Source organism: Salmo salar, chromosome 14, assembly GCF_965601325.2.
Source record: "Salmo salar chromosome 14, fSalSal1, whole genome shotgun sequence".
NCBI classification, from domain to species: Eukaryota; Metazoa; Chordata; class Actinopteri; order Salmoniformes; family Salmonidae; genus Salmo; species Salmo salar.
The window spans coordinates 17,934,731-18,078,909 of NC_138304.1; the positions used below are offsets into that span (position 1 = coordinate 17,934,731).

At 44.4% G+C, this 144,179-nt stretch overlaps 3 protein-coding genes across 6 annotated transcripts in view; 1 reads left to right on the forward strand and 2 right to left on the reverse strand.

The window, feature by feature from the left end:
- Positions 1 to 10,911: 10,911 nt before the first annotated feature.
- Positions 10,912 to 91,883, reverse strand: chd7 (chromodomain helicase DNA binding protein 7). 3 transcript variants are annotated; one of them, XM_082960812.1, is made up of 38 exons: positions 91,611 to 91,883; positions 71,930 to 73,936; positions 59,016 to 59,494; positions 52,681 to 52,825; positions 51,647 to 51,775; positions 51,408 to 51,473; positions 50,225 to 50,280; positions 49,805 to 49,919; positions 49,499 to 49,582; positions 49,145 to 49,282; positions 48,861 to 48,982; positions 44,965 to 45,208; positions 43,867 to 44,043; positions 43,308 to 43,550; positions 42,946 to 43,132; positions 42,542 to 42,752; positions 42,092 to 42,287; positions 41,572 to 41,739; positions 41,163 to 41,342; positions 40,728 to 40,838; positions 38,658 to 38,866; positions 36,929 to 37,128; positions 36,147 to 36,309; positions 33,431 to 33,520; positions 32,648 to 32,751; positions 30,635 to 30,764; positions 30,202 to 30,320; positions 29,562 to 29,910; positions 29,006 to 29,214; positions 27,929 to 28,861; positions 27,396 to 27,544; positions 20,289 to 20,522; positions 18,599 to 18,766; positions 17,281 to 17,514; positions 14,616 to 14,825; positions 14,175 to 14,318; positions 13,925 to 14,029; positions 10,912 to 13,479 (listed from the first exon to the last, which is right to left on the reverse strand). In XM_082960812.1, the coding sequence occupies exons 2-38, from the start codon at positions 73,757 to 73,759 to the stop codon at positions 12,454 to 12,456; spliced, it is 9,657 nt and encodes a 3,218-aa protein (XP_082816938.1). In that variant the 5' UTR covers positions 73,760 to 73,936; positions 91,611 to 91,883; the 3' UTR covers positions 10,912 to 12,453. The 3 variants fall into 3 exon arrangements, with proteins under 3 accessions (XP_082816938.1, XP_045549954.2, XP_082816939.1); XM_045693998.2 differs by having other exon boundaries at positions 52,681 to 52,828; XM_082960813.1 differs by lacking the exon at positions 10,912 to 13,479 and adding an exon at positions 13,517 to 13,740 and having other exon boundaries at positions 52,681 to 52,828.
- A 2,181-nt stretch (positions 91,884 to 94,064) lies between these two features.
- On the reverse strand, positions 94,065 to 114,219 carry rab2a (RAB2A, member RAS oncogene family). The gene is given in 8 exon segments (NM_001140033.1): positions 94,065 to 95,717; positions 96,921 to 96,989; positions 99,650 to 99,761; positions 100,213 to 100,305; positions 100,764 to 100,846; positions 105,800 to 105,867; positions 106,429 to 106,500; positions 114,042 to 114,219. Coding segments are annotated over 8 exon segments (639 nt in total). The 5' UTR covers positions 114,088 to 114,219; the 3' UTR covers positions 94,065 to 95,621.
- An 18,094-nt stretch (positions 114,220 to 132,313) lies between these two features.
- The window catches only part of LOC106568872 (carbonic anhydrase-related protein), a 19,647-nt gene continuing 7,781 nt past the window's right edge, over positions 132,314 to 144,179 (forward strand). For both annotated transcript variants that reach the window (XM_045694001.2, XM_082960814.1), the window contains exons 1-7: positions 132,314 to 132,770; positions 136,100 to 136,291; positions 136,592 to 136,716; positions 139,689 to 139,784; positions 141,319 to 141,381; positions 141,870 to 141,918; positions 142,017 to 142,129. In XM_045694001.2, the coding sequence (XP_045549957.1) occupies positions 132,698 to 132,770; positions 136,100 to 136,291; positions 136,592 to 136,716; positions 139,689 to 139,784; positions 141,319 to 141,381; positions 141,870 to 141,918; positions 142,017 to 142,129 (711 nt within the window). In that variant the 5' untranslated portion in view covers positions 132,314 to 132,697. The remainder of the gene's footprint in view (positions 132,771 to 136,099; positions 136,292 to 136,591; positions 136,717 to 139,688; positions 139,785 to 141,318; positions 141,382 to 141,869; positions 141,919 to 142,016; positions 142,130 to 144,179) is intronic.

Below are 144,179 nucleotides of genomic sequence, written 5' to 3' on the forward strand. Positions count from 1 at the left end.
CATGTATTGTATAACATAATGTCCTAGGTGTGTCATCTGATGAAGATCATCAAAGGTTAGTGCTGCATTTAGCTGTCTTCTGGGTTTTTGTGACATTATATGCTAGCTTGAAAAATGGGTGTCTGATTATTTCTGGCTTGGTACTCTGCTGACATAATCTAATGTTTTGCTTTCGCTGTAAAGCCTTTTTGAAATCGGACAGTGTGGTTAGATAAAGGAGAGTCTTATCTTTAAAATGCTGTGAAATAGTCATATGTTTGAAAAATTGAAGTTTTTGTATTTTTGAGGAATTTGTAATTCGCGCCACGCCTATCATTGGATATTGGAGCAGGTGTTCCGCTAGCGGAACGTCTAGATGTAAGTTAACAAGACATTTGTGGAGTGGTTGAAAAACAAGTTGTAATGACTCCAACCTAAGTGTATGTAAACTTCCGACTTCAACTATATATACACCTGTTCTGAAAGGCCCCAGAGTCTGCAACACCACTAAGCAAGGGGCACCACCAAGCAAGCAGCACCATGAAGACCAAGGAGATCTCCAAACAGGTCAGGTACAAAGTTGTGTAAAGTACAGATCAGGGTTGGGTTATAAGAAAATATCAAAAAATTTGAACATCCCATGGAGCACCATTAAAGCCATTATTAAAAAAGGGAAAGAGTATGGTACCACAACAAACCTGCCAAGAGAGGGCCCCCACCAAAACTCACGGACAAGGCAATGAGGGCATTAATCAGAGGCAACAAAGAGACCAAAGATAACCCTGAAGGAGCTGCAAAGCTCCACAGCGGAGATTGGAGTATCTGTCCATAGGACCACTTTAAGCCATACACTCCACAGAGCTGGGCTTTACGGAAGAGTGGCCAAAAAAAAAACATTGCTTAAAGAAAACAATAGGCAAACACGTTTGGTGCTCACCAAAAGGCATATGGGAGACTCCCCAAACATATTTAAGAATGTACTCTGGTAGCTTTTTGGCCATCTAGGAAAACGGTATGTCTGGCGCAAACCCAACACCTCTCATCACCCAGAGAACACCATCCAAACAGTGAAGCATGGTGGTGGCAGCATCATGCTGTGGGGATGTTTTTCATCGGCAGGGACTGGGGAACTGGTCAGAATTGAAGGAATGATGGATGGCACTAAATACAGAGAAATTCTTGAGGGAAACCTGTTTGTCTTCTAGAGATATGAGACTGGGATGGAGGTTCACCTTCCAGCGTGACAATGACCCTAAGCATACTGCTAAAGCAAAACTCGAGTGGTTTAAGGGGAAACATTTAAATGTCTTGGAATGCCCTAGTCAAAGCCCAGACCTCAATCCAATTGAGAATCTGTGGTATGACTTAAAGATTACTGTACACAAGTGGAACCTATCCAACTTGAAGGAGTTGGAGCAGTTTTGCCTTGAAGAATGGGCAAAAATCCCAGTGGCTAGATGTGCCAAGCTTATAGAGACATTCCCCAAGAGAGTTCCAGCTGTAATTGCTGCAAAAGGTGGCTCTACAAAGTATTGACTTTGGGGGGGTGAATAGTTATGCAGGCTCAAGTTTTCCGTTTTTTTGTCTTATTTCTTGTTTGTTTCACAATAAAAAATATTTTGCATCTTCAAAGTGGTAGGCATGTTGTGTAAATCAAACGATACAAACCCCCCAAAAATCTATTTTAATTCCAGGTTGTAAGGCAACAAAATAGGAAAAATGCCAAGTGGGGTGAATACTTTCGCAAGCCACTGTACAGTGTTGTAACAATGTGCAAATAGTTAAAGTACAACAGGGAAAATAAATAAACATAAATATGGATTGTATTTACGATGGTGTTTGTTCTTCACTGGTTGCCCTTTTCTTGTAGCAACAGGTCACAAATCTTGCTGCTGTGATGTCACACTGGTATTTCACCCAATACATATGGAAGTCTCTCTCTTTCTGTCTTTCTCTCTCTCTGTCTCTCTCTCTCTCTCTAGGACAGATGAGCAAACACCCATCAACGTGACCAGGATGAGTCACCACCTCAGGCCAGATTCTGATGACAGTGTTGTGTCGTGGAATATCTTAAACCATAGCTTCAATTAGACAGCAGTAGTAAATTGTGTTGTTGTCGGGGATTGTATCAAATCCCGAAGTGGGTTTGTACCCCTTGTGTATGATACTTTACCTAAACCTTCCCATAATGCTAGCTACATGAATGACACAGGAGAAGTCAAAGAGTGGTTTTCTATTGTGGTGTGAATACTGTATAGGAAAATATATACAGTGCATTCGGAAAGTATTCAGAACCCTTCACTTTTTCCACATTTTGTTACGTTACAGCCTTATTCATAATGACAAAGCGTTATTTACATAAGTATTCAGACCCTTTTCTATGAGACTCTAAATTGAGCTCAGGTGCATCCTGTTTCCATTGATCATCCTTGAGATGTTTCTACAACTTGATTGGAGTCCACCTGTGGTAAATTCAATTGATTGGACATGATTTGTGAAGGCACACACCTGTCTATATAAGGTCCCACAGTTCACAGTGCATGTCAGAGCAAAAACCAAGCCATGAGGTCGAAGAAATTGTCCGTAGAGCTCTGAGACAGGATTGTTTCGAGGCTCTGGGGAAGGGTACCAAAAAAATGTCTGCAGGATTGAAGGTCCCCAAGAACACAGTGGCCTCCATTATTCTTAAATGGAAGAAGTTTGGAACCACCAAGACACTTCCTAGAGCTGGCCGCCCGGCCAAACTGAGCAATCGGGGGAGAAGGGCCTTGGTCAGGGAGGTGACCAAGAACTCGATGGTCACTCTAACAGAGTTCCTCTGTGGAGATGTGAGAAACTTCAGAAGGACAACCATCTCTGTAGCACTCCACCAATCAGGCCTTTATGGTAGAGTGGTCAGACAGAAGCCACTCCTCAGTAAAAGGCACATGACAGCATGCGTGGAGTTTGCCAAAAGGCACTGAAAGGACTCAGACCATGAGAAACAAGATTCTCTGGTCTGATGAAACCAAGATTTATCTCATTGGCCTGAATGCCAAGCGTCACGTCTGGGGGAAACCTGGCACTATCCCTACAGTGAAACATGGTGGTGGCAGCATCATGCTGTGGGAATGTTTTTCAGCAGCAAGGACTGGGAGACTAGTCAAGGAGGAAAATCGAGGGAAACATGAATGGCGCAAAGTACGGAGAGATCCTTGATGAAAACCTGCTCCAGAGCGCTCAGGACCTCAGACTGGGGCGAAGGTTCACCTTCCAACAGGACAACGACCCTAAGCACACAACCAAGACAACGCAGGAACGGCTTCGGGATAAGTCTCTGAATGTCCTTGAGTGGCCCAGCCAGAGCCCGGACTTGAACCCGTTCTAACAACAAGCAACACTCCCCATCCAACCTGAGTTTGGTTTTCCAAGCTTGAAGCGTTATACCCAAGAAGACTCAAGGTTGTAATCGCTGCCAAAGGTGCTTCAACAAAGTACTGAGTAAAGGGTCTGAATACTTATGTAAATGTGATATTTCAATTGTTTATTTTTTATAAATGTTCTACATTTTCTAAAAACCTTGTTTTTGCTTTGTCATTAAGGGTTTTGTTTGTAGATTGATGAGGGGGAAAAAACAATGTAATCCATTTTAGAATAAGGCTGTGACATAACAAAATGTGGAAAAAGTCAAGGGGTCTGAATACTTTCCGAATGCACTGTAATGGTGGCTGTTGTGCTGTTGCTCTCTCAGCAGGAGCCATATAGAGCAGCCAGGGCCAGATGGTTGGTTCTCTATGACTGATAGAGTGTGTGCATTATTGTTAATGTGTAAGTGTAGGGGGGAGTGTGTTTAACTGCACACAAGTGGTGTGTGTGTTTGCACATCAGTGGGTTTATGTATGTGTGTGGTGTGAGTTTAAATTAGTCTATGTGTGTGTATCACTGCTTTTGAGTGTTAGTCCTTGTGTGTGTGTGTGTGTGTGTGTGTGTGTGTGTGTGTGTGTGTGTGTGTGTGTGTGTGTGTGTGCAGTGACAGGAGCAGGGCTCTCTCTCTGTGACACTCATCATGCAGCCCGCGATTGATGCTCTGCCTCTCGCCCTCAATGTCACGCGCCACACATCCGTCTCCCGGGGAACCGGGTGGTGTGAGAGCATGTGACACTTTTAAATCCCCTCAGGTGGAGAGAAGGACATCTGCCCCCCCTCCATTCCCCTCCTCTTTTCTCTCCTTCCCCCTTTCCCTCTCCCCTACCAACCGGTGTCTCCAGCACAGGTTACCGCGATCAATCACGCCGCCGTGACGGTCAGGCTCTGGGTCGTCACGGCGACCGCAGATGGCTCTTTATCTGCAAAGAGCAGAGCCCCTGCCGCCATGGAGACCAAAGCAGGAAGTGACACGTCCAGTGGGCTAAATGAGGGTTCATCCGGCTGGTCTGCACTGTCAACAAACAGCCGTCTGGACTGACTGGGACTGCAGCCTGCAGCATTTTCTGGTGAGAGGTGGGCCTCTGGGCAGCTCTAGGCCTCGAATAGCTATTTAGCCTGTCAAAAGACTGGACTGAACAGATCAGTGTTGGGTAGTAGTGAACTACATGTATTTTAACTAGTACTTTAACTACATTTTGAAGTAGCTTGGTGGTAGTTGAACTCAATTCAAATCTTGGTAGCGTTTTCAGTAGTTAATTACTTGTTTGCCAAGTAGCGATGTAGCTAACTACTGGAATTATTGGAACGACACACTACCTTTTTTGCTAAAATTAAGTATGGGTGAAGTAGGCAATAATTTATTTTATTTTTCACCATCCGACCTGCCTAATTTTCACTGCCTTTTTCTCACCCATTCTGACTCCAGAGTGATCTGTACTTGCAATTTTCCACAAAGTAGTTTTGATGTAATGAACTACTTTTTCAAAGTAACTTTAGTTTAGTAAACTATATTTTTCTTAAGAGTAGCTTTAGAGTAGCTTAACATCTTCCAGTGTGAAGTAATCGGTAGCTTGGTAAACTATATATTCAGAGTAGCTTCCCCAACAGTGGCAGATCTAGTCCTGGGGTATCTATTTTATTTTGTCTAGATGGGCTGGCTGGATCTAGTCCTGGAATGTCTACAGGTCTATCAGGCAGAAAGGTATATACAGTGTCTTCATGAAGTACATTTTGTTGTGTTACAGGTTGAATTTCAAATGGATTAAAATGACATTGTGTGCCACTGATCTACACACAATTCCCCATGATGTAAAAGTGGAATAATTGTTTTAGAAATGTTTACAAATGAATACCAACCAAAAAGCTGAAATTTCTCGAGTCGATAAGTATTCCAACATTTTGTTATGGCAAGCCTAAATACGTTCAAGAGTAAAAATATGCTTAGCAAGTCACATAATAAGTTGTATGGACTCACTCTGTGTGCAATAATAGTGTTTAAAAGGATTTTTAAATGACTACCTCATCTCTGTACCCCACACATACAATTAACTGTAAGGTCCCTCAGTCGAGCAGGGAATTTCAAGCACAGAATCAACCACAAAGACCAGGGAGGTTTTCTAATGGTTCGGAAAGGGAGGAAGCTGGGTAAAAAAAAAAGCAGACATTGAATATCCCTTTGAGCATGGTGCAGTTATTAATAACATTTTGGATGGTGTATCAATTCACCTAGTCACTAGAAAAAATACAGGTGCCCTTCCTAACTCAGTTGTGGGAGAGGAAGGAAACCACTCAGGGATTTCACAATGAGGTCAATGGTGATTTTAAAGCAGTTACAGAGTTTCATGGCTGTGATAGGAGATACACTGTGTACAAAACATTAAGCACACCTTCCTAATATTGAGTTGCACCCCCTTTTGCCCTTAGAACAGCCTCAATTCATCGGGGCATGGACTCTACAAGGTGTCAAAAGCGTTCCACAGGGATGCTGGCCCGTGTTGACTCCAATGCTTCCCACAGTTGTGTCAAGCTGGCTGGAGGTCCTTTGGGTGGTGGACCATTCTTGATACACATGGGAAATTGTTGAGTATGAAGAAAAAACAGCAGTGTTGCAGTTCTTGACACAAACCGGTGTGCCTGGCACCTACTACCATACCCTGTTCAAAGGCATTTACATTTTTTCTCTTACCCATTCACCCTCTGACTGGCGCACACACACAATCCATGTCTCAATTGTTTCAATGCTTGAAAATCCTACTTTATTTTTACCTTGTTTTCTCCACATTTCGTGATATCCAATTGGTAGTTACAGTCTTGTCCCATCACTGCAATGATGGGACAACTCCAAAACACAACCCTGCCAAGCCGCACTTCTTCTTGACACACTGCTCGCTTAACCTGGAAGCCAGCCGCACAATTGTGTTGGAGGAAACACCATAGAGCTTGCAACCAAAGTCAGCTTGCAGGCACCCGGCCCGCCACAAGGAGTTGCTAGAGCGTGATGGGACAAGGAAATCCCGGCCGACCAAACCCTCCCCTAACCTGGACGACGCTGGGCCAATTGTGCGCCCCCTCATGGGTCTCCCGGTCCGGCTGTGACACAGCCTGGGATCGAACCCGGGGCTGTAGTGACACCTCAAACACTGCGATGCAGTGCCTTAGACCACTGCACCACTCGGGAGGATAAAAAGCTTACTTTAACCTGTCTCCTCCCCTTCATCTACACTGATTGAAGTGAATTTAAGAAGAGACATCAATAAGGGATCATAGCTCCCTGGGTCACCTGGTCAGTCTGTCATGGAAAGAGCAAGTATTCTTTGTACACTCAGTATAGTTAGTCCACAATACTAACATAAAGGACAGAGTGAAAAGAAGGAAGCCTGTACAGAATAAAAAATATTCCAAAACATGCATCCTGTTTGCAAAAAGGCATTAAAGTAATACTGCATAAAATGTGTCAAAGAAATTAACTTTTTGTCCTGCATACAAAGCGTTATGTTTGGGGCAAATCCAACACAACACATCACTGAGTACCACTCTTCATATTTTCAAGCATGGTGGTGGCTGCATCATGTTATGGGTATGATTGTCATCGGAAACAATTAGGGAGTTTATTTCTAAGCAAAAATACTTGGGATTGAGATAAGCACAAATTCACCTCTTAGCAGGGCAATTACCTAAAACACAAGGCCAAATATACGCTGGAGTTGTTTACCAAGATGACATTGAATGTTCCTGAGTTGCTTAGTTACAGTTTAACTTAAATCGTCTTGAAAATCAATGGTATGTTTTAAAAATGGCTGTCTAGCAATAATCAACCAACTTGACAAAGCTGGACATTTTTTGTTGTTGAATAATGGGCACATCATTCAGATGTGCAAAGAGAAAGACACTACCAAATGTGATTCTAACGTGTTGATTCAGGAGGTTGAATACTTATCTAATCAAGATAGTGTTTTGTTTTCCATTAGTATTTTAACAAATTGTTCTTCCACTTTGACATTAGAGTACTTTGTGTAGATTGTTTACAAAAAAGTGACTATTAAAATCAATTTGAATCCCACCTTGCAGCACAACAAAATGTGGAAAAAGTCAAGGGGTGTAAATACTTTGAAGGCACTGTTATACTGGTATCTTACCTAGGCTAGGGACAAGGCTAATGCACTAGTACATTCTCCAGTCACGTGAAATAGTCTGAAACAGGTTTGCATGCAGACCAATGGAAAGGTGCAGATGTAGGCCCTCATGGTATCCAGATGTGTAGCAGTCAGACCTGTTGAGGCGACTGACGATATCTCCTCTTTAAGGATGCAAGCATACCCCAATTAACTCACTAGGACCTCACAATTAGGATTAGTCTCAGTCCAGCCTTCAAACCAAATCAAAATTGATTTGTCGCATACACAGATTAGCAATGTTAAACTGACCCTGTATTTAACTTACTTACTTGTTCTTATTTCTCGTGTTTTTGTTCTACCTTGGTATTTTTAGTACTACATTGATATTGATGACTGCATTGTGTTTAGAGTTTGCAAGAAAGTCACTGCACTTGTACACGTGACATTAAAACTTAAAATACCTGAAATAAAGCCTGTGCAGCGGATTGCTTGAATCTAGCTCCAGCAGTGCAGTAAACGTCTAACAGTATAGACATTTCAGAACGAGCAATATTGGAACGAACAATGTCAGAGTCCGGGATATAAATACGTGGTGTGTATAGATAGTATGAACAATATGTAAGTATGGAAAATGTACACTACCGTTCAGTTTGGGGTCACTTGGAAACGTCCTTGTTTTTGGAAAAAAAAGCACCTTTTTTGTCTATTAAAATACAGTGTAGACATTGTTGTAAATGACAATGTTGTAAATGACTATTGTAGCTGGAAACGGCTGATTTATGGAATATCTACATAGGCGTACAGAGGCCCATTATCAGCAACCACCACTCCTGTGTTCCAATGGCACGTTGTGTTAGCTAATCCAAGTTTATCATTTTAAAAGGCTAATTGATCATTAGAAAACACTTTTGCAACTGTGGTGCTAATTAAAGAAGCAATAAATCTGGCCATCAGCATTTGTGGGTTTGATTTCAGGCGAAAATGGCCAGAAACAAAGAACTTTCTTCTAAAACTCGTCAGTCTATTCTTGTTCTGAGAAATGAAGGCTATTCCATTCGAGAAATTGAAGATCTCGTACAACGCTGTGTACTACACAGAACAGCGCAAACTGGCTCTAACCAGAATAGTGGGAGGCCCCAGTGCACAACTGAGCAAGAGGACAAGTACATTAGTGTCTAGTTTGAGAAACAGACGCCTCATAAGTCCTCAACTGGCAGCTTCATTAAATTGTACCTGCAAACACCAGCCTCAACATCAACAGTGAAGAGATGACTCCGGGATGCTGGCCTTCTAGGCAGAGTTCTTTTGCCCATCTTAATCTTTTATTTTTATTGGCCAGTCTGAGATTTGGATTTTTCGTTGCAACTCTGCCTAGAAGGCCAGCATCCCAGTGTCGCCTCTTCCCTGTTGACGTTGAGACTGAGGTTTGTACCCTGAGCATTCACGAGCTGCATCTCAGTGTTAATTGGTTTCCTCTCCTAGTCTCCTTTCCCCTTATCTGCACTGATGTGAAAGAGCTGGACAGGACAAGAGATATTCTCTATAGTGGTGCACCTAGTGCTTTAACCTATGCTTTGTTTTCAGTGCAGATGAAAATGGAGATAATTAGGAAAGGACGCAATTGAGTTTTGGGATATACCTATATTATTGACAAAACCACAGAATAAAAGAATCAGGAAAGTTAGCTTGCTTCTGTCAACCTTGCCTTGCTTTTAGAAGGTTTCACCTTGTACTGAAGTGCTTCTTTACATTGGAGTTGAGACAGCCCTGTACGGGTTGGGCCGTCATTGGGTTAGGCCGTCATTGTAAATAAGAATTTGTTCTTAACTGACTTGCGTAGTTAAAAAAAAAAAAATGAATGTGAGGGTAAGTACTGAATGTGATACAGTACTGTATATACAGCTGTTATGATTGTTTTTATCTCAATATCAAATAATTTCTGGGTAACAATTAGGTACCCTACTGTAATAGTTAACCATAAAAAAAAGACAAAAGCAAATAGCAAAAAACAATCTCTCTCTGGGAGTGGTCTGAGTGGGTAGGGTAAGGGCACCAAAGCGATGGAGGGGCTAATGGGAAGGATATGCATTCTTAAAACTAACTGTTATTGACAGAGGTTTGGAACTCTTTGTTATTGGTCTATTAACATATCGCTTGGTGATGTCACCAGGCAAGCCAAAACTCCATACATCCAAAACCTGTTGAGAAGGTCCTGTGTAGTTTGTATTTTCAACCAGCAACTATTAGGAAATAACCCTGATCAGATTTTTTCACCCTTTTACAGTGTTAGTTTCATCAACTGTAGCACAATATATTAAACACAGAAAACTTACTTTTGACTGCACTAGGCCTTAAAATGAAATAACAGATTAGATTTTACAACATTACCTGCACTAATTAATCTGTCATTATTGCTCAATATCTTTATATAAAAACATCCAAGTACTGAACAATTACACATTTTTTCCTGGTCAAGTGTTGCTGTCTAACACTGAACGCTTCCCCGACACAATACATGCTGGGAAATCACGGGAGACCTATGGATTTCACGACCCACTTCATCGAGAGCGCACGATTATGAGAGACGTCTGTCAGGGGAAAACCAGTCACCCATCCATCCGCTAGAGTACACACACAGAGTCTCCAACTCCCCACCATACAGTCTCCTCTCCATCCGCTTGAGTACACACACACAGAGTCTCCAACTCCCCACCATACAGTCTGCTCTCCGCCACACACACACAGCTAGTCTTCCACAGCCACACACACACACAGGCTGCCTCGTCTGCCCCTCCTGTCAGTTTGGGTCACATCAGCAGGTCCATTGGGAGAGCTGCCATTTATGACTGCCCGAGTTAGCAGACCGACAGCCCCCAGTCTCTGGAAGCGCAGTAGTGTCTCCCACTAGCCCTACCCCTCCTCTCTCCTGTGCCTCCACCCCACTGGCCCTAGACCCCACCAGCCAACATATGCTTCCAATGGCCCAGTTGGTTGGGGCAGTGTTTTGTGCACAAATCGTAGGATTGATTCCTGCATGAGCCACACATATGGAATAAATAGGTTGAAAGCATCTTCGGAAGGACCATTTTATATAAGACATGAGTTTGAACACTCCAGTTAGAACCCAAGTTGGTTACCCTTAGGACTCAATGACTGGTCAAATTCTCAAATGGCCTAACCACATTCGTTGGCTTCTTCACGACCATAAAGATAAGCCTAATTAGGGTTGTATCAGATTGCTTTCACCTATAAATACCTTTCTGATCAAAGTCAGAGGTGAGCTGGCATGCAGCCAAAGTAGAGATCTCCTGTAAAGTAGAGACCTCCTGTAGGGTAGGTGGATGGTGTGGTTGCTCTAGTGTTCAGCCAAATTATTATGCTTATTGCGCAATGAAATATTTCTAAAATGTGATTAATTGTAGTGGATTTTATTGAATTGTTAGTAGATATCACATTTGGCAAAAATATGTCCATCTGCACTTAAAAAGCCTTTATTTTCCTATTCTGGGGGTAATAACTTCACCACCATGAATCAACCAAGGTCATTTAACACTCAAAATAGACATGTACATTTAACATCCAATTAAAAAAAAAAAAATGGTCAACAAGCACTCCGGGTTTGGTTTCCTAGGCGAATATCATGATTCACTTTTATTAAAAGCATCATAACTACAGTTCATCATACATGATGTAAAAAATAAAAAAAGAACCAAAAAAAAAGACAAAAAGAAAACATTTACAACTTATGTCTGTAAACTTCAAGGCTAGTTAGAATTGAGGTAATGCATTTCAGCTTGGTGGCTAAAAGTAACAAAAAGCCCATTCAATAGTTCTAATAAAGGTACCTGATTATTTTACTCTTACACCAGTGCATCAACAGGGATAGTGTGAGACAAATTGATTGCAGTACTTTTTCATGTCATCGTTTATATGCGATCTAGTTTCTCTTTTTCACCGACACTTGTGGTTGTGTTTTAATGGGAGAGCGATGTTTGAGACATTCAAAAGCTGCCTTAGGTTATTGCTGTCTCCTTCCGCGTTGTGGAAGAGAGGTCTCTCCCCTGCTTGGCTTTGTCAGTGTGTCAGACTAAAAACAGTCAGGAGAGTCAGGGCCATCAGTGTGTGAGACTGGAAAACAGTTTCTATAACGAGTGTGACTTGGAAGAGTCAGACAATATGGGTGTTAGTAGTAGTAGTAGTAGACGGCAGAAAACTGGAAGTGGGAAGAGTTCGACTGCGAAGGGTCACGGGGTCGTTTCATAGACTGGGAGAGGAACAGTTGAAAGGTGAGGGTAAGACCGTCCGATTGAGACGGGGAAGAGTCAGAGATTGGATTGTTAGTGTGTAAGACTACAGGAAGAAACAGTCGGGTGTGTGTAGACTTGTGTGGGAGATCAGTGTGAGAGACTGGGAACAGTCAGATTATTAGGCCATCTGATATGTGAGGACTTCATCCTGCTCTTCAAGGCAGAACAGTACAACAGCAAAAAAAAAAAGATCCTTTTCATCAGCAGCATATAGACGCTTAATGCCGTTAAATTGTACGCCAATGGAGTTACGAGATGCTACTTAATTTCACAATATCAAGAGAGTAAAAAAAATTACAGAAACAGAAAAGCAGCATAGCACTATTGGAACGATTAATTCCTATAATAATATTTCGGAGGAAATGTTCCATCTCATCTAGTATGCACTGTTCAGAGAGCACAAAGACCAAAAATAACACCCTTTTGACATCTGCAAAACTCTAGTTCAGTTTGCTTTTTCCCTGACTACGCTATTAACGCTACAGTGAGAGCCTTTTAGTTACGTATACTCTCCCTGATTTTCATTTTTACCTGTAAAAGAAACGAAGACAAATAAAACAAAAACTCATTTGGATATCAAGTTGGTGTGTAAACGTGTCATGAGAGCACTGGGGGGGGAGGGAGGGGGGTCAAAGGCCAGTTTAGTTTCAGTCACTCTTCTCAGGGGCATCCTCTCCTTCCTCCTCATCCTCGGCCGCTAGGTCTTGCGGCGAGTCGGCTTCCTCAGCCAATGCGGAGGCCTCGTCTTCTGGGGCTGACGACTCGGCCGTCTTCTCCAGGCTCTCTGCTGAGTCACTGTCGTCGGCTGTCTCTGGGTCTGCGGTAGCGGCGGCAGGGCGGTCCGGGGCAGGGCCAGCCTGGCTGGGCTCCTTCTCCTGGCCCTGAGCTCCAGAAGCAGCCCCCATGGCTCCAGCCATGGCGCTCTGCAGGTCAGCCAGGGTGGTGGGGGGGAAGCCAGGCATAGTGAGACCTCCCAGGCCAGGGGGGAGGAACATGTAGGGGGAAAAGAGCCCAGGGGCCATGGTGGACAGCAGGAAGGGGTTGAAGGCCAGGGAGCTGGCCGACATGCCGGAGGCGGCCATTGCCGCAGCGGCTGCGTTCAGAGCAGCGGCGTCCCTGTTCGCCTCGCTCGACTCCGCCTCCATCCCAGTGTCCTTCTCCTTGTCCTCATCCCCCTCTTCTCCACCCTCCCCGTCGTCTCTCTTCGACGTCTCGTCCGAATCGCCCTCGTCATTGGTGCCGTTGGAGGCTGCAGCGGGCGTGGCTGCAGCCGAGGCAGCTGCGGCGGCTAGGTTATTTCCGAACAGGCCTCCCAGGCCAAACATGTTTGGCATGCCGCCCATACCAGCCATACCAGGCAGCATGAGAGGCAGCATGGCCGAGGCGTGTTTAGAGTCAGCCCCCCCCATGCCGGGGAAGCCCATGAGCTGTAGCTGAAGACTCTGGAAGCTCTGTAGGCCCTGCAGGCTGGTGAGGTCCATGCCTCCAAACAGGCCATTCATCAGCAGAGGGTTCAGGCCCCCGGACGATGCAGCCTGGGCCTGAGCTGCCGCGGCAGCCGCTGTCGCCTTGGCAATCTCCGATTTGGGGCGTCTCCCCCGACGACGGACGCCCTCTTCGCGCACCACGGGCCCCGTCAGGAGACGGTGGAACATGGCCTCAGGGAGGAAGCCCTGTGGAATGGGGGAAGAGACCCGTGGTTAGTTAGAAGTAATGAACATGGCCTCAGGGAGGAAGCCCTGTGGAATGGGGGAAGAGACCGTGGTTAGTTAGAAGTAATGAACATGGCCTCAGGGAGGAAGCCCTGTGGAATGGGGGAAGAGACCGTGGTTAGTTAGAAGTAATGAACATGGCCTCAGGGAGGAAGCCCTGTGGAATGGGGGAAGAGACCGTGGTTAGTTAGAAGTAATGAACATGGCCTCAGGGAGGAAGCCCTGTGGAATGGGGGAAGAGACCGTGGTTAGTTAGAAGTAATGAACATGGAAGTCAAACGACAATTTTGCGATTCGGCATCAATTTCTCCTCAAACATCAGTTTCCAACAGATAAGGTTCAAATCTAAAACAAGTGCTGATTGGAATCATTTGAGGGCTAAACGGGTGAATGACAAGAGACTCACCGATTGCTTGACAATGTCGGTCCAGTCAGGAGCGATGGCAAACTCTGGGTTCTCCAGGAGCCATCGGGGCAGTTCCTTCATGGGCGGCGCCATGGCTCCACCCATCTGAAAAAAAAAGAGGAACAAAATGTTTGACAAGATGGCAATATCTTCAGTTATGCTATGAAAGGCCAAATTGAAATTGTTGCCAAATCGTGACCAATGCATGTGTGACAAAGCTAATTTGTACTGTACTGAAAAGAACCCATACCTTTCTGCCGTTTCTCCGGTTGACCACGGGAACCCTCTCTTCTCCGGTGAGAGTGTTGATGTCGATCTTGTTGGGGTTTCGGCAGCGGTGCCGCTTCTGCTTGGGTTTGGGGAACTGGGAGGAGAGGAGCAACTCCTCACTCTTCTACAGAGACAGACGGGAGTGTGGACAGGGATAAGAAATCACGACAGGACCAGACATGAAATTCTTGAAGACTTCATGATATACACTGTAACCGTTATGAATTAGAATAGCTAAATGTCATATTTTGTAACCATATTTTAAATCACTGAAAGGGATGGTGTAAGATCTGATTTAGGAACGGGAACAGGGGGTTGAAGGTAAGGGATATGCTCATATTCCACACTGATGGGATAGGTCTAATGGATAGGGACATCTGGTAAACAACTAGACTGTATTCCATTTTGTTGAAGTACATACTGGTGTGTATGCAGTAGGTATGTCCATTGTGTACGTGGGGTGCTGTCTGAGCCAGTCCCTCAGGTCCTTGTCAGAGGGGGTACCAGCATCCCCGTCCTCCATAGCGCTGACAGAGGGGACGCGGGCGGAGGCGCTGGGAATGTTGTGGCGGTAGGAACGCGGGGGGATCTGCACCCCCTCCACCGACGCTTTGGTCCCCTCAGAATCCTCCTATGGGGGGGGGGGGGGGGGATGAAGACCGGGTAAAGTTAACTCTTCCTTCATTACCATGTAAAGTCTAGCTACTCAAATTGTATCTAAAATGTTTGATTTTGTATGACATTTGATCAAAGTCCTGTCAAACTTGTATTTAAATGTACGTTAGTCTAATTGAGATATCCCAGGCATACCGTGTTCATTTGACATTTTCTAAAACTTAATTCAGACTTTTCCCCGTTGAACCTGTTTTCTATCAGGTTCTTTATAACTATTTATTAAAAGTTCCAGTGCTGTCCAAAACATGACTTCCTGTGTTTTATATATATTTTCACACTAAGGTTGGAATAATACTGAATTTGTTAAATTATGATAATGCCCTTTAAGTGTAAGACAGCGTTTCCCAAACTTGGTCCTAGGGACCACAAGGGGTGCACGTTTAGGTTTTTGCCCTAGCACTACACAGCAGATTCAAAGAATCAAAGCTTGATGATTAGTTGAGTCAGCTGTGTAGTGCTAGAAAAAAAGGGGATCCCGAGAACTGAGTTTGTGAAGCTTGGTAAGAGCTTTCTATCCAAAAAAACACATGGGGGATTGTAAATGATGCAGACAATTACATTGATGGAAGACAATATTAAAGCTGATCTACCCCCTTATGGACAAACTCATTCAAGGGTTTTTCTTTAGACTATTTTCTACATTGTACAATAATAGTGACGACATCAAAACTATGAATTCATGCATTAACCAAAAACATGTTAAACAAATCACATGTTATATTTGAAATTCTTCAAAGCAGCCACCCTTTGACTTGATGACAGCTTTGCACACTCTTGGCATTCTCTCAACCAGCTTCATGAGGTAGTCACCTGGAATGCATTTCAATTAACAGGTGTGCCTTGTTAAAAGTTAATTTGTGGAATTTCTTTACTTCTTAATGCCTTTGAGACAATCAGTTGTGTTGTGACAAGGTAGGGGTGGCATACAGAAGATAGCCCTATTTGGTAAAAGATCAAGTCCATATTATGGCAAGAACAGCTCAAATAAGCAAAGAGAAACAACAGTCCATTACTTTAAGCCATGGTCAGCCAATCAGGAATATTTCAAGAACTTTGAAAGTTTCTTCAAGTGCAGTCGCAAAAACCATCAAGCGCTATGATGAAACTGGCTCGCATGAGTACCGCCACATGAAAGGAAGACCCAGAGTTACCTCTGCTGCAGAGGATAAGTTCATTAGTTCCCAGCCTCAGAAATCAGCAATTAACTGCACCTCAGATAAATGCTTCAGAGTTCAAGAAACAGACATCTCAACATCAACTGGTCAGAGGAGACTGCATGAATCAGGTCTTCATAGTCAAATTGCTGCAAAGAAACCACTACTAAAGGACATCAATAAGAAGAAGAGACTTGCTTGGGCCAAGAAACATGAGCAATGTACATTAGACCAGTGGAAATTTGGTCTGATGAGTCCAAATGTGAGATTATTGGTTCCAAACGCTGTGTCTTTGAGACGCAGAGTAGCTGAATGGATGATCTCCGCATGTGTGGTTCGATGATGCTTTGCGGGTGACACTTACTTATTTAGAATTCAAGGCACACTTAACCAGCATGGCTACCACAGTACGATGCAGCGATACGCCATCTTATCTGGTTTGCGCTTAGTGGGACTATCATTTGTTTTTTAACAGGACAATGAACCAACACACCTCCACGCTGTGTAAGGGCTATTTGACCAAGAAGGAGAATGATGGAGTGCTGCATCAGATGACCTGGCCTCCACAATCACCCAACCTCAACCCAATTGAGATGGTTTGGGATGATTTGGACCACAGAGTGAAGGAAAAGCAGCCAACAAGTTCCCAGCATATGTGGGAACTCCTTTAAGAATGTTAGAAAAGCATTCCTCATGAAGCTGGTTGAGAGAATGCCAAGAGTGTGAAAAGCTATCATGAAGGCAAAGGGTGGCTACTTTGAAGAATCAAAAAAATATTTTGATTTGTTTAACACTTTTTTGGTTACTACATGATTCCATGTGTTGTTTCATAGTTTTGACGTCTTCACTATTATTCAAGAATAAAGAAAAACCCTTGAATGAGTAGGTGTGTCCAAACATTTGACTGGTACTGCATATATACACACACTTTTTTTTTTTAACAGCTGTTTTGTTGGGATGGAGTTTTAGCCGGTAAATTAGTTAGACCACCAATAAGAGTTCAAAACCGCTCTGCCAATAACAGCTAGTTTTCAGTTCTCCCCTCCCAACTCAGAACTCTGACAGTACTAGCAAAAATCCTTAAGAAATTGCTGTTTGTTTCTTTTTGACCATTTTAATTTAACACAATCACAGTACGGTACTCAACTGTTACCCAGAACCCATTTGATATTACAATTTAAGAAAACGCTGCATTCACCCTTTAATAAATGAATAAAATATATCTCTGTAGTGACTGTTAGTGACCATGTTCTGTACCGTGGTTCCTCTCTTGTTGTTAACAAACAGCAGCTCCAGCCCTTCCACATTTTTCCTGCGGCCTCGTCTCCTCCGGGTGGGCAGGTCAGCGTCGGCCAATGAGCCATTGGCCCTATGTCTGGAAGGCGTGGCTGCCTGTAGCAGCTCCATTTGAGCCTTGAGGGTAGCAGAAGGCACCATGCTGCTGCTGGAGTAGCCCGCCAGGGACGACACTGCCTTGTGGTGGTGCATGCCCTGGAGAAAAATAAGTCCCAATGATAAGCAATATGGAAACTTAAGAGTTAAATGTATAGACTAAAATGAAATGCCTGTAACAAAGAGGTTAATTTATACGGCAACTAATATGACCATAGTGCTTTACATACTTGATTACTTTATATAAATAGATGTTATGATAAATATTAAAATGCTTTATTTCAGTGGGATCAATTTTACTCATGCTTATCAGGGAGACCAGTGGGGTATCCCACAAAGCAAACAAGATCTACTCAGGGTTTTCTAAAGCAAACCAGCTTCAGTTCACTTCAGATTCCAGCTCAGGCTTCATCTGTACTACGATGGTGGGTATTGCTTGTACACCTGCCGTTAATTCTAGCAGTCTTGTAACTGTGCCACATTTAGATTTTGTCGAAATCAAAATGAAGGAAAAGTTCTGTTGCAAATTCAGCAGGGTATGGTATGATGAGAAATATGCGTTCAGAAGTGTCATCTTTATTTAATTACGTATCATTAACACCATCTTTGGTGTGCTTATCAATGAGCAATCCCCCCCCACCCACTCCTATCAATGAAATAATTTGACCAAAATAACACTTGTCATATAAAAGTTACTGTCCCTGTAAAATACCAAATGCATTTTGTCATGACTAAATAATGTGATAAATATTTTTACATTTAATATTAACAAAACATTTGATAATTTTTAAAAAATCAGTCTTCTTCCTCAAATGAAGAGGATGATGGCACAATCTTTGTGAGAGGGAGGGAATCCTTATTTAATTGGTCCTCAACTCGCTGCTCAGACACTTCATTCAGGATAAATGAGTTAGTCTGAGTTATCCAGCCCTGGAACAGGTTAGTTCTGTAGGATTCATTGCCATAGAAATTTACCTGACTGAAAGGTGAGCCACATTGGTACGACTGGTTATCCTGAGTTGAACTCAAGAGTTGACCAAGGTTACCTCGCTAACTCTTCAAACCTGATTCGTAGAACACCACTCTGACCCAAAAGCGTAATTTAAAAAAAGACAATGCAGTTGTAAAAAGTGATACATAATTCTAAATTTAGAATTAATTCATACAATTCTAAAGACCCTACCTTGGTGAGGTCCATGGCCTGGCTCTGGGACTCAGGTTGGTGAGACTCTCTGAGCTGAGCCACCATATCCATCAGGTTCCTTCGCTTGGCGGCGCGCTCCGCCTCAATCTCCACCTTCCTCCGCCTGCGACGACGCTGCTTTGGCAACGACATGCTCAGAGCATCCTCCTTTACAGAGAGCAAGAGGGAAATATAGGTTTGAGAATTCAAGGTTTTACTGCTAAGCTACAAAGCATTACATGGGTTTGCTCCTACCCATTTCTCCGATTTGGTCCTGCCGTACATACCTACACGTACGGTCACAAGACGCAGGCCTCCTTATTGTCCTTAGAATTTCTAAGCAAACAGGAGGCAGGGCTTTCTCCTATAGCGCTCCATTTTCATGGAATGGTCTGCCTATACATGTGAGAGACCCAGACTCGGTCTCAACCTTTAAGTCTTTATTGAAGACTCATCTCTTCAGTAGGTCCTATGATTGACTGTAGTCTGGCCCAGGGGTGACAAGGTGAATGACAAGGCACCGGAGCGACGAACCGCCCTTGATGTCTCTACCTGGCCGGCTTCCCCTCCACTGGGATTCTCTGCTTCTGACCCTATTACAGGGCTGAGTCACTGGCTTACTAGTGCTCTTCCATGCCGTCCACAGGAGGGGTGTGACACTTGAGTCAGACGGGATCTTCCTGTCCGGTTTTGCGCCCCCCTCGGGCTCGTGCGGTGGAGGAGATCTTCGTGGGCTATACTCAGCCTTGTCTCAGGGTAGTAAATAGGTGGTGTGTTGATATCCCTCTAACGGTGTGGGGGCTGTGCTTTGGCAAAGTGGGTGGGGTTATATCTTGTCTGGTTGGCCCTGTCTCAGTCACCAGTATATATGCTGCATTAGTCTATGTGCCAGGGGAGGAGGGGGGGGGGGGGGGGGGGGGGCTAGGGTCAGTGTTATATCTGATGTAATTCTCCTGTCTTATCTGGTGTCCTGTGTTCATTTATGTAGGGTCCCTCTAATTCTCTCAACCCCCTCCCGGAGAACCTGAGCCCGAGGATCATGCCTCCAGACTACCTTGTCTGATGACTCCTTGCTGTCCCCAGTCCACTTGGTCATGCTGCTGCTCCAGTTTCAATTGTTCTGCCTGCGGCTAGGAACCCTGACCTGTTCACCGGCTATGAAAAGCCAATTGATATTTACTCCTGCGGTACTGATCTGTTGCACCCTCTACAACCAGTGATTATCATTTGACCCTGCAGGTCATCTATGAACATCTTGAAGAACAATCTGGCCTTAATGGCCATGTACTCTTATAAATATCCACCCGGCACAGACAGAAGGGGACTGGCCACCCCTCGGAGCCTGGTTCCTCCCTAGGGAGTTTTTCCTAGCCACTGTGCTTCTACATCTGCATTGCTTGCTGTTTGTGGTTTTAGGCTGGGTTTCTGTTTAGCACTTTGTGACATCTTCTGATGTAAAAATGGCTTTATAAATACATTAGATTGAAAATCAATGTAGAAAATTGGGACACTGGTTTGGAAGTAAAATTATGTAGTAATAAGGGAATATTCATTTTCAGACCATACCCTATATATCATACACTTTATTTTACAAGACCAATCATCTGAGATGCATGTTATGTTAACCGGTAGGTACAAACAAAATCTGTTGAGTGGGCATTTTTTTTAAATATATTTTTTTACTACTTACGTTAACCTGTGGCGAGAGGGTGAGGTCCTCGCTGCCGCTAAAGCTCGTCTGAGCAGCCGCCACCATCGACAACTCGGCCAGGCCCCGCCTCTGCAGGGGGCATTCTGACGCCATGGGGCCAGGGTATCCAGGCAACAGGCCCGGGATGTCGAAGAACTGACGGCGGTTGGCGGGCCACTTGCCCTTGATGACCGCCTCGCAGATGTTGTCCATGCGATTGATCATCACTCGATCCTGGAAAGTCAAAATGGCGCACAGAGGAATGGGTTAATACAACTAGAGAAGTACTTTGATAGTGGGGACTGACATGAAAACAGGGCTTTTCACTCCATTTTCTTTCTTTACGTAAACTGACGTGTTATTTCTTTAATACTGAACTGTTCAAGTACCTTATGTTTATAGTGTGTGCCTATATAGTGCCTTGCAAAAGTATTCATCCCCCCCTCTGCGTTTTTCCTATTTAGTTGCATTACAACCTGTAATTTAAATAGATTTTTATTTGGATTTCATCTAATGGACACAAAATAGTCCATTTTGGTGAACTGGAAAAAAAAAGAAAAAACCCTTTGCTATGAAGCCCCTAAATAAGATATGGTGCAACCAATTACCTTCAGAAGTCCCATAATTAGTTAGCTTGCACACAGTTTGAGTTAAGTTTCACATGATCTGTCACATGATCTCAGTATATAGTCAGACAGAGTCTGCAACACCACCAAGCAAGTGGAACCATGAAGACCAAGGAGCTCTCCAAACAGGTCAGTGACAAAGTTGTGGAGAAGTACAGATCAGGGTTGGGTCATAAAAAAAAATCTGAAACTTTGAACATCCCAGAGCACCATTAAAAAAATGGAAAGAATATGGCACCACAACAAACCTGCCAAAGGAGGGTCACCCACCAAAATTCACAGACCAGGCAAGGAGGGTACTCATCAGAGAGGCACCAAAGATAACCCTGAAAGAGCTGCAAAGCTCCACAGTGGAGATAGGAGTATCTGTCCATAGGACCACTAAGCCGTACACTCCAGTGCTAGGCTTTACGGAAGAGTGGTCAGAAAAAAGCCGTCTGGCGCAAATCCAACACCTCTCATCACCCCGAGAACACCATCCACACAGTGAAGCATGGTGGTGGCGGCATCATGCGGTTGGGATGATTTTTTATCAGCAGGGACTGGGAAACTGGTCAGAATTGCAGGAATGATGGATAGTGCTAAATACATATTTTAGTCTTCCAGAGATTTGAGACTTGGACAGAGGTTCACCTTCCAGCAGGACAATGACCCTAAGCATACTGCTAAAGCAACACTCGAGTGGTTTAACTTGACAGAGCTGGAGCAGTTTTGCCTTGAAGAATGGGCAAAAATCCCAGTGGCTAGATGTGCCAAGCTTATAGAGACATACCCCAAGAGACTTGCAGCTGTAATTGCTGCATAAGGTGGCTCTACAAAGTATTGACTTTAGGGGGGTGAATAGTTATGCACCCTCAAGTTCTGTGTTTTTGTCTGACTTGTTGATTTCACCAACAAATATATTTTGCACCTTCAAAGTGGTAGGCATGTTGTGTAAATCAAATGAACTGGCTTCCAGTTGAAGCTCGCATCCGCTACAAGACCATGGTGCTGCCTACGGAGCCGTGAGGGGAACGGCACCTCCGTACCTTCAGGCTCTGATCAGTCCCTTCACCCAAACGAGGGCACTGCGCTCATCCACCACTGGCCTGCTGGCCCCCCTACCTCTGAGGAAGCACAGTTCCCGCTCAGCCCAGTCAAAACTGTTCGCTGCTCTGGCACCCCTATGGTGGAACAAGCTCCCTCACGACGCCAGGACAGCGGAGTCAATCACCACCTTCCGGAGACACCTGAAACCCCACCTCTTTAAGGAATACCTGGGATAGGATAAAGTAATCCTTCTAACCCCCCCCCCCCAAAAAAAAGATTTAGATGCACTATTGTAAAGTGGTTGTTCCACTGGATATCATAAGGTGAATGCACCAATTTGTAAGTCGCTCTGGATAAGAGCGTCTGCTAAATGACTCAAATGTAAATGTAATACAAACCACCCCCAAAATCTATTTTAATTCCAGGTTGTAAGGCAACAAAATAGGAAAATGCCAAGGGGGAGAATACTTTCATAAGCCACTGTATAGTGTGTGCTTATTTCGGGGTATTGTGTGTAGATTGCTGAGAAAAAAATATTTATTTAATCCATTTTAGAATAAGGCTGTAACGTAACAAAATGTGGAAAAAGTAAAGGGGTCAGAATGAATACTTTCCAAATGCACAGAACCTTTCATAATATTTCCCTTAAAGTTATTTGCCTCCCTTTTAAAATATTGTTGCTTCATTCTTTCCTCATTTGAATGATATAAGCTTCATTGTCCTCATCTTCATAATTCTAATGACATCCTTGAATAATATAGGACTAGATTCAGATGTAGAAGGCTTTCACTTCTCTTCAAGAAGATTGAATGTTATGGGTCTGAATAAATGCAACAACAAAAAAAGTCAAGCAAGCTATTCTAGATGAACTTTTCCTGGGACTCCAAGAGCTAAGGAGCGTTTTTTAAGTAGAGGCCAGTAGAGGTGTTGCGCAAGAGACAGAAGCTTATTATGCATAACCTATCATGAATTAGCTAAATATAAGGCTAATACTAGAGGTCGACCGATTAATCGTAATGGCCGATTAATTAGGGCCGATTTCAAGTTTTCATAACAAATTCGGTAATCGGCATTTTTGGACACCGATCATGGCCGATTACATTGCACTCCACGAGGAGACTGCATGGCAGGCTGACTACCTGTTATGCGAGTGCAGCAAGGAGCCAAGGTAAAGCGCTAGCTAGCATTAAACGTATCTTATAAAAAACAATCAATCTTAACATAATCACTAGTTAACTACACATGCTTGAGGATATTACTAGTTGATCTAGCTTGTCCTGCGTTGCATTTAAATCGATGCGGTGCCTGTTAATTTATCATTGAATCACAGCCTACTTCGCCAAATGGGTGATTTAACAAGCACATTCGCAAAAAAAGCACTGTCGTTTCACCAATGTGTACATCACCATAAACATCAATGCCTTTCATAAAATCAATACACAAGTATACATTTTTAAACCTGCATTTTTAGTTAATATTGCCTGCTAACACGAATTTCTTTTAACTAGGGAAATTGTGTCACTTCTCTTGCGTTCATTGCACGCAGTGTCAGGGTATATATAGCCGTTTGGGCCCCCTGGCTCATTGCAAACTGTGTGAAGATTATTTCTTCCTAACAAAGACAGCCAACTTTGCCAAACGGGGGATGATTTAACAAAAGCACATTTGCGAGAAAAGCACAATTGTTGCACGACTGTACTTAACCATAAACATCAATGCCTTTCTTAAAATCAATACACAGAAGTATATATTTTTTAAACCTGCATATTTAGTTAAAAGAAATTCATGTTAGCAGGCAATATTAACTAGGGAAATTATGTCACCTCTCTTGCGTTCATTGCACGCAGTGTCAGGGTATATGCAACAGTTTGGGCCGCCTGGCTCGTTGCGAACTAATTTGCCAGAAATGTACATAATTATGACTTAATATTGAAGGTTGTGCAATGTGACAGCAATATTTAGACTTATGGATGCCACCCGTTACATAAAATACGGAACGGTTCCGTATTTCACTGAAATAATAAACATTTGGTTTTCGAATGACAGTTTCTGGATTTGACCATATTAATGACCTATGGCTCGTATTTCTGTGTGTTATTATATTATAATTAAGTCTATGATTTGATAGCGCAGTCTGACTGAGCGGTGGTAGGCAGCTTCAGGCTCGTAAGCATGAATTCAAACAGCACTTTCCTGTGTTTGCCAGCAGCTCTTCGCAATGCTTCAAGCATTGCGCTGTTTATGACTTCAAGCCTATCAACTCCCGAGATTAGGCTGGCAATACTAAAGTACCTATTAGAACATCCAATAGTCAAAGGTATATGAAATACAAATGGTATAGAGAGAAATAGTCCTATAATAACTACAACCTAAAACTTCTTACCTGGGAATATTGAAGACTCATGTTAAAAGGAACCAGCAGCTTTCATATGTTCTCATGTTCTGAGCAAGGAACTTAAAGGTTAGCTTTTTTACATGGCACATATTGTACTTTTACTTTCTTCTCCAACACTTTGTTTTTGCATTATTTAAACCAAATTGAACATGTTTCATTATTTATTTGAGGCTAAATTGAATTTATGTATTATATTAAGTTAAAATAAAAGAGTTCATTCAGTATTGTTGCTTGCTATATTGTATTTACTTTGCCACCATGGACTTTTTTTTTGCCTTTACCTCCCTTATCTCACCTCATTTGCTCACATTGTACATACTTATTTTTCTACTGTATTATTGACTGTATATTTGTTTTACTCCATGTGTAACTCTGTTGTTGTATGTTGTCGAACTGCTTTGCTTTATCTTGGCCAGGTCGCAATTGTAAATGAGAACTTGTTCTCAACTTGCCTACCTGGTTAAATAAAGGTGAAATAAAATAAATAAATTGTTGTAATTATATATACACATCTTTTTTATAAGAAAAAAACAAAGTTGGTCGATTAATCGGTATCGCCTTTTTTTGGTCCGCCGATAATCGGTATCGGCATTGAAACGTCATAATCGGTCAACCTCTTTCAGGTAATAAATTCAAAGCAGTATTAGCTAGAGGTAGGCTAGGACATCTATATTGATATATAGCCTTACATATAGAACATGCTTTTCTATTTTGGATGCAATTTGAATGGAGTTAAAGCAACAATAGTCGAGTGATAAGCTGTTTTAAAACTCTGAAGCTGCAATAAAAAAATTGTCATCTTTACAATTAAAAAAACAAACCAGATGGAGATGGGTAAATTACACACATTCAGTCTTTATATTACTGTAGCATAGGTCACAAGAAAATAAGTTACCCTGAGATGATAGGTCTACATGCATTGTGAACTGCTGCTCCATCCTGAGATGAGTCATCATGCAGACGCTGTAGAGATGCCAGATTTGGACCACATAATTTAACAGTTCCAATTAACGCCATGCGGTTCATATAAATCATTTATTACAATTTACCCGTTACAGTTACTTATCCCAGTGAAAGGGAGTGGTAACCGGGTTCTTGGTAACCCTAATCAGATGTGACCACCATTTGCCTCATGCAGAGGGACATCTCCTTCGCATAGAGTTGACCACTCCTCTTCAATGGCTGTGCGAAGTTGCTGAATATTGGCGGGAAACGGAACAAGCTGTTGTGCACGTCGATCCAGAGCATCCCAAACATGCTCAATGGGAGACATGTCTGGTGAGTATGCAGGCAGGCTGTGACAAAATTGGGACATTTTCAGCTTCCAGGAATTGTGTACAGATCCTTGCGTCATGGGGTCATACATTACCATGCTGAAACATGAGGCGATATGGCGGATGAAAGGCACGACAACTGGCCTCAAGATCTCATTAAGGTATATCTGTGCATTCAAATTGCCATCGATAAAATATGTGTTCGTTGTCCGTAGCTTATGCCTGCCCATACCATAACCCCACCACCATCATCATTTGTTATTTAATCCCAGATTTTTTATTTATTTAACTAGGCAAGTCAGTTAAGAACAAATTCTTATTTACAATGACTGCCTAACCTGGTCAAACCCTAACGACGCTGGGCCGGTTGTGATACAGCCTGTAATTGAACCAGGGTCTGTAGAGACGCCTCTAGCATGGCGATGCAGTGCCTTAGACCGCTGCACCACCCGGGAGACCTGATGTAAGTTGACTGAGAACACATACTCATTTACAGCAACGACCTGGGGAATAGTTACAGGGGAGAGTACAGGGGATGAATGAGACAATTGGAAGCTGGGGATGATTAGGAGGACCAGATTGGGAATTTAGCCAGGACACCGGGGTTAACAAACCTACTCTTACGATAAGTGCCATGGCCACTAGTGACACCAGTTTAACATCCCATCTGAAAGACAGCCCCATACACAGGTCAATGTCCCCAATCACTGCCCTGGGGCATGCCAGATCTTATTGTTTCGACCAGAAGACAAAGTGCCTCCTACTGGCCCTCCAACACCACTTCCAGCAGCATCTGGTCTCCCATCCAGGGACCAACCAGGACCAAACCTGCTTAACTGCAGTGGTAACCCAGCAGTGGGATGCAGGGTGGTATGCTGCTGGCTTCATGGGAGACACTTCACAAAGTTGACATTAGCAAACCGCTTGCCCACCCAACACCATACTCAATGTCTGCCATCTGCCTGGCACAGTTAAAACGAGGATTAATACGTGAAGGACACACTTCTCCAGTGTACTAGTGTCCATCGAAGGTGAGAATTTTCCCACTGAAGTTACGATGCCGAACTCGAGTCAAGACCCTGGTAAGGATGACGAGCACACAGATAAGCTTCCCTGGACAGTTTGACAGTTTGTGCAGAAATTCCTCGGTTGTGCAAACTCAGTTTCATCAGCTGTCCGGGTGGCTTGTCTCAGACGCTCCCGCAGATGAAGAAGCCGGATGTGGAAGTCCTGGGCTGGCATGGTTACACGTGGTCTGGGGTTGTGAGGCCAGTTGTACGTATTGCCAAATTCTCTAAAACGACGTTGGAGGCAGCTTATGGTAGAGAAATGAACATTATATTATCTGGCAACAGCTCTGGTGGACATTCCTGCAGTCAGCAGGCCAACTACACACTCACTTGCGACATCTGTGACAGCGTGTTTTGTTTAAAAACGGCACATTTTATAGTGGCCTTTAATTGTCCCCAGCACAAGGTGCACCTGTGTATTGATCGTGCTGTTTAATCAGCTTTTTGATGCTACAACTGTCAGGTGGATGGATTTTCATAGCAAAGGAGAACATGCTCACCAACAGGGATGTAAACAAATTTGTGTACAAAATTTGAGAGAAATAAGCTTTTTGTGCGTATGGAACATTTCTGGGATATTTATTTCAGCTCATGAAACATGGGACCAACACTTTACATGTTGCGTTCATATATTATTTGTTCAGTATATATTTGACCACTAAATGAATTTGAGCATGTATCTGTGAATTAATGTACATCTTTGTTCTACAAACCTTTGGCCAGAAAGAGAAGAAGGTTCTCTGGATGGCTGAGGGTTCTCCATCCTCGGGGCAGAAACCATCGCGGGTCTCATCTCTGGCCGTGGTGCTCAGTGAGGCATTGCTCTCCTCGTCAAAGTTCTTCTGCTCAGAGGTGGCACCAACTGAAAAATGACGACAACAACGCTTGGTCAATAGCAGCCACAAGAAAATGTACAAAACGACTTCATGTAGTGCCTTCTCAAAATTACCAACAGCAGAATACTAGAAGGGTCATACAGTGAGTCTTCAATTCAACACTAAGCAGCAAGCTTAAATAGACTACACACAGACATAGTAGTTTCTAAATGACAGTTAAAGCAGACCAACTACACACAGCCACTTACTGTGTCGGGGCTGGCTTCAACATAGAGTAGTTATGAGTCATGCACTTGTATGGCCCAATGGTCTATTGTATAGACCTCTACACAGAGACTCACTGTTGATAGTTTGTATGAATTCACACCCTAAAGCTTTATTTTAGCAATGGAGTTGGGAGTAAGACATACCTTCAGCTTGAGACGACTTCTCAGACTTGTCGTCTTCCTCCATCTTCTCCTCATCCTCCTCTTCGGGGCCTTTCTCAGCCACTGGATTGGGAGATTTGGCTGGACTCCCTTCTTTCTCCTTCCTGGTTTCTTGGTCTTCTGATGCTTTGGAAGACTCCGGTTTCTCCTGGAATTCCGGATTCTTGTCCTGGTCCCCGACGTCCTCATTGGGAGTGTCGTCTTTCTCAGGTTCGGCCTCCTTGGAAGTCTCTCTGTCAGCATCACCGTTGACCTCCATTTTCTCCTTCAGTTCTTGGTCTTCCTTGTCTTTTAGGTCCTCTCCCTCCTCCTTCGCTTTCTCGTCCTTTAACTCCTTCTTGGGAGAAGCAGCCTTCTCTTCCTCCATCTCTTTGTCCTTGCCTTCCTCCTCGTCTGGTTTCTCAGCTTTAGTACATGGAAGGTCGTTGTCACCTTCCTCTTTCACCTCCTTGCCACCTTCCTCTTGCACCTCCTTGCCACCTTCCTCTTGCACCTCCTTGCCACCTTCCTCCTCCTCCTGCTCCTCTTTGACATGGGAGGGTTTCTCAGCAGCGGCCTGCTCAGAGGCAGTAGAGGGAGCTCCATCGCGGGGCGGCTGAGGCGCCCCAGCCGATCCCCCCTTGGTGAACTTCCTGTGGGCCTCAAGGAAGCCCAAGGCTGGGTCGTTGAGGATGTGGTAGTCAGTGCGGCTCACGCCGTGCTTGGAGGCGCCCAGGAGGAGGTCGCGGTCGTGCCTGCCACAGTCCCACCACTCCGGCAGGTCAGAGCTGGGTTGGCAGAGGCGCAGGCGCTCGCCCAGCAGGGGGTGGGGCAACACCTGCTCGCGGATGCGGCGCAGCAGCTCGATGCGGTAAAGGGTGCGTGATGCGCGCTCCTCCGTGATGGGGTCAATGATCAGGGTGGGGTCTGGGAGCTCTGCCCGACAGAGAGAGGAGAGAGGAAAATAGTTGTTAATCTAGTCAGTCTTTCAGGGAATGATCCTTTGCTTTAGCTTAAGTAAATGTAGGTATGGCTGAAGATGTGTTCAAATACTTTGTTATTAAATGTGAGGGCATTTACCTGTGTCGGTCTTGACCTGCATGCGACACACCCGTTTGCACATGGCCACGAAGGAGAAGTAGTACTTCTCCAGGCTCTCGTCAGTCTTCTTGTCCAGACGGGCGAAGGCCCTGAACTGTGTCCAGTCAAAGCGCTGACGGGCCGTGTCATAGATCACGCCAAACGTGGACACCACGCGGTAAAAGTCGGCTTCCTCACGCCTGGTCCACCTGACGAGACACGGAAGGGTTAATCCAACAACTAATGGGACGGAAAGCAATGTATGAGTAGTGTATTGATTAGGAGACTGGAGCATTATGGGTACTGCAGTACATGCATGATGTTACAAGTAGTGCTTCTCAAACAAGCACCAAACAATAATACAGGAAGTTGATAGAACTTCAAGAAACTCTTGACTGTACTTCCTTCTATTCAGCCGGCTAACCAATTGAAATGTTTATTATATACATACTGTTTATGTTGTATAACATATCCTAAGTAATCTGTGACGGAAGTGTGCCTCGAAAACATCTAATTAACTCAACCAATCAAATCAAACTATTCAATGTTCGCATACCTTTGACGCCTCTCTTTGAAGAAGGCCCCTCCTTCAGCCAGGAGAGCCGTCGCCTCGGGAATGAACGCTCCGCCCTTGGCCATATAAGGACTGCCCTCTGCCATGAAGGCTCCGCCCTCATGCACGTAGGCCCCTCCACCATCTGTGACCATGGAGATTAGCTGTTCTCGGGGCCGCCGGCGCCGGCGTCCGTCGGGCCGGGCCATGGCCTCCTGGCGGAGCTGCTCTCGTTTGTGCGTGCGCTGGTAGGCAGTGATGAGGCGGCGGAGTCTAGCGGTGAGGGCCGAGGCTGCAGGCCAGTACAGACGACCCGCCCCTCTGCTGCCTGCTCCATTCTCACCTGGTTTAGCTGTGAGGGGGAGGAGAAAAGGGTGGAATATTAGGACTAGGACAAATAAATGTGACTGCATACTGTTGAGATGGTTCTGAAAAGCAACTGTTTTCTTTGGGTGTGTACATTGGTGGTTTGATATAAAAATAAATATATACATATTTTGAACAAAGGATTGATGGGTGGTGAATCCTCTTCAGACAGAATGCTAGTAAATAATACATTGTCAAGCGTTTATTGAATTTATCCCAAAATGGTGGTCAACATAGTGCTACACCATCTGAAAGCAGAGACGGTCGTTCCACTTACATTCACCACTCTCAACGTCCATAGCTTCCTCTTTGTCATCAAGGGGAGAGTTAGTGAAGTCATCCATTTCATCTTTAAAGGGCATGCGGAGAGGCTTGTACTCGGGGTCCTCATCCTCTCTGTACACACAAAGAACCAGGGATGGAGAGAGAGAAATGAGTTTTAAACTTAAACAGAATCAAACAAAGGAGCAAGGGAAAAAGTGGTAGACAGCCAGGAAGAGAATGAGGGAAATTGGAGATGGGAGGTCAGGGAGGGAAAGGAAGATCGAGTGGAGAGAGGGAGACCGAGAGAGGTCGAAAAACAAACAAATAGGAGGGAGAGACAGGAAGGGAAGATGAGAGTTGGAGGGTGACGGGGACAGGAGGTTGATAAGAAAAAGAGGAGGAGGAAGAGGGAAAAAGAGGTGGTGAATTTTGGCTGAGTGTCTTACCCCTCCGGACCATCTGCCATCATGTCCGCCCCCCTCTGCTCTGCAGCGATGGCCTTGGCGTCAGGCATGCCCACCCGCTCCAAGAAACACAGCGCAGGGTCGGCGCGCACCGAGTTATACTTCTCATAGCCTGGGATAGAGAGAGATAGAGATAGAGATAGAGAGAGATAGAGAGAGATAGAGAGAGATAGAGAGAGATAGAGAGAGATAGAGAGAGATAGAGAGAGATAGAGAGAGATAGAGAGAGATAGAGAGAGATAGAGATAGAGATAGAGAGAGAGAGAGAGAGAGAGAGAGAGAGAGAGAGAGAGAGGAGAAAGCGGGTGAGAGCGGTTGAATTACAGAGTTCTACTTTCCACATCCGGTGAAGAGGAGAGAGGGAGTGGGTGAGAGATGATTGCATTATGAAACGACACGCACTAGGCCTAGAACAAAGCAGACGTTGACTGACAATTTACAGTGGAAATACATAGGCTACATATACACCTAGGCATTAATCATGATACACAGGAGCATCCATCCTGAAAGACGCAACAAAAAGCAAGAGAAGCCAAATTGAGTTTAAAACCAAATTCATCATGAAGTTCAGAATCAGAACCACATCCTAAAAACCAACTGCCATCCGTATAAAGAGATGAGAAAAACCAAGGATAGACCCCAGGGTCCAGATGCAGGGTCCAGATGCAGACAGAGGGCAGTGCCTGTTGTAGCGTGTGTGAGCGCGCGTCTGACTGGGTGTGTGCGTGTGTCAATGTGTGTAAGAAACTCTGTGTGTCTAAGTGTGTGTGTGCTATGTCTGTGTGTGTATTTGCCCAAGTGTGTGTAGCAGAGAGAGAAAAGTGCCCGTTGGAGCTTTCCAAGCAGAACAGATTAGAGCCTGCAGATCCCACTGAGCACGGCGGGTGGGAGGAGGGGGAGACAGAGGGGGGAAGAGGCACAGGCTGGAGCCCCCTCAACCGTGCCAGTTTGCAGACCAGACTATCCCCCCCTCCCCCACCTCCACTCCTCACGGCCTGTCCCCCCTCCCCCCCCCCCCTCCACTCCCGAAAACCCCCACCAGAACATCACATTTCAATTAGGATTTATGCGGTGACACATTGTTCCTAACCGCTGCTGCGCCCCGAGCCAAGCGCTAATCATGAGGGGGTTTATAGGCCATCACTCTTCCCTCTCACAGCCCTGGAGAGTGTGTGTGCCTGTACAGTGTGTGTACAGTGTGTGTACGGTGTGTGTACCAGACATGTGTGAGGGTTCGGTGTGTGTGTGCACACGCATGCGGGTGTGTGCGAGAGTGGCAGAGAGTGTACCAGACATGTGTGAGGGTTCGGTGTGTGTGTGCGCATGTGGTGTATGTGCGTGTGACAGAGGCAGAGAGTAGCTTCCTACCCCGGCCCCCCAAGTGAATGAGGATTATGATTAACTATAGGCTAGCTCTATTGTTTCCATGTGTGTTTGAGCGTGTGTGTGTGTGTGTGTTCGCGTGTGTGTGTGTGTGTGTGTGTGTGTGTGTGTTCACGCGCGTCAGGGCTGAGGCACAGCTCGGATCCATAATTGAATCAGAGAGGGTGGCAATTACGGAGAATAATGACAATTATCCCAAATTAATATGAATATTTATCACCATCAATACAATTGACACTTAAAATCATTACAATTCTGGCTTATCTTGTTTTGCACTGTAAGAATAAAAAAAAGTGGTTAAATCTAAACCAGCTAGCCCATAGCTAAAAGAAAACAAACCTCATGATAAAGTGCATCAACCAACTGTGGTTGATAAAACACTGGATAACCAGGGACTAGATGGAAGCTGCAACAAGTCTGTGAGGACACACACACACACACACCTTCACGGCCCATCTTCTCGGGCTGCTGGACATAGCCATCAATCAATCTCCTGACGTCTCACTGAGCCAGCTGTGCTCCGTGGTCGCTATGGGAACACCAATCAAGCCGAAGCAGCCAGAACTCGGGCGGCGTGCGTGTGCGTGCGAGTACCGGAAGGGTGGGGCTTACCGTGTTTGAAGACGCCGATGAGGAGCGATTTGTCTGACTCGCTGTCCCACCAATCAGCAGGGACCTCGGCGTGGAAAGGCTGAGGGATCCAGATATCCATTTCACTGTCGGCCCAGAACAAGGAGAGAGGAAGAGAGAAAGAGGGGAAAACGAATTAACAGGGTCGAAAAATCGGCGCGTGTGCGTATTAGGCCCCATCTCCAGGCATCTGGGAGGAAATATGGTCATTAGCCACGCTGCTGGAACATCTCCACTGTGGCCCAAATGGAACCCCATTTCCTACATCGTGCCCTGACCAGAGCCAAAAGTAGTGCATTATATAGGAAATAGGGTGCCATTTAGAAAGCAGCCCGCATCACTAAGGAGACCTAGGCAGAACAGGCCTAACCTTATCACCACTAGCAGCCTGCCCTGATGCCTGCAACGCTATCACCACTAGCAGCCTGCCTGGCCTAATCCAATACAGACACACACACAGGCAAGCTGGCACTTATACACAGGCACACACACATACGAGTGAACACACACACACTAACTGGCACATATATGCGCGCACACACACAATAACAGCATTGTAGCTATTCAGCGAAGAGCCTCAGACGCCATCGACATGGCGTGCACGTTTTCTGCATTATATATGCATGCACATCTGGGTGATGGGGTGAAACGAAGGGAGAGGGAGGGAAGAGAGGGAGTGTGAAGATAAAGCAGGCAGGGGCTTGGGAGTGTTGGAGTGAGAGATAAAGGGACGGAGGGAGGAGACGGAAGGGAGTGGATGCCAACCTTGAGTCTGTTCCCTCTAGGATCCGGTCGGCTTGGTCACCGATGACTTCCTGTCGCAGATAGTAGAGCATACGGACCCTCAGGAGAACTCTGTGTGGGGGGGAGGAGAGCGAGAGAGACAGAAATAGGAAAGAAAGAAAAGGGAAGAGAGGGGGAGGGTAAAGAAAAAGTGAAACTCGGCTCCCGTGCGCCAGCAGCAGTAGCTGGCGAGAGCGGCTAGCTGCGGTGGCGGATCTTTGGCACTGGCCGTTGCCCATCCATCACGCTGCCAGGGCTGATTAGCCACGCCGCGCGCCAGCCCCTGCGCCTGACAGATGGCACCACATAATCGCCCCTGTGTGTGCCGCCTTTCACCCGCTTCCAACAGGTCTGCCTGGCACCTGGCCTGGCGCGGCGCCAGCCTCAGCCCAAAAAACCTGGCCGCCACAAAATCTCCCCGACAACAACAGAGTAGAAAGAAGAGTTGTGGCCAAGGAAGGAGGAGGGAAAGTAAATAGGACACTGGCTAGAAGTAAACAAAAGGAGTGTGAAAAGTGTGTGTGTGTGTGTGTGTGTGTGTGTGGTGGGGCTAGCTGGAGTGGAGCTATGGAACTCATGTGAAATAGGATTACCGGGGACTAATGTGTGTTCGATTTTTGGGAATTATAAAGAAACCACCAACTATCAACGGTGTGTTGGCCTGCTTATCTATGACAACATGGTGGTGTGTGAGGAGGGGTTGTGTTTCCGCTAGGGGTTAAAGGTCAGAGGTTAGGGTTGACCAGTGTGTTCGAGACCGATTCAAGACCGGAGCGAATCGAGTCCAAGTCAAGACCAAGACCGGAGGGGGGCAAGACCGAGTCAAAACCAGCAAAATATGAGTCCAATTCAAGACCATGACAAAAAAATATATATATCTACATTTCAAGTATTTCTGTGCTCATATTTCAGAAGAACTAGGCAAGTCAGTTAAGAACAAATTCTTATTTACAATGACGGTCTACCCCGGCCAAACCGGACGACGCTGGGCCAATTGTGCGCTGCCCTATGGAACTCCCAACCACAGCCAGATGTGATACAGCCTGGAATCGAACCAGGGACTGTAGTGACGCCTCTTGCACTGAAATACAGTGTCTTAGACTGCTGCGCCACTCAGGAGCCTTCAGAAATTGAGAATGATGAAAAATGCATGCTGAGGGAAAATAGAGCCACTCTACAAGTTGTTACTAACCCAAACAAAGCAGGGAACAATGAGGGCCTTCAGAGAATGTCAAATAATAATGTTCTGATTTAATCTCTCCAGTTTTTGTTGGAAAGGAAAGCATTAACACCGAAGAGGAAAAAAAGATCCAATAAGGATTTTTCTTTGGTGGTTTTTGGGGAGATAAATCTAGCTAGCTAAACTGTATTAGGGAAGCATTTTGGAGTGACAGTGGACATTCAACCAATCACATGTGGATTTTTAATGGGTTGGACCGTTTAACCAAAATTTACGGAAACTACTTCCTTCGAAGGCCAACAGGTCACTGCGCAATAGCGAGCAGTAGTTTTCCCACGATCTAGCTAGCTTTTGTTGTAGGCTAGTTTGCAGCAGCTGCAGGTGCTATCGAAGAGGATGTTATGGCTCATTTGTTGGTGAGTGGAACAGTTTTTTTTTTATTGCAGCTCGCAGCCATTCCGTTGAAATAACTTCAGTGTGAAACGTTGTTGCATTTAAACTTTAGTTCACTGGTTACTTTGTGTGCTGATTGTAAAAAAGACATTTGCAATGGGACGTAATAGTTGTACATTTTGATTGGGAAACGCTTAATGGTTGTGTTTTTGTATTTTTATGATTGGGACCTACTGGCTTATTATGTCTGAGTGAATGTGCTGCTTGTCCTTTAACATCATGCTGTGTGTGACTGCTGTCTATCGGCCCTGTGTGTTTTACATAAACTGCACTCTCCTACATAGTGCGTCCTGGTATTAGGGTCGCCGTCCTTCCGGCATCACGAGCTTGTCTCGCACATCCTTTGAAGTGTCACTGTTCTTGTTTTTAGTGATAAGTGTGATCGTGGCGGCGTAAGGCTACCCTAGGTTGTTTAAGCCGTGTGGTTGTGGGTAGCATTATCCGTGTGGATGCTATCTGTGTGAGTGGTAGGCCAGAAGCTCGGCTCAGTCCTGTTTTATTCAGTTGGGCGCATTAAGTGATGGTATGATTTTTAAGTTCGGTACATGTTGGAAGTTGCCACGTTTCACCACTGAGCAAACACGTCTATAATAGGTATTAAGACTTACAATTCCCCCCCTCCCCATCACTAATAGTGAGCGCACAACGAGCAAATAATTCCCCTAACTCTTCCCCTACTAGTGAAGGAAATTCTGACGAGCGCAACAAAGTTTGAGGATATTTTTCAATGAAAGTAAAGAACAGTAATGTTACGAGTCAAGGAGGCGGCCCAGGTTTCAATAGGTGATAAGATACTGTTTAATGAAAGGTGGGTATATACTGCGAAGCAGTTTGACGCGCTGACTGAATGGAAACTGACAATTACGGTTTGAGTTTCTTACGCCACTGGTCTCGGGAAGAAATGGCGAGTCCTCACTGTCCGACAGAGTTAAAATGTATCCGACAAACATGGGGTCTCGAGACCGGACTCGAGCACAACGACACTGAGCTTGATCAATGGCTAATTTGTTCCTGTGGTGTTTAAAAAAACGACAGTGTTGAGGTTAGGATTTGGGGGTGACTTACTTATTACAGTGGTGTTTGAGGTGTCTCTTGTAGCTGTCCTCCTGCAGGAGCAGGTCAGGGTTACAGCTGGCCAGCCACTCTGCCCTGGGGAGCTGGGGAGGGGCAGGCAGGGCTGGTTTCCCCTTCTTCCCCTTACGACCCCGTGGTACTGGAGTAGACAGACCTGCAGGAGGGGGGGAGAGAATCACAACAACAACAGTCAGAGACATTACAATTTAGAGTAATAGATTCATTATGTCTCATTGAGATCCCTTTATAAGAGACACCTGGTTTGGACAAGTCTAGTACCAGCAAGGATTTGATCAATTATTACAATTATTTATTTGAAATGGCCATCTGCAAACTATAATTGATAATTGAAATAGCAAGGAATTGGGCTAACTCCATGGTTCTTGTAACCAAATCAGATCCCAGTTTGCTTAGGCAGGAAACCAATGAGGATCAAGGTCAAATAAGTCATGTAAAGTCAGACTGAACCAGTTTGAGCCGGTTCTAGTCCAGCGCTAAACCTGACAGAGCATAAGGTTAAAGCAAGGTCATGTCAGGAGTTGTTGTGGCGGGGAGGGGTTGAGTGAGCGAGCGAGCGACGTTAGTGGTGGTACTGTGAAAAGTCCTATTGGAATTCAACGTATGTTTATTCACTCTAGTCCTAATGGGGGATATTGGGCAGGTCTTAAAGAGCAGTTGGTGAGGTTGCTACTGTGAGAAAGGTGGTGGTGTGTTTGTTAGGTTTTTGGTTAAGCTACGGTAATGCTGCAGTAAGGGTGCGTAGGGATACGTACCGGAGTGGTTGGTGAGCGTGCGGCTCTGTCCGTCCTCGGTGGGCGTGATGAGGTCCCAGATGAAGCTCTTGATGTTCTCGTCGCCACGGTAGTGCAGCAGGCAGTAGGCCAGCAGGGCGCGGCAGATGGTCTCCACGTCTTGCTCCCGCAGGGGCCGCTTGAAACGCCCGTGGGACAGGATGTCTCCCCAGCGACCCCACCTAGCACGGAGGGAACGGGGGGGGGGGGGGGGATCGTCACAGAGAGGGGAAGATAAAGGGATGGGAGAGACGGAGGGATAGAAAATGATAACGGAGAGGGGGGGAGAAAACAAGACAAAGGAAATAAGAAAAGAGGAAAAGAAGAACGAAGGAATGAAGCGAGGGGGAGGAGAAAGAGAGATGAGAATTATTTAGTCAGTGTCTCAAGTATTATCATTTATCCCGATGACTCACATTTACAGTCTGAAGCTGGAAGGTTTTATATTTCCATATTCCTCCCCCCACCCACCCAAACTACTACAGTAAGGTTGAGGGGCGGGTATGACTGGGGCGGTGTTGTCTGGCTCTCTGCCTTTCAACCAGGGTCCAATGTCACACCGCGATCTGATTCTGTGACCCCGTTCGCTCATGACCACACACGCAACCGACAGCACATCTCACTACCGCGGGTGACCCAGAGTAGATTTCTACTTGTGACAACCGAGCGAAGACTCTCGTCTCGCCCTAAAACGTTTCTACGCGGCGGTGAGATAACCCCACTGACACCCAGACGATAGGAGTGCGTTTGTGGGTCGAGGGAGGCTGGGGCTGGTCTATGGAGGGAGATACGGCGATGGAGGGAGTCAATGGCAGTAGCGTCAGTTGAAATGAGTCCTCTCAGACGTGATGGCTCTAATTTGCCCTACAGCCCCGGGGTCTAGACAGTACAGTTGACTCGGTCGCATGTGAAAAACAAACCCCACTGCTGGTCAGACGTGGTGAGTGCATGCAGCCAGCCGTGATCTCTCCCTGCGGAGGGCAGCCGGGCACGGAGACTAATGAGTGTGTGTGTGTTTATACGTAAGTGCTGGGACATTGTGTGTGATGTAGGTGCTGGTTGGTTGGTTCACTGTGTGGTTGTGTGTTGGGTCATTATAGGAGTGCACGCAAGATCGATCTGGGCTCGTGTGTGTGTGTAAGTATACAGGCATGTTTAATGGCCCCTTGAGTGTGGGAGCCTCAGATGGCTAAGTGTTAAATTACTCTACATGGGAGTGTGCAAGCATTAGCGCTCCGTGGGCGTCATTTCCCCCCAGACCACCGCAGCATGACCAGACCAGTCGCTTGCGATTGGTGTTTAGGCAAGCACATATCCTCAACCTCCTGAGCCTACAAAGGAGGGAAAGGAAAGATGAGATATCTTCTCTGGCTTCCAGTGCACCTATGACATCTCTCAGGAATCAGGTGGACTTCCTGACCGAGAAGACGTAAATGTGAAAGGATTGGATGAGTGATAATCAAGGGCTGTGGTAATATCCCTCTGGTGTGTTTGATTAATTTCTTACATCCACCTAACGGTCTGTAGTGTCTAGCTGTAGATATTGACCACTACGGTGAAAATCTTTTACCGAATCGCAAAATAAATTTAAATATTACATTCTTTCAGATCTATCAAGGGTATGTAGGGTTGGCCTTCCAAAGGGACTTGGGGCCTGAGAACAGTCAACCCTTCCCTAACAAGTTTCTAAGTCTTTCAGATGTCCACTCACCCATAAACCAGGAGGTTCTTCTCCACCCTGAAGCACTCGCTGCGGGGGTACCCTTGGGCTCGGTCCTGTGGCCGCCTGGGTTTGGTCAAGGGCTTCTCGTTCTCACCGTCGCTCTCCAGCTCAGAGAACTCCGCCAACTCGTCCTCCTTCATTGAGCTGTAGTGGCGTGTCTGCTTCCGTACCCTCGGAGTGTCAATCACCAGGGTGTTCTAAGAAAATTGTTAGTTAAATACCACAAAATTAAATTATGTCAACACCCCCCAACCACATTTCCCTCCCTGTTAAAATGCTCGAAACAGGTAGCATGTTGTTATTATTGACCTTATTACCAGTTTCCCTGCTGATAGAGATCGATATATTAGGTACAGTACAAGCCAAAAGTTTGGACACCTACTCATTCAAGGGTTTTTCTTTATTTTTACTATAACAATAGAAGACATTAAAACTATGAAACACACATGGAATCATGTATTAACCCCCCAAAAATGTTAAATCAAAATATATTTGAGATTCTTCAAAGTAGCCACTCTTTGCTTTGACAGCTTTGCACACTCTTGGCATTCTCTCAACCAGCTTCCCCTGGAATGCTTTTCCAACAGTCTTGAAGGAGTTTCCACATATGCTGAGAACTTGTTAGCTAAACTCCAAGCGGGCTGTCGTGCCTTTTACTGAGGAGTGGCTTCCGTCTGGCCACACTACCATAAAGGCCTGATTGGTGGAGTGCTGCAGAGATGGCTGTCCTTCTGGAAGGTTCTCCCATCTCCACAGCGGAACTCTGTCAGAGTGACCAACGGGTTCTTGGTCACCTCCCTGACCAAGGCCCATCTCCCCCGATTCCCCAGTTTGGTCGGTGGGCCAGCTCCAGAAAGAGTCTTGGTGGTTCCAAACTTCTTCAGAATAATGGAGGCCACTGTGTCTTGGGGATCTTTTTTGTTTCCCTTCCGCAGATCTGTGCCTCGGAGCTCTACAGACAATTCCTTCAACCTCATGGCTTGGTTTTTGCTCTGACATGCCCTGTCAACTGTGGGACCTTATAGACAGGTGTGTGCCTTCACAAATCATGTCAAATTAATTGAATTTACCACAGGTGGACTCCAATCAATCATCTCACGGATGATAAATGGAAATGGGATGCACCTGAGCTCAATTTAGAGTCTCATAGCAACGCATCTGAATACTTATGTAAATAAGGTATGTTTGACATTTTTAAATTTGCAACAATTTCTAAAAACCTGTTTTCGCTTTGTCATTATGGGGTATTGTGTGTAGATTGATGAGGATTTTTATTTACTTAATCCATTCAAGAACCAGGCTGTAATGTAACAACATTTGGAAAAAGTCAAGGGGTCTGAATAGTTTCCGAAAGCATTGTATACACACACACACACACATATATATAAAAACTCATCCAGGGTGACTTGCGGAGATGACACGTCTGTTTATGCGGCTGGATTAAGTGCTATACTCTAGGGCCCTTGAGGAGAGGGAGGAGAAGAGAGCAAGAGCGGTGTGGGGTAGAGGCGGCGAGGAGAGAAAAGGACTTGCTCTCTAGACTGACTAAGTGATGTCTCTGTTCCCCTCCGGCAGCAGCATAAGCTGCTTACTGCCTCTGGGTCCACCGAAGAGGGGAATGCGGGGTAATTAAGGAATAGAAAGAGATTCCCACAGCCACCGTTTTAAATGAGCTTGACTTAGCCCAGTTATGACTGGGGCGCCACGCATGGCTAGCCTGGGGGTAATAAGCCATATTAATTAACGCTTTAGATTAGTGTATGTATGAGGGAGATAATACTATTGAGCTCCGATACTTTAGCATGTGCTGTCTAAAGGGAGGGGAAACACTGGTGTGACCACCCCGGGCTGGGTTTCTCCCATTCCCATAGTAAATACTGCAACTGAGAAGTCAGCCACAGAAGCCAAACTGTCATTGCAAATCGGTAGCCTCACTGTCCTCAAGTAGCCGGTTACTGTACAGTCCTTGAGACTGAGATACTGACCAAGCCAAGTCTCTGCTCCCTAGGTCACCCCTGTCACACTACATTTCCCACAATTCAAAATCCTGAGGCTCACCCGTCCATTGATGGCATCCATGTCGAGCTCCGCCTTCTTGGCCCACTTCTGCCAGAAGTCCGGGTCCTCCAGGGAAATGTCCGTCCTGTTTCCAGCGGCCACGAAGCTCGCCTGGGGAGAAAGGGAAAAGGAGAAACGGTCCCAGCGGCGAATCTCCTGAATGCATTTTCTCCACCTTCTAATCAAATGACACTTTTGATCTCAAAGAAGTGCTGCTGGGTTAGCTCCCACTGACACTGCACAGCTTGGTTCTGAACGAGCCTGGCTCTAGTGTTAATGACCATAGAAATAGAATTACTAGAATGGGGCGTCGGTCCACCCAGGCCCATAGACTTGAAAGGGCAAATGTGTTCTAGTAATTGAATTCCTATGGTAATGACTAGCGAATTGAACGAGGGAGCTAAGAATACATAGGAAACAGAGTATTTAAGCTACCTTGGCGAAGGTAGACCCCTTGCCCTCGGACTCAATGGTGATGGTCTGGGTTCGTCTCTGGAGGATCTGGTCAATGTCTTCCTCACAAAACTTCGAGCCCTCGTCCTCCTCGTCCATCAGAGCTCCGTAAGCTCCTTTGCGGAGGAGGTCCTCCACTTCCTTCTTAGACAGCTGCTGCACCTGAGGTAGTCGAGTACATTTGAGGGTTTAGATCACGGAACTCGGCACATTAACAGAAGTTTACCTTTATTAAGACAATGAAGTACGGTTGAGAAGACCCCCTTTCCAAAAAGACAGGTGATCAACCTTCACTGTTCTATTGCTGCACATAGAACTTAGCGAGACTAACAAGATGTCCTCAAGCCTGGTCTTGCTATTTGACTGTGTGAGAACTATATGTGTGTCGTACCCCATTGGCTGCGTTCTCTCGGCCACTCATGGATTGCAGCACAGCTTTGTCAAGGCCCAGCTTGAGGCTGGCCTTGTCAAACATCTCCCTCTCATAGGAGTTCCTGGTGATCAGTCTGTAGATCTTCACTGCCTTGCTCTGGCCAATCCTGTGGCATCTGGCTTGGGCCTGAGAGAGAGGAAAAGAGAAAGAGGTATGGAGAGAAAAAAAACATGCTTCTTAGATTCCAAAAAGCATAGATCAACTGATAAAATGAAGTCATGGAGCGGTGTACCAGTGTGATAACATCTTGTCTGCCCTGTTTTGGAATGTTCACTCGTCTGTGCCCTGTTTGTTTAATTTACAAACCTGTGTACTGCATTTTGACTAGTGTCTGTCTACTGTATTTTAACAGCACTGTATTGACCTGTGCAGTTATTTGAGTTGTGACCACAGTATTTTCAAAGATTCCAAAAAATTGCATCTTCAACTATCAAACTAAGTAGAGAGACTATTTCCAAGTCCAGCCCAGTCTTCATACCTGTAAGTCATTCTGGGGGTTCCAGTCCGAGTCAAAGATGATGCAGGTGTCTGCAGCAGTCAGGTTGATGCCCAGGCCTCCGGCCCGGGTACACAGCAGGAAGACAAAGCGGTCAGAGTCCGGTCGAGAGAAGCGGTCGATCGCAGCCTGCCGGAGGTTACCCCTCACGCGGCCATCAATACGCTCGTACGGGTACCTAGTCGGATGGAGACGGTCATGGTCAGATTCAACAGTCTTACTAAAACAACCCACGTGTGTATGTACGTATATGTATAGCATGAAATATGATGTTCAAATGCATCAACTATTCAAAGACAAACACAGCCAACAATGAGAAGAATATATATATATATAAAAATAAGCTAGCAGGCTGCATCTGGCACACGGGCCACCAGTTTCAGACACCTGGGTTAAGTGATTGAAGAGAACATCTAAAACGGTCAGTCTCACCGTTTCTGGATGAGGTAGTCCTCCAGGATGTCCAGGCAGCGCACCATCTGGGAGAAGACGAGGACCCTGTGTCCCCCGGCCTTCAGCTTGGGCAGCAGCTTGTCGATCAGCACCAGCTTGCCTGCCGCCTGGATCATGGCCTGCAGGTGGAACTGGGCCATCTCGGCGTGGTGGTTCTCACGGAAGTCCTCCAGGATCTTCTCCTCTGCACCTAGAACATAAGAGGCCACGCATCAGAATCATTCAAAGCAGCATGACTAAATCCAGTCAGTTCACAAACCAACCCAAGCCAAGCAGGTGGGGCTCAGGGACACCAAATCAACATCCAGAGGGTCCAAAATAAACACATTCTAAGCCGAACGATTTTAGAATGAGTGTGATCTGCGTTAGTGTGTGTTCAGTACCGTTGATGAGGTAGGGGTGGTTGCAGCACTTCCTCAGCTCCATCATGGTGTTGAGCAGGTTGGGGACCTGAGCCCCTCCGCCTCCCCATGCACCACCACCTCCTCCCGGTCCTCCTTTAGACAGAAAGGAGAAGTTCTTCTCCAGGATGGCCCGGTAGTACTTCTTCTGGATGTTGGTCAGCTCCACCTGAGAACAGGGGATAGGAACAAAATCAGTCAGCAAGACTCCTCATAATACGGCAGTAGTAATCTAACAGAGAAGGTGAGATGGCTTGCACGTTGCAAGAATTGACGTTAACATAATTCCATTCCAGCACAGGGAAATCTCACTATTTGACCATGAGAAACACAGTCAAACAAACCTCGATGATGGTCTCCTCCTTGGGGGCCAGGTTCTTCTCCACATCCTCCTTGAGACGACGCAGCATCATGGGCTTCAGGATGGCCTGCAGCTTCTGGACCTGCTCCTCAGTCTTGAGGTCTCCAAACTCCTGCATGAAGGTGTTCTCTGAGGGGAAGCGTTCAGGCTCAAGGAAGTTGAGCAGACTGAAGAGCTCCTCCACAGTGTTCTGCAAGGGCGTTCCGGTCAGCAGCACCTTGTGCTCCTTCACAGGGGGAAAGGGGGGGGGGGAGTATTTAGTCATTACTGTACTTATTTAAAGACCTACTGGAAGGAACTATGTTTTTTATTACTCCTGTGATAGGAGAGGAGGAAGGCAGAAACATATTGTCCCATTAATGTCCATGAAATATTAGCATTTCATCAATAAGTTGCTTATTTTCCAACAGGTCCAAAGGCAAGTAGTCCTTCAAAAAAATGACCACACATTGTATTCACATTTGGTTGTATTGTGCATTTTTTTTTGAATTGTCAAATAAATCATACATCTCAACTAGACATTTCTCTCCGTTTCAACTCACCATGTCCATCATCTTGAGTCCCTCGAGCAGTTTGCAGTTCCTGTTTTTGAGGCGGTGAGCCTCGTCAATGACCACACAGCGCCACGGGACGCTGCGCAGCTCCGGGCAGTCCGTCAGGATCATCTCAAACGTGGTGATGACGGCATGAAATTTGTACGCTCCCTTTATCACACGACCCTGAGGACGAGGGAGAAGAGAGCGAGGGAGAGAAAGGAGTGTTATGGTGAAGAGTAGATTTTCCTGACCACGCGACTCAATCAGGGAAAACTCAGGACCCTGGTTATAGGATGACATGGTCTGCCGAGGCATCGGTGGCCTACAGGAACTGGTGGTCCGTGGCGGTACTGCAGATGTTCCGCAAATTTGATTATGAATTGGTCTTTTTTTTTGTTGCCAAAAATAACAGTTGGGAGTATTAATGGTATTATAATTAATGTTACATTTACTTTTCACAATGCTAATTGTTATAATAACAATAATAGGCCTTTAATGTGTTACATCTACCGATAAAATTGACTCAATTTGGCCGGCAAGATACTTTTGTACAAATTCCAGAACACTGCGAATAGTGGTCCTCAAGAACTTTCGACAGTGATTTGGTGTTCACCGGATCAGAAAAGATTGGGAACCGCTGGGTTAACACATTTAAAATGGTTATTGGAGTAGGCTACGGTCACATTTCAGTCACTGTAGTCTTTATTTGGTCTGGTAAGGTCAGTGTGGCTCTCTGGATAATGAGGCTAAGTACCTGACCGTCTATCTAAAAGTGCTTACTGTGGGATTATTCTTAGATTAGGGTGAAGAGCCTACTGTACCGTACTATAGTCTCACTTAGGCCTAAGCGTCTTTTGAGGTCATGTTTGTTATGCAATGTTAAAGTTATGATAGAATAAGGTCATGGTGTGCTTGGGATTATCGTTACATTAAGGTCATGTTACCTGTACGTCTGGCCTTGATGGTCATGTTACGGTCAGGTTAAATTACGGTATGGTCACACTTATGCGCCGCAGGAGTTCATCTCGTAGGCCTGGATGGTCTTATAGTTGTGCTGTGGTTAGGTCATGGTTACAGTACGGCCACGTTACGGTCAAGACGTACCTGCGCGTCACGGTAGTTCATTTCGTAGGCCTGGATGGTCTTGCGGCTGGCCTGGCTGCCATGGTAGACGATCACGTTGAGTTCGGTCCAGGTGCGGAACTCCCTCTCCCAGTTTGGAATGGTGGAGAGGGGGGCGATGACCAGGAAGGGCCCGTGGATCCCCTTCAGGTAGATCTCATAGAGGAATGTGATTGACTGGATGGTCTTTCCCAGGCCCATTTCATCTGCTAGGATGCAGTTCCGTCTGGGAGGGGGAGAAACATAATTTTAACATGATGAAAGCGAGTTCTCAGTCACTATTAGCGGTAGCCAGTTCTCAGTCACTATTAGCGGTAGCCAGTTCTCAGTCACTATTAGCGGTAGCCAGTCTCAGTCACTATTAGCGGTAGCCAGTCTCAGTCACTATTAGCGGTAGCCAGTCTCAGTCACTATTAGCGGTAGCCAGTTCAGTCACTATTAGCGGTAGCCAGTTCAGTCACTATTAGCGGTAGCCAGTTCAGTCACTATTAGCGGTAGCCAGTTCAGTCACTATTAGCGGTAGCCAGTTCAGTCACTATTAGCGGTAGCCAGTTCAGTCGTCACTATTAGCGGTAGCCAGTTCTCAGTCACTATTAGCGGTAGCCAGTTCTCAGTCACTATTAGCGGTAGCCAGTTCTCAGTCACTATTAGCGGTAGCCAGTTCTCAGTCACTATTAGCGGTAGCCAGTTCTCAGTCACTATTAGCGGTAGCCAGTTCAGTCACTATTAGCGGTAGCCAGTTCAGTCACTATTAGCGGTAGCCAGTACAGTCACTATTAGCGGTAGCCAGTACAGTCACTATTAGCGGTAGCCAGTACAGTCACTATTAGCGGTAGCCAGTACAGTCACTATTAGCGGTAGCCAGTACAGTCACTATTAGCGGTAGCCAGTACAGTCACTATTAGCGGTAGCCAGTACAGTCACTATTAGCGGTAGCCAGTACAGTCACTATTAGCGGTAGCCAGTACAGTCACTATTAGCGGTAGCCAGTTCAGTCACTATTAGCGGTAGCGAGTTCAGTCACTATTAGCGGTAGCGAGTACAGTCACTATTAGCGGTAGCGAGTTCAGTCACTATTAGCGGTAGCGAGTTCAGTCACTATTAGCGGTAGCGAGTTCAGTCACTATTAGCGGTAGCGAGTTCAGTCACTATTAGCGGTAGCGAGTTCAGTCACTATTAGCGGTAGCGAGTTCAGTCACTATTAGCGGTAGCGAGTTCAGTCACTATTAGCGGTAGCGAGTTCAGTCACTATTAGCGGTAGCGAGTTCAGTCACTATTAGCGGTAGCGAGTTCAGTCACTATTAGCGGTAGCGAGTTCAGTCACTATTAGCGGTAGCGAGTTCAGTCACTATTAGCGGTAGCGAGTTCAGTCACTATTAGCGGTAGCGAGTTCAGTCACTATTAGCGGTAGCGAGTTCAGTCACTATTAGCGGTAGCGAGTTCAGTCACTATTAGCGGTAGCGAGTTCAGTCACTATTAGCGGTAGCGAGTTCAGTCACTATTAGCGGTAGCGAGTTCAGTCACTATTAGCGGTAGCGAGTTATCTAAATGTGCAGTTAGGAGGAAAGAAAGGAGAGAAAACAATGCAATGAATGAGATGTAACCGGGATAGCATCTCAAATGACACGCTATTGACTATACAGTGCCCTATCTTTGGCCAAGTAGTCCACTATATGGGCAATAGTGTGTCTAACTCAGTTCACTCCATTAGTGAGTGAGTAATCTAATGAACAGTTAAGCTAACCCGGTTAGGGCAGATCAATGACATTCAAATTAAGAAGTGTGTGGAAGCTTTTCTATAGAGTGTTATACTGATATATTGGGGTAGGCAGGCTACACTGGTGTCTGTCTGTCTGTCTGTCTGTCTGTCTGTCTGTCTGTCTGTCTGTCTGTCTGTCTGTCTGTCTGTCTGTCTGTCTGTCTGTCTGTCTGTCTGTCTGTCTGTCTGTCTGTCTGTCTGTCTGTCTGTCTGTCTGTCTGTCTGTCTGTCTGTCTGTCTGTCTGTCTGTCTGTCTGTCTGTCTGTCTGTCTGTCTGTCTGTCTGTCTGTCTGTCTGTCTGTCTGTCTGTCTGTCTGTCTGTCTGTCTGTCTGTCTGTCTGTCTGGCTGGCATTCCCTGTAGCTCAGTTGGTAGAGCATGGTGTTTGCAACGCCAGGGTTGTGGGTTCGATTCCCACGGGGGGCCAGCACAGAAAAAAAAATGTATGAAATGTATGCATTCACTACTGTAAGTCGCTCTGGATAAGAGCGTCTGCTAAATGACTAAAATGTCTAAAATGTGTGTGTGTGTGTGTGTGTGGTGGTGAAGGGGTGTCAGTGTGTGCGTGCAGTAGTGTGTCGTGTGCAGCAGCGGTAGATCACACATTAATGATTAGTGTGAGAAAAGCACAGCTTGGGTACACACATGTCCCTATAACACATGGGTTGGAGGACACCCTATGGGGAATGGATGTGTTGATTGTATTCACGCATGTTCGGTGACATGTTTAAGTATTATCCATGCGAATGTGTTGGATAAACATAGCATCTACACTACATGACCAAAAGTATGTGGACACCTGTTTGACGAAAATCTCATTCCAAAAATGTTGCCCATTGATATGGAGTTGGTCCCCCCTTTGCTGCTATAACAGCCTTCACTCTACTGGGGAGGCTTTCCACTAGATGTTGGAACATTGCTACGGAGACTTGCTTCCATTCAGCCACAAGAGCATTAGTGAGGTCGGGCACTGATGTTGGGCGATAAGGCCCGGCACGCAGTCAGCATTTGAATTCATCCCAAAGGTGTTTGATGGGGTTGAGGTCAGGGCTCTGTGCAGGCCAGTCAAGTTCTTCCACACAGATCTTGACAAATTATTTCTGTATGGACCTTGCTTTTTGCACGGGGGCATTGTCATGCTGAAACAGGAAAGGGCCTTCCCCAAACTGTTGCCACAAAGTTGGAAGCACAGAATTGTCTAGAATGTCATTAAATTCTGTAGTGTAAAAAATGTCCCTTCACCAGAACTTAGGGGCCTAGCCTGAACCATGAAACACAGCCCCAGACCATTATTCCTCCTCCACAAAACTTTACAGCTGGCACTATGCATTGCGGCAGGTAGTGTTCACCTGGCATCCGCCAAACCCAGATTCATCCGTTGGACTGCCAGATGGGGAAGCGTGATTCATCATTCCAGAGAATGCCTATCTGCTGCTCCAGAATCCAATGGCGGCGAGCTTTACACCACTCCACCTGACATTTGGCATGGTGCATGGTGATCTTAGGCTTGTGCGCGGCTGCTGAGCCATGGAAACTCTGTAGCGAGTGTTGCAACCAAGGACAGACAATTTTCACGCTCTACGTCCTTCAGCACTCGGCAGTTCCGCTCTGTGAGCTTGTGTGGCCTACCACTTCGCGGCTGAGCCGATGTTGCTCCAAGATGTTCCCACTTCACAATAACAGCACTTATAGTTGAGTGGGGCAGCTCAAGCAGGGCCGAAATTTGACGAACTGCCTTGTTGAAAAAGTGGCATCCTATGACGATGCCACATTGAAAGTCACTGAGCTCTTCAGTAAGGATATTCTATTGCCATTGTATGTCTATCGAGATTGCATGGCTGTGCCCTCAATTTTATACACCGTGAGCAACTGGTGTGGGTGAAATCGCCAAATCCACTAATTTGAAGGCATGTCCACATACTCAATTACAGACACTATATATATATACACAAAGTACTTTATTGAGTACCTGTGGGTTTTTTCATTTAAATCACATTTTAGCCTCGATATCATGTATATTATACTACTGTTAAATAATAAACATGTTGTGTAATAGTGGTTCCCACAGATACATCATACACCTTAGCACACACAGAGAGCGTTATAGTACTTCTCCTTACGTATTGTACCAGTTGAAGAGCAGCCAGTTCACTCCCTCCAGCTGGTATTCCCTGAGTGCGTTGTCGTTTTTATAATCCCTGGAACTCTCGGATTTCTGCCAGCCGTCAGTGGGAGGTCGCTCCTGTTTCAAATAAAAGCCTGCCGTTAGTGGTTTCCGTGCGACTGCAGGAGCGTGGCCTTGCTGGCTCCGAGTTAAAGGGCCGGGGCCATAAAAAAATGTAAGAAAAAGGTAGCAGGAGAGTCTGTAGAGTGGAAGTGTGTGTGTGGAGGTTTTTATACTCACCACGCGCTTGGTCTCGGGCTGGCGGGCCGCCACGGCCTCGTACTCCTCGATCTTGGCCAGGTCGATGTCGGCCTTCAGCTCCCACGTGCTGTCCTCATAGGGCAGGGAGCACCACTTCACCAGGTACAGGTTGACAGGCTGGGAAAAGAGGGGAGGCAGAGAGAGGGTTAGTGAGTCTTTCTGTGACTCCAAGATGAAAGGAAAGGGCAACCGACGTTTGGTCTGAACTTAAAAGGAACATTCATCCAATGAACTTCAAAACAAGGATAAGTCAAGGACATAACCAAACCTATCCAACTTTGGAGGCCATTTAAAGGCCATAGAGAACAGGTAGAAAAGAAAGAAGGAACAAACCTCGCCGTTCTCATCTGTGCTCTCCGACTCATCCAGGACCCGGTCCACCTCAACATAGTCAGGGTTGAAAGGCTCGTCATCCATCTGCAGGAGGGAGGGAAGGAGAGAAGGAGGTTAGCTTCTGACCATTATAATGGCAGATGAAGATAGCAGGAAGAGTGAAGAGCAGAGAAAGTCTAACATTCACCCAACCAAATAACCCTATGTTATTGAATCCTCTGAAGTTGAAACCGATGGTACGACGCGTGTCAAAACTGACACAAAATGGCAGCCAAACAGCGGGGAAGATAAAGGTGCGGGACTGACCTCTGTCACGAAGGTGGCGATAGCCTGCTTGGCCCTGAACCGCTTGACCTTCTGGTGGATCCTTTTGTCCTTCTCCAGCTCCTCCAGATCTGCCCAGCGACAGTGCAGGTAGGAGCTACACAGAGAGAGAAATACACAGTCACACACACACACACAATAACAAACACCATAGGAGACATGCCATGATATACACACACCATGTACCAGAAACACAACCTACCAAAAATGCGCTAATCTAGAGAATTATAGCATTATATTATAATCTTAATCGAAACGGTAGTCCTGTGGTTTACAGAGCGTGTATTAGATTACGATGCCATTTATCCACCATTTCCCCCCCCCCCAAAAGCTTGAGGTAATCAAATGACACGGTGAACGAAGGCCCCTGCATCGTAGTGCGTCGGTACTTTGGTCACTCACAAACTCTTGAACTTCACATAGAATTCTTCCACTTCCATTTCCTCTCCCGATTCCATCTGTGAAAAAACAACCAAGATGTAAATATCTGTGTCAGCTGTTGTGGATTACAGTTGGGAGATAGGAGTGTGAGTTTTGGGTTAAGATGCAAAGTTTGTCCTTGAGCGTGTTTCGCTGATTAAAAAGAAATCTAAATCCAGGCCACCGTTTTCTCTAACAAAGTAGTCAAGTCTAACAATTGTATCTCGGTACAGAGTTCTCTCTGTACTGTAGTGGAGAAGAGAACTGACAATAGCCCAGCCCCCCCCACCCATTAAAGACCAACCATCTCTACTGTGCGGTGCTGAGGATGACTCATGAATCACTTCTATGCACACACAGCCACACTACACGCACACGCGCACACGGTTCCATTCACAGAGAGCTGACCCGGGGCCTGGCTTCCTGCCAAAACCACAGTGCTACGACAGACGCCAAACTAGCATTTCCTCAGGCAGAGTGTGTGCGTGCAAGGTGGGGGGGGGGTAACCCATTCGCAGCTGCCTTACTTCGAGTCCCAGCCGCCAGCCAGCCTGCGCGAGTGTTCGTATTGTTTTTGGCAGAGGTGAACTAAGCTTTGTTTTGGAGCAGCTTTTGAAATGGAATGAAGAAACACACACCCTGAAGACAGACAGACACACACAACTCCCTCACACACACACCCTGTCTGGAGTGTAATGTACCATATAAAACCAGCCGGTCTTGGGGGAACACAAAGCGCTAGACAGCGCTTCTCGTTTTCTCATCCCTTATACTTCAACTCCCTACACTGCTGCTACTGGAGGAGTACAGCGTTGCCCCTTCACTGCCAACAAGGGATACAGTCACAATGAAGTATCTAGACTTTAATGTAAAAAAGAAACTCAAGGCTCATGTCAACTCCCCGGCTGCGAATGTCTGGTCTAATCAAATTACTAGTCCAACCCAAAAGTCAAGAGACCCAAGTCCACACAACTCTAACCGGCTTCATTCCAGACCACTGCTAGACTGGTCTACGAAGCAGCTGTCTAGGAGGGAGGATGAGTGTGTGCATAATCTGTTTGGAGCTGGTCGAGCAGCGGTTGTTAAGATGACGCCAGGGCAGGGGTGCTGGTACCCTTTCTCTCCAGAGACGCAGCTGTCAGTAATGTGTGCGTGCGCGCCTCACCTCTTTCTTCCCCATGCGCATGGCCATGATCTTCTCCACCACAGGCCCCTCCGTCTCCACCACCTCCTACAGTCACACAGATGGAACAACGTTAGCAGTCCTAAGTAATGAGGGCAGCACAAATCTATCCGCAGACAATACAAAAAGACGATCTGACACACTTTGGCCCTCAGTCTGACAAGCTCTTTCTGACACGCACACGCCAGAGCACCTCGCTCTGCCTTTCTGTTGGTGCTGACCTGCTGTTCAGAGTTGTTGGAGGGGGACTTGGGAGCCGGGGAGTCTCCATCATGGTCCTCATCCGAGATCCTGAATTCCAGTTCCTCGGTGTAGCGCTTTCTCTTAACCTGACGACTGGAGCGACGCTTCTATGGAGCGAGAGAGAGACGGGTGAGGACAGAGAGAAGGACGAGAGAAAGAGAGGAAGGTGATAAGTGAACAGTTGTACTTTACAGCACCGCGCTAGTCCGACAATACAGAATAACCATAACAGAAACGTTAATCCCAGCAGGATTTAGAATAGAAATGAGATTGACAAATGAAACCGGGGTGGAAAAAAAGAGGTTAATTCTATGATACAAATATATATTAAAAAAATTATAATATTGCGGATATGATCAATCAAGTAAAAAAATATATAAAAATCTCCAACTTCCACAATCCGCAGCCCAGTCGAACAGCGCAGGCAGCCCTCTCTGCCACTCTCCTAACGGGCTAAATAGTGCCAGCTGCAATCATGGTATTACACCTGTCAGGCCGTGCCTACTGTTTAAGAGTGGTGGAAATTGGACAATGCCCCAGTGTCAGACGGCTGGGTGACCTGGATGTTTGGGTTGGTGAAGTCATTTGCAGCTAACAGCTACCATATGCCTGGCTCAGAGCAGGGTAGTGTGTTTGAGTGAGCATCTCGCATTAAGATATTTTTTTATTGAATTCACTCCTGAAAAACACCGGGACCAGATTAAGTTAATAATTGAACACCAGGGCCTGTTGCTAAATGCCCGGTAGACCAGGGGCATCTAGGAAATAGGGTCCCATTTGGGATGCATACTTGGACTTAATCTGGCCCCTTTAGTTCAGCCATCATCCATATGACTATTATTAAATCCATATTAAGACCAAAATAAAGTCAATAAATTAGAAGTCACCAAATAACCCCCATGCTAACAGGGTTGACATTGTTGGAAAGTGTCTGTTTGTTCTGTACCACTGATGTTACTCTGTATGAACAACTGACGTTACTGTGTGTGTGTGTGTGTGTGTGTGTGTGTACCTGGACACCGTCGTCGTCCTCCTCATCAGAGGGAGGAGGGGGTGACTTTTCCACATCGGAGTTGACCGACACTGACGGTTCTCTCTTCCTCTTGGTCTCCTTCACACTGCTGCCACTGCCCTCTGCTGCCTCCACCTTCTTAGTGCTGCTGGAGGAGGACGAAAGGAAGAAGGGATGAAGAAAGAGGGGTGAGGAGAAGGATGAAAGAGAGCGACAGGAGAGGAAGGAGGGATAAGGAGAAGAATGAAATAAAGAGATGAGTGAGAGATGGATAATAAAGAGAATGATGAGTGAGTCTGAACCCTATCTCCGATCACCACCACTGTGTACTGCACATAAAAAGATATTGCCGTCAGCTTTCGGTTGTCTGTCTCTCTGATAGTCTAAAGTCAACAATGCCAAAAGTATAATTACCTTCACACCATGAGGGACAACCTCTTATCATAATCTGCTCCCAATATCAAGGCTTTTACCATAGCATAAGAACCTTACGAGACCATTTTCATGACCGTTGGAACAATCAACAAATCACCCTGTACACAACAAGGAGAACTCAGCAGATGAACCTGTGGTTTCAAAGTTGATGTTTGATACACAAGATGGATGTCATCTGGGATTTCTAGTAAGTAACCATTTTGCAGAGGCCATGTTTTGAATTAACAGTCTGAGGTCCTTTCCTTGAGGCTGGAGGACAGAGGGTTAAAACATGAAAGAGAAGAGGGGGAGAGAAGGGAGGGAGGGAGGGGGTGTTGTCTCCTCTCTTTCCACTGTGTGTACCACACACACACACACACACACACACACAGCTCCGCGGCTGCCACAGATTACACAAAGCCCAGGGGGTGGGCAGTCAACCCCCCCTGCCTTTCTCTCTCTCCCTCCCTCTCTCGCCCCTCTAGGGCCCCCCTCTCCTTTCATTTGCACGCCAAGAGCAATCACATCGCCCTGGTAACCGGCGGTCACATGACCCGCACCTGTTCCTTTGGCTGGACGCCACCGGCTGGAGCCATCTGCTCTACTCAGTCAGTCTCCCTCTCTTCTCCTTTTCTTCTTTCCTTCGATCACGCCTCTCCTCTATGGCTCCTCTCTTTCTCCTCTAAAGCTTCTCCTTGCTTTCTCTTCCCTCTTTTTCCCTCCCCTCCCTCCTCCATGGCCTCCCCTCCTCCATGGCCTCCCCTCCTCCATGGCCTCCCCTCCTCCATGGCCTCCCCTCCTCCATGGCCTCCCCTCCTCCATGGCCTCCCCTCCTCCATGGCCTCATCTTGGTTAGATAAGGGCAATTATACCGAGACTCCAATGTTTCTATTTAAAACGTTTGCCAAACAAAAGTATTTGATTTCAAAGTTGAACAAACCATCCAACTCTATGCCGAAAGACAACTTAAGAACTTTCCTAGAAAATGTAGCAAAAAGACATTTACTTGACCGGCACAGATGCAATATTTGGTAACAGAATGTCGTCATTATGTTACCAAACTTTATCCTGTTACCAAATTTTGCATCTGCACTGTTCAAGTAAATGTGTTCCTGTGTAAATTGTTTAAGTAGTCCTTGTGCATAGAGTTGTATGGTTCGTTAAACTACATTTTATCGTGAAAAATCTGAGTGTCATACTTCCGTAACTGTTGAATTGCCCATAAGCTTCCCCACCTCTTTCCCCCTACCAAGCAACCACAGATTTACTCTATTTTTCCCTCTGTCCATTCTCCTCTACTCATTATTCTTGGCCAGCTCCTCCAATGTCCATCATTTACCCTCAGACTCCATCTTCCTCTCTCAATCTACCGGTCCATCTTATTGACCAGTTTCATCATCCCTTCTTTTAATCTCTCTTTTCCCCTTCCCTCTCTCTTTCCTTCTCTTCTCCCTTTGGTCAGCCTTTCAATCTCTTCTCCTGCCTACGTCTTTCTACCCCTCTATCAAGTCTCCATTCCTTCCCTCACCACTCGTCTCCTTCACTCAAATTTCCTCTACCACCCCCCCCCCCGGTCTCCTTCTCATCCTCCAGGCACAAGGTATTGTGGGCAGGGTTCAAGGAAAGACTCTGGGGCTGTGTGTGTATGCACCCAGGGGAGGAGGGAGGTAGTGGAGGCAGCAACAGAGGGTTAACGCCGCTAACCAACGCTGTTATAGGTACAGCACAAGGGCAACAAAACATGACGTTTCATAAGATGGCGTATGTAGTACCAAAATACCAGTCGGCCACCATGGTGTTGTAACTGCATTAACAAGCAGGATTTGTTCAACTGCACCACTGAAATGAATCTGGTCTCTGGGGTGTACTGAATGGCATTTAGGCATGTGGTCCTCCAGCAGTGGTGTGTGTGTGTGTGTGTGTGTGTGTGTGTGTGTGTGTGTGTGTGTGTGTGTGTGTGTGTGACTTTTCTCAGTGTGTGCGCGTGTGATGGTCCATGCTGACAGCGAGGAGACGGGAGGAGGAGAGGGAATAGAGTGAGGAGAAGGTCGGAGGAGGGAGGGAGGGAGAGTTATAGGACACCTGCCGTCCGCTGGTGAGATGAGTCATACACAGCTGGACCCCCTGACACTTCCTCCCCGGGCCCCCCCGCCCCCCACACACACAGCTTTAGCATACTTGCAAAGGCCAATGAATGCACACAGGAGTACCCACACACACCGCTTCAGCAGAGCGCCTGCAATAACTCTATGGAGACATTAATAAGGGAAGGTTCTCAGTCATGTGACTGGCTTGGAAGGGGAGGTGCCTCGATGCAGAGCGAGTAGGCAGCAGATTAAGATAAATGGTCCGGTGTGTGTAGAGTGAGGAAGGCCCTTCTGCCCTTTCAGTATGAAGGAGACGTTGTGGTATCACACGTTTCGAGGGTTAACACAGTCTGTATTAAGGGTGAGCCACAAACACGCTCAATGTGAGGTGCTGCATGTGTGCTTCCCTCTTCCTGACGGCTGTGTGTACAGCAAACAAATCTGCCAGCAGACGCAAACACACACCCCATGTTGCACACACACACACACACACACACACGGGTGTGGCAGCGAGAGGAGCAACGACGCAGGAGAGGGTGTAGCTATTAATAGCTCCGCTTTCTCCCAGGATGACCGAGCACAGAAACACAAGGTCAAAAGACAGCCTTCTGCCTGCCAGCCACTGGCTCGCTCTCTCCTGAAGCCCCTCAGTCCATCCATGTCAGTGATGCTGGCTAGGGAAACAGGGGACAGAAAATGAGCACATGGACTCGAGCCAAACTGAGTGTCTCTCTACACAGTGCAAAAGGAGAGGTCTGCTCCATTTCAGCTATACTCATGACTTATTCAGATATGTCTTCCACCTATCCTATTATGAAAGGTAATTATACCTGTCCAGTGTATCAAAACACATAGGGTTTTTAGGGTGTTTATCTAAAATCCAAAAGTGTAACGAAAGGAGACCGGGCGGAGAAAGCCACTTTAGACCAGAGAAATTCAGACACGGAGGTTCCCTCTGTGTGCTCAGGGAGCAATCCTCTGTGGACAGATGAAATGGCTATTGGCCAAGACCAAGTTAGACAGGGTAGGTGTGGGCAGGCAGATCTAGGATCAGTTCCATTGCGCCCACCTCATGGTTGAGGCCAGGGTTGGGGTGGAGGACGTCTGATCTCCGATCTGGACAGAGTAGAAAACTTCTGCCTGAAGACTGGGAGAATGTTTAGTCCACCATTACAGGGTGGAGGTTGAGTGAATGAGCTGCCACCATTATCATGCTAAATTAACCCATTGGCCTAGCCATCACAAAATGGAGGACTGTTATGGAGAATGGTGCTCTCACAATACCAGACAGACTGATTCAAGGTTTAGCATCAAGACAGTCAATAATAAAATGATACTCAACACCAAAACCATTCCACAGCAAAAACAACTAATGCGTCTTAGCTAAAGTCACTGACTAAACCACTGGGCTTTATTTCTTTTTTAAAAACATTGAACAAAGTTGCTAACTAGTATAACAAAAACAACAAATAGAAATGTTCTATTTTCAATTTACTAAAACAATTAAACACCATATTAAATAAGAAGTATCTTACATTTACCTGATGCAAAACCATACCATGAGAATAACTGTACAATTACATCTAAAGCGTTTTAAAATGTAATTTGATACATCTCAGGATTAATTTGCTCATCTATGACCATAATATTAGGTCAAATGACAAATTACACAAAGATACATTATTCGTTACAGCTAAATCATTTAATGTATTAAATGAACAGTAATTCCAAAACGACAAACACTTAAGTTAATTTCTGAAGCTTCTATATTGCAGTAGTGTAGTGTAGACGTCATACAAATACAATGGACTTTACACGGCACACTACGATTCCCAGAGTGCATTTCAACCCCCAGGGTGCAATGCTCCGCCCAGTGCAGTTGGCTGGCTAATGGTAGAAAGCCCAGACAAACACAAAGTAGGCCTAACGTTAACTATGACAGCAATATATTTAGACTAAGTTATGAGTGCATTTCACATGACTTTAGGAATGTAATAATATTGTAATTTTTGTTGTTTTGCAACTCAACCTCCCTTACACTGCGCTGCTTTTAACACCTTTCACAGTTGTTTCGGTGGGCTTGCCCTCATCGGCTGTGTAAGCAAAGTATACCCATAGTTCACTTCTGGAGGCAGTTTTGTGAACAAGCTGCGGGTGTGGAGGTATGTTCATTAGAAGAAGCCAATGCTGTCGGCATTCGTTCTCTCGCTTGCTTCTCAAAAGTGGCTTGCACTGTGTCGGCTGTATGCGCAAGTAGCCTGGCTAGCTTGCTACTAGCCCCGTGAGAAGATTGACAAATGATTAGACATACAGCTTGACAGGATTGAGTCTATGACGTGAGACATTTGAAAGAAGTACTGATAGTAACAAATTGTAGTACCAACCTGTTTTTCATGTTCTAGTATCGAAAACATCTGCACATTTAGGTATACCGTGCAACACTAGTGGAGAAGGGAGTCGGCCCCAATTGATTGGAGCTCCCAGAGACAAGAGCCTTTTCGCAGGGCTTCCTTCCGGTGCTGGAGTCAGGCTTGGTGGCTAAATGAGGCAGCATGGCCTTGATTACCATTAGCGGCCATTTTACACCACAAGATTACCTCCTCCCCCTCTAGGCACACACACACAAACACACTCACTTCCCTCTACCACACAGCCACACGTGAATCTTTTTTTTTCCTTCCCCCATCGCTCGCTTCCTCACACACACCTCCCCCTCTGCTGACCCCTGCTCCGGTGCTGGGCCGCAGATGCGGGGCTGACTGGCGGCTCTGGCCCCTCCCTCTTCCTCTGGATGAAAGGGGCCAAGCGGCAGGAGGAGTGACAGCACTGCGGAGTAGGGGAAGAGAGGGGGATGAGGGCAGCGGGATAGAGAAAGGCGGGGGCGGGGGGCTCTGCTGACACATTCCTCAGGCAGCTCATGTTACTACCTCCACAATGAAAAGGCCAGATCGCTCACTGGCTCTGCCCACCTGCTTTGCATTTCCACCCAAGGAGGCAGAGAGCGAGGGGGAGAGGAGAGAGAGAGAGAGAGGAGGTAGACCGAGACGCAGGGTCTTTAGCATGCTGAGGGCTCCTGAAGCCGTGTGATAGACAGAGACAGAAGAGAGAGGGAGAGAGAAGCCAACAGCGTCTGTGAAACATGGTGTTGAGATGGACAGACCAGGTAGCATGAAGGAGCTTCTCCATCCATCTCCAGCCCTATATGAATCACTCAGGTTCACGCAACCTCTACCTCCCAGGTTAAGTTGACTGGAGATTTTGTTAGGTCATGACTGAATGCTAAAGGCCAACCAACATGTTCCCACTAAAGCATGAGGATGGAAGGTTCCCATCGCTGTGTAAGCCAACGCTCCAAAGCTCTCAGCTTGGTTTGGCAGCAACTTGGTGTGCCTCTACTGCTGCTAACCTCTGATGGCTGCTTCACAATGTACACTCACAAACCCATGGACACTCCACCACACCAGCGGCATAGCTAGTTCACCGAGTCCAATGATCACATAACCAACATGTGGACATAACCAACAGGTGGACGTCACTCCTCGTCCACCTGGGTGTTCGCGAACTTGGGGCCATGACCGGTGTTTCCCACTGACTGGTCACGTGATTGAAGAGCAAGGTTTATCCAACTAAGTACTAAAAGCATAAATACTGACCTGAACACAGACTGAAATCAGCAAGGCGTTCAATAACAGTAGTTAGAGAGCAGCTTATGTAGAGGTATGTGCCTTGTCTAGATGTAGCCCATCATCTAAATGTAGTGCTGCTATTAATAGTTAAGCCTCTACTAGAGTGATGTAGCCTACATTTAGTTTCTGTAATGCAGATGTAACCTACCTGTGCTTCTTGGGCATCTTGGCCTTAGGGGTGGTGCTCCTGGCCTTCTTCTCCTTGGGCTCTTTGGGGGTCTTGGGCATTTTCGGAGCCTTGGGTGGCTTGGGTTCTTTAGGCTCCTTCTCCTTTGGTTTCTTCTTGGTCTTCTTATCCGCCGCCGGCGATTCCTCCAGGGCGCCTGTCAGAGGGTCAGCCTCAGGCCCGCAGCTGTCCCCGACGTCCGGCTTCCTCTCCTCGTCACCTTCCTCCATCACTCCTTTCTTCTTCTTCTTCTTCTTCTTCTGCTTCTTCTCCTCCTCTCCTCCCTTCTCCTCCTCTCCTCCCTTCTCCTCAATCACGTTGGCTTTCTTCTTCTTCTTCTTTTTTGGCTTCGGCTCTGTGTCCGTGGGCTGCTGGTCACGGTAGGCTGGCTGGAGGTTCGCCCCCGAGGCGGATGTCCTGTCGGAAGCTGTCGTCACGGATGATGGATCTGAAGGGGAATGCTGCCAGGAGAAGAGGAATAAGATATTAGTAAATATTTTCAGCAGCAGGGGAAACAAAAATGCCGATCACATAACGACTCTTTAGGGTTAAACAGTTTTTGCAGAAGATGAACAAAAAGATGTCTTCCACAAGTTGCTCCAACCTTAACACCTGCCGTTCCCCACCGTAGTCGTAACCTCTATCCCAGTACAGCTACCGCTAGCTTTATACTTTTCTTAAAGCTTCTACCCCCAAGACTGCTGAATAGTTACCAACAGCTAGCTACCTCTTTTTATGTTAACTCTAACATATGCTGCTGCTACTATTTATTATCTATCCTCTTGTTTAGTCACTTCATCCTCACTAGTGCTGAGCGATAAGAGCTTTGTGAGGTCGATTCAGTTTCGGTTAGATTATTTGGGTTGAACGGAGTAACAGAATAAAACAATTAATAAAAGTCCCATGATGCTAGTGACTGCTTACCAATTATTAATTCACATTACTTTAATAAAATATTCCAGTTGTGTATATTACATTTGTTTTATTATTATTTCATTCCAAGTCATCTCATCGAGCTGCTGCCTATGCGGCCTGACAAAATTACTACTTTGTAGTTCTTCAAATTAAGGCAAGCATACTTTGACAGCTTAATGCAATCAATCGCGATACCCTCATAATCATGCGTTCTTCTCTCTTCTGTAGCAGGAGGAAAATAAAAGAGACCGGACAAGTAGATGCGCAATGGATTATGGTTTAATTACCACATTCTATGCACTAAACTAGGTAGAATATTGGCTTGTTGGAAACTACAACATGGCACAGTTCAGGCTGGATGTGATGCATCTCTAAAGAAACTGCAATGTGCGCATTGAGATAACAGAAAAAAAGAAAAAAAAAGAAAATATACTGAACAATATAAATGCAACAACTTCAAGGATTTGACTGAGTTAGTTCATTTAAGGAATCAGTCATTTGAAATAAATTCATTAGACCCTAATCAATGGATTTCACATGACTGGGAATACAGATATACATCTGTTGGTCACCGATACTTAAAAAGGTAGCGCGACATCGACAGTTGATAAGGCTGTTGATTGTGGCCTGTTGAACGTTGTCCCACCCCTCTTCAATGGCAGTGCGAAGTTTCTGGATATTGGCAAGAACTGGAACACGCTGTCGTACACGTTGATCCAGAGCATCCCAAACATGCACAATGGGTGACATTTATGGTGAGTATGCAGGCTATGGAAAAAATTGGGACATTTTCAGCTTCCTGGAACTGTACAGATCCATGAAACATGGGCCTGTGCATTATGCTGAAAGATGAGGTGATGGCGACGGATAAACGGCATGACAATGGGCCTCAGGATCTCGTCACGGTATCTCTGTGCATTCAAATTGCCATTGATAAAAACGCAATTGCGTTTGTTGTCCGTAACTTATGCCTGCCCATACCATAACCGCACCGCCACCATGGGGCACTCTGTTCCCAACGTTGACATGAGCAAATCGCTCGTCCACACGACACCATACACGTGGTCCGCGGTTGAGGCCGGTTGGACATACGGCCAAATTCTCTAAAACGACGTTAGAGGCGGCTTATGGTAGAGAATTTAACATTATTCTCTGGCAACAGGTCTGGTGGACATTCCTGCAGTCAGCATGCCAATTGCACACTCCCTGAAAACTTAGCATTGTGGCATTGTGTTGTATGACAAAACTGCACATGTTAGAGTGGCCTTTTATTGTCCACAGCACAAGGTGCACCTGTATAATGATCATGCTGTTTAATCAGCTTCTTGATATGACACCTGTCTGGTGGATGGATTATCTTGGCAAAGGAGAAATGCTCATTAACAGGGATGTGAACAAATTTGTCCACAACATTTGAGAGAAACAAGCTTTTTGTGCTTATGGAACATATCTGGGAACTTTTACTTCAGCAACACTACACGTTTATATTTTTGCTCAGTGTAATTGAACTGACAATCAATTAGTTTAATTTCGGGTTAATCGCTCAGCACTAACCCCTACCTATATGTACACATTACTTCAGTTACCTCGTACCCCAGCACATCGACTCTGTGCTAATACCCTGTGTATATAGCCTAGTTATCATTACTCATTGTGTAATTATTCCTTGTCTTACTATTTTTCAATTTATTCCCCTCTGCATTTTGGGAAGGGCCCGTAATAAAGCGTAGCACTGTTTACATCCGTTGTTTACAAACCATGTGACAAATACAATTGTATTTATTCTTTAGTTCAGCATGGAGACAATTGACTAAATCTAAACCTACAGGTCTATAGAGAAAGAGCTCTACAGCCTTAGAGAGAATATACAATTTATCCAGACTGTGCTGGCTCTAATCTGAATTCTATTGCTAAAGAGTCTGGGACTAGGTCTAATCTAGCCTCTATTCCTAAAGAGAGAGGGACTTGGTAATTCTAGTCTAGCCTCTATTCCTGTAGAGACAGAAAGTAGCTCTCCTCTCCCCTGCTCTCTATCCCCAGTAGAGCTGGGCTGACAGGAAACACGTTGGCAGCTGTTTGGGGCTTCCAGCTGCCCGCAGTCCCAGTAGCAGATGGGGCGAAGGCATTATGACACGAATAAATTATATCCATACTTCAAAAAAAAAAAAATAAAAAAAAAAAAAATATTGGGGGGGAAGTGCATTTATGGACATAAGCAAATTTACTGCAATATGCCACAGCTCTTGCCGAAGGAGTCTTCGAAAACATCCCCCTTGTCTGAGCTGGTTGGAGTGTGCGCAAGTATTTTCACTAAAGAGAGTAGAGAAAGAAAGGAAGGAAATTCAGACGAATGAAAGATGAGGTCCCGTTTGTAGCGTGCTCGTTTTATCTGTGAGGCCTGCAGATCGCTCAGAGACAAAAAAAACTAAAAAAAAAACTATAAGAAACCACAACTGCGGCAGTCAAATGCAAATTTCCTGTAAACAAGCAGAGACAGATTGGGTGCATGGTGCATGCCAAACATCACCAAGGTCACAGAGAATGCGTTTATGCCCATCCCCAAACAGAGGTGTGCAGAAGACAGGCTGGCCATAGAAAGAGAGAGAGAGGCGAGAGAGGAGGGCTTGGAATGCTGCTTTAATGGATAAACGTCTCCTCTTGCCCAGCTTCCCCGATAATCAATCACATGAATGACAATGGGCCCGGTGCACGCACACACTCACTGCATCGCTAATGTGACAGCAGCAGTGCAGAATACGATACGGACGGTATTGGGTTTCATCTCTCGGAGGGGAAGAGTGATGTGCCGGTTATTCTGGCAGCCAAAGTGCTCGCTCTCTGAGCTAAATACTCCCTGAAGGAGCAGAGCAGAGGGCGGCCACTGCTGCTGAGTGGCTGTGGTCCTTCACCACAACACCTCCAGGGCGAACGACGCCATTGCGACGCACCAAATATGGTCCTCCATTTTTCATATTCAGTATTTCTTGAAGGAAGCATAAAATATGGACAACGATGGCATTGAAAACAGTCAACTGTATAGTCTCTGGTGATGGAGAACCATTGGCTTGACCGTCTGGGGTTTGTCAATTCTTTGCAACTGGCAGACCCCTGCTCACAGGCTATGGTTAGAAACCCCTGGGACCCCCTGTCCTTCAGCCCTGTGCAAATCAGGGTTAGGGTCAGTTTCATTTCAAACCAGAATATTTCTTTACAATGTCAGTTCAATTCATTTTGCTGAATTGAAATTGTTCCCAACTCTGATGCCAATTCAACACTCTTAAATCAAAATGGCAGGCCTGTGGCCTAAGGATGTAAAAGACCCTAGATGCCAATCAACCAATGTTTTGTGGTTTTGAGGGAGGGTGGTGGGGGTGCACCTTGAGTCTTTTGGAGTTCGAGCACTTGAGGGAGAGGGCTGAATATCCTAAAATGGGCCTTACCATCACTGGAGGATAAGTTGGTGATCCACCAGCCCCAAAGAATAAGGCCATTGACTAAAACATTAACGTATCATTTTTTTTACCATTTGTTGATGCCAACCAAAAAGAATAAACATCCACTGTGTTAACCAAGAGGTAACCAGGTGGAGAATTCCTACAACAGCTGAATTTGAAAAGGCAGAATGACACCAAGGACACCTTTTCTTATTCAAAAGTACTCTTGAATTGGTCTTTCAGTCTATCCCCTTGAAAACAAAACGGACTAGAGGGAGTTGAAGTGATAAACGTGCCAGTTTCAGCAGTCATGGGAGAAGCCCACATTTGTAAACATTAACTCCGTCAAACGGGTCCAGTTAGCTAGCATCTGCTGATTAAATCTAGGTGCTTGTTAAACTCCTCCATTCTCCGAATGGGATCATAATGGACGAAATGCTACTCAGAAGAATGGAATCCATACTTGCAGCCTTCAAAACGTGCAGGTGCAGATATGGCCCTCGCAAAGCACTTTTAACAAAATAAATATAGCCGGCCCTGCCAAAATGCAAAGCAATATTTTCCAACTCTGTAGGCACAAGGCAGGCAGATACATTCATAATATTCCAGGTAGCTTGGTAATCCAATGTTTCCCACATCATTGCTTTTGCAGATGGGAAAATGATGAATCAGAGTAGTCTCCACAGACTTGCTCTGCTGCCTCCTTGACTGATGAAAAAAAAAAAAAAAAAAAGGCATTGTCGTTCGGTTGGAAAAGTTGATGCCGCCTGCTCTGGATGTCGCTAGGAGCGGGTGACAGAACACCGATCTCGTCAGACCAATCAGCAATAGTTTTTGCTCAGGCCTATAGTGATATTTACATGCGTGACACACACTCTTTCTTTAGAGCATGATTGGTGCTGCTTGCTATATAGAAGAAAGTTCATGGAGCCAGTATCCATCAGCTCAGCATCCGTGACTGACTTTTAAAGAATAGGTCACCCTGTGCAGCGTGCACTAGACAAGGATTGGGCCGATATATGATTAAATCAGATAGTGATATTTGACATTGACAATATATTGTGCATGACTTTATCAATTTGAACTTTACAAATCCAAACTGCAGTTATCAGTTAAACTGAATCAATATGTTGAAAATTACTACTAAATTAATTAACTTAGCCTTATTTTTTCACCATACTAAGATTATTTAATGAGAATGCAACTATTTTAAATAAGGACAGCAATTTTACAGTCTGGAATTACCTAGTCATTAACAGCACAAAATAATTATATCAGATAGAGGTCTTCCCAAATATCTCCCACCCCTACTAGTCACCCACAACAGGGTTCTACACTAACTTTATCCCACTGGTGCTACTAACTGAGTTGGTGGCACCAGCACATGGTCACATTTAACACCATGTACTTTATAGGTTTTCAGATGTGAGAACAGGAAGAAAACAGCACAACAATCCCAACCCACCAAGGCATCATACAAACATATCACAGAAAAGTAAATAAGACAGCAAAAAATAGACAATGGAGAAGAAAAAAAATTACCACAATACGGCCACTAGATCAGACATGACTTTTGTCGGGACCCAAGCACAGTGCACCTAACCTTTTCTAGAGGCAGAGATGACATTACCTCCCTAACCCACTGCATAAAGGAAGTTGGCTTTGCAGACTTCCAGAAAAAGAGGACAAGGCGGAGAGCTAGCAGTGAGGCAAATGCCGTTGCATTCGCCTGATGTGTGGTAACATTCTGATCTAGGAGAAGTACTCCAAAATTAGCTGAACAGGTTGGGGTTAATACTTATTCCACATACAGTAGCAGTCAAAAGTTTGGACACACCTACACAAGGGTTTCTTCATTTTTACAATATTGTAGAATAGTTAAGATATCAAAACCATGAAATAACCCATGGAATCATGTAGTAACCAAAAGAAAGTGTTCAACAAATCAAAATATATTTTATATGCGAGATCCTCGAAGTAGCCACCCTTTGCCTTGATGGAAGCTTTGCACACTCTTGGCATTCTCTCAACCAGCTTCAACTGGAATGCTTTTACAACAGTATTGAAGAAGTTCCCACATATGCTGAACACTGGTTGGCTGCTTTTCCCCACATATGCTGAGCACTGGTTGGCTGCTTTTCCTTCACTCTGCGGTCCAAATCATCCCAAACCATCTCAATTGGTGTGGAGAACAGGTCATCTGATGCAGCACTCACTCTCCTTGGTCAAATAGCCCTTAAACGAAATGACTGTCCCACTAAGCCCAAACCAGATGGGATGGCGTATCACTGCAGAATGCTGTGGTAGCTATGCTGGTTAAGTGTGGCTTGAATTCTAAATCAAATCAGACAGCGTCACCAGCAACGCACCCCCACACCATCTCACCACCTCCTCCGCCATGCTTCACGGTGAGAACCACACATGCGGAGATCATCCGTTCACATACTCTGCATCTCACAAAGACACGATGGTTGGAACCAAAAATCTCAAATTTGGACTCAGACCAAAAGGACAGATTTCTACTGGTCTAATGTCCATTGCTCGTATTTCTTGGACCAAGCAAGTCTTCTTATTGGTGTCCTTTAGTAGTGGTTTCTTTGCAGCAATTTGACCATGAAGGCCTGATTCATGCAGTCTCCTCTGAACAGTTGATGTTGAGATGTGTCTGTTATTTGAACTCTGTGAAGCATTTATTTGGGCTGCAATTTCTGAGGCAGGTAACACTAATGAACTTATCCTCTGCAGCAGAGGTAACTCTGGGTCTTCCATTCCTGTGGCAGTCCTCATGAGAGCCAGTTTCATCATAGGCTTGATGGTTTTTGCGACTGCACTTGAACTTTCAAAGTTCTTGACATTTTCCGTATTGACTGAACTTCATGTCTTAAAGTAATGGACTGTCATTACTCTTTGCTTATTTGAGCTGTTCTTGCCATAATATGGACTTGGTTGATTTGCAAATAGGGCTATCTTCGGTATACCACCCCTACCTTGTCACAACAGATTGCCTCAAACACTTTAAGGGAAGAAATTCCACAAATGAACAAGGCACACCTGTTCATTGAAATGCATTCCAGGTGACTACCTCATGAAGCTGGTTGAGAGAATGCCAAGAGTGTGCAAACCTGTCATCAAGGCAAAGGGCAGCCATTTAAAGAATCTAATATAAAATATATATTTTTAATTGTTTAACACTTTTTTGGTTACTACATGATTCCATGTGTTATTTCATAGTTTTGATGTCTTCACTACTATTCTACAATGTACAAAAAAGTAAAAATAAAGATAAACCCTGGAATGAGTAAGTGTCAAATTTTGACTGGTACTGTAAGTGAGAATGCATATAAAAAAAAAATGGGGTCCGAGACACCAATCAAAGATTGGTATGACCGAAACATGTGTCCCACAGTCATTAGGCTCTGGTGGCATCTCAAACACTTGGATGTATTTTTGCCAATCTGTCATTCGAGTAATGGAGACGGTGCAAAGGCTTGAACTTGCATGCCTTATGCAAAATGATGTGTGGATACGCCACATACTATGTTGCCATATGTCATCGTGTAGCTCGCCACCCATGTCTTGCTCCCATGGAGATTGTATTTGCCCAGGAAGGCAGATTAATGTTCTGTATTATGTCCTATAATCTGGAAATTGTGCCCTTCAGATACATGTTAAGATCTAAGCACCTCACGACTGCATAGTCACTATAACCATACCCATGCATAGTCACTATAACCATACCCACATGTACATACTACCTCAATAAGCCTGACTAACCGGTGTCTGTATATAGCCTTGCTACTCTTATTTTCAAATGTCTTTTTACTGTTTTATTTCTTTACTTACCTACACACACCTTTTTTTCACACTATTGGTTAGAGCCTGTAAGCAAGCATTTTACTGTAAGGTCTACTACACCTGTTGTATTCGGCGCACGTGACAAATACACTTTGATTTGGACAATTAGAGGGCTCGAGTGGAAATGAAGGGAAATGCTTTTTAGCAAAGCAGAGTTTAGAGGTACCTAAAAAAAAAAAAGGTTGTGGGAATGTTATGGTCAACCCTCAGAATATCAAATGAGAAATGTTTTATCAACAAATAGGTCACTAATAAACACCAGACCATTCCTATGCCAGAACTGAAATGCTGTGTAAATCTGCGATGCTGAAAAGACAATTAGAACATTAAAATGGGGAGAAGCAGATTGCATGTTTTAGGCAAAAGTGATTTCGGAATTGGGACCAGATTTTAAGGGAGTTCTTGACTAAAGGATTTAAAATATGGGATGCCGACGTTCATTGGCAGTGGGGAACACAGCAACAAGACAGGAGAAGTTGGAAGGCTTCACTATCTCCATGATGGCCCAAGTTGGACCATCCTTGTTTTCAAATGTAGAAACCCAATAAACACATTTAGACAGTGCATTCAGAAAATATTCAGACCCCTTTACCTTTTCCATATTTTGTAAAGTTACAGCCTCATTCTAAAAATGATTATCTACATACAATTCCACGTAATGACAAAGCAAAAATATGTTTAGAAATATTTGCTATTGTATTAAAAATATAAAACTGAAATCTCACCTTTACATAAGTATTTCAGACCCTTTACTCAATACCTTGTTGAAGCAACTTTGGCAGCAATTACAGCCTTGAGTCTTCTTGGGTATGACGCTACAAGCTTGGCACACCTGTATTTGAAGGGTTTCTCCCATTCTTCTCTGCAAATCCTCTCAAGCTTTGTCAAGATGGATGGAGAGCGTCGCTGCACAGCTATTTTCAGGTCTCTCCAGAGACGTTCGATCGGGTTCAAGTCCGGGCTTTGGCTTGGCCACTCAAGGACATTCAGAGACTTGTCCCGAAGCCACTCCTACGTTGTCTTGGCTATGTGCTCAGTTTGGCCAGGCAGCCAGGTCTAGGAAGAGTCTTGGTGGTTCCAAACTTCTCCCATTTAAGAATGATAGAGGCCACTTTGTTCTTGGGGACCTTCAATGCTGCAGAATTTTTTGTACCCCTTTCCCAGATCTGTGCCTCGACACAATCCTGTCTCGGAGCTCTACGAACTATTCCATTGACCTCACGGCTTGGTTTTTGCTCTGACATGCACTGTCAACTGTGGGACCTTATAGACAGGCGTGTTCCTTTCCAAATCACATCCAATCAATTTAATTTACCACAGGTGGACTTCAATCAAGTCGTAGAAACATCTCAAGGATGATCAATGGAAACAGGATGCACCTGAGCTCAATTTCAAGTCTCACAGGAAAGGGTCTGAATACTTAACCTGTTGGGGCTAGGGGGCAGTATTTGCACGGCCGGTTAAAAAAACGTACCCAATTTAAACTGGTTACTACTCTTGGCCAGAAACGAAAATATGCATATGATTTGGACAGAAAACACTCTGAAGTTTCTAAAACTGTTTGAATGGTGTCTGTGAGTATAACAGAACTCATATGGCAGGCCAAAACCTGAGAAGATTCCATACAGAAGTGCCCTGTCTGACAATTTGTTCTCTTTCTGTGGCATCTCTATCGAAAATACAGCATCTCTGCTGTAACGTGACATTTTCTAAGGCTTCCATTGGCTCTCAGAAGGCGCCAGAAAGTGGAATGGGGTGTCTGCAGTCTCTGGGCGAAGTACAGCAGCTCTGTTTGTGAGTGGTCAGGCTGGGAACAGTGACACTGGAGATGCGCGTTCATGAGAATTCTATTTTTTTCTCTTTCAGCCTTTGAATGAATACAACGTCGCCCGGTTAGAATATTATCGCTATTTTACGAGAAAAATAGCATAAAAATTGATTTTAAACAGCGTTTGACATGCTTCGAAGTACGGTAATGGAATATTTTGATATTTTTTGTCATGAAATGCACTCGCGCGTCACCCTTCGGATACTGACCTGAACGCACGAACAAAACGGAGGTATTTGAATATAACTACGGATTATTTGGAACCAAAACATTTGTTGTTGAAGTAGAAGTCCTGAGAGTGCATTCTGACGAAGAACAGCAAAGGTAATCCAATTTTTCTTATAGTAAATCTGAGTTTGGTGAGGGCCAAACTTGGTGGGTGTCAAATTAGCTAGCCGTGATGGCCGGGCTATGTACTCAGAATATTGCTAAATGTGCTTTCGCCGAAAAGCTATTTTAAAATCTGACACCGCGATTGCATAAAGGAGTTCTGTATCTATAATTCTTAAAATAATGATGTATTTTGTGAACGTTATTCATGAGTAATTTAGTAAATTCACCGGATGTTTGCGGTGGGTATGCTAGTTCTGAACATCACATGCTAATGTAAAAAGCTGGTTTTTGATATAAATATGAACTTGATTGAACAAAACATGCATGTATTGTATAACAATGTCCTAGGAGTGTCATCTGATGAAGATCAAAGGTTAGTGCTGCATTTAGCTGTGGTTTTGGTTTTTGTGACATATATGCTTGCTTTGAAAATGGCTGTGTGATTATTTTTGGCAGGGTACTCTCCTGAAATAATCTAATGTTTTGCTTTCGCTGTAAAGCCTTTTTGAAATCGGACAATGTGGTTAGATTAACGAGAGTCTTGTCTTTAAAATGGTGTAAAATAGTCATATGTTTGAGAAATTGAAGTTCTAGCATTTGAGGTATTTGTATTTCGCGCCACGCGATTCCACTGGCTGTTGACTAGGTGGGACCTTGCCCAGGGAGGTTAAGGTCTTTTTTATTTTAATAAATTTGCCAAAATGACCAAAAAACAGCTAGCATTTTGTCATTATGGGATAGTGTGTAAATTGAGGTTATTTTATTTATACATTTTATAATAAGACTACCGTAAGAAAAATTAGGAAAGGGTCTGAATACTTTGCGAATGAACTGTATACGAATAGGCTAATTAGGCTATATCATTTTGACAATTCAATTACATTTACTTTATGGGAACCTTAGCTTATGACGCGGCGCACTTGTGATTGAGTTTTCAAAACAAAATGGTCACTGGATTGCTTCTTTAGTTTTAAATCGCATTGCAGCCCAAATTGCATTTACATCTACACAAAGACTGTCAGCAATGCTAACGAAAGCCTAACGGCTACACAAAGTAGTAGACCTACAGGACCACATACGCACTGCAGAAAGCTGGTTTGTGTTTGGTCAATTGCACATTACAGTTTGAATAAATAATAATGAAAAAACTATCTAGGTACAAAAATATATTTAAAAACCCTTTATGACAAATTAAAAATGTGCGTCGCACTGCCAAGTCAAACGGCCGCAAACGCGACTGTTTGTTGCGATATCGAACCCCGCATAACCATATTACAGCAGCCAGGGCAGACACGGCTGGGAGCTAAAGGAGCTGCTGACTGTCAGGAACCCTATTACCATATTAGAGAGTAGTGATGCAGAGTTGAGAGCTGAAGAGCCAGACACTGCTACCGCGACCGGGGGGGGGGGAAATCAGATCCACCACAGGAACAATAACGCCATCATGGTCTTGACGTCCTTGGGCGCATTTCCCTCAGCCAGCCTAACATATAACGGGGTTACGTTCTTGTAGCCAGGGACCGAAGCGATGCTATGAGGCTTAACTGTGTGCCTAACATCTAGGTCATTCGCGTTGGGCAAATTAACTCTGACATCTTAAATGTCAACCACAAAAGTCCCTAATAGGAGTCCCCGTACTGGGGGGATGGGGCGAGGGGGCCACTGCTGGTAAAAGGGAAGAGGAGGAGTGGAGAGTGGTGATGGTGTGAATGAGGAAGAGGACTAATAGAGATGCTAAGTGTTAGATGTGTGTGCTGCCACAGGGCGGCCATTGTATGTGAATGGGTTAGCAGGGAAAGAGGCTTTGAGCACAAAACAAGCTAATGGAAGCCAGGACACACACACAGCAAACTATTGAGAGCTGGTAACCTCCACTCCCCACTGGCTCCCCACTGGCTCCCCCTATCCTCCCCTGCCCCCCTTTCCCCTCTCTCCCTCCCGACAGGGCACATCCTGCTGTACACCATTAACTCACGCATGAGTCCTTCGAGACAGACAAGGCAAACACACACAGAGAGCAGAACGAGAGAGAGAGAGCAGAAAGAGAGAGAAAAGAGCGAGACATGGAAAACAACAGGATAGGGTGCACGGATAGAGGGGGAAAGAGTAAAAGATAGAGGGGCAGACAACGAGAGAGAGAGAGAATTAAACAAACAGAGGGAAGTGAGGATGGAATAGAGAGAGCAGAGCGGGCGGAAAGAGAGCAGACGGGGGAGGAGAGAGATGCTTAGAGAGCAGGAAGGGAGTATTCCCCCTCAGAGAGAGGGGGTGGGGATGGGAGGGGGGTTAGGAGATTAGTACTGTGGCGCCTGGGTCTTGGGGAGGGCCAGGATATGCAGTGGAGAGGAAACAAACTGCTGTAAAAATCCATTTCCCACACACACACACCTCAAAACTCGCATTCAACCTCCACCCAGAGCACCACTGAGTTAAATGTCACAGACCCCCCCACACACACAAATACCCCATGCACATGAAAACAAACCCACAAAAACCCCCACACACAAACTTCAACATCAAAGCAAACTCACCTGAATGTGAGGCACTTTCTGGGGGGTTGGAGGCGACTGGTGTGGCGGCGGCGCCCAGGGTGGCTGGTTAGGTGGAGAGTTCTGGTGGTGGGGGCCGGCCAGGTGCGTCTGGGCCTGTGACGGGGGCAAAGCAGCCTGGGCGGGGTGCACCTGCTGCAGCTGCTGGAAAGCCATGGGAGGAGGCTGCAGCTGCTGCCCAGGTCTGGGAGCCTGTTGCTGGAGAGGGAGCAGCCGCTGGTCCTGGGGTCCTGGAGGCTCACCGTGGGCCATGGGACCTGGAGGTCTCACCTGGCCGAGTGGGACTCGTTGGTTAGGGGGCATGCCGGGGTAGAGCTGCTGGCCCGGGGGCATGTGGGGGTGCTGCTGCGGGTGGGAAGGGTGCTGAGTGTGGTGTTGCAGGTGGGGGTGTGGCTGCTGAGTACCCATGGGAGTGGGGTTTCTCTGAGGTGGGGCCATGGGGTTAGGGGTCTGGAGTGGGACTCCTGGGTAGCCCCCTACCTCTGGAGCCAGGCCGGCACTAGGGGGGCGGCCCTGTTGAGGCGGAGGTGTGCCCCCAGGGGTTCCCATGCCCCTCATTGGGGACATGGAGGGGGGAGAGCCGTAGGATCCCTGAGGCGGTGTGGGGAGGTGGGGCTGCTGTTGGGGGGTGGCCTGGGCCTGGGAGGGGTGCATGGGCTGGGAAGGGTGCATAGGCTGTCCGGTGATTTGGTTGGGGTGGACAGGCTGCTGGTGTACCTGGGGGCCCGTGTAGCGCTGTGGGGGTCCACCTACGTTGGGGTAGCGCTGGACCTGGGCAGGCCCCATGGCGTTACTGTTGTTGCTGGTGCTGCTGAGGCTCATGACGGGACTCATCCCTGCACTGCCGGCTAATCCCTGATTAAGGTTGCCGTACTGGGGGTAGGGGGGGTATTGCCCTGAGCTGGTTACAGCACCAGGGGGGGCTGCCTGGCCGTGCATGTTGAACCCCATGTTCTGGTGGGGCCTCCCGGCCAGGACCTGCTGCTGGCGAGAGGGGCTGTGGGGGAAGCGAGGGGTGTGGGAGGCCATAGGTTCCTGGCTGGGCCGGTGGAGGAACTGCTGGGCAGGCGGTTGCGGGTGCTGCTGTGGAGGCTGCTGTTGCTGGGCTGGGTGGCGCATGGGGGGACCTGTCATGCTGGGGTTCTGCTGGAGCCCCACGTGGCCCATGTAGTGGCTGGGCTCCTGGCCCATACCTTGGGGGAAGTGGTTGATCCTAGGGGGCGTCTGGGTCTGGCCAGAGTGGCCCTGCATGGTCGCATAGTCGGCCCGGCCCATGTAGGGGCCCATCTGGTGGCCGTGGCCCTGGGGCCCTGAGGGGCCATGTTGTTGGTGGGAGGGGGCCTGGGTTGCGGCCTGTTGCTGCTGGAATGGAGGCCTTCCTTGCCCGGGGCCAGCCTGGGGGCCCCACACGGCTCCTCCGTCAGGGAATGGCTGGCCGCGCCCGTCACCCTGCGCTCCGGGATAGACGTGGTGCCCCCCTCCAGGTTGTTGGGGATTGTTGTGGTAGCGCGAATGTGGGGACGCCATGCCGTTGACGGCGGGCCCGTTGCCCAACATCCGGCCCTGCTGCTGCTCGTAGCCCGCGAAGGGGTCGTAGGGGTGGCCCATCTTGGGCTGTCCGGGAACGGCCTGCGAGGGGTGGTGGAGGGAGTTGGAGGAGAGCGAACCGTAGCCCTGGTGCTCGTGGGGCATCTGCTGCCCCATGGGGTTGGGCTGGCCCTGGGGGAAGCCACAGTCCCCCAGGCCCTCCAGCCCGTCCGAGAACAGGTTGGCGTCGTCCCCGAACAGGCTCAACATCCCTGGGTCGGCCATGGCTGCTGGGGACCTGGCGGCTGGGGGGAGCGGAGCTCCAGGGAATCTGCGCTCACACAGAGGTGGATGTCCTCAAAGCCGCTAATCCGCTAACTAATCTGCAGCATGTCACTCCATATTTCCCTAATTCTCTCAGAGAATGAGAACGCAGTGTCAGGCAAAGCCAGGTTATGGGACCTGGAGGGAGGGAGAGGAGAGCGGTAGGAAGAGGACAGAGAAGGGGAAGAGAGAGATAGGAACATTAGAATCGGCTATATCAGGTCAATTGTGCAACGCTACCCCTGTTCTTTAACCTAACTGAAATAGATTTCTTAAAAAGTGGCACATGTTTAGCAGTTTAATCAGTTGTAAACGCCCCCCCCCCCCCCCCCCCCCAATAGCCCTTTCATCCCCATCCCCCACCACCCCATCCCACCTCTGTTTCCATTTACTTTCAAACAAAAGATTTTCTTCCAACACACACACACACACCAAGCCTAAACTCATTCATTCTTTAGAATGGGTTGTTGGTTGGAAAAGAACAAAGGCCTGGGCAGAAGCAGGGGTGTTTAAACAGCAGCAGCTGCCAGATCAGCCCAGCAGATGTGAGAATACAAGGAGGGGAGCCACCTGCTCAAGCGTGTGTGTTTTGTTGGGCAGAGGAGTGAGAGAGGCAGAGCTCAAGTGTGAGTGTGTAAGAGTGAGTGCATACATGTATATTTTGTTTGTGTGTGTTTCTGGGTGCATCACGAGTGAGTGGGGCTGCACGAATAAATAAAATGTTTAATAGAAATCGCAATATTGACTGTGCAACATCTATACCGCCAGATGCAGCGACATTTTGAAACGCCACAGCCGTCTAACGCCTTTTTTTTTTTACTTTAGATTTATTGCTCAAGTTGACGGAGTTCTCGCTCAGTCTCTTTTGAGCGCTGCCCAATCCCAATCCCACACACACAAAACCCGCCCCCTGTCACTCAAGCAGGCAGTTCCTGGTGCTCGAGCTGCACTCTGCATGCACTGACTAAACAGTGAGCAGTCAACTGATTTTGAAACAATAACGCAGTTTTCCACTTTGCTTCTTTATATAAATCCAAGTGTTCTATTTTATACTACTTGTTTGTGTACCTTTCTCTCTGCAAAACTCTAGTTAGTCTTAGCAAGCTGCAAATGTACCTAGAAAACATGTGTTAGCCCCTTACGCTAATCGCTAGCTAGCAAAATCCACTTATCTTGCTTCCAAACCGTCGCTCTTATACAGGCTGGTACCAGCGGTGAAATACATCAGCACTGCTTGTGCAGCTCGTTCTTAAATGAGCGGGGGAAAGGCAAAAAAATAAAAAAAATAAAAAATCTGGCTGAATGTACCCATCTATTTAAACCCAATTAAGGTCCCCTGGGAAACACTGACCAACAATTTGGTTCCTACTCCGTCACAACCATCTCCCTTACTTCCATTGTCATACCAAACAAAACTGCCTTCTCACTGTATTCTAACCATAAAACTGGAATGATCATTCTAATTTTAATGGTTCCAAAAGTTTAGCCAAGTGCAAAATAGCAATATTTTGTAAAAAAAACTAAACGCAATTAGATTTTACACCCATATCGTGCATCCCCTAATCATGCATGTCCTCAACCTGCGCGTCCCCTGAGCTCTGTAATCAGATGAGCTGGCGGTATTATGGAGGTGTGAGATAAACCAGGCGGAAAGGAGAGCTAGCACAGGGATTGGGTGTCCAACTCAACACATGACGTGTGTTTATGTGTGGGCATGTGCGTGTTAGGCTTGAGGCGGAGTAGGGCCCTATGAAAGCAGCGTTAGAGTCCAGACATTAAAACGGAATTCAACAATATTACATTTATTGATCTTAGTAGGAAATAAACTGAATCTATTGGACTTATTAGAAAAAGCATTCATTTACCCAAGTGAATCACAAGACAAAATGCGTCAGTGATTCGTATTTTCATGCAACTTCCTGAAACATTAGCGATGATGCTAATGATAACCTTCTTCTGGTAAAGATGGAAAAGGCTTTCCCGAAAACCTTCTCACTTAAATGTTAACGCCAAAGTAGTCTATGCCTACCTGGCAGAATGCCATCATGATTATTTACGTCAATCCAGTGGCCATTTGTTTTGCAAACTCTGCAATCACATGAGCATTACAGCAACACCGCTTAACGAAACAATGGCTCTTCCTGGTGTGCACTTGCACTACATTTCCCAGACCTCCAAAATAGTCTCCTGATGTGGTTTAAACATTGTTGAACTTAGAACAACATTAACCTTGAATGTTCTATTTTTTTTTTGTGAGTTTGAGAGCCCTAAGAAAAAAGTGGAAAATAGACACCTGGAAAAATAAAACCGAACTAAATCAGCCAAAAATTGGATCCTAGTGTAAGCTTGAGTATGTGAAGGGGATCGTGTAGGCTTGTGTGTGTGTCACAGTACTTACTATGTAGCTTGGGTGCACGAGTGGGGAGGAGGAATGTGTCCAAAACTTCAACACTTCACTTCCCCCACTAGAGAATCCCCACCTCCTCTCTTCATTCCCCTCCCTCTGCCCCACCCCAAACTTTCCTTTCTTTCAAGCCTCTCCACATGGTTGCTAGCATCAGCCCCACGCACTACTACCACTGACCTTTCTAGTCAATGAGGTGAGGGGAAGCTATTTCCTGCTAAACAGCAACTCTTCAAAAAGGGTACATTAGCATACCGGTAAGCCTTCGCAAAACACAATTCAGACACCGAATTTCACCTTCTCAAACTCAAAAAGGAAAGACATCGCAAAGTAAAGGAAGAGAATGATGCTCGCAAGTTGCAACACAACAAACTTGCTTTAGCAACAACCTCAGACAAACGGAATTCAAATAAAAACTTGCTGGGCGACTCACTAGATGAAGAAAGAACAAACTGTAACAGATCTCTAAAGACAAACCACAACACAGCGGGGAGTGTTGACACACACAGAGAGAGAGAAAGAGCGAGAGAATGACGAAACATGATTGAGTAGGAAGCGTGCGTAATGTCACATCCGTAGTTAGCCACCAATGTGGCGGAGAGTGGAGTGACATGCCTGGAGCTGTCAGACTTCCTGTTTATTGTGGTGAATAGACTCACTCCACGGCCGCCATGTAGGCCTATGCAGTAACAAAGATATAGTAACAGATATTAGGGCTGTGACCGTCATGGAATTTTGGATAACGATAATTGAGCAGACAAAATTACAGCGGTCACCAAAATAACTGTCAGAATAGCGAAACATTTTTTTTTTTTTTACGCATTGTTTGTCTCCTGACTGCACGTGCTGCCATAGAAGTAGAATGAATCAAACAGGAGTGTACCATAGGAGCAGTAAGTAACATTTTCTAAAACGTGCTGTGATATACTGATTCAACTCAACTGACGTTACAAAAAACACATTACAGTGAATGAGCTATATCAGTTAGCCTGAATGACAAGTCTACATTACCATAGACATTGCTTCACAATACCAGGCAGCCATTGCGAGTGTCCTAAGGATGTGACAAATGGACCATTTCTCTTTATGTTTATACCGCCATTTTGTTATTGGTGCTCTGTTAAAATGATAAAATTCCATGTGAATTCACAATTCAGCTGGCAGCAACTGTTAGGTTGTCACAGTGCGTCCCTTTCAGATGGTCAAGCACTGCACCTGTACTACCATTAGTGTACCTGAACTCCACCTCGCAAAGTTTGCATTTCCTTCTCATCGTAATGCCATAAAGGACTTCGCTGCTGTCGCTTGTCTTTTCTCTGCCATTTTTCCAACTGGTGGAGACGACTCCAAAATAATTGATTACCCGACTCACATTTGAGTCTCTAGAAATCAACTCCTAAGATTCAGTATTTTTGGAACGGAGGAGACTGATCAGTTGCCGTAATTCCGAGAACACAAACACTTGCATCTTTCATAGACAAGGGACGGAGAAAGAGGGGAGAGGCACAGTATAGGCAGGTCGGCCACCAGGCAGACAGAGTCGGAACCATGAACAAGGCCCATCTAACAGCAATCAAGAGATGTATATCACAATGGAATGCTGCATCTCGCAATGGTTCGCAACATCAGTAAAGCAGGGCCTATCATCAATGAATTGGCTACGATATTCTACACACAAACTGAACACACACCCGCATCATTAGCCATTAGCCAAAAGAAAGAGCAGGCGAGCCAGTGTGAGGGACAGAAAGGAGGGGGCAAGCAGGAAGAAATGTGCACATAGGTCTGGGTAATCCGTATCTCGCAAGGTCTTGTATGCCTCGCAGATTCACCAAAGTAGCCTAAAGTTAGGACATTTAAATAATACTAGAGAGGAATAGGCTATCTAGTTAGGCTACAAACAGAAAATAATCTGTTTTGTGATAACTGCACTTGTGATCTAAGGTGATGTATATTTACGGTTATTTTACGGTCTTCATCCATAACCGTCGGTTATAAGGTACTTGAGCCAGCCCTATGAGCTAAAATACAACATAGGCTATAGTAGTTTTTCTTAAATCTACGCAAGTGATTGAACATTGCTTCTAAACCATCATATAGGCCTACAGCAGACTACAACATATTACACTACTTACTCTTCATCTACAGAGTCAACTACAATTATACACCCACCATCATGCTCTTTAACTTGCCCTGTGTTGTTTATTTCAGCCACACAGCAGAAGCACAGCGAAAATGAAGCAGTAGGTAAATGGCCATAGCAATCAACAACTACAATTATAAATTCATTTAAAAAGTCACTTGGGCCAGTGAGGGAAACACTCAAGAAGAACGAGAGAGAAAGAGGACGTTCTTCAAAATAAAATGATTGGGAAACTATTCCGTGCTTTGGCCTACATTTCACCAGATTGAGCCTTGTTATGATTTAAATGTCCCAGAATGAGAGCTGAGGGCTCCAGTGTGGCGGGCCTGTGGGCCCTGTGTCGCCGTGACAGCACTAGCCGCTTTTATCACCTCACAGCTACTGCTAAGAGCAGGAAGAGGAGTTGGCCTGCTTCCTCTCCTCCTGGCCCATAAATCACCTCTCCTCCCATTAAGCAGCTCAGCTCCTCCAGCACAGAGAGCTCCCACAGCCTCCCTATGACATTGCACTGTGGGGGAGGAGATGAGACGGTGTGTGTGCGTGGGGAGGAGTGTGTGTATCCATGTGCAGGGTGGTGTGTGTGTGTAGGGAAGTAGGATAGTAGGGGGGGGAGCGAGCGAGGTGCGCAGCGGGGCCATGCCAAAAGCTGCAAATTTGAATCCCTGTGATCAGATTTGGCGTCTAAGCCGGAGGGCTGACCGTTCACCTAATTCCCTCTAGAGTGACAGATGTGGCTCAGTGCCAGGGCCTTCTCTACGTCTCTCCCTTCCTCTCGCTCTCTCTGGTAGGAGGGCTACGCCCGGGTGTGTGCGTGTCTGAGAGGGAGGGGCTTAGGTGTATCAGTGAGAGGGAGTGGAGTGGGAGAGAGAACAAGCTATAGGAAGAGTAAAAGACGGAGCAAGTGAGAGGTGGAGTGGGAGAGAGTTCAATCCGCAGGCTGGGTGCCGACCAATGTGTGTTTGGTGACGTGCGAGTGTGCGGTCAGGCATGCCCTGATGCAGGAGAGACAACAGAGTTACCTGCCCGTACAAACACAGAGCCAGACCACCACAGCCATTCTTCAATATCAGACATGCACATTCCCACCACCACTTGCTCACTCTTGGGGTTAGACTATGTGTTGTCGACTCATCACAAGGGATGTGAAGAAAAACAACATTTTTCCTACCGTTTAAACACTTTTTTTGCGGTTTTCTGTTAAAACGATAACAAAAATGCATAGAATTCCACGTGAATTCACAATGCACCTGCGCTAATGCCAGCGACAGTTTGGGCCTGTCCCTTTCAGATGGTTAACATGCGGACTAGAGCGGGCACGCGTCTGCATGTTGATTTTGTCCATCCATACCAGACGCGATCAGCACACATTGGTTGAAGTATCAAAAAACAAACTATATTAAATTTGGGGACAGGTAAAGAAAAAAAATACGACATTTTCATAGACATTAAGCTAGCTAGCTTTTGCTAGCTAATTTGTCCTGGGATATAAACATTGGGTTGTTTTACCTGAAATGCAAAAGGTTATTTTTTCTGAATCTCTGTAGAATTTTGACCCATTTTGAGTCACAAAATCAGGTGTACTCTAATCCAACAATTAATACACAGATAAAAGGGGAAACCTAGTTAGTTTCTAGTAATCTCTCCTCCATAGAAAAATAGTAAAAATAAAGAAATGCCCTGGAATGAGTAGGTGTCCAAACTTTTGATTGGTACGCTGTCATTTTTGGTTTGGACATTTACAAGCAAATCTGAACGAGAGATTGTGCAAATGAACAAAGTTAAGACGCATGCTTGTCTGAAGGAAGAACGGTACAGGCTTTGGAGCAGCATGTGTACACGCTGTGTCTGTGTGGAGTCGAGTTGGTAGGGCAACGGTCTGCCTGCACTGCGCGGAGAAGATGGGGAAGGAGCAGAAGGGTCAAGAACTGAGAGGAGAAAAAAATGCAAGGAAATCAAAAGATCGCAGTGGCAGCTGTACAGAAAACTCATCCAAAAGGGCTATGACTTTCAAACAAAGCTAACATAATGATGCCCCGTCACCTCATTAATTCAGCCACTTAGATAACAAGCAAGTTAAACTTAGGGGTCGCTATAACGCAGAATTTTTCCACGCAGGAAAAATAAGAAACGCAATGAAGACCTAAAAAGCTTCTTATTGTAATTTCTGCTCGGCTTCAGTTGCACTTCACTTGGAGGACAATTGACAAATGGGCATTCTATCAGCAGTCAACACTCGGACTGGTGTGTACCTACTTTTTTCAGGTACTTTCCTCAGTGTAGCCAGTCCACTTTTCTCCAGTATAATGCAAGATTAACTTCAAGCAAAACATAAGGAAATGTAGCCGGTTACATTATTTCTATGATAAACATTAGAAATGATGCCCATGCATCGTTTTGCAAAAATACCTTGCTTTTTCATTGTAAGCTCTTACTTGTGTGGCTGCCAGACAAATAGTGTTGCACTTCTGTTGTCATCTGATGAAAATGAATCAATTTTCTGCACTAATGTATTTTCTATGAAGGAAAACTATAGTTGCATGTCCCCGATCACTACTGAAAATGTTTTTTAAAAACACTTGACTTTCAATACAAAATGCACACCCCTTAATACACAGCTGGAATCGCCTGCTCCCTCTTTCTCCTATTGTTCTAATTACAAACAAGACTGGCTCAACTTTTCTGGGGAACAACAGTAAGCTTCAAAATGTAAAATAATGTGACAGGTGAAATGAAGAACGCTATCTGCTTTATCTCCTAACGTATTTCACAAGTTGACTGCTTTACTTGACTTAAGTAGCTACAAATAAAATTTTTTAAACTAGTTAACAGTATTGAAAAACCATCCCGTGGCCATTTCCAAATACCCCCGTATACGGTATACAACCCAAGCCTTCAACAAAACACAGAACTGTGTACTAGGCTTATCTATCAGCAATCAAAAGCATTCTCTCGCAATGGAATGCTGTATCTTGCAATTTTTTTGGCTTGCAAGGTCTCGCAAATTCAGTAAAGCAGGGCCTATCATCAACGAATAGGCTAAGATAGAGATGAGCAAGATGCAACCCTTTGCTCTCACACAGTACCTGCGCAAGTGCACAGGTTCACAGCGTGGTAGCAAGGGCACCAAAACAGTGGCGATTTTTTTGCCTCAAGCTTAACTCTTAGGGCATTTACAGTTAAACTTTTTGCAAAAATAGCCTCAGCTACACATATACTTCAATGTAAACTTGTCACGTTTCGACTGCGCACACTTGCCCGACAGTTGCAAGCCTCTAGGCAGCGCAGTGTAAACAGAATGGTCTCGTTTAACCACACACATAGAAAAAGCTAGAATTGAGTACCTTGAAATAGTAACATCCTGTTACATTCTGAAAATGTGGCCATACTTTTAAATCTCAAGTCATGTTTTTTTTGCTTGACTGCACTGAGCCACCAATTTTCTTTTACCTCATAATGACTTCGTTGATATAGATCAAACTAAGCCTGTTTTTTTCTAAGGTAACTTTAATGCGGTAGCTAGTGTAAGCCTTAAAGCGCTTATCTAGCTATGGTTCAGCTAAAGATTAGCATTCAGCTACAGCTAGCTAGCTTGCTAACGTTACATAGCTGTGTAGCCTATATAATAATAATAAGAATGACACTGATAACATTACTGTACTTTTACATTTGTATTTCATTATTGATATGCTAACGCTACTTGATCATGAAGCATGTTAGTTAGCTAGCTAGCTGGAGTAAGCTGTGCATTGTCAGCTAATTGAATGTGTACAGACGAGAAAATAAACTAATTGACTGCACATGGTTGTGGATTGTTGCATTATTGAAGAGTGTAATATAGTACTCCTATTGTAATATGTTTAGGAAGAAAGGTTGCTCGGATTGTTAAATCATACGTGCTTACTTGCTAGTGTCTACTGTGATATTTATGGTCAATTTGAGCTTTGGACAAAGAATTGTGCGTTACCCGCCGCAATGAAAGGTAATGCAATGATGTAATGTGAATTGAAAAGTAGAAATCTCTGGCCACGCTGCTCCTCAGACGCCATCTCTCGTAGTCGGAATAGGGAGGAAATTGACCCACTATGCCGTTTACTTTGCACCTACTTCATATGGCTGAGTCAATATTTAAATTACACTATTTTCCCTATCCTATCGTCTAGTTAGGCTATAACACAGAAAATGTTTTGTTATAACACCACTGATTAATTTTGTGGAAAAATAATAATAAAATAGAATTTCGATTAAGGATTTTCCCTTGTGGTTAAGATCCTAATTTCATTTAAACGCTCACACCCATACTCAGGACTACTTTTATTTATTTTTTACACTAGAACATCCAAACCATAACTGCTAGTCGACAGCTCTGTGTCAGTAACTACCATTGTACTCGAAACTCGAGTTACAAAATGGACTGTATAGCAAGCTGAAAAAGCAACAGAATAGAGGGACTAGTTATTTCCTCCTCTACTCTCTTGATGGTTGAAAATGACACTTTTGTCCAGGAAATCCCCAAAATGTAAACAGGAGGCATTTCCTGTGGGCCACATACTGGGCCTGGTTGGGAGGCCATGTCACATACTACAACAATACCATTTTTACTTTATCACCAACAGTCAATGCATCATAATAATAGCCTTTCATTAGAAATACCATCAGAACATGGCCTGGTACATGGCTGGTAGGCAGACCGTGTGGGAGAGGGAAGTTGTAAAGTTGATTGTGTCAGATTGCGTGACCATAGGTCTTTTCATAAGAGGTACTCTGCTGTTCTGGTTTGAAGGCTGGCTCTCCCAACTGCTGTGCTGCTATTGACAAGAGCACCAGAGCGACAAACACACAGACAAGTTTATAGGGGGAGGACTGTTAAATTCAAATGAGAAAAAACAGACACCACAAGTATCAATCTGCACCGTATCATGGTTGGAAACTTCCTGACTTATTGTTTGTTTCATATGCAAAAGGTCTGATTCAAGTCAGAACAGATTAGTGAAGACAGACGTTTCCAAATTGATCTTGTCCACGCCTTTCAACCAAGCCAAAATAAACTATCGGAGCACTCCCAAGAAATTCTCTTCCGACATGGGTGCAAATTTCTGCCCCTTAATTTTACAAGACTACAGAAGCAGCAAGCCTACTTCACAAACATCCTAAGTTAATAACGGCTTATGTTCTTTATCTTTAATGATAACACAAATTAGGTAAAATGTGAGAGTAGTAAGCAAGCTTAACTAAGAGAAGAGTTTCACTTCAGGGTGTCTGAACTAGTTGTTAGAGGGGCTGTGTCCTCAAGGAATCATCATGCTACAAGAAGAACGCCTGGTCCAAGTTTGTTGGCTACTGGCTGGACCTCTGATTGGCTAGACTTATGCTTATCGAATATGACACCAAGTCATTTTCACTTGACACTTGGCATGTTGAAAAGATAACCTGCAAAAACTATTTGAAGACAAGTGTAACCTTACGGATCAGTTAGAAGACAAATTACTTCTGAAGTGTCCTAACCAAACTGTAAACATTTCAAGATGAATTGTTGTAATAAACCGTCTGCGCTTTTCTTTGTAGATTCAAAGCGGAGTGAAGTTCAATTGAATAAACACTGCCAGTCTAACTTCCAAAAGCTAACCACACTTACTCCAAAACCAAAAGTTATGGTCACAGAGGTCTTATTTTTGAACATATGAAATGACTCATAATATGAATAAAAGGCCCTACAGAGGTTTTAATTTCTGGGTCCCACTAATCCAGGGCTATGTGATTCAGCAGTGGCCTTAAGAGCCCCGTGGACTGCCATGGTATGGTAGAACCACCTGTGGTGTCTCCCTCCCTGAGCCCTAGCCCCAGAGTACAGGCAGTGCATCAGGTCCCAGCAAGGGGCTAGCTCTCCAGAGGCACACCACCAGCATTCCTTTTATCTACCCTACCCCCTCCCAGGGCCCCCTCCTTACCTAACCCACTAAAAACTCCCTCCCTCCACCTACCCCACAAGAGGCATGAGCCTGAGCATATTTTATACCTCTGCTCCACAGGGGGGGGGGGGGGGGGGGGCATGCTGATGTGCGTGTGCAGACGGGGAAGAGGGTATGGATGTGTCTGTTGTGGGTAGCTAACTGCACAAAGACAGTGTTTGAATGTGACTGGATGTGAGCAGTGGGGCGATTGAGTAGGGAGGCGGGGGGGGGGGGGGGGGGGCTGAGGTGCGAGCAATATGCTTGGGCTGGGATTTGAGTGAGGGGGCAGAAGGGGCTACGGGAATCTGGTTGTTTTACGCACGGCTGCCTTGTTAATGGGACTTTATTTTTTCTTTACAGCAGGGAGGGGGGAAACAGGAAGGAGTTCTGTTTATGCAATCTGCTCTCCACTTTCAACATGTGGGCTTAATATCTCCCGAAAAAAATATCACTGTCCAAATCAGAGGCCTTTTGTGGTCAAACGTGGGGCAAAGGAGGAGTAAGAGGTTGTATGTGTGTACATGTGAAGGGTAGAAACAGTCGGCATGGGGAATAGAAGAGGTTGTCAGTGATATATTCAGCAGAACGTTGACCTTGACTCCAAGGAAACAGCACCACAACGCCTTCCGCTTTGGCACTCCTCGTCTGACTGGCTGCCCAACAGCTGAGGTACCTGCTGCAGGGTCAGCCGGGGTAAAAGCCCCTTTGTGTCAGCCCGTTGTTGGCCTGGGGCAGAAAGAGGAGTTAACTTCCTGTCAAGGATGTCTGGCCCAGGAGAAGAAAAACATAGAAAGATGTGGAAGAAGAGAAAAGTAGGGTTGGGCAGAATGCAGGTCCATATACAGTCACACCATTTCTGTCCCTTACGAAAATGAATTTGTTGCAGCAATCTCCCTGCAAATTTGCTTCCAACTAAATAGTGTGCCACAAAATGTTGCCAGAAGTTTGCAAATGTTTGCCACTAGTGGTGAATCTGTGGCAACAATATTTATTGCCACTAGAGGCAAACCGTTTACCAGAAGTCGTTTCTGGTGAACACATGACTTCCAAGACCAATCAGGGGAATTTGAAAAATCTGTTGGAAAATGGAAACCAAGCTATCAAGTTAGCTACCTACCAAAGCTGTCCGGTGAGTGTCTAACTTATTAAATCTTCCTAATAAACTGTATAATTGTGTTAGTTAATTGATGCCTAGTTAGCAATCTCATGTTATATAGTGAAAAATGTTGATGGCAGTTTCAATCTGTCAGCGCCACTGACTGGCTAGCGCCTAGCTAGCTATCTGACGTTAGCTATCATATTTTTGCACAACTGTGATGGCAAATCATTAGCTAGCTTAAACACATTTTTAGCTGAATATGTTTGTCTTTTAATACCAATATGCTAGTGTCACTGTTCACTAGCATGTTAGCTAGCACAACAGTTAAGGTAGCAACAACATGAGCTAACTTGACATCAAAACTTCACTTTTGCAAATGATATCATTCTCCTACCCGTGGTGTTGGAAGAGGCTGTACTGGGAGGAGGATGCATCAACACCCTGGATAGATGGTGGTGCACTCCCTCATAACACAGTGATAAATAGCTGTACTTTAGCAGAGTTTCGTTTGCAAACCTAGGATCATGTGCAATTACAGGTTATTCGTATCTAACAAAACTAGGCTAGATCATACTAAGTTTGTTCCTATAAAATGTTATAGTTATGTTGAGATGACATTTGAGCAATTAACTGGTGCCCGAAAATAACATGTGCAATGCTAGTCTTAATATGGTACATTTGACAGTTTACCAGACGAACAGTTCAAAAACCCAAAACCTCCATTTATCCCTCCGTTTTCCAAGAATCAATTGCAGGATTCCCAGGGCCTCCCAGAGGAGCTAAATCATTTCCCAGAGAGACGGCTGACCCGACCATGCTGAGAAGTATTCAGTCAGTCAGCGGCTGGGTGGGAGGTGGTGGGCTAGACCAACCCATGCGCAGGAGAAGGCTGGAGCCTCCAGCCAGGGTTACTGGTTTTAAGACACTCCCTCAGGGCAGATGATTTCTGTCAGTGTCTGTCCTGATGCACTTCTGACGGAACGAAACAGACCGTGAGCTAGGCCTACACGTTGTTCCCAACACCCTGATCAACAGTCAGGTATTTCCATCATGTAAAATGGTTACGGTTGGGATGAGGGTTCGAGGTAAACTAACCCCAGATCTGTGGTTAAGGGCGTGAGGGACAGGAAGAGGATTACCCTGGGTCAGGATGGGGAGGAGAGAGTGTGCCTCACTTCCTCTTCCACTGCTACTCTGTGTACACTGTAGAGGCTACATTCACTTTCCACTCCAGTGGTGGTACTCAATTGTCATGAACTGTGCATCCTTTTCTCCTGCTGCACTGATAGCACTGGACAGGTGAAAGCGATCCCTTGTTGGTCTTCTGCCGTATTGCTTTCACCCATCATTTCAAATTGATGAAGGAAGGACCTACTTAGGCTAAGTCTATAAAAGGTCTGTAAATCTCCTCTAGGCTATATTGAGATTCATTATCGCTCAGATCTTAACACTTAACCACTATACTGAATCTCGGCTGTGACTGTGCCGTTGTTTGAATGAGGGGATAGTATTGTTGCCTGGCTACCCAAACGCCTTGCTCTGGCCAAACGCTATGCTACGTCACCCACGTTAGTTTTTTCTTCACAATGGGTCTGGATCCGAGTCCCTCCGACGATTTCTAGAACGCAAGCGCATTCTAACCATTCTGATTGGTCCAAGAGCCAGAACACAAGTGGGTAAAGCTGCGTTTGGAAAATGGGTCATTGGCTTCGATACTCTGGTTAGAGATGATCCAATCACTTATGACTTTGTTTTGTACAACACCCCTAATTTTGACATCGCCACACAGATGACAACGATGGCAGTCTGTGACTGAAGTATGTTGTGAACAGAGCAGCAGAAGAATTCCGGTTGATTAGTCAGGCAAATAGTACTGAGGGAAATGGCAATTCAATGAATGAATGGATAGACAGAGGGGAAAAAGCCTCTACTCCAGCCATAATAACTAGATGGAGCGACTGCTGTATGAAAATGAGCCATCTAGAAATACATAGTCGACAAAGCTTCCTCGCATGAGCCATACAACGATGATTAGAGTGAATAACATTTCATCTTATCAGCTGTGGCCAATCTATAATATGTTCTGTTTAGAAGAAAGGAACTGACAAACAAGGCTTAGGGGTTGGCTAGTCTACACTTCAGATAGAAGCAGCATCTCAAATATTCTCTTCAAGAAGAGTGGTCCATAAGGCCAGGACTATGGGAGGTAGAAAGGTGGTGCAAGAGAGGGATGGAGAAGGGACAGCGGGTGCTGCTTTTACAGGCACAACAGGCCACCACAACACTTCTGCAAACCCCGGACCTGGAGAGGAGTGGCGAGAGGAGCAGAGCGGCGGGGCGCGAGGGACATGACAGAACTATGCTCAACTTCTTCCACTGAGAGGAGCAACAACTGCCACATAACTTAACAAAATGGCAGCCATAACAATAAGTGGTCAGATCAGATCCACACAGACAGTGCCCATTGTATTCATACAAGGGCTCAATTGGGATTGAGAGTACCTCTGACACTGGGGATCAGATGAGAATGCCGAGACAGGATTAGGACTGCAGTTCCAGGTCAAGGTGTTAGCCAATAGGAGCAAGGCAGGGAAGAAAGATGGGCCTACACAGCAGGTGTGTTTCTGACACACATTACTGTAACACAATAAATCCTGGTTTGAATCTGAATGTAAATACATTAGGTCTACATTTAGAGATTTGTATGCCACTTAAACTGCTGTGGCAACAATCAGACTGATTTAGTGGATATGGAGGAGAATGAAGTACCTTTCCTTTTACACATGGGCTTATATATGAAATGATAACCCTTTATTCCCCCACAAATCTGCCAAAATACCATTATTGACTCCTTTCAAGTGAGAACTTTTCTAAGGATAGCGTGCCAGCTAACTGCCTCTTCAAACGGTGCCTCTGAGCAACTTAAATTGTCATAACAATACTTTACCAATTAAGTCCCAGTAGTAGTAGTTTGAATAATATATAATAACATATGCCAGGGATCATCAACTAGATTTAGTAGTGGGCCCATTTTTTCTTGAGCGGATGGTCAGAACATAATTACAAATAATTTGTTGACTGCAAATTAACCGCAATAAGCCCAAACAGATATATTTGACTAAAACAATTTCTAACCTTGCTTATTACATTTGTATAAAATCACATGAATATATTACACACTGGAATACTTGGGAACAGATTTCCAAAATTAAAATCACTTGGAACTGATTTCATGGTGTTGTTACAGTCCAACTTCCAACAATGAAGTTTAAAATCAAACGTGTTTTTGGGGCTCAGAAAACTTTGGCTCGCATGCCACCAGTTGGGGAACCCTGATATATGCCATTTAACAAACTTTTAGACAAAGTGAATTACACTGCATACATTTTTACATATGGTGGTCCCGGGAATCGAACCTACTACGCTGGCATTACCAGCATCATGCTCTACCAACTGAGCAACAAAGGACCACTGTGCAACTGAAACCAGGAGTTAATGTAACAGTATTGCTTCCGTCCCTCTCCTTGTCCCCACCTGGGCTCGAACCAGTTACCCTCTGAACACAATTGCCTCCCATTAAGCATAGTTACCCATTCCTCCACAACTGCCATGGCCCTCGATTGAAAACGCAACTAGTGCGCACTGCTAATTAGCTAGCCATTTCACACTGGTTATATAAAGACGCTTTGGACGGGCTACAGCTTCCCAGTATGCATTGCTCTACTCATCAAAGCGGGGTGACGGAAACAATGCTAACTTTTACAGCAGAAAAAAATATGTCGCTGTACACAAGGCCCCCCAGTGTTCAATGGGGCAACTGTCTTAAAATGGTCAAAATGGCTACATCGAATTTGTCTTTCTCTCAACTATCTTGCATTTTAAGTTTAGTTTCTCGAGGCTGGGCTTTAGGGATCCACGGTGTATGCTGGTTAGGGTCCTGTAGTTACATATGCGGCTAAGATCTGTGACTGGGTTTTGTATCTTAAAATAACAAAAACATGATTGGGATTTAAGAGCATTGTTTATACGCATACATGCCACTTCTAGACTTTAAATCTTGTCAAACCACAGGTTCCAGACAACCTGCATAATATCATTCAAAATGTTGTCATAGGGAGAAGAGATACTTTTCAAAGTACACTTGTGGCAGGATGGAGCAGAAATTCCAAGTTCATCATCCTGCATATGAGCTTGAACTAATACATGACCCTGAAAAAATATGTGCCATCATGTTTTCAGTTATACATTTAAAATAAATGTTTAGAGCTAATAAACTGCTTTATGATAACTGTTTTTGCAAAACCGTTGACTAGTAGTGGGGTACAAAGAAAACTTAATTCTATAGCACTGGTGCCATTGCCACAAACTTTTGTTCAACAGAACCCCACCGCACTATACCCGGCCCCTTCATAAAGTCAACGCAGCTATATAAGCCAGCCGGAAAGCAGTACCTCAACAACCACAAGAAAATGCAGGCTATGGGAGAAGCCACAATACTGAATAACATCTGTCCCGCCCGCCATACCCGGGGCCTCTTATCTGTTGGCGGAGTGGGCCGACATACATTAGAAGCTGCCATCTTAGGTTAGAGACTTCGCAAAAGGTGGGGGTAGTACTTCGGTGATATTTCATGGGATTCTCGATTATCAATTAACGTAGCTTGTTCGTTCAAAAAAAACATCGTTATTTGCTATGCGAATAGTTTTCTTTAAGTATCTATTCGTTCTTGTTCTATTATGAAAGGTTGAAAGTAGACACTGGCAACACGCATTATGCGAACTATAGTTGACTGATTACAACATAATGGAGAGGGAGAGCAACACGGTCGGGAAAATTTAGGAAAAGAATGTCAGCTTGTATTTACAAATTCAGCCACCCACAATACAGCAGCAGGTGTTTTAAAATCGAAAAACGCTGGATGAACAGAGGGTAACAAGTTAAGAAAGTTCTCCATAATACTGTAGCTACACATCTCTTGATAAACAAGCCCTCTTATCAAACTTTAAAACGCGGAAACGCATGAAACAAACTGCAACCGGTTTGCTTACTTGAACAAAGTGGCATTCGCCATCAAAGTAGCCCATTAGCACATTATTAGCCTTTGGGCTAGCAGCAAGACAATGAGGGCTATGATACAGTGGTCAAATGTTGGCTACAAGCGCAACTTCACTATAAGCAATGGGCCACCTCCAACTAGCTAGGCAGCAGGCTAATTAGGCTACATTATTAAGCACGTTTAGGACGGAAACGCACCGCTAACCTCGGGTTATTCTCTTCAAAATACGAAATTCTCTCGAACCATCTAAGCTTAAACTCCGTGTTTTGATTAAAGCCCATGTACTTTAACAATTATATGGATATATCTGGGCGAAAAGATAGAAGGCTAACTAAACAGGGATGACCGTCTGGCCTCAAGCAACCCCCTGTCCATCGTCCTATAAAACACTACGGACAGGCTACTTTTCACCCCGTCGTTATCAAGTTAAATCCCATGTGAATACAATCAATTTATGAAATACAAGTTGAACTTTAGTCACAAAATCCGATTGTGTGGTTTGCAATAACAAATTGCCTATTTGTCACAGTGCATCCAGGGAATCTCTCTCGCGCTAGCAATCTATACTAAGGTTACTCACTCATTCATCTCGGCCACTGACTCACCTCTACGTTCGAGCCACCTCGTGTCTCACTAGCTAGCTCAACACACAATTAGCTAACCCAAGCTAACGAACACTCACTCTTGCCTATTGTATTACAAAGAAAAAAGTCACAATTCAACATTTCCAAACTCAAGTTGTTCACATTTGTCTGTGCTTACTGAGAGAGCTCACCGTGTTGGCTAATATTCTTCACTTGGTGAAAAAACTCAGGACTCACTCTACTCAGTGCAGCGGGTTACGAGCTAAACTTGCTAACTGTAGTTAGCATTTTAACATGGTAATTTACGGACGTTCAATGACTTGTTCTAAATGAGAAAAGGGGAACACAATTCCCTTTTCAGAATAAGTTTTCCACAAAGTTGCTTGCTAAATAGACGTCCCAGCTACCAAACCAACTTCCATGGTAGATTAAAAGTCGATTGTAAGTGGGATCTAGTTTTCAAACATTACTATAAATTGGTTATTTACAGGTAAGAGTAACACACAACTAGCTCATTTACCATGTGAACAAACTGAACTGGGGACGGCCACCATTTAAAAAGAGCATTGCTCGCTTACCCAACAAGCTTGGTCAGTTCAGGGTTTCGCAAATTAACTCCCGTAGTAGCTATCTCCAATAAATTCCTTTCTGGTCCGTTTATAAATAAATTCAAGTTATTTTATAATGTTCGGCGTGTCGTTATCCCTTCCTCACCGACTCTGCCTCTCTCCTTTGTGTTAATTTCACTCAAATCGAGTTTAATCCGATCGATTCCGGCGGTCGCGTTCTCGAGTCCTCTCCTCCAGACATTCGCTCACCTTCTACGGGTAGGGGGCGCGTTCATGGCTCCAATGGATAAACATGCGTGCGCGTGATGACCCTACTGGGCTGTGACGAATGTGCGCTTTATTATTCATTTATTGTAGACGCTATTAAATATATATCTTTTCATTTCTTATTTATTTAGGGTTGTAGGAGTTATTCATACATTTAGTGGTCATTTTGTACATCAGTTTCCCTGTCTACAGATGCTAATAAAGCGTGGCAGAGCAGAGTTGTGTAACAGAGTAAGAAAACATGTGTCGTGGATTCAAGTTGCTTCTCATGATAAACCCTATCACTTTTCAGGGGATAATACAATCTCTCTCTCTCTCTCTCTCTCTCTCTCTCTCTCTCTATATATATATATATATATATATATATATATATATATAGAGAGAGAGAGAGAGAGAGAGAGAGAGAGAGAGAGAGAGAGAGATTGTATTATCACCTGAAAAGTGATGGGGTTTATAATATATATATAGATAGATAGATAGATAGATAGATAGATAGATAGATAGATAGATAGATAGATAGATAGATAGATAGATAAAAAACGGTTTCAACCTGAAATGATGGACCTGTAAAAGCTCAACACGAGTTTAAGACAAGCTTTCTCAAATGAAATGGATCTGTACCACCTGCAATGAGTGGATGTTTTTTATTTGTGTATGGTGCATCAGTTCGACCCCGAGAATTGAGTTTCCTAATTCCATGTCAACTGCAGATTAATAATTATGATAGAGATGGACATCATGCACATTTACGATTCGTATTTACATATTTGCTCTTCTACCGAGGGAGCCTATTATTCTACTTGGTCCCTTGGGCACGCGCAAGGCCAACCCGAGACCCTGTGGATTTCAGAGTAGTTTCGGACCTTTTTTTACCACAGTAAAATGCTTAACACGTGCAACAAATTGCGATAGAAATATATCAAGATGAAGAAATACGCCTTTCACACAATCACACTTTTGTGAAGGTCTCTTCCTTGATGCATTGCACACTACCGTACATACGAATCATCAGGCAAGTAACCCGGATGTCCCTTGCGCGGCCATTCATTTGCTTATCATAACAATCTGCCCCACAAGACTTGTGTATTTGAAGGCGCACGCACTCCCTTTCTGTATGCCCAATGTCCTCTCAAATCCACTGTTTATTTTACTTATGCTTGTAAATGTTCCAATGGATTACTTAAAACATTTTGACGTTTTTTTGCACATTTACTAGAGTTTGTCTTTAAAAATACATGTAGTTTGTGCTTGTGGGTTTAATTTGCCTGTGAGAAGGCCATCTTGATTTCACATCTACTCTAATTGCATTTCACTAAAATCAAACTTTCATTTTCGAAATGGTTAATAAAATGAATGCAGGCATACTACCTCTACCGTTTCAGATGGCTCACTAATCTGTTCAACACAAGCTTTTCACATTTCGTTCCTTTACAGCTTTGAAAAGTAGGTCATGAGAATGTAAGGATTTGATCATGTGAGTTCACCTTTAACATCAGAAACTGTTGCTGTGCATGACCACCAACAAAAGCCCATTTCAAGTTACATCCAAATGTTGGGGGATAGAATGGGGATGAATAAAACAAATATCTCATGAACGGTCTCTATTGCTGACTGCAATCCATTCCCACCTGAAACTAATTTGCTATACTGTACGCCTATTTGAGAAACACCCAGCGCAGTGTTACTTTCAGATTGGTGGTGAAATTTGTATTTTCAGTAAGTAATGTTTAAATATTCAGTAATAAGCACATAGGAGGCCAAGAAATGAAATCACATTTGATGTGAAAATATTTGAATTGCACCCCATTGGTTGCCTATACCTGAAAAGCATGCAATGTAGTGCAGAGAAGTGTATTGTAAAACCAGTTGAATTGGTACTGGCTGCATGTGGCCCCCCTTTAGTTCATGTTGATATTAGGGCGAGGGCGCGGTGATCATTTGGGAACGAAGCCTGAAATTCCAAAACTCCACACAGCTCTGAGGACATGCATTCTTTGTGTTTCACTTTATATATTGAGAAATCAAAGCTACAATACAGTATGGATCCATATATAATTGTTTCATTCATATACCAACACAGACACACAGAAAATAACTATAGGGGACCAGAGGTAAAATATCAATTCTAAAAAGTAAATTACAAAATGTACATTTTAAACATAGCAATTTTTTCCCCCACATGACAATCAAATGATATTTCAGTTTAGAATGTTTTATTATAGTTTATTGTGATAGCATTTTTCATTTTTAAGAAGAACCAACACAGCAAATAAATGTCGAGGGGGTCACATAGATACTCCAGGTTTGGCTTTTCCCGCGCCCCTCTGACGACAGACGAGATGTTCACCATAATATCTACTAACAGAACGCACAGCCAAAGAAAGCAAGGCTGTACAGAGCCACTCACAGACACCTACAGGAAAACGCTGCTCTGCACCGACGCTCCACAGCGGACTGCATGACAAACAAATTCCTGAAGAGAAAAATATAGATATATGCAGGCTTGTATGTATAAATAGATATACGCAGGTTGTTTGTGTGTAAGGACACATGTATGCATTTAAGCATGCATGTACTGTCTAAATCTGTGTATGTATACATTTAGAGTATGCAATGTGTCTTTTAATGTAAGAATGTGTCTATGAGCATGTATAAGAATACGCAAAATGAAGTTACTGGAATGATTCCGCCGCAACCTGGTTATGTTTTTCTCCTATTTTCTTCTGCTTTCCCAATCTTTCCGTTAAGGCAAACAGCTGAGATCTCTTATCCGAGCAGAGGTGATCAAATTCTGGTATTTGTGGTTATTGAACACAGGTAAACACAAAATGTTGGCATTAAAATAGATAGATGCAGAATATTGAGCCAAAGTTTCTATACACAGTCATAGCAGATCTAGGGCACAGAGATAGAGAGGGGAGGGGGAAGGCAGGTGGCAGGACAAAAAGTAAATTAAGTAAAATATTATCTTAAAATGGTGTCAAAGCAGGTTTTTTTTTTTTTTTTTAGCAATACTGTTGCAGTTTCAAGCTCTATTCGTACAGTATAGATGTTCCCAGCAAATTCATCAAAGAATTCTTGCTTGGTCAACACACACTAAAGCAAGAAAGGATAACTGTAACTATATATACACACAGAATGTGACTGATAAATACAGATTTAAAAGAGTCCTGCTTTTTTTTTTCCTTTTCTTCTTTTAACTTCACTTTAAACATGGCCGCTACTTCCGACACAGCTGTTTCTTTTATTTCAAACTTCGAGTTCACCCCACTTCCCCAAAGCTTTCTTTCTCCCACATGAAACCGATTAAAATACTATCGATGACCAACATTGTAGTGTTAAATACAATTAAGCTTTTAAGTCAAAAGGGAAGAAAAAAAAAACGAAATCCTTACTTGGGAGTGAAAAAAAAAGACGTGATCCACAACTGTCTGACAAATGTACAGATCGATATGATGAGCCCCAATCCTAAAGCACTCTGCCTGTTTTAACACAACAGTAACAACCTATCAATCTACAACCAAGACAGGCTCCAATGCGCTTATACAGGGGCATGTTTTGCACCAGGACCAGGGTACTTTAATGTGTTTTGCTTGGTATTTTTGACTGACAGACACCTAGTACACGATTAGACTCTCCATTGGCAAGGCTGTGGGGAGGGGTTAAGAAAATGTTAGTGAGCCCGACCAGTCCAGTAGAAACACAAGGGGCGGGGCAAGGTGGGGTGGTATGGGACAGAGGGGCGAGGGGTGTTCAGCAGCATCCCCCTCCGGCCTGTTGACCCCCCTGGCTACCAGAGAGAGTGGAGTTGGTGGTAGCGTGCTGGGGCCCGATCTTAATGCCGTTAGCCTGCCGAGACAAAACCACAACACAATGCAACCAGTTAGTGGATTCAGGCAGTCAGGAAAATGGATGGTGATGGTCAGGTGTGATTTGATGATTCAAGTTTGAGTGTTGTTTGTGTTTTTATGGGGTGGATGAATTGGACATCATAACAAGCAATATCAATGGTGACAAATTCTCTTTGGCTCACAGTCACAGTCCTTTGTGTGGGAGAGATGTGTACACACACACACGCACACACACTCAGCAGCAGCCAGCGGCACTTTCATCCATCGCACTGCTTTCATCTCCCCAGCCCTTCAGTGGCTGAAGAGAGCGCAGAGCGGCAGCACTCCACTGTGAGCCTGGGCTGCTGTGGTTTTCAGCAGTAGTAGTAGTAGCTCTTAAGGAAACTCTGCATCGCTCTAAATCAGATTTATAGTGTTAAGGGAAGAGGAGGAGGTGGAGGGGGTTTCTCACTACGTTTGCCAGTGAGCGTCAGGGATTCTAGCCAGGGCTTCCCCCTTCGTCAGTCAGCTGATGCGGTTTGGACCGTGTGCCTGGCCTCGTTTTTTTCTCTCTCCCCCCTTTTCTTTTTTTTACTCTTTCCTACTACTCTAATAAAAAGCATACCCAATGGCTGCTCAGGGGCTCGCCTCCTTCAGGCTGGCTGTAACCTTGTGGGATGTGAGGAATTTATGCGCTGGCCAGTAGCCAGGGCTAGCGGAGTGAGGGAAGGAGGGAGAGAGGGAGGGAGGGGAGAAAGGAGAAACGGAAGAACACACGGTGGAAGTTTTGCTTGGCAGACTGGAACCTGCTCTGCTTCTTCTCTCCCTCCTTTAGAGAAAGATGGAGTGTGGGCTGCTGCAAATAAGCCTCTGCCTCAAATATGAAGCGCAGAGGACGCATCGTCTCGCAGAACTATGTGGCGACGTAATAGGTTTAGCTAGCGAACCCAATGGCTTTCTGGCCTTCAAAATGACCTTTGTTAGATAGGACTATATCCAACGGCTGTTCTGTAAAGGTGTTATCCTTATTTACGGCCTCTTCACTCGGTTTATGACGTGGGCTTAGGGCACTACAAAAGGAGCAAGGGCGTTTGACCACTTGCCCATACCTCAGTTGATGACTTATAACGAAAAAGCTAAGCTATGTCAAGAAGATGGTATTTGTCAAAGTTGCAGTGTACAAAATGGACACCAAAAGAGTTTCTCTATCATGTCAAATTACCTCATTGTTGATGTCGAAGACACCCTCCTGAATCTTCTCGTATATCTCCTTCGCTGTGTTGATGAATGCCTGAAAAGGAGACATAGCCAAATTAGTACAGGATCAGAGCTAAAACCCATACAACACAAACTAGACATGACACTTAGATTAAAGAAACCAAGCCTCGGACCAATCAAACCATATAAACTCAGCAAAAAATTAAACATCCCTTTTTCAGGACACCGTCTTTGAAAGATAATTAGTAAAAATCCAAATGACTTCACAGATCTTCATTGTAAAGGGTTTAAACACTGTTTCCCATGCTTATTCAATGACCCATAAACAATTAATGAACATGCACCTGTGGAACGGTCGTTAAGACACAGCTTACTGACGGTAGGCAATTAAGGTCACAGTTATGAAAACTTAGGACACTAAAGAGGCCTTTCTACTGACTCTGAAAAACACCAAAAGAAAGATGCCCAGGGTCCCTGCTCATCTGCGTGAACGTGCCTTAGGCATGCGGACTACATGTGTGGCCAGGGCAATAAATTGCAATGTCCGTAGTGTGAGACACCTAAGACAGCGCTACAGGGCAACAGGACGGACAGCAGATTGTCCTCTCAGTGGCAGACCACGTGTAACAACACCTGCACAGGATCGGTACATCCGAACATCACCCCTTGCGGGACAGATACAGGATGGCAACAACTGCCCGAATTACACAAGGAATGCACAATCCCTCCATCAGTGCTCAGACTATCCGCAATAGGCTGAGAGAGGCTGGACTGCTGTAAGGCAGGTCCTCACCAGACATCACCGGCAACAACGTCGCCTACGGGCACAAACCCACCATTGCTGGACCAGATAGGAAAGGCAAAGTGTTCTTCCCTGACGAGTTGCGGTTGTCTCACCAGGGGTGATGGTCGGATTCACGTTTATCGTTGGAGGAATGAGCGTTACACCGAGGCCTGTACTCTGGAGCGGGATCGATTTGGCGGTGGAGGGTCCGTCATGGTCTGGGGCGGTGTGTCACAGCATCATCGGACTGAGCTTGTTGTCATTCCAGGCATTCGCAACGCTGTGCGTTACAGGGAAGACATCCTCCTCCCTCATGTGGTACCCTTCCTGTAGGCTCATCCTGACATGACCCTCCAGCATGACAATGCCACCAGCCATACTGCTCGTTCTGTACGTGATTTCCTGCAAGACAGGAATGTCAGTCTTCTGCCATGGCCAACGAAGAGCCCGGATCTCAATCCCATTGAGCACGTCTGGGACCTGTTGTATCGGAGGGTGAGGGCTAGGGCCATTCCCCACAGAACTGTCCAGGAACTTGCAAGTGCCTTGGTGGAAGAGTAGGGTAACATCTCTGGAAAATCTGGTGCAGTCCATGAGGAGGAGATGCACTGCAGTACTTAATGCAGCTGGTGGCTACACCAGATTCTGACTGTTACTTTTGATTTTGACACCCCCCCCCCCCCCCTTTGTTCAGGGACACATTACTCAATTTATGTTAGTCACATGTCTGTGGAACTTGTTCAGTTTACATCTCAGTTGTTGAATCTTGTTATGTTCATATAAAACGCAGTTGACAGTGAGAGGACCTTTCTTTTTTTGCTGATAGATATAGATATATATAGATATATATAGATATATGGTCTCGTTGACTGAATAAGCTCTAAAGAGTGGGATATACAGGAGTTTAGGATGAGAGGCATTAGCACGAGGCTCTGGCTTGTTGCCACAGAAAATCAATCTACAGCACTCCGCTGTAAGAACGACGCGAGCAGACGTATAAACAGAGAAAAATCATCAACTGTAATGATGAATTGGGCCTGTAGGATCGGTTTCTTTTTTGGTTGTACAGTACAAACATTCAAAGACCATTGAATTGGGAGTTTTAGCCTGAATTTACACCCTAGTTTAGGCCGTATAATCATAACCTTATGTACACCTCAAAAATGAGCCTAGGGCAGGGCCCCTCTCTACAGTAAATACTGAATGAAATTCATATTTTTAGCACGGAGTGAGTGAGGCCTACTGCGGAATCTGAAAACAAATGTCCACCTCAGCTCAGGAGGCCCGGCCTGGTCCTGTCTCTACCCTCCCTGCCTCTTCATGCATTAACATATTAAACAGCAACAGATGTTTCCCTCCGCCTGAGGCAGAGCGCCCCCACCTGGCCATAGAGACACAGGGCATAACCCAGGGACCCAGCATTAGCCTCAGCACAGGCAGAGAGCATCTCTCTCTTCATATAGTGCTTACCGTAGGGTCAATGGAATATAAAGAATGTCCACCCACCCACGTCTTCTAAAAGATGAGGCATGATTGGCTTTCAGCTGTCGCGGCGGACAGTGGAGCAGAGGGGGGAGGGGAGGTTATGAATATGGATGAGCTATAAGTGGGCGATGTACACGTCACGTCGCGGAGAGGGAGATGGAGGAGGAGAGGTATCGGGAGGATTCAGGGGACACTAATGAGACAAATTAATCATACCAGGGGTTTCTGCAGCAGGGAAGGGGGAAAGGCGGGGGGGTTCTATAAACCAGTCTCTCCATGCCTTAAATCCTCAGAAAGAGTCTGGCTACCCAGCACGCTGGAGAACAGACGTGCATGTGTGCGTTGGTGTGTGTATTTGTCTGAGCAAGAAAGGGGGGGGTATATTAATGGGCAAACGTGTGAGTGTGAGAAAATGATGTTGACAACACACACACAATAAATAGCACAGTGTGAGCAGGAGGTACCTCTTCTACGTTGGATGCAGTCTTGGCGGAGGTCTCCATGAAGATGAGGCCGTGCTCTCTGGCAAAGGCCTCCCCCTCCTCCTTCTTCACCTCTCTCCTGGACTCCAGGTCACTATGGGGACAAAAAAAAAACACTTGATATATACAGTACCATAGACCTGCGTTACGCTAGTACGGTCTTGTGTTTTGCACCAAATGATCTGCTAATTCATTCTGTCACTTTTGCCAGTTAGGAGATATGTCATCTAACTAGAGGAGACAAGAGCACATAGAGGGAGCAGGGGCTGTGAAACTGGGTGGGCGCATTTCAATTGTCTAAAATGACTACTTTTTCCCTTTCCTTCATCAGCAATTATATCATAAAATTGACCCGGTGAAAGCAAATTACACAGTCAAGCATCCACCATTTTGATTTGACATCATCAATAGATCTGAAAGTGTAGGTTAAGAAGAGGAAATTAGGAAAGGGTGCCATTTCAGACTTTTGAGGCGCACCCCGTTTAGCCATGGCAACCATGACAGGGTTGTTCGGTAAATATGAGTGACAGGGAGATGAATCTGACCTCTTGTTCCCAATGAGCATGATGACCATGTTGGAGTTGGAATGTTGGCGAGCGTCCTCTAACCAGGTTGTCAAGTGGTTGAAGGTGTCCCTTCTGTAATAAAAGGAACATTGGAGCAACACTGAGCATAAGAACACAATACATTGTCCTTTCCTAGTAAACTAATGCATACAAACGTAATTCATTAGGTGAATGTAGGTCCCTTTTGGAACAACAAAAGTGGATCTACATGAGCATAATAAAGAACATTGGGCGGGAGACATTGCATTCAATTAAATCCCCAATGTATTATACAAACATCAATCTCAGTCGCTCTAACTACGGTTAAACTGAATTAGCTGGATAAGAGATTACTTTTCCTTTCCTCCTAAACAAATGCATTAAAAATACATCATTCTACCTTATTATTATTTTTATCTGTCAAGAGCAACAGTCATGACCTGAATCCTAAGGGAGGACCTTGAGTGAGGAAAGTTGACTTAGTTACCATAGGGGTCCTAGTGTTTATATAGAATGATGAGGCCTGGGAAGAAAATGGCCGCAAGACTGACCTTGTGATGTCGTACACTAGCAGGGCGCCGGCTGCCCCTCTGTAGTAGGACCGGGTGATTGAGCGGAAGGATTCTTGGCCGGCCTGAGAGAAAAAAAACCCAGAGACGCTCAGTTAAAGTAAAGACAGAGCTCAGCACTGAAGCACAGTAACCTATAGTTAAAGGGTACAAAGAAGAGCCAGCAGTAGCACAAAACAGTAGAAGCAGTAGTAGCAGGGTTAGGCTATTTTATGTTTGCGTCGTCTAGTGACGATCGTTTGACAGCCATTGTCGATGGTGACAACATCGTGATGTCACAAACGATGGTTTAGCATATTTGAATTTGACTACACCTCCGGAGTCCGCCAGCACACAACAGCGCAGCGAACACACAGCAGGGCAAAACAGCAGTAGTAACTATCAATATAGTATCAACTCTTAAAAGGAGTCTTACTCCAAGTGCTCAAGGGTGTGTTGGGACAGACAAAATGCTACGGTGTCTGGTACACAGTATTACTAGGGTCAGGGGTTCTTCTGAGCCAAGGTTCTGAAAAACTCCTGGCTCTAGCAATGTTTTACTCATTCATGACATGCCTAGCCCCTACCCCATTCCTCCGGTCCAGGACCTCCCAGCCCCTACCCCACTCCTCCGGTCCAGGACCTCCCAGCCCCTACCCCACTCCTCCGGTCCAGGACCTCCCAGCCCCTACCCCACTCCTCCGGTCCAGGACCTCCCAGCCCCTACCCCACTCCTCCGGTCCAGGACCTCCCAGCCCCTACCCCACTCCTCCGGTCCAGGACCTCCCAGTCCCTACCCCACTCCTCCGGTCCAGGACCTCCCAGTCCCTACCCCACTCCTCCGGTCCAGGCTTCCCAGCCCCTACCCCACTCCTCCGGACCAGGCTTCCCATCCCCTACCCCACTCCTCCGGACCAGGCTTCCCATCCCCTACCCCACTCCTCCAGACCAGGCTTCCCAGCCCCTACCCCACTCCTCCAGACCAGGCTTCCTAGCCCCTACCCCACTCCTCCAGACCAGGCTTCCTAGCCCCTACCCCACTCCTCCAGACCAGGCTTACTAGCCCCTACCCCACTCCTCCAGACCAGGCTTCCTAGCCCCTACCCCACTCCTCCAGACCAGGCTTCCTAGCCCCTACCCCACTCCTCCGGTCCAGGCTTCCTAGCCCCTACCCCACTCCTCCGGTCCAGGCTTCCTAGCCCCTACCCCACTCCTCCAGACCAGGCTTCCTAGCCCCTACCCCACTCCTCCAGACCAGGCTTCCTAGCCCCTACCCCACTCCTCCAGACCAGGCTTCCTAGCCCCTACCCCACTCCTCCAGACCAGGCTTCCTAGCCCCTACCCCACTCCTCCAGACCAGGCTTCCTAGCCCCTACCCCACTCCTCCAGACCAGGCTTCCTAGCCCCTACCCCACTCCTCCAGACCAGGCTTCCTAGCCCCTACCCCACTCCTCCAGACCAGGCTTCCTAGCCCCTACCCCACTCCTCCAGACCAGGCTTCCTAGCCCCTACCCCACTCCTCCAGACCAGGCTTCCTAGCCCCTACCCCACTCCTCCAGACCAGGCTTCCTAGCCCCTACCCCACTCCTCCAGACCAGGCTTCCTAGCCCCTACCCCACTCCTCCAGACCAGGCTTCCTAGCCCCTACCCCACTCCTCCGGACCAGGCTTCCTAGCCCCTACCCCACTCCTCCGGACCAGGCTTCCTAGCCCCTACCCCACTCCTCCGGTCCAGGCTTCCTAGCCCCTACCCCACTCCTCCGGTCCAGGCTTCCTAGCCCCTACCCCACTCCTCCAGACCAGGCTTCCTAGCCCCTACCCCACTCCTCCAGACCAGGCTTCCTAGCCCCTACCCCACTCCTCCGGTCCAGGCTTCCTAGCCCCTACCCCACTCCTCCAGACCAGGCTTCCTAGCCCCTACCCCACTCCTCCAGACCAGGCTTCCTAGCCCCTACCCCACTCCTCCAGACCAGGCTTCCTAGCCCCTACCCCACTCCTCCAGACCAGGCTTCCTAGCCCCTACCCCACTCCTCCAGACCAGGCTTCCTAGCCCCTACCCCACTCCTCCAGACCAGGCTTCCTAGCCCCTACCCCACTCCTCCAGACCAGGCTTCCTAGCCCCTACCCCACTCCTCCAGTCCAGGCTTCCCAGTGCCTTTCCCTAATCCATACACATTCCTAACACAATAGAAATTCTCAACTAGAGCGCCATTATTCCAAAACCAAGCTTCCTGGTTTTCCCTCTGCAGCTAGGCAGAGCACAGGCAAGCCCCTGTCACAGAGTACAAAAGGCTCCTGTCTTTCTCTACGTCCCATCCCTGACTGACTGACTCCGCACAAACAAGGGGCCCACTATGTTCCACACAGCCCATAATATAACATGCTACCACTTTGGCCTATCACAACTCCCCGTTCTCTCGCTCGCCAGTCAGTGGTTGGTTTGTACAGCAGGCAGGCAGACAAGACCTGTCTATAGACACCATTGTCAGTGTTTGATAAGATGGCTTCCCTCTTCCCTGGATGGCTGCTGAGGACTATTGAGCCTGGATTTTCTCTACCTCATCTGTTCTGTTCTCTTCTGGCCTGGCAGCAGGTGAGTGCGAGCCAGGCAGCCAATGCTCCAACACATTTGAATTCAATAAGGCCCAGTCAGTCCCTCCGTTAGTCCGTGGCAACAGTCCCCCGAGGCAGCTGCTAACATTGGAGCTAATGGAGGCCATTGTGAATAAATGATGAATGACACTTTTATGCCTGCCATCTGCCAGAGCTCAAAGGTTACAGGAAGGCCAGAAATGCAGATTTTGTCTATTACATCACCCCCAGGGCAGGCAGTGCCTCCCGGCTCCTCCTCCTGTGCACACACACACAGACACCCACACACTGATAAGGCTACACGGCCAGTACACACACCCTGTGTTTGATTGTGACTCTGTCTTGGTAGGGTGGACATGTGGTGGTCTGGGATGTAGGCTAAACCACAGCGAATTCTAACGGAAGGGATATTCATAATGGTGTGTTGAAAATACCTATAAGATTTTGTTAGGTTGATAACCAAAGTTCGAACCCGGGTCTCCAGATATTACATTTACGTCATTTAGCAGACACTCTTCTCCAGTGTGACTTACAGGAGCAATTAGGGTTATGTGCCCTGCTCAAGGGCACATCGGCAGATTTTTCACCTGGTCGGCTCGGGGATTCGAACCAGCGGCCTTTTGGTTAGTGACCGGTCCAACGCTCTTTAAACCACTAGGCTACCTTCTCTCTCAGCATTAACTTCTGCTGAATTACAGCCTTACCCTTTTCATCAACAAAAATGCACCCAAGTTACCACGTGGCCTAGAAAGTACACAGCAGCAGCAGGCACTACATCTGTGGCCCAGAAGGCCTCTCTAGGGCCTAGGACTCTACTACCACCACCCCCACCATCCATCAGCATTATTGCTGTGGGATTCTATTCTTATTAGTAGGGCTGTGTCTCCCCCTACAGGCCAACATACATACTACACCAGGTCATCTCCTGCAGCGTTCATATTTTCTCAGCACTGCACAGGGAATAATCACCAGCAGGGCACAATGAGAAACCTTAATTATCACTTCACACCTCAACCTTCACGTGTAAAACACCATTCAAAAACTCAAAATAGAAAACGTCACAAGGACATAGCTGAGAGACTATTTGAAAAGAGGGTGAAACGTGTCAACAGCCAACTGACATAATGCTGTTGTGTAGTCGCAGTCATCCTTTCCTTTGCAACATGTCCATGCTGACACATGCATGTCAGGGGGGGGGGAGAGAGAGCTAGTCCTGCTGTGCAAGAGTCCATTAGGGAGATACCCCATATTGGATCTAATATTTAAGACTATTTTAATGCTGTATGTGTTGAAGAGTTCAGAGAAGAAAAAAAACATAATAGACTTGTCTTGTTAGACTTGGTGGGTTATATTGGGTGAATTACACACTGAGTGGGTGCCACTCATACGACATGGATGTGATCGTCACTACGTGGAAAACCTTTATCACTTTGATGATAAGATACATTAATGTACGAGTACTGTTTTTGTACTAATGATTACAGTTTACTCCTCATAAGTGCAATTCAGATAAGTTACAATTCCATTTAACTGTATCTGGACAGTATAATACTAGCTACATTTAGGGTGTCCAATAAATAAATTAATAATAAAAAAACACTGACCAATTTGTAAAATAATAATAATCCTTTCAACATTTTTATCCTTGTAGGATGACCAAGATCAGGGTGACAATTTTTTTTTTAAGTGGTAAAAACAGGAAAATAGCATTGCGTCGTCTAGGCTGGACGCTGTGCGAGAATTAAGGCCAATTGACAGGCTCCCCGTTGAACTCGTCATCGTTCTTCTCGAACACGGAGGACGTAAAACAATAGGAGGTAAGACTGATATCGATTGAGACATTACATATTTTACTTTACGCTTTTCATTAATGTGAAATTCCTGTTCATTTTCGATAACGTCTCACAAAAACAAGTGTATGTCTGAAATGTCAATGGAACACTGAGCGTACCGCAAGTTTTCTATTTTCAAAGCCTTTTACTATTAATTCCACTCACGTCATGTTATTGTTGCGACCCGCAGAAACAACTTCGCAGACGACCGCTACATGTAAAAATCCTCAAAAGTTGCTGCGAGAACGCGGCACCGCTCTGCCAATAGAACTTGTACTTATTATCGGACTTATTAGGTTACAAAATCCGACTTTTTGGATATAACGTTAATGAATCATATTTGTCTTGGTAAATGTGTTTATAACATAAGTGAAATGACCAAAGCGTTTGTTGAGCCACTCTGGGCAGAGTGGGTGGACATTAACACATTTTTCTTAATCGTTCCTGACAACTGGACGCTATCACAAACAGTCCCAAGGCGTTGCATAACGCCAATTTCAGTTGCACAACGTTTTGAAATAGAGTGCTACACGGTGCCCTAATGAATACCACAAAGGAGTCGACTGTATTCAGGTAAAATCTCATCTGTTAATGTGGTACGGGGAAAGTATCTTACCGTGTCCCATATCTGCAGCTTGATCTGTTTGCCGTCTATAGTGATCATCCGCGCCCCAAACTCCACACCTGGGAAAGACACCCACCACCACCAGGTTACACAATCAGTCTACAACTCTACATGAAAACACGGAGTTGGTCCAGGAGTTTTTCCATGACCACGTGATCTGAGCAGATTTTTTTTTTATAAATGGGCCCTAGTTCTAGGCTAGTATTTCATGGTCAGGAAAAAGTCCTGGTCTTAACCATAAGCTAGATACCAGCTTCCACCACAAATACGCCCTGGCTAAAAGCCTATGGTGCATCACGGTTACACCAGAGATAGTGTAGTAGATCAGACACTGGCCAAACCGGTAGACATTAAATCATATTAAAATGCTAATACATCTAGCTCTCTCCTAATGCCAACACATCTCCCTCATCTTCACAGGTTAGACCAGAGGCGAGGGATGAAAATCCTTAAGAAATGAATTAATACGGTGATGGGATCTGAGCGGAATGCTGAGATGATTTAATTGAGGTCCCTCCAGTGCATCTAGGCAGTGCATCTAGGCAGGATACATTTTAAATCCCAGTCGGTCATTAAACGTTATAATGAATAATGACATGTGTGATATAAAGGAGTCTTACCGATAGTGAGGTCATGCACCGGCTGAAACCGCTTGTCTGTGAACTGTAATAATAGGCATGATTTCCCAACACCTGCAAAACAAACAACATGCACGGTTAAACAGAGGCACACACACGAACAAATAGGTAACATTCTACAGTAAGGAAATTACACACTCACATTTTTCACTTTAAAATTTCAAAGTTTAACAAACCATACAACTATGCACAATTTTTTGTTTTTGTACTTCACCCCTTTTTCTCCTTAATATCCAACTAGCAGTTACAGTCTAGTCCCATCGCTGCAAATCCCCTACCGACTCAGGAGAGGCGAAGGTCGAGAGCCTTGCGTCCTCAGAAACACGACCCAGCCAAGCCCCACTGCTTCCTGACACACTGCTTGCTCAATCCGGAAGCCAGCCGCACCAATGTGTTGGAGGAAACGCCGTACAACTGGAGACCGGAATTAGCGTGCAGGCTCCCGGCCCGCCACAAGGAGTCGCTAGAGCGCAATGGGACAAGGACATCCTGGCCGGCCAAACCCCCCTAACCCGGGCGACGCTTAGCCAATTGTGCCTTATGGGTCTCCCGATTGCGGCCGGCTGCAACAGCCCGGGATCGAACCTGGGTCTGTAGTGATGCAGTGCCTTAGACCGCTGCACCACTCGGGAGGCTGCACAAGGACTACTTTTAACAATTCTGACAGAACATTAGACAAAAACACATTCAGTGTAAGAACAGTGAAGATGCAAAGTTTGGTAACAAAATGAGTTTATTCTATCACCAAACTTAATGTGTACCGGTTTGGCCAGTGTCTGCACTGTTTGGCAGACATTTTAAAGTGAAAAATCTGAGTCTCAGGGTAATTCCTTTACTGTGGAATTGCCCACGACTAACATTACCTAGTCACATACACACACTCTCTGTAAAACCAACCACTAGTCAGCTGTACCTGTGCCAAAAAAGCGTGTCCTTTATAAATAGTGAACCAACAGGTTTTCAGCGCTTTTATTTCCACGACTGATCAAAACTCAGACATAGTGAGCAATATTTTTGGAAGATCAAATCGCAAAACATATAGCATTGTGAGAATTGTTTTATTTCACCTTTATTTATCCAGGTAGGCCAGTGAAAGAGGTGTTGGCTTTGGGGATGACCAGTGAAATACACCTGCTGGAGCACATGCTACTGGTGGGTGTTGCTATGGCGACCAGTGAACTGAGATAAGGCGGAGCTTTACCTAGCAAAGACTTATAGATGACCTGGAGCCAGTGGGTTTGGTGACAAATATGTAGCGAGGACCAGCCAACGAGAGCATACAGGTCGCAGTGGTGGGTAGTATATGGGGCTTTGGTGACAAAACGGATGGCACTGTGATAGACTGCATCCAATTTACTGAGTACAGTGTTGAAGGCTAATTTGTAAATGACATCGCCGAAGTCAAGGATCGGTAGGATAGTCAATTTTACGAGGGTATGTTTGGCAGTATGAGTGAAGAATGCTTTGTTGCGAAATAGGAAGCCAATTCTAGATTTAACTTTGGATTGGAGATGTTTGATGTGAGTCTGGAAGGAGAGTTTACAGTCTAACCAGACACCCAGGTATTTGTAGTTGTCCACGTATTCTAAGTCAGAACCGTCCAGAGTAGTGATGCTGGACGGGCGGGCGGGTGCGAGCAGGGATCGGTTGAAGAGCATGCATTTAGTTTTACTAGTATTTAAGAGCAGTTGGAGGCCACAGAAGGAGTGTTGTATGGCATTGAAGCTCGTTTGGAGGTTTGTTAGCACAGTATCCAAAGAAGGGCCAGATGTATACAGGATGGTGTCGTCTACGTAGAGGTGGATCAAAGAATCACCTGCAGCAAGAGCGACATCATTGATATATACAGAGAAAAGAGTCAGCCCAAGAATTGAATCCTGTGGCACCCCCATGGAGACTGCCAGAGGTCCGGACAACAGGCCCTCCGATTTGACACACTGAACTCTATCAGAGAAGTAGTTAGTGAACCAGGCAAGGCAGTCATTAGAGAAACCAAGGCTGTTGAGTCTGCTGTTGAGTCTGCCGATAAGGGTAGGATGGATATAGGTCTAACAGTTTGGGTCTAGAGTGTCTCCACCTTTGAAGAGGGGGGATGACCGCGGCCGCTTTCCAATCAATCACAATACATATCGTATCGGCACCTAAGTATCGTGATAATATCGTATTGTGAAGTCCCTGAATCTCTTTAATTTGACGTTAGACAGAGTAATAGAAAGAGATTAAAATGTCAGACTGTATCGGGCCCTACAGCCCTCTGACTACACCCCCACAATGGTAGAGAAGCTCAGTCAGTCCGGCTGGAGCCTCGCTCTAGTTAGCATATCAAGAGGCTTCTGGCACATGGCTGGTCAAACAGGTAGAATTCTGATTATCAACGCCAGTAACGCATGACAGAGGATGCTTAAAACCACTGATTCAGGGTCAGATATTATTTCATGCCCTCAATGGTTCAGTTTGGGAGTGGGATAGTGTTATCTGATCTTAGATCTGGGATTAAGAAGAACGATCTATTCCAAGATTATTTCTTCAGAAGGATCTATATCAGAGGCCATGTCAACATGATGAGGACGCTCCTGATATGGATAAAATGGCCGGCCCTAATGTCAACCCACAAAATGTCAAATGCCACAACTCATGAGGTTGTTTGGTGTGATGAAATCAAGATACTCATAGGTAGCACTGACCATAATGAATGCAAAAATGTGGCTAAATCAACTTCTCACAAAGTAGACTCAAGGCCTAAATATAATGTGTGACGTGCTCCTGTGAGAGAAAATAATAAAACGTGACCGTGAAACACACCGCCAAACAGTGGAGGGGGGGGACCTGTGAAAACCTGTGTGCTGCACCGCATGGTTACAACGCAAACAGGTAGGGCCGGGACGATACCAGTATAGCAATACTCGTTAGTATTGTGGATTTAACTTCTTTAGGAAAACAGACCTAATGTTGGAAACAAACGTCATTATGTTGTCATCCAGAGTCACATTAATTTATTTTCCAAGATATAGAACACAATATTTTACATACAGCAGGTTTTTGAGACCAAAGAGTTTGGTCTGCTTCGTATTTTCATTTTTTGCAATGGAAAACATATTGCGACGATACTGGTATCGTCAAAGCCCTTCAAACAGGTGAAACCTTCAGGACACCAGAGAAGGCTTTCATTAGTGTTTCTATGGGTTACCACTGCCGTTGCTAAGCAGGGGAGCCAGGGTGATGGAAGACACCATGAGAAGGATGTACAGAAACAACAAAGCAAAGTCACCATTACACAACGTTACCATGCACCTGCTAGCCAATCAGCCTCTAGCTCTGAATAGACGTGTGCATGTGGTTCTTTAGGGGTCAGGTCATTATCGTTAAAAACAAACAGTGGTACTGCTCATTCAATTAGACCGGCCTGCCAAATCAAAGATTAGCCTAAGCAAGCTTTAGGCTAATTGCTATGTTGGAAATAATGAGATGAGCACATCATACTTTGAGGTGTGATTCTATCTAGGGTTCTGTGGTGCATATGGTTCTTTCAAAACAGCTGTTGCTTTTTCATGATAGGCCTATATTTTATTTAACCTTCAACTAGTCATTGTAAGCTAATTATTATTTACAAAGACAGCCTACGGCGGCCAAACCCTAAACCGGACGAGGCTGGGCCAATTGTGCACCGCCCTATGGGGCTCCCAATCACGGCTGGTGGTGATACAGCCTGGAATCGAACCAGGGTGTGTAGTGACACCTCTAGCACTGAGATGCAGTGCCTTATACCGCTGCGCCACTTGGGAACCCCCTATATGCTAGGAAGCATTTAATTGTACTATGTGTATTATGTGCATATGACAAATAAAATGTCACTCATTGAAATACTGCATTTGATTTGGCACTGATGTGAAAATAAACCGTTTCCTTTTCATCCAGGTGAAAATACTAGGTTATGCAGGCTGAGAAAAACAATCATATTTTTGGACAGAAGGGAATTCTCCACCATCACCTTATCTAGCCTAGTAAACAACAACAGGATATATCTAACAGCTCCAACAGCTAGGACAGCCATACCTAAACTGCAGCCATGTAGAATGGGAATGAGCAATATGATAGCTTGGGTTGCAGGTGCTCACATGATGGCCCACAGTGAAGCTAGGGGATGACAGGTCTGTGGTGTTGCAACTGGACTGTTTACTGCTAGGCCTAGTATCAGAGGCAGAGAGGACAGCAGGAGTGATATCTGCTCCCAGCATGCTCTGTCTTTCAGAGAGGGGAAAACTCCTATTTATAGATGTTTAATGATTGAGCAGTGTAATTTGGAGTTTCTGACTGGGAAAGAAATATTTCCTAGATGCTGAGGTCTAGCCGTTAAATTATTTTTGCACAGAAAGTGACATGGGCCTAGGCTACTTAAAAAGTGGACAGAATATAGAGCTGGGACGATAAACCTAAAATGATTGGCACCAACCATACCCATCACTTATCGCAGACATTTTGCTGCTATCGTTTATGACGATAATTACCCTATACTAGAGAAATGTGAAGTTTGCTAATATGGGTGATTGTTAATGGGACAATTGACGGCTACAACCATCAAACCAATAGTAATAGTTTAAAGGATGTGGTGCACATTGTTATAAACGTATCGTTCTATTTATCGTTATCGTATTAATCCAGGCAATTTACACAACATGACCAAAAGTATGTGGACACCTGCTCATCAAACATCTCATTCCAAAATCATGGGCATTAATATGGAGTTGGTCCCCCCTTTGCTGGTATAACAGCCTCCACTCTTCTGGGAAGGCTTTCCACTAGATGTTGGAACATTGCTGTGCGCGACTTGCTTCCATTCAACCACAAGAGCATTAGTGAGGTCGGGCACTGATGTTGGGCGATTAGGCCTGGCTTGCAGTCGATGTTCCAATTCATCTCAAAGGTGTTTATGGTCAGGGCACTGTGCAGGCAAGTTCTTCTACACCGATCTCTACAAGCCCTTTCTGTACAGACCTCACTTTCTTCACAAGGGCATTGTTGGAAGCACAGAATCGTCTAGAATGTCATTGTAGGCTGCGGCGTTAAGATTTCCCTTTACTGGAACTAAGCGGCCTAGCCCAAACCATGAAAAACAGCCTCAGACCATTATTCCTCCTCCACCAAACTTTACAGCTGCACTATGCAGTCGGGTAGGTAGCGTTCTCCTGGCATCCACCAAACCCAGATTCAGCCGTTGTACTGCCAGATGGTGAAGCATGATTCATCACTCCAGAGAACACGTTACCACTGCTCCAGAGAGCAATGGTGCTGAGCTTTACACCACTCCAGCTGATGGCATTGCGCATGGCAATCTTAAGCTTGTGTGCGACTGCTCAGCCATGGAAACCCATTTCACGAAGCTCCCGACGAACAGTTCTTGTCCTGACGTTGCTTCCAGAGGCAGTTTGTAATCCTGTAGTGAGTGTTGCAACTGAGGACATACGATTTTTACATGCTACGGGCTTCAGCACTTGGCGGGCCCATTCTGTGAGCTTGTGAGGCCTACCACCTTGCGGCTGAAGTGTTGTTGCTCCTATATATTTCCACTTCACAATAATAACACTTACAGTTGACCGGGCAGCTCTAGCAGGGTAGACATTTGACAAAGCGACTTGTTGGAAAGGTGGCATCCTATGACGTTGCCACGTTGAAAGTCACTGAGCTCTTCAGTAAGGCCATTCTACTGCCAATGTTTGTCTACGGAGATTGCATGGCTGCGTGCTAAATTTTATACACCCATCAGCCGAATTTGAAGGCGTGTCCACATTCGTTTGTATATATAGTGTATCGCAATATAGATTTTTGTCCATATCGCCCAGCTCTTACAGAACATTCTTAAATAGTCTTCCCCAATAGTAACACACGTGCCTAAATTATAACTATACCACCCAACTAATCTCACGTTACATGACAGGCATTACTGATTCTGGTCAAATTCATCATTAGACAAATGGAGTATGTGAATTCTTAGTCCATGACAGCAATAGTATTTAGAAGTAGGGCTTTGAGTTTTTTTTCTGTTAACTAAAAACTCATGGCCCTAGTTTCTGGTCAGGAAACTCTAGTAATGAGTAATTACACTAATAAATGTAAGGAGTAGGCCTAACTCTCCTGGATGTAGGCTAGTCTGGAAAATAATGCACTGACAGATTTGTACTACTCCTAAATGCTAACCTCTGAGATTTGGGTTGGTAATGACATCTCATGTTTTGAAACAAGCATCATATGATATGCTGTCAGCAAATACTTCAAAGTCAAATTCTTCCCTTTCATCTTAGAGAAATGCAGGGGCTCAAGCTGGTAAATCTGTTATTGGCTTTCCTGGGTGCAGGATACACTTCCCTTCCCTGATACTTTTAAACGGAGTAAATCAGTAGATTGTTACTTTTAAAAGACCTCATACACCATTGAATGTACAGGCCTTAGTGATCAATCAGTAAAGAGATGGAAGTCATAGCATCACTCCCTGTGGACTTGAGATACCAAAATGGTTACAGGTACACATAACATCAGGTGGACCAGCTGCATGTGTTTATTTCTCAGCATCATAGACTGACATTCTCTCTAGCCAGAGACATGTTACCTTGAACTATCTCAGTATATATTTTGCCCTGGGCAAAATGCTGAGCTATTAGGCTATTTCAACAAGGATCAGTGTTGAGCTGTTAAGCAACAGATTAATAATAACACTGATCTAACCAAATAAAACGAAGTAGCACATAGCTAACGTGAGTTGCACTGTTATTGATAAACAAGTACCTGCGTTGCCTGCTAAGTCAACCTACGGGAAGATGATATATGCTTGCTTTGGCAGCATCCACGATATTTCTTCGGTTACCGTTCTAGACCTCGTCTAACAACAACACATGACAGCAAACTGCGTAACATTATTGACACAGTACCCGTGTATGAGTACATTATGTCAGTTAAAAGACCATGAAAGCCTAGACCGCTACTGTAAAACCCTGGCCATGGAGGAGGCCGTAGGAAACCGTACCAAAACTCTGTAAAACGCCATTTCGAGGGAGAGGGGACTTGTGGCCTTGTTTTGTGGCTCAGAGATATACGTTACAAGCTCGCAAAAAAAACAGAAAGCCCAAAACATGGATGTGAATGAGTCCAAAGGGGCTGACATGGTCTGTGCAAGCACCCATGTCGTTTAAGTGCTGTCAAATTAGATAACTGTTGTTAATGTCGCTGTAAACAGCTAACGTTAGATACAGCTAGCTAACCAACGACATTAGCCTAGGCTAGTTAGCATTGTTAGCTTAGCATCCCACTCTCACAATACAAAGCGGAAAGACAATAGGCCGTCAGCTTGGTGTTTTCAACAGTTGCTAAATTAGCACACCAGCACAAACTGTGCGATGTGGTGGAAAATAATGTTTTCTTTTTCACGTTAAAGACAAGATAATGACATACTATTAACGCTGTTAGCAAGCGAGAAATATATATGTCATCCCACCCCTTGCGTCTCCGCTTTTACCACGTCACTGGACTCTCCACCACTGCGGAAATAAAAGATAGCGGTTAACGTTAGCTGTCGTTAGCAATCTTTGCTACCAGTGAATACTTACCCGTGTCTCCGATAATGATGTATTTGAAGAGGTACGCATATGCCATGGCCACTGGGTCCTGTGTCAACCTGCCTCGGCCGTTTACTGTGGCTTCGCTACTTAAAACTGTATGACAATTGTCTATGTAACCGTCTCGGTAATCGTTATTGCGTTTCCTTGCTAGCCTTCTTTCTCTCTTCAAAGGGAAGGAACAATAAACACTTCCAAGCCTCTGCTGACGACGTCATATGTTCCGCCCTCGCCACGCACGCAAGAAAAAAGAAGATTATTTTGCCCCCGGAAGTCCGTCAACTTGCCCTCACCACCCAGTTCTTCTTTTTCTTCTTCTTTGGTATAATGGCGTTACCATAACCATTTGCCACTAACAGTTTTTTATTAAATATTATGTCACTTAGAATACTTTTTTTTTTTTTTATCTCAATCTCAAATCAAATCAAATGTTATTGGTCATACACATGGTTATCAAATCACATTTTATTGGTCACATACACATGGTTAGCAGATGTTATTGTCAGTGTAGCGAAATGCTTGTAAAAATTATTAAAGTGACTAGTGTTCCATTTATTAAAGTGGCCAATGATTTCAAGTCTGTATGTAGGCAGCAGCCTCTCTGTGTTAATGATGGCTGTTTAACAGTCTGATGGCCTTGAGATAGAAGCTGTCCCAGCTTTGATGCACCTGTACTGACCTCGCCTTCTGGATGGTAGCGGGGTTAACAGGCAGTGGCTCGGGGGGATGTTGTCCTTGATGATCTTTTTGGCCTTCCTGTGACATCGGGTGCTGTAGGTGTCCTGGAGGGCAGGTAGTTTACCCCCGTGATGCATTGTGCAGACCCCACTACCCTCTGGAGAGCCCTGTGGTTGTGGGCGGTGCAGTTGCCGTACCAGGCGGTGATACAGCCCGACAGGATGCTCAATCTACTGAATTTAACAATTTGTAAGACATCATTATTTGCATACGTTATAGGCTAGTTATTTAGACCTACACACAATGATGTAAGATAACCCGGCTAACAATTATAATAAAATCAAAATCAAAAGGGAGAGAGTATGTTTTTGTAATGTCCCCCTAATGTTTGGGTCCAGTTTTCTGTTAGTTATGGGAACATTCTATCTATGTTAGCAAAATCCTTCTGAGAACCATTTTAGCATATTTTGGAATATTCCATCAACGTCACATCATACACACCCTGCCAGAACATGGTTGCCATGTTCTCAGAATATAAGATATTAGTGTTCTAGACACATTTCATGAGAACGTTGAAAAAACATTCCTGTGTCCAGTTTTCTGAGGGTTAGGAGAACATTCCATTAACGTCTCACCAAACATACACAGAACATGGTTGCCATCTCAGAATGTAAGATATTAATATTATAGCCACGTTTCTTGGGAACATTCCAAAAACATTTCTGTGTATCAGTTGTCAGGATGTCACCTGATGGTCCCAAAGTAACGGTCTCCCCCAAAAAATGCATTACACATCATACCTTGTTACTATTGCCAAGCTCATCAAGACCCTGTTTGGTGAACCACTGATCCATTTACAGCTCTTTTTGTCTGTTGGCAAGGTTAGGTATACACATAGTGCTTTTAACATACAGCATTTTCAACTTACATATTTGACACACATTATTACAGTGTGCTTGTTCGTTTATACAGTAATTCAAACCTTAATTGGGGAGGACGGGATTGTGGTAATGGCTGGAGCGGAATCAGTGGAATGGCATCAAATACATCAATACATGGTTTCCATGTGTTTGATCCTATTCCATTTAGGCAATTCCAGACATTATTATGCACTGTCCTCCCCTCAGCAGCCTCCACTGCAGTAATTATTATTCAACATGTCCTCACCTGGGACTTGAACTCACAACCTCTAGGTTCACAGCATTCAGAGCTTTCTATTAGACCACCATGTCTGTGTCAGTTATCACCTAATTAGAATTTTCTCTCATCATTGATTTGATTGACTTATTTCAACAATTTAAGGGCTTTCTGTAAAATTCTCTAATGTTGGTGGGGCATATTAACCTGTTTTAATGATGCTCCTGAATCACGATGATCAATAAAATATTTTCTTGAGTCTAATTTTAACAGAGCTGAGATTTACTTCAAAGTACATTCACCCTATTGCATAATCGGGAGGAGTTCAAAGACCTTGCAGGTTGGTGCCAGGATAACAACCTTTCCTTCAACGTGATCAAGACAAAGGAGATGATCGTGGACTACATGAAAAGGAGGGCGAAGCAGTGGTGTAAAGTACTTAAGTAATAATACTTTAAAGTACTACTTAAGTAGTTTTTTGGGGTGTCTGTACTTTACTATTTATATTTTTGATAACTGTTACATTAACTTCACTACATTCCTAAAAAAAATAATGTACTTTTTACTCCATACAGTTTCCCTGACACCCAAAAGTACTCGTTACATTTTGTATGCTTAGCAGGACAGGAAAATGGTCCAATTCATACAAGAAAACATCCCTGGTCATCCCTACTACCTGATCTGGCAGATTCACTAAACACAAATGCTTCATTTGTAAATTATGTCTGAGTGTTGGAGTGTGTCCCTAGCTATCAGCAAATGAAAAAAAAAAACAAGAAGATGGTGCCGTCTGACTTGCTTAATATAAGGAATTTGAAATTATTTATACTTTTACTTATGATACTTAAGTACATTTTAGCAATTACATTTACTTTTGATACTTAAGTATATTTAAAACCAAATACTTTTAGACTTTTACTCAAGTAGTATTTTACTGAGTGACTTTCACTTTTACTTTTTGCTATTTATGGTATCTTTACTTTTACTCAAGTATGACAATTGGATACTTTTTCCACACTGGGGCCGAGCACGCCCCCATTCTCATCGACTGGGCTGTAGTGGAGCAGGTTGAGAGCTTCAAGTTTCTTGGTGTCCACAGCACCAACGAACTGTCACGGTCCAAACACACCAAGACAGTCGTGAAGAGGGCATGACAATGCCTATTCCCCTTCAGGAGACTGAAAAGATTTGGCATGGGTCCTCAGATCCTCAAAAAGTTCTACAGCTTCACCATCGAGAGCATCCTGACTGGTTGCATCACCGCCTGGTATGGCAACTGCTCGACCTCTGTCCACAAGGCACTACAGAGGGTAGTACGTACGGCCCAGTACATCACTGGGGCCAAGCTTCCTGCCATCCAGGACCTCTATACCAGGCGGTGTCAGAGGAAGGCCTTAAAGATTGCCAAAGACTCCAGCCACCCTAGCCATAGACTGTTCTCTCTGCTACCGCATAGCAAGTGGTACCGGAGCGCCAAGTCTACGTCCAAGAGGCTTCTTAACAGCTTCTACCACCAAACCATAAGACTCCTGAACAGCTAACCAAAGGGCTACCTGAACTATTTGCATTAACCCCCCCTCCCCATTTTTACGCTACTGCTACTCTCTGTTTATTATCTATGCATAGTCACTTTACCTCTACCTACATGAACACTACTGTTCAAAAGTTTGGGGTCACATGTTTTTCGGGTACTATTTAATGAAGCTGCCAGTTGAGGACTTGTGAGGTGTCTGTTTCTCAAACTAGACACTCTAATGTACTTGTCCTCTTGCTCAGTTGTGCACTGGGGCCTCCACTCCTCTTTCTATTCTGACATTTCTAAGTGACCACAAACTTTTGAATGGTAATGTACATAGAGTGCCTTGCAAAAGTATTCATCCCCCTCTGCGTTTTTCCTATTTTGTTGCATTACAACCTGTAATTTAAATAGATTTTAATTTGGATTTCATGTAATGGACATACGCAAAATAATCCAAATTGGTGAAGTGAAATGAAAAAATGTACTTGTTTCAAAAAATTCCCAAAAATGTTAAAATGAAAGTGGTGCATGCATATGAATTCACCCCCTTTGCTATGAAGCCCCTAAATAAGATCTGGTGCAACCAATTACTTTCAGAAATCACATAATTAGTCTAAGTGTCACATGATCTGTCACATGATCAGGGTCAGGGACAAAGTTGTGGAGAAGTACAGATCAAGGTTGGGTTATAAAAAATATCAGAAACTTTGAACATCCCACGGAGCACCTTTAAATCCATTATTAAAAAAATTGAAGGAATATGGCACCACAACAAACCTGCCAAGAGATGGCCGCCTACCAAAACTCACGGACCAGGCAAAGACGGCATTAATCAGAGAGGCAACAAAGAGACCAAAGATAACCCTGAAGGAGCTGCAAAGCTCCACAGCGGCGATTGGAGTATCTGTCCATAGGACCACTTTAAGCCGTACACTCCACAGAGCTGGGCTTTACACAAGAGTGGCCAGAAAAAAGCCATTGCTTAAAGAAAAAAATAAGCAAACACGTTTGGTGTTTGCCAAAAGGCATATGGGAGACTCCCCAAACATATGCAAGAAGGTACTCTGGTCAGATGAGACTAAAGTTCAGCTTTTTGGCCATCAAGGAAAACGGTATGTCTGGCGCAAACCCAAAACCTCTCATCACCCGAAGAACACCATCTTCACAGTGAAGCATGGTGGTGGCAGCATCATGCTGTTGTCACGTCCTGACCATAGTAAGATGATATTTTCTATGGTAGAGTAGGTCAGGCCGTGACAGGGGGGGTTTTGTGTTTTTCTATGTTTTGTATTTCTATGTTTAGGTACTAGTTTTCCCTTTTCTATGGTTTTTTGGGGGGGATGATCTCCAATTAGAGGCAGCTGGTCCTTGTTATCTCTAATTGGAGATCATACTTAAGTAGGTTTTTTTTTCTCCTGTGTTTGTGGGTAGTTGTCTTCTGTTTAGTTTTCTGTACCTGACAGAACTGTGCGCTTTCGTTTTCCCTTTGTTATTTTTTCTTTAGTGTTCTGAGTTAAAATAAATATTCATCATGAGCACTCAACACGCTGCGCTTTGGTCCCCTCTCTACGACAGCCGTTACAGCTGTGGGTATGTTTTTCATCGGGAGGGACTGGGAAACTGGTCAGAATTGAAGGAATGATGGATGGCACTAAATACAGGGAAATTCTTGAGGGAAACTTGTTTTGGTCTTCCAGAGATTTGAGACTGGGATGGAGGTTCACCTTCCAGCAGGACAATGACCCTAAGCATACTGCTAAAGTAACACTCGAGTGGTTTAAGGGGAAACATTTAAATGTCTTGGAATGGCCTAGTCAAAGCCCAGATCTTAATCCAGTTGAAAATCTGTCGTATGACTTAAAGATTGCTGTACACCAGCAGAACCCATCCAACTTGAAGGAGCTGGAGCAGTTTTGCCTTGAATAATGGGCAAAAATCCCAGTGGCTAGATGTGCCAAGCTTATAGAGACATACTCCAAGAGACTTGAAGCTGTAATTGCTGCATAACGTGGCTCTACAAAGTATTGACTTTGGGGGGTGAATAGTTATGCATGCTCAAGTTTTCTGTTTTTTTGTCTTATTTCTTGTTTGTTTCACAAGAAAAAATATTTTGTATCTTCAAAGTGGTAGGCATGTTGTGTAAATCAAACGATACAAACCCCCCAAAAATCTATTTTAATTCCAGGTTGTAAGGCAATAAAATAGGAAAAATGCCAAGTGAGGTGAATACTTTTGCAAGCCACTGTATTACCTCGATTAACTTGTGCCCCCGCACATTGACTCTGTACCGGTACCCCCTGTATAAAGCCTCGTAAATGTACATTTTATTCTTCCTCTTTAGTTATTTGCTATTTTCTTATTTTTTTCTCATGTTTATTTATTTCTTGTTTACTTCAGTTTATTTAGTAAATACTTTCTGAACTTATTTTTTTCTCAAAACTGCATTGTTGTAAATAAGCATTTCACTGTAAGGTCTACACCTGCTGTATCCGGCACATGTGACAAATACAATTTGATTTGATTTGACCTACCAAATTGTTTCAGATCTACACAAGAGCCTAGGGGTTAGGGGCTCTTCCAGACAGGATCTAACTACAATGGCCCAATAAGCACATGCCCTAGAGATATCCCTTATTGAGACAGTGGTGTTCGACATTGGTCCTGGTGGCCTAGGTTTAAAACCAGCTACGGGTCATCCTACTCTCTCATTCTTAACAATATTTGTTAATGTCATTATTTGACAACAGTTACAACACACCTATCTGATGTAATTAAAATTAGATTCTCAATAAAAGATGGGAATCGGTAGAAATTGGCTGTTTGAAAGTCACTGATAAGGAATCACATCAGTTCTAGTCATTGCATTTCTATGTGTAACATTCCTAATTTGTTGCTGAAACATGGCCCAGGTGGTAGTGTTGCTTCTGATAGAACCATACCCAGAACATGGTTGCCATATTCTCAGAATATCAGAAATATGTATATCTATAGTAGCATGTCTGTACTTTCTCACATTTACCATTTAAGCAATGAAGATGCCAGTTATACCAAAACAATACACAACACAGAGTTCCATCTAAAGTTTTAATGCAGAAAAAAATACAAATTGCAACAGAATCACTTAGGACCAGTTTTGGGGGTAATAATTACTTACAGTAATATATTACAGTATACATTTTATGAGTAACAGAGTAATATAACGAGTTACTGTCTTCAAATATTGTAATATTATTAGATACTTTTTCAATGAACCCGTATATTACTTTCAGAAGCATGTCTCTACCAGCGTGTTATATATACACTGAACATTAGGAACACCTTCCTAATATTGAGTTGCACCCTCTTCTGCCTTCAGAACAGCCTGAATTCATTGGGACATGGACTCTACAAGTTGTCAAAAGCGTTCCACAGGGATGCTGCCCCATGTTGACACCAATGCTTCCCACAGTTGTGTCAAGTTGGCTGAATGTCCTTTGGGTGGTGGACCATTCCTGATACACACAGAAAACTGTTGAGTGTGAAAAACCCAGCCGCATTGCAGTTCTTGACACACTTAAACCGGTGCGCCTGGCACCTACTACTATACCCAGTTCAAAGGCACTTCAAGATTTTGTATTGCCCATTCACCATCTGAATGGCACACATACACAATCTGTAACCTGTCTCCTCCCCTTCATCTACACTGATTGAAGTGGATTTAAGGATCGGCCGCTTTTTCAAGTTTTCGCCTAAAATGACATACCCAAATCTAACTGCCTGTAGCTCAGGCCCTGAAGCAAGGATATACATTTTCTTGGTACCATTTGAAATGAAACACTTTGAAGTTTGTGGAAATGTGAAAGGAATGTAGGAGAAAATAATACATTAGATCTGGTAAAAGACAATACACATTTTTTTTTTTGCACCATCATCTTTGAAATGCAAGAGAAAGGCCATAATGTGTTATTCCAGCCCAGGTGCAATTTAGATATTGGCCACTAGATGGCAGAAGTCTATGTGCAAAGTTTTAGTCTGATCCAATGAACCATTGTATTTCTGTTCAAAATGTTCTATCAAGACTGCCCAAATGTGCTTAATTTGTTTATTAATAACTTTTCATGTTCAAAACTGTGCACTCACTTCAAACAATAGCATGGTATTCTTTCACTGTAATAGCTACTGTAAATTGGACAGTGCAGTTCGATTAACAAGAATTTAAGCTTTCTGCCAATATAAGATATGTCTATGTCCTGGGAAATGTTCTTGTTACTTACAACCTCATGCTAATCGCATTAGCCTACGTTAGCTCAACCATCCCGTAGGGGACCCACCAATCTTAACAAGTGACATCAATAAGGGGTCCTAGCTTTCACCTGGATTCACCTGGTCAGTTTATGTCATGGAAAGAGCATGTTTTGTACACTCAGTGTATATAATAAGCCTTGTCTCATGCTAACAAAATTCATGCTGTAGGTTAACCCGTTTCCAATAGGCTACCGTAAAGCCAAAAGTCAAAGTAAGATGGCAGCTGTGTTGTCACCCCATTAACCTTTTTGCTTGTGGAAATACTCCCATTATTTTGAGTTAATCGAGGAGAAAGAGACCATTTTAGTCAAATCCAAATTCTGCAAAGGCACCATTGAGCTCTTCATCCAGAACCTGAAAAAGCCTCTGGAGGTCATGCACAAAGGCAAAAAGCCTATATACATTATGATTATAAACAAAGATGCGTAAATACTATTTCCAAATGTTGTAATGAAATGTCAGTATTAACAATAAAAATGTCTGGTAAATGCAATTCAAAATGGCAATAATTACATTTACATTTACGTACAGTTTTTTACTATTTTCTACATTGTAGAATAATAGTGAAGACATCAAAACTATGAAATAACACATATGGAATCATGTAGTAACCAAAAAGATGTTAAACAAATCAAAATATATTTTATATTTTAGCTTTGCACACTCTTCGCATTCTCTCAACCAGCTCCATGAGGTAGTTACCTGGAATGCATTTCAATTAACAGGTGTGTCTTGTTAAAGCGAACGGGTAATCCCGTTAGTTCTCTTATATATTGCTTGGACAGACAAGTTATATTTGCATGATTTAGCTTATTCATTACTCATAACTAATTCATCATTAATGTTTGGTTCATGCATGTGCCCGAGCAATACCTCACGAGGGTTCATCTCTCCAAGCTGAAACCTTGAAACTGAGACACTCCTTTCGGTTCTCAAAACAATGTTCTGGGCGTACTGCCAACTTGCTTATACTGATGGTGAGGATTCCTCCCAAGCTCGATCAATCAGTCACTTGCATGAACCCAGTCGAATTAGTTATTAGAAAAGCACAAACATAACATTTTCCTTCACAGTAATCAAGGTGATGATGAAGTCCAGGTGTGCATAATGATGGGCAGCAGGTGTGCGTAATGAAGATTGCAAGAGCCGGTGGTTAATAGACTGGTGACGTCGAGCGCCGGAGCGGGAGTAGGCGTGACAATGGGAAGTTTATGGAATATTCTCCTAACCCACAGAAAACTGGACAAATGAATGTTCTTGCAACGTTCTCATTTAACGTGACTAGTGTATTTTTGGTGGCTGTTGATGGAATCTTCTTCTAACCCACAGAAAACTGGACATAGTCAGAATGTCACCTGATGATCCTAAAGAAACGTTCTCCCCCAAAAAACGATTGTTTCATCATTACACATCACCCCTTGTTATAGTGGCCGAGCCAATCAAGGCTCTAATTGGTGAACCACGGATCCATTCACAGTTCTTTGTTTGTTGGCAAGGTTGTGGACACTCGTACACACACAAACAATGCTTTAACATACAACGTTTTCAACTTACATATTTGACACACATGATTACCTTGTGCATGTTCATTTATACAGTAATTATTATTCAACATGTCCTCTTCTGGGATTTTAACTCACAACCTCTTAGTTCATGGCATTCCGATCTTCCTGCTACGCCACATAGTACATCAAGGACTGTTTAAATCACAGTTTAAAATATTTTGGGGGGCTAAATTGACTCTACTGAGAGTTGTCTTATCTCTAAAGAGAGTGATACACTCCCTGGAGTTATAACTGGAGTTCATTGGGACTGTAAAAAAGGCACTTCTTCTCCCCTCTTCTCTACACTTTCAAAATCCTAAAATTGCTGAGCCTTTCACATTAAACAACCATCATTCCTGTAGTTTTTTTTGTCTTGCCAAACGTAGTGTTGCTCACACTGAACGATGTGGCACAGACAGGGGTCACACTGCAAGATTCTTCACTTGGTCGTGAGGATTGTCAATACCACACTGTCTCGCAAAAAAAAAAAAATGATGTGATGATGGGATTACATTTAATGTAGCTAGAACAAGCTGTGGCTCAAAGCAGCCTCATAAACATTTTCATTCAGACATTCGCATTTGCAATACATAGTTGAAATATCTAGCCAACATTTTGAATTGAATAACATTGCTTGTGAATGTCAGAGCTGTAATGATTTCACGCTTTGGCTTTGGCAGGTAGAAACACATAATAGTAGTCGTCATCCCTCCTGTTCGAGTCTACACATTCTGGGTGATGCAAAATGACTTAATCATCTCACTGGCTTCTGCTCTGGTGAGCTCTCATTGGCTATTGCTGATCACAGTTCTCAAAACTTGTCGTTGCACATCTCACACCTCAAGAGCATTGCAGATTTTGTGCCGATAAAATAAAAAATGGGAAATTATCGGGACGTCTGGGACTGCTCAAAGAAGGGTAGGCAACGACATTGGGATTTTGTCTCCGATCTCAAAAACATGTCAGGGACAGCTAAATCGGGGCCAAGATTGTGTAGTGTACAACTGGCTTTGCTGAGATAATTTTTCTCATACAGGAGAATTAAAGGCACAGTGCACAAATTTGGTGTAATATTTGTTTTAAATAATATTAAAGAACTGATATATCAGGGGGTGCTGCAACACCCTCAGCCCCCCTACTTCCCGTGTCTATACTAAGTGCCATTACTGTATTGGTTGCACAAGTGCTTATGCAGAAGTTGTTATTTGCTCGTATTTATAAACAGTTTGTTGTATGAGCACGCTAGAGTGTCTTTTTGCGCTGCCATAGATGCAGTAAAGAAGTCAATCGAACTCTACCAAAACAATGGATTTGCCATGGAAACGCATGGGGAAAGGGCCGTGGGGGAAAGATCCAGAGTCTCTAGTATAATGTATAGTATAGTATAATGCTTGTATGGATGTCAACCCCAATACGTTTACAGTGCATTCGGAAAGTATTCAGACCCCTTGACTTTTTCCACATTTTGTTACTTTACAGCCTTAGTCTACAATGGAATAAATAAAAAAATTCCCTCATCAATCTACACACAATACCACATAATGACAAAGGGAAAAAGGGTTTTTAGAAATGTGGGCAAATGTATAAAAAATTAAAAACAGAAATACCTTATTTACATAAATATTCAGAACCTTTGTTTTCAGACTCGAAATTGAGCTCAGGTGCATCCTGTTTCCATTGATCATCCTTGAGATTTTTCTACAACTTGAATGGAGTTCACCTGTGGTAAATTCAATTGATTGGACATGATTTGGAAAGGCACACACCTGTCCATATAAGGTCCCACATTTGACAGTGTATGTCAGAGCAAAAACCAAGACAAGAGGTCGAAGGAATTGTCTGTAGAGCTCCGAGACAGAATTGTGTCAAGGCACAGATCTGGGGAAGGGTACCAAAACATTTCTGCAGCAATGAAGGTCCCCAAGAACACAATGGCCTCCAACATTCTTAAATGGAAGAAGTTTGGAACCACCAAGACGCTCCCTAGAGCTGGCCGCCCGGCCAAACTGAGCAATAGGGGAAGAAGGGCCTTGGTCAGGGAGGTGACCAAGAACCCGATGGTCACTCTGACAGAGCTCCAGAGTTTCTCTGTGGAGATGGGAGAACCTTCCAGAAGGACAGCCATCTCTGGAGCACTTCACCTATCAGGCCTTTATCGTAAAGTGGCCAGACAGAAGCCACTCCTCAGTAAAAGGCACATGACAGGTTCAGCTTTCAAAAGGACAACGACCCTAAGCCAATACAACGCAGGAGTATTCTTCGCAGGATTGGCTTCAGGACAAGTGGCCCAGCCAGAGCCCGGACTTGAACCCGATCGAAGATCTATTGATGCGCCGCTCTCCATCCAACTTGACAGATCTTGAGAGGATCTGCAGAGAAGAATAGGAGAAACTCCCCAAATACAGGTATGCCAAGTTGTAGTGTCATACCCAAGAAGACTCAAGGCTGTAATTGCTGCCTAAGGTGCTTCAACAAAGTACTGACTAAAGGGTCTGAATACTTATGTAAATATGATATTTAAGTTTAGTTTTAATACATTTGCAAAATAATTAAAAAACCGGTGTTTGCTTTGTCATTATGTGGTATTGTGTGTAGATTGATGAGAATAAAAAAAAAAAGCATTTTAGAACAAGGCTGTTATGTAACAAAATGTGGAAAAAGTCAAGGGGTCTGAATACTTTCCCGAATGCACTGTAAGTCATCATTACCAATCAACTGAATTACAGTAAAAAAAAAAAAATCACTTTGGCTACCACCACCGATTTCTGTGTGCTAGCTATGCTTGCCAGCTTATAATAAAATAGTTTTTCATGTGTACTTTTAACAGACCTTAGATTTATTTCAAAGTGCATTCACCCTATCGCTTAGACCTATCCAGTTTCAAATCTACAGAAGTGCCTAGCTAGAAGGGGTTAGGGGTTGCTTCTCGACAGAGCCTATATAGTATGATAACATTTGGTGACGTTTTGGTGTTCGGCTGTTCGACATTGCACCTTGTGTAACCGATGTGAAATGGCTAGTTAGTTAGCGTTTCAATCAGTGACGTCACTCGCTCTGAGACTTGAAGTAGGGTTTCCCCTTGTGTTGCAAGGGCCGCGGCTTTTGTGGCGCGATGGGTAACGATGCGTCGGTGGCTGTCAGTTGTTGATGTTTGCAAGGGTCCCTGGTTCGAGCCCGGGTTGGGGCGAAGAGAGGTACGGAACGGAACCTACACTGTTACACTTGCATCATAAATAAATTCTCATGATTATTTGTAAGTCAGTCACCCAGTCACCCATAATACATTTGATGCTCTGGAACACAGCCTTTTTCTTGAGGCAAGCCAAAATTCGGTAGCCGAAGTCCACGTCACTTCGTTGGTGATTGGTCAACAGTAGGGATTCTACAACGAAGTGTTTGTCATTCAACGACAGACGAGTAATTTTCACTGAAATACTGCTCCAAACATCTTAGCGAGATGCAAAATTGCGCATCTAAGACCTCGGCAAAAACATTCAAATTAATAACAGATTTCTTCAATTATCTTAGATTAATTCGGACTATTCTGAGGAAGTGTACTGGCTACGGCATCTCAAGAGGGACAAACAGTAATCCAAGCCAACTGACATTTACTCCTGAGGTGCTGACACGTTGCACCCTCGACACCTACTGTGATTATTATTATTATTTGACCATGCTGGTCATTTATGAACATGTTCTGTTATAATCTCCACCCGGCACAGCCAGAAGAGGACTGGCCACCCCTCATAGCCTGGTTCCTCTCTAGGTTTTTTTCCTAGGTTTTGGCCTTTCTATTGAGTTTTTCCTAGCCACCTTGCTTCTACAATTGCATTGCTTGCTGTTTGGGGTTTTAGGCTGGGTTTCTGTACAGCACTTTGAGATATCAGCTGATGTAAGAAGGGCTATATAAATACATTTGATTTGAAATTTGATAATATTGTCAATGTTTTTCAAACGAAGGTATTTGTATATTTTAAGGGAGTACGCAAACACAGGCGTTCACTTTGCCTAGCCGAGTTCTGGTAGGAGCAAACCAAACCTATGAATGTGTACGGCTTTAATGGGCAGGGTGGATTGGCCATCTGGCATTTGCCTGAATTGCCAGATTGGCTGTACCATTTTATTTTTTGGGTGGGGTGGTCGAAATTGACACCATTTTTTGTTTATAAACTAAAAAAATAAAACAATGAAAAATATATGTTAATATAGTGGCCAGGTTTTCTGATTGGCTGAGCTAAGGTCATGCGAACTCACATTCATACTCTGTCATCAGTTAGACAGCCAAGATCATGGATTGTAAAAGAAAGTGCCTATAAACTTAGAAAGAGCACATTCTACGTTGTCATCTCACTCAAAACTTCCAATGATTTGGTCAAACAGTAAAGTGCATTATCCTCATAATTCCTGTAATTAAAGTGTCTTCCCTGCCGTTGTTAATGTGCCCTCGCTGAGGCCTGTTACTGTGATGAGTGAGCCACTCTCCTGATCATATAACATTTCAAAATCTGATCATATAACATTTCAAAATGCAACTGCAGGAAAAACACAGCTTTGGAAGCTTCTTCCCCTTGTCCTTGTCGAAGAGAGGTGAGTCTCAGCTTTCTGTAGGCGAATCATGCGAAAGAGCAAAGGCCTATTAGGTGTCATGGGAAGTAGCATAAAACTGCAACGTTTTTTTAGGACATTACATTTACTGTTGGATGAATACATGGCTACTAGCAGTGGGTATTATATGTATTGTTAGCGATCTAGATAATGCTTTTTGAGTTTCCACTTCCTCAGGTGTGGAACCCCAAATTAATTAGCCTACGATATTAGTTAGTGCACATAAAGATGTATGCAGTTTATCGCTATTGAACCCTCCCCCAAAAAATCTGGAGCCCTATTTTGACAGTAAAATATAGCAACTGTAGTCTAATTGTCAACCCAATATTCAAGACAATCCCTGGATTAGGTTACCCGTTAACACATGCTTGGACGTGTTAGATGAAACAATGCATTTATTGAATACCTCGGTAGTATATTTATTACACTTTTTAATAAAGCGCTATGAAATACTTTCCAAGATCATTACTCATGATTTGGATCTGACCAAATCACAGGCTGCTGCCACCACGGGAAACTGTTAGCCTGCAGCCCTGTAAAAGTAATTAACACTTAGGCTAAGTGTTGATTCAGGGGAACACATATGACAGGCATTCATTTGCAATATAGCCTAAGTAGTTATCTTGGTGTTTATAACGCAGACAGAACAAGAAGAAGCACAGAGTGACTGCAGAGAAGATGCTGAGACAGATAGACAGCACAACAGGTCGGCAAACAAAATGACTAGAGTAGAAGCACCATTATAGTGGTGAGTTGTATCTCCAGTGGTGTTTTTACGTATTGTATTTGTTTAAAACAGCTGGTTAAAAGGAGGACCATGTTTCGCCAGTCACTAGTATAGAACTGGTTGAGAAATGCTGTACTGACAATGTTGTGTCAGCACTATTGCATGTTATAAGTAGGGTGGGTAGGGTCAGGATGTGTGTGTGTATGGCTGGGGGTGAGTTGGTGGTGCGTGCAGTGATGTGGGATGGTGTGGATAAAATGCTAGGGCCGAATTATTGTTCCAGTCCACCCCTGTTAATGGGACAGTGGTTAGGGCATTTGTAATCGGTGCTGGTGGCCTACGTTCGAGACCCACTATGGGAGTGTGATGAAGCGGATTTGCGCCTACTTCGCACTGTGACTAGTTCCCTGTTTTGTTAAAGTTTATAGCCAAAGTATTTCAGTATAACGAACACCTGTGCTTACACTTCTGGGTAGCCTCCACTGCGAATAGTTGCTGTGTTCAAAACAACTGGGAACTCAGAAAAATACGAGCTCCGACTTGGAAAATCAATTTGAACTGTCATCCAACTCAGAATTCCAACTCGGGACCTCTTTCTATAGCTCCGACCTGAAGATCACTGATGTCATGATTTGACCTTGTATTTTTCAGAGTTCTCAGTTGTTTTGAACGCGGCAAGTGAACAGACGGTTGCCGGTCAAGTGCAGTGGTGTCAGCACTTTCTGTGTAAACGTCATCACATTTACACAGGAATAGTCTACCTGTTTTCATCATTAATGCCAACGAATGGGTTTTTCATAATTATTACAGACGGGAAATGTTGGCTATACTTACCTGAATGTTGGTTAGTCATGCGGTATATTATTTATGTGCAACTAATTGTGTTGAACTTACCTTTTTTCTAGGTAAAGTGAAATCCTCCCCTATTTGTGTGAGACTTGGTATAGTCCTGAGGAGGGAAAGGCAGTCATACTCTGATATTTAAGAAGTCTGTTGCAGACCTTGAGGAGGAAGGGGCTGTCCCAACAATGGCTGTTTTGAGCTAGAGTTGTATATACTGAGTGACCTTTGAAATAATTATCTTTTTTTGGGTGGAGATTTTCACTGTAAATAGTTGTTATTGGAGATGGACTCCTTCACTTGGTGGCAAAAAATATACATGTAAAACTAATGTGATGGAAAATGTTATGTTGTAGCTTTTCTTTTTACCAATTTCTGTGTTCTATGTTTGTGCTTTTCTGATAACCATTTTCATGCAAGTGACTGATTGAACGAACCCTCACTATCAGTATAGGCAATTTGGCAGTACGCCCAGACCCTTGTTTTGAGATTGAAAGATATCTCAGTTTCAAGGTCTCAGCTTAGAGAGAAGACGCCTCGTGAGGTGTTGGTCTGTCACATGCGTGACCCAGTATTGGGTGAAGCAAATGTTAATGATGAATTACTTATGAATGAATAAGCTTAATCATGCAAATATAAGTTGTCTGTATATATGGGATCTAACGGGACTGCCCCGGGAGGAGCTCATGACAGACGTTCACAATGGTGCGTCAGGTTTGTTGGAACCTCTCCAGTTTACTGTTAATAAACTATGATTCATTTCAGATTGACTTTGAGTGTCCCATGTGTGGAATTTCCATGACACTAAGAACTCTGTTGTCCTGCGCTTCCCTGACATCTCCCCAGGCCCTCAACATTCTACTTTTCTACAATTGGTGGCAGCAGTGGTCCCAGGCCAGCAGGGGGGTCACCTAAGAATGAGAAGAAGGTTAGCACCAGGAGCACGCTGACGGGGTCGGCGGAATCAGGAGAACAGCCGGAGCAGAAGTTCCGTGAGGATGAAGAAGAGTATGGGAATCCAGAGGGAGAAAAGGAGAATGATGGTGGCACCAGGAACGGGGCAGGGCCAGGCACGGAGCCTAGGCCACCAGAAATCGCTGATCTGGGTCAGTCCCTACGGGCCTTCATGTGGAACCAGCATGAGAGGAAGCACCAAGTGAAGGAGTCCATTTCCAAAAACAACTATTTCCAGGACAGAACTTATTGTCCCATGAAACGTCATAACCATATTTTAGCCACTCTTTGCGTCACAAGTTATAATCAGCGAACAGAGGCATAGAAAACATTGGCCTAATGAAACACTGAGTGTGTGTATATTATAATATTTACTGTAACAAACTAAAATGACCAAATGATTGAACTAATTTCATACAACATTACAAACAAAGAGATACAAAAGAGTTACACATTTTTTCTAAAGAATATAACTCAGGTTTTCCCAAACTCGGGCCTCGGGACCCCAAGGGGTACACGTTTTGGTTTTTGCCCTAACACAACACAGCTGAATCAAAGCATCAAGCTTTGATAATTTGAATCAGCTGTGTAGTGTTAGGTCAAAAATCTAACCACTGGTGGCACTCATCATTTATAGTCAATCATACTCAGCAAGATAAGTGTTCTGCAAGATCCTTTAGTGCCCACTAGAGGGCAGTGTCGTTATTGATTTGTGATCCAAATTGAAATAGGAGCCTTGGACAGGAGTTGAGAGTCGGACCTGGCATATTCTGCCGGCTGGAGAAAAATAAGAAATACCTGCAGCAATAATGGAAATCTAACAGAATACTTAGCTATAATAATACTATACTATAATACTAATAGACATAGTGAGTATATATGAATTACCAATAATGACTAAAGAAAATGTAGACTTAAGCCTGAGTGGAAAAATGGTTCTAATAAATCAACAAAGAATATGAGAAAAATATGCAATAATATAAAACTTTATGAAAAAGTCCAAATTAGAAAAGAAAGAAAAGTAGACCAGTGTCAACTATGTTCATGATTTATTTGCTGCTGAACAGGGTTATTATGCTAAAAGTCATGCTATTTAAAACCCAATTGTTTTAGCATCATATCTGGTCCTCTGGGATCAAAATGACCTCATTATGAATATTCTGACAGAGTGGGTTATGCAATGTATTCAATTTAGGAAATGAGAAATGAGGGTCAAGGTGGTTTCCTTTTACAGAATATAAAGCAATTAATCAGTCTTAAACCCTTTGGACAAATTGTACACTTTGGGACAGGAATAAGACACAGCGGGATATATTATATCATGCCAGAACAGTACTGGTCAGTTCTACTCTGTAAGCTCTATTGAGAATGACAATGTACTTTGTATCTATTGAGAAATACATTATTGGTTTACTATTTGCTGATAGAAAAAAACCAAATACCTAGCCAGTAAAGAACTTTCAAATTCCAAAGGAAGGTTCACATTAAATATTTGACACCAATATTACATAAACCTTATATTTTCCAATGATATTGTTAATCTGTTCTCTTTTTTTCAATTATGCAAAAAATGAACCCGTAATTTCTCAGAGGTAAGACAAATCTGGAAAACTAGATCACAGTCTAATAATGAAATGCTGACTGGCACTTTCTTCACCTCAAAAACATCAGGATCATAATATCTGTTCCTAACAGTAACCCCCCCTGAAAAGCTCTCCGCCTCTCCTGCCTCTCCTGGGGAGTAGTGTTATCACTACCACTCCCTGTTTCCTTCACCCTTCACCCCTCACCCCAGGCAGAAATATAACCCCCCCCCCCCCCCCCCCCAAATGTACACCATTGTGAAATGCTGTACTGTTTAAAAGGTGCTCCAAATGAGATTTGCACAGGCACTTGACTCATCCAATCCAAACTTACTCTGTATGTGTGGGGGTGGGGACCCTGTGGGCTGCTGGTGCTTAGAGAGAGTTGTGAAACTCTTAGCTGCTTGCACTGACCTACAGTGGAAGAGTCTACACTGCAGCCTGGATTCACACACACACACACACACACACACACGCAGAGAGAGAGTTCTTTTGGTACACTCACTCTCTCCTATTTGATGGACTGAGCACCCTCTTCATCAGTATTTGGAGCTTAACCGCTGTACCAGCCCGTACTGCTGCACCTCACTGAACACAGGCTCTCAAAGTCACTGGCATCTGACAGAAAACCCTCCCTACCACACAAAGAAAGGAAGGAAGGAAGGAAGGAAGAAAACAAAAAGAAGACAGATAAGAACAAAAGCCAGAGTGTGACTTTGACTTCAAATCAAAGCAAGTGTGTTAAGTGAGAAGACTTGTTCCATACTGCCACAGCCATGGCAGACAGTGTGATTGAGGAGTCAGACTACTACCCTGGGAAGGATGAATTGGACTGGGGATATCAAGAAGGTAAGAGATTTGGAGGTTTTAGTATACACTTTGTTTCCTTTCACTCTTTTTCTCACATAAAACAGAGCTCAGAAAAATAACATGTTCTTCCCCATTTTTGGCACCAAACACATGCATTGATATGGGAATACAGTACTCTCTTCACAGATATAAAGAGAAATGTCTCTCTCTTTTTCTCTTCTCTCTATTTCTCTCTCTCTCATACAGTAGGTAAAGAACTTAAAGAAGGTAGGGTCATTTGATCAATGCACTCCTTATTGGGGTAACTTGATCATGCAAATTAGCTGTCTCGAACTGAACTTGAGATTCTGGAGTCACACCAATGATTTGGTATTCTAAGAGAGTATTGGTCTAGCTACCAGGCTTTCATGGTTTTGAGCTTTACCAGCTCCTGTCCAGGGCTCCATTGTGCGCTTTGTGTGTCTCAAATTTGCCTCTGGGCTCTAAGGGTAATAGTCAAGGTTTCCAGTAACTGGGAAAAGAACATGAGAGATTGTAACATCTAAGTCAAGAGCTGACCTTTTAGTGACTGTAATAGTCATATTGTTATTGGTGTTGACTTGAGAAAACATTTCTTTATCTTGTTGGTAGGGGATAAAGTCATCCATACGCTGAAGGAGGAGAGGGGACTTGTCTGTAGCGGTAACACATTAGCCGCTTCATTTACTAACTCCTGGCTTTGCTTCAGAAAGCATGTTTTTGTGCTATGTGCTCCCTCTGCGATTCAAAGCCATGGTTTCATCATCTTAATTACAAGGCTAAGTACGTGTGTAGGAAGTCAGACACTTCAGAGTGGGTCTCTATTTAGATTGGGTCAGTGATGTATGAAGGGAGAGCTTTGATCCCGTTTATGTCCCCCATCATGGGACTAGAGGGAGAGACACTGTAGAATCAAATCAAATCAAAGTTTATTTGTCACGCCGAATACAACAGGTGTAGACCTTAAAGTGAAACGCTTACTTACAGGCTCTAACCAATAGTGCAAAAAAGGAATTATTGGGTGAAAAATAGTTAGGTAAAGAAATACAAACAACAGTAAAAAAAGACAGTCTATATACAGTAGCGAGGCTATAAAATGGCTTGGGGGTAAAAACTGTTGAGAAGCCTTTTTGTCCTAGACTTGGCACTCCGGTACCGCTTGCCATGTGGTAGTAGAGAGAACAGTCTATGACTGGGGTGGATGGAGTCTTTGACAGTTTTTAGGGCCTTCTTCTGACACTGCCTGGTGTAGAGGTCCTGGATGGCAGGCAGCTTAGCACCAGTGATGTACTGGGCCGTAAGCACTATCCTTTGTAGTGCCTTGCGGTCAGAGGACGAGCAATTGCCGTACCAGGCAGTGATGCAACCAGTCAGGATGCTCTCGATGTTGCAGCTGTAGAACCTTTTGAGGATCTCAGGACCCATGCCAAATCTTTTTAGTTTCCTGAGGGGGAATAGGCTTTGTCGTGCCCTCTTCATGACTGTCTTGGCGTGTTTGGACCATGCTAGTTTGTTGATGTGGACACCAAGGAACTTGAAGCTCTCAACCTGCTCCACTACAGCCCTGTCGATGAGAATGGGGGTGTGCTCGGTCCTCCTTTTCCTGTAGTCCACAATCATCTCCTTATTCTTGGTTACGTTGAGGGTTGGGCTGTTATTCTGGCACCACCCAGCCAGGTCTCTGACCTCCTCCCTATAGGCTGTCTCGTCGTTGTTGGTGATCAGGCCTACCACTGTTGTGTCGTCTGCAAACTTAATGATGGTGTTGGAGTCGTGCCTGGCCATGCAGTCGTGGGTGAACAGGGAGTACAGGAGGGGACTGAGCACGCACCCCTGGGAAGCTCCAGTGTTGAGGATCAGCGTGGCAGATGTGTTGCTACCTACCCTCACCACCTGGGGGTGGCCCGTCAGGAAGTCCAGGATCCAGTTGCAGAGGGAGGTGTTTAGTCCCAGGATCCTTAGCTTAGTGATGAGCTTTGAGGGTACTATGGTGTTGAACGCTGAGCTGTAGTCAATGAATAGCATTCTCACATAAGTGTTCCTTTTGTCCAGGTGGGAAAGGGCAGTGTGGAGTGCAATAGAGATTGCATCATCTGTGGATCTGTTTGGGCGGTATGCAAATTGGAGTGGGTCTAGGGTTTCTGGGATAATGGTGTTGATGTGATCCATTACCAACCTTTCAAAGCACTTCATGGCCACGGACGTGAGTGCTACGAGTCTGCAGTCATTTAGGCAGGTTGCCTTTGTGTTCTTGGGCACATGGACTATGGTGGTCTGCTTGAAACATGTTGGTATTACAGACTCAATCAGGGACATGTTGAAAATGTCAGTGAAGACACTTTCCAGTTGGTCAGCACATGCCCGGAGCACACGTCCTGGTAATCTGTCTGGCCCCGCAGCCTCTTATATGTTGACCTGTTTAAAGGTCTTACTCACGTCGGTTACGGAGAGCGTGAACACACAGTCGTCCGGAACAGCTGATGCTCTCATGCATGCCTTAGTGTTGCTTGCCTCGAAGAGGGCATAGACGTGATTTAGCTCGTCTGGTAGGCTCGTGTCACTGGGCAGCTTGCAGCTGTGCTTCCCTTTGTAGTCTGTAATAGTTTGCAAGAAGGGTGTGTCCCTGACAGATTTGATCTCAAATCTGATTACATTAATTGCGTTTTGCACTCTCTCTGCACGTACAGTACAGTGATATGAAATAACGATGAAATAATTCAGGGCATGGTATGGAAAGACCAGAGACCTAAGACAGCTAGCTAAAAGAGTGCTCTTACAGAGTGTGAAAAGATGTGAGAATATGATAACGAGGATTTTTTTTCACAAACCATTTACACACAGAATGGAGAGATGTGGGAATAACAGTGTGTAAAAAATAGAGGGGGGAAAAGGGAGATATGAGAGGTATGAGAGTGTGAGAGGTGGGAAGAAACACGAACTAGAGCGTCCTTGTATCCCTCTGGTGACAGTTATTCTTGGTACCGACTCCCCAACTGCTCAGCGCAGTGACACTGAGGGATTGGTGAACTCTTTAACTCCAATGTGTGTGGTGTGCGTGTGCATGCGTGTGTCTCTGTGTGTGTGTGCATGTGCACACATTAGTGCGTCCTCACTTATACACTTTGTTTATGCTGCTTGTGTATTCGAAGGCTGGATTTACACTCCACTAGACGTACTCCGTCACCACTTTGTGACTTCACCACGCACTGCATGGAGGCCTCTGCATGGAGATCTCAGTGCATGGAGATCTCAGTGCATGGAGATCTCAGTGCATGCCAGAGCCCAGAGGTTGTGACTTTACGCAAGCGTCAGTGACGTTGAGTGTAAGTCTAAGTTGTGTGTATTTTCAGGTGTCGAGTGGGGTTTGCTGTTCCCTGATGCCAATGGGGAGTACCAGTCACCCATCAACCTGAACTCCCGGGAGGCGCATTATGACCCCTTGCTTCTGGACGTGGGGCTAACACCCAATTACGTTGTGTGTCGGGACTGTGAGGTCATCAACGATGGACACACCGTACGCATCATGCTGAGGTCCAAATCAGGTGCAGAACACACATCCAAAACGTTAATTTAACATTACCATGGTACACATAAAAACAATTCATGGGTAGAATTTGTCAACCCTCCACTATAGTAATGATCTTGAATGCACTTTGTCAATGATCTTACATTAGCCGTGACCCCTGAAAGTTGAGTCAATGACTGTGTGCTGCAAGGGAGATACACATACACTTCAGAGTTGAATCAGAATTCAAGCCTACGTTCAAAACGCAAGATCATCTGATGTGGTCTGGATTTCCTGTGTCTGCTCTCCCATGATGCTCTGGGTTTCCTGTCTGCAGTGGTAACTGGTGGACCGTTGCAAATTGATCATGAGTACGAGCTGCATGAGGTGCGCTTCCACTGGGGCAAAGAGAACCAGAGGGGCTCAGAACACACCGTCAACTTTAAGGCCTTCCCCATGGAGGTATGGGTCTCGGCCAAACACACACACACTGTCCGCGTCAAGGCCCTGACCATGTTTATCTAAGTTGGAGGCCACAGTTACAAATCAAATTGTATTGGTCATATACACGTGTTTAGCAGATATTATTGCGGGTGTAGCGAAATGCTTGTGTTTCTAGTTCTGACAGTGCAGTAATATCTAACAAGTAATATCTAACAATTTCACAACATATACACACAAATCTAAGGAATGGAATTAAGAATACAGAAATATATGGACGAGCAATGTCAGAGCGACATAGAATAAGATACAGTAGAAAAGTATGGAATGCAGTATATACAGTTGAAGTCGGAAGTTTACATGCACTTAGGTTGGAGTCATTAAAACTCGTTTTTCAACCACTCCACAAATGTCTTGTTACCAAACTATAGTTTTGGCAAGTCGGTTAGGACATCTACTTTGTGCATGACGTAAGTAATTTTTCCAACAATTGTTTACAGACAGATTATTTCACTTATAATTGTCACGGTTGTCGTCGGTAATGGAGGACCAAAACGCAGCAGGTATGTGTAAGTTCATCTTGAGGTTTATTAACTTCCCAAAATGAACACCAAAATAACAAAACAAGTGAACGAACGATATACAGACAGTCTGGCAAGGCACAAGGCTAAACACAGAACAATCTCCCACAAACACACAGACAAACACACCCAACAAATATAGGACTTCCAATCAAAGGCAACACCACACAGCTGCCTTCAATTGGAAGTCCACCCCAATTAACTCTACATAGAAACACACTTACTAGACTACACATAGAAATACATAAACATAGACCATAAACCAAAACCCGGAAATACTAAATCAAACACCCTTTTACCAAAACACCACCCCGAACCACATAAAACAAATACCCTCTGCCACGTCCTGACCAAACTACAATAACAATTAACCCTTATACTGGCCAGGACAATAATTCACTGTATTGCAATTCCAATGGGTCAGAAGTTTACATACACTGAGTTGACTGTGCCTTTTAAACAGTTTGGAAAATTCCAGAAAATGATGTCATGGCATTAGAAGCTTCTGATAGGCTAATTGACATCATTTGAGTCAATTGACAGTTGTACCTGTGGATGTATTTCAAGGCCTACCTTCAAACTCAGTGCCTCTTTGCTTGACATAATGGGAAAATCAAAAGAAATCAGCCAAGACCTCAGAAAAAGTCTGATTCATCCTTGGGAACAATTTCCAAATGCCTGAATGTACCACGTTCATCTGTACAAACAATAGTACGCAAGTATATACACCATGGGACCACACAGCCGTCATACCACTCAGGAAGGAGACGTGTTCTGTCTCCTTGAGATGAATGTACTTTGGTGCGAAAAGTGCAAATCAATCCCAGAACAACAGCAAAGGACATTGTGAAGATGCTGGAGGAAACAGGTACAAAAGTATCTATATCCACAGTAAAACAAGTCCTATATCGACATAACCTGAAAGACCGCTCAGCAAGGAAGAAGCCACTGCTCCAAAAACGCCATAAAAAAGCCAGACGACGGTTTGCAAGTGCACATGGGGACAAAGATTGTACTTTTTGGAGAAATGTCCACTGGTCTGATGAAACAAAAATAGAACTGTTTGGCCATAATGACCATCGTTATGTTTGGAGGGAAAAGGAGGAGGCTTGCAAGCCATTGAACACCATCCCAACCGTGAAGCATGAGGGTGGCAGCATCATGTTGTGGGGGTGCTTTGCTGCAGGTGGGACTGGTGCGCTTCAAAAATACATGGCATCACGAGGAATGAAAATGATGTGGATATATTGAAGCAACATCTCAAGACATCAGTCAGGAAGTAAAAGCTTGGTCGCAAATAGGTCTTCCAAATGGACAATGACCCCAAACACACTTTCAAAGTTGTGGCAAAATGGCTTAAGGACAACAAAGTCAAGGTATTGGAGTGGCCATCACAAAGCCCTGACCTCAATCCCATAGAAAATTTGTGGGCAGAACTGAAAAAGCGTATGTGAGCAAGGAGGCCTACAAACCTAACTCTGTTACACCAGCTCTGTCAGGAGCAATGGGCCAAAATTCACCCAACTTATTGTGGGAAGCTTGTGGAAGGCTACCTGAAACATTTGACCCAAGTTAAACAATTTAAAGGAAATGCTAACAAATACTAATTGAGTGTATGTAAACTTCTGACCCAATGGGAATGTGATGTGAGAAATAAAATCTGAAATAAATAATAATAATTCTCTCTACTATTATTCTGATATTTCACGTTCTTAAAATCAAGTGGTGATCCTAACTGACCTAAGACAGGGAATTTTTACGTGGATTAAATGTCAGGAATTGTGAAAAACTGATTTTAAATGTATTTGGCTAAGGTGTATGTAAACTTCCGACTTCAACTGTACATATGAGATGAGTAACGCAAGATATGGAAACATTATTAAAGTGACATTATTAAGGTGACTCGTGTTCCATTTATTAAAGTGGCCAATGATTCCAGTCTGTGTGTAGGCAGCAGCCTCTCTGTGCTAGTGATGGCTATTTAACAGTCTGATGGCCTTGAGAAAGAGGGACTTGTTATGTTCACATAAAAACAGGTTACTTCGGGTCAGGACTTTTAAAGCTCATTACTTTGTTTCATATATTTACACATCACTCAGGCCATTGACGCGTTTGAAAGGGCCTGAAGAAGCTATGCGACTGGTGGTTTGGCTTTATAAGCTTCCTTCTCTATCAAAGGTGTTTTGTGCTCTATTTCAAACTGTAGAGTGCCCGTATGTCCCTTACACCTGCTCTGTCTCGGCCCTGTCTTCTGCATCATCCCTCTGCCCATCATTCTTTCATTTACTTTCTTTCTTTCATTTTCTTTCTCTTTCTTTCTTTACCTGAATATCATACTGTATGTGGTCAATCTTTTTTGTGATCAGCTTCACTATAATATGGTACAATACAATACATGTGCTTCCCCCCCAGCTCCATCTGATCCACTGGAACACAACCCTGTTCAACAGTGTGGAGGAAGCCCTGGGTAAGAACAACGGAGTTCTCATCATCGCTCTGTTTGTGCAGGTATTGATTGCTTTGGTCTCAGTCTATAGTCATATGAGAATCCCCTCTTCTCATGCTCTGTATGGTTTTGTTAGGCACTTGGTTTATTATTACTGTAATTTGTATCACATTCATATCAGCTTTGACACTAAAGCTTTGACACTAAATATACTTTTCTTATTGTACTGAGAAAAACCACCACATTGAAATAACCATGATAACATTTGACTGATATGAACTGGCTTGAGGCAATGACTGAATGTATGAATGGACCAACACTTAGTGGTGTAAAGTAACTAAGTCAAAATATTTTTGAAGTACAACTTAAGTATTTTGGGGGGGTATCTGTACTTTACTTTACTATTATTTTTGACCACTTATACTTTTACTCCACTTCATTCCTTAAAAGGATCTGACCCTTTTTTCCCCATTTTCGCCTAAAATGACATACCCAAATCTAACTGTCTGTAGGTCCTGAGGCAAGGATATGCATATTCTTGATACCATTTGAAAGGAAACACTTTGAAGTTTGTGGAAATGTGAAATTAGTGTAGGAGAATATAACACATTAGATCTGGTAAAAGATAATACACCGATCCCGTAGAGGTTAAGAAAATATGTACTTTTTACTCCCATACGTTTCTCTGACACCCAAAAGTCCTTGTTACACTTTGAATGCTTAGCAGGACAGGAAAATTGTTTAATTCATACACTTATCAAGAGAACACTTTGTCATCCCTACTGCCTCTGATCAGGCGGACTTACAAAACACAAATGCTTCGGTTGTGAATGATGTCTATGTGTTGGAGTGTATCCGTAAATAAAATAATAAATACAATTGTGCAGTCTGGTTTGTTTAAAGGGATACTTCAGGATTTTGGCAATGAAGCCCTTTACTTCCCCCAGAGTCAGATTAACTCGTGAATACCATTTTTATATGTCTGCGAGCAATTTGAAGGAAATTGCTAACTAGCGCTAGCCCAATTGCTAACTAGCGTTAGCGCAATGACTGGAAGCTAGCAGATACCCATAGACTTCCAGTCATTGTGCTAATGTTAGTTAGTATTGGCTCGTGAAACTAACTCTACCTTCCTTCATACAGGACACAGAGATATAAAAATGATAGCCACAAGTTCATCTGACTCTGGGGAACTAGATTACGGGCCTACTTGCCCAAATCTCAAAGTATCCCTTTAATATAAGGAATTTGAAAGTATTTATTGCATTTACTTTTGATACTTAAATATATTTTAGCATTGAGTTTGACTTTTGACAAGTATATTTAAAGCCAGATACTTTTAGACTTTTACGGAAGTAGTATTTTACTGGGTGACTTTCACTTTTAGTTGAGTCATTTTCTATTAAGGTATCTTTACTTTTACTCAAGTATGACAATTGAGTACTTTTTCACCATTTTCACATCCTTTCAGGATGCTCCAAACACATCAACAGCCCCATGTTAAGATGTGTTAGCATCATAACGTTACGTTGATCTGTTAGGACCATCTTTCATGACCTCTTTTTGACTTGATGCTATTGACATTGTTTCCTTCAGATAGGGAAGGAGCATCTGGGGTTGAAGGCCATAACAGAAGTGCTGCAGGACCTACAATACAAGGTAAGATCTTGGCATCCACATTGTTGACCAAGTCATATTGTTGTGGTGATGATGTCATGGTTATGAGTTGTCATGGTGATGAGAGGGCAGAGGTTATGAGAAATTACTAATATGACCTAAGGGGGTAGATACCCAATGCTTAACTGAGAGATCAAGGAAGACCTACAGTACATAGACAATCAAACTAGGCATTTAACAGAAAATCAGTAGAGGTGCAACGATTGGAGCGTGCAGCAATTGATTCATTTGTTGATTTTTGTTGTTGTTGAATTAAACCTGATGCAATCAATGCTCCAGATTGACTTGAAACCATCTGAAACATTTCAGATTAGACAGGTGAAGTGTTGATGCAGAATGTGACGAAGGAGCTCCAGTAGTACAGACGATCTGCAATAATACAGTCATGACAAACATGGTGGCTAAATAAACAGTGCATTACAAATGAAGCAGGTCAACAAATATTTTAGTGTGTTGACCTATCTTTACAGGGGAAGACCAAGATCATACCGTGCTTCAATCCCAACACACTACTTCCTGGTGAGTCCGTCATTCTAATTGTGTATGATTCCTGCTTGTGTGTATGGTGTGACACAGTATTAGATGAAGACATGGCATGTGCTTGTTACTCCCTCCAGACCCTCTCCTGAGAGACTACTGGGTGTATGAGGGCTCCCTGACCACCCCTCCATGTAGTGAGAGTGTGACCTGGATCCTGTACCGTTACCCACTCACCATCTCACAGTTACAGGTAGGCCATCTGACACAATGGTCTAGCTCAATTAATCAATCAAATGTATTTTATAAAGCCCATTTTACATCAGCAGTTTTCACAAAGTGCTTTACAGATACCCATCCTAAAAGTTCATAATGTGACTTCCAGTCCTGACGTGGCCACTGTATTAGGGAAAAACTAGGCCTTCATTTATGATATATGTAATGTATTGTCTTAAATAATTAAACCTGCAATATGTAACTTTTTGGGTAACCTAAAATCCACATTGAAATGTGTGTTTTTGATCTGTCATTCTCATTGAAAGGAAGTAAGAAGCGGTAGATCTGTTCTATGTGGGCGCTATTTGTATGTCTGCCATCCTTAAGTTTCGTTTTTTGCGTCTTTTACTTTCGGTTTTGTATACCAGCCTCAAACAGCTGAAAATACAACATTTTTGGTTATGAAAAATATATTTCACAGTAGATGGTAGAATGATTCTTGCTAGTTTTGTCACATGAACAGAAATTAGGGAAACTATTAGAATTAGAGCAACCAGGAAATGGCGGAGCGATTTCGTCATAGTGCACCTTTAAGCACTTTGATGCTTGTTTTGTTGGTGACCAGCATATGCTGGTACTTATGATGGTATGCTGGTTGCCAGCATCACAGCATACCAGAATAAGCTGGTCACCAGCAAAACCAGCACTAGTCACCAGCATATGCTAGTCTATGTTTTTTTTGACCAGGAACCTAGTGAGAAACCTAGAGAGAAACCAGACCTTTTCTGGCTGTACTGGGTGATGCTTTTAGAGTACATGTGGCCATTAAGGCCAGATCATTTTTCAAGACCTTCAAACATTCATAGATGACCAGCAGGGGCAAATAATAAAGAATGGATTAATGTTGGCTTCTAGACCCTTGCCCCAGGTCCTACTCCTAGGTTTTATCCCTTCACATGTTAATGGTGATGGCACTTGCTAGCCCTCCAAGTGGCCATATTGCTTTTATACCAAATGTTATTCAAACCAGCTCTACTTCTATAGATCTTGAGGTTGCTCTAGCTGCCTGCATTGAAGTGTGTGTTCTGCTAGAAGGTAAGATACAGTGTTGTGATTGATTTGGCACTTATACGCCCATATTTATGAAGCAAGGTCCCAACCTCTGATTCAACAGCGTTGCACAATACAGTTTGTCCTCCAAGTCAGCACACTTTCTACAGAGGCTTTGATTCTGAGCAAGCCTTTCATGTAAAGGCCAGACACCTCCCTTTGAGAGGACGGAAAGGTTATGGTGGAGAGCAAAGGCATGAATTGAAATATCAAAAAGCTAAAAAACAGAGTGATTAATGAATTGTTCATACGTATTGAGCGACCAATTATTCACATACAGTAAATAACACAGGACAGCTCATAGAGATCCTATAATTCAGTGTTATATAAACTCTGGAGGGCAGTTACCCAATATGCAGCCTGTTTAGGAACACCTTTAAACCTGTGCTGTGATGGTAGATCATTGTTCAATGGAATATTCTATATAGATTTTCCCATCTCCCAGCTGTAGCATTGTTTTATAATGGTTGACTATTGACTAAAAGCACTATGAAAAGTACTACATGTTCCTTATGTGTACCATCGAAGGAAGCCAGAACAAATAAAACACCTTTCAGTGCATTTTATTGATAGTAAATGAGTCATCAGTATTGATTGATTAATCTGATAATGGTTGTTAATGGCTCTGTTAATGTATGAAACTCTGCTGTTGTCAAGGCTTAGTTGGCTGTGCCTCATAAAATCCTGTATTACTGAATCCATCTGTCTTGTTTGTTTCGGGCAAACACTATCCTCCTGCATTTGCGAAGTCTGACTGACCATCCAACCAGATAACTATTAGCTTAGGGCTAGGTGTCCAGTCCAGTACCCAATGAAAATCTTAACGGAGAATGTCTGTCATTTTACTGCTACACACACAAGACCAGACTCAGCTGGAAAGAGGTCTGTAAAATAGACCAGGACAGGAAGAAATGAGCTCTTAGCCTAAGCATACAGTAGAATGCCAACATGTACAGAACACTGAAAATACTAAATAA

What these genes read in the sequence shown, in the direction of transcription:
- chd7 (XM_045693998.2), bottom strand. Translation starts at nt 73,759, where the DNA reads ATGGCCGACCCAGGGATGTTGAGCCTGTTCGGGGACGACGCCAACCTG. An exon ending in ACCCCCAGAATGACTTACAG is followed by an intron (nt 41,740 to 42,091) that starts GTATGAAGACTG and finishes CCTCTCTCTCAG; the next exon opens with GCCCAAGCCAGATGCCACAG. An exon ending in TACCTACTGCATACACACCA is followed by an intron (nt 14,319 to 14,615) that starts GTATGTACTTCA and finishes CTGTCTCTGTAG; the next exon opens with AAGAGTGAGGAGTTGCTCCT.